The 102,785-nt window shown below is 33.4% G+C and overlaps 3 protein-coding genes and 1 non-coding gene across 5 annotated transcripts; 2 read left to right on the plus strand and 2 right to left on the minus strand.

Annotated features, from left to right (window-relative positions):
• Nucleotides 1-14,140: 14,140 nt before the first annotated feature.
• TRNAR-ACG (transfer RNA arginine (anticodon ACG)) lies at nt 14,141-14,213 on the plus strand. Its single transcript has one exon. It is a non-coding gene; the product is annotated as a tRNA-Arg (tRNA).
• Nucleotides 14,214-28,141: 13,928 nt separating this feature from the next.
• On the minus strand, nt 28,142-37,570 carry LOC137924150 (required for meiotic nuclear division protein 1 homolog). Of its 2 annotated transcripts, none has more exons than XM_068767500.1 (8): nt 37,147-37,570; nt 35,621-35,776; nt 34,814-34,891; nt 34,397-34,474; nt 33,372-33,502; nt 32,381-32,532; nt 31,490-31,638; nt 28,142-28,292 (listed from the first exon to the last, which is right to left on the minus strand). In XM_068767500.1, the coding sequence occupies exons 1-8, from the start codon at nt 37,515-37,517 to the stop codon at nt 28,199-28,201; spliced, it is 1,209 nt and encodes a 402-aa protein (XP_068623601.1). In that variant the 5' UTR covers nt 37,518-37,570; the 3' UTR covers nt 28,142-28,198. The 2 variants fall into 2 exon arrangements, with proteins under 2 accessions (XP_068623601.1, XP_068623602.1); XM_068767501.1 differs by having other exon boundaries at nt 28,203-28,292; nt 31,448-31,638.
• Nucleotides 37,571-38,844: 1,274 nt separating this feature from the next.
• mms4 (Methyl methanesulfonate sensitivity 4) lies at nt 38,845-47,318 on the minus strand. The gene is made up of 10 exons (XM_068767664.1): nt 47,107-47,318; nt 46,752-46,811; nt 46,516-46,661; nt 44,989-45,162; nt 43,087-43,259; nt 42,410-42,480; nt 41,392-41,497; nt 40,022-40,104; nt 39,390-39,502; nt 38,845-39,010 (listed from the first exon to the last, which is right to left on the minus strand). Exons 1-10 carry the CDS (start codon nt 47,207-47,209, stop codon nt 38,855-38,857), a joined length of 1,185 nt encoding a protein of 394 aa, XP_068623765.1. The 5' UTR covers nt 47,210-47,318; the 3' UTR covers nt 38,845-38,854.
• Nucleotides 47,319-52,406: 5,088 nt separating this feature from the next.
• Nucleotides 52,407-100,926, plus strand: LOC137924400 (nucleoredoxin-like). The gene is made up of 3 exons (XM_068767799.1): nt 52,407-53,122; nt 100,204-100,437; nt 100,813-100,926. The coding sequence occupies exons 1-3, from the start codon at nt 52,760-52,762 to the stop codon at nt 100,924-100,926; spliced, it is 711 nt and encodes a 236-aa protein (XP_068623900.1). The 5' UTR covers nt 52,407-52,759.
• Nucleotides 100,927-102,785: the final 1,859 nt, after the last annotated feature.

Raw genomic sequence — 102,785 nt, forward strand, 5'->3', positions numbered from 1 at the left:
GATCTTTTATCCTTTACAGTACCTTTAACGTCTTTCTTATATACGTCGTATTTTCTATCTAACCTTTACATAGGTAGAGGATAGAGAATTGCGATCGTATACCATCATTTCGATTCCCGGAATACAATCTTATATAATTCACACTTTGTGCATTAATTACATATGATTGCCACTGATCACGAAAAAATTTCCTGAGGATGGGCAACAGCATCCTCTCTGAACCATAATACGACACTGTGATCGACAAACCGCCTGCCAAATATGACAATTATGACATATCCCACTTAGATACCTTTTGGAGAAGGCATATATATAGGCCTAGCAGTCGGCGTTTATAGGCTGTAACGACAATTGTGAGCGTAATAAGAATAATAGAAGAGCCTAATTAGATAGAAACTAGATTCAAATTGAGCATTCCTATAAAAGCATCCTTCAATTTAAACTACAAGTGTTCCTAACGCGCATTGATCTGAGAAACCAAAGAAACAACGGATTTTTTGTGACACTTTCACAATATCCTTAATACAGTAGTAAAAGCTATTAATTTCAAGTTTTATTATCACTTAAAGAGTCCTTTTATACTGTAATAAAAAATTTTACGAGAGTTTATTTAATAATTTTTTAAGTTTATTACATCATAATTCTTAAATATTGCAACGTCGTGTATTGTAAAACTTTACGGTTGTTGTATGTCAAGATATTATAAAGTATCATTAAGGAATGATGCTCCTGTCTTCTTTTTAGCTGATGGACCCTCACTACAAGTGTTAGATCTCCCACAAAGATCGCTACGAATACCGGTCCTGGGTTGTCCGCATTCAAAGCAAATTCCCGCGATAAACTATGTATGGTCTACCTAATGGTTGGTCTACCTTCGTTTACCGGCTCCTGATCGGCACTTAAGAACCTTTTAGCCCTAGTGGCCATCGGTTGCACGAGCGATGTACCCTGCCAACTGCCACTTTAGATGAGTTCTTCAATATAAATTAGTGATCTTTATGCTTTTGCCTTATATTCTTCAAATTAGACTTTTTTCTAGCCAACCTAAGATACGTTTTTTGAAGTCACCGGAAGAATAAACTGTGACATTAGGAGATAAAGTAAGAAAAATTTACGCAATCATTGGACAAGATACAATCCTCGCTTATGAACCCAACAAAAGATGGAATAATACCAGTACCCCTGAGATATTTTTAAGGAACTGACAATAAGAAATAAGATATAAGGTACTCGGTTTCTTATAGATTTTATTCTCTAAGGATGTGGTTGAAAGATAGAAGAATAATATGCCGATTTAGTTGCAATTTTATGCTTTAAGGGAGCAATAAACTAATAAGAAAGATACAGAAGTTTTCTTACAAATGTATCCAATAGAAAGATATACCAGTTCCCTTGTAATTTCTTTTCTTTGCCGTGTTTATACTATTTAAGATATGCAGGAATCCGTGTTTTAGTTTCGCAAGCAAGCATTTCTTGTCGGCGACGTTGTATGAAATACCTTGCCCGGTTATTTGGGCAGAGGACAGAACGGGTGTGCGTTGTCTGTTTTGCATAAGTATGCGACGTTAGGAAATCGCCTCCGACTATTGTACAGAACCCGTATCATGTTGCCCAATAAACGAGATCGGTTTAATAACATCGACATCTGGAAATTATCTAAAGGATTATTTAGATAAGATAGTCTATCATTGCCGTGGGTAAACTTTGATCATAGGGCACAAGTTCGAATCTCAATGTGCAAACTATATAAAATTGTCTTGACTATTTGATGTAGTTTTGAACAGTGGAAGCTGAACGAGTTGAATAAAAAAGCCTTCTTGTCCCAAGTATATTGCGGAATAAGTTTGACAATTCACATTGACAAATTACAATAATGTTGCTATTAAAAAAAATTATGTTTTCAACAGTAAACCAGCAGTAGAGGACTGTGAATTACGATTTTAGGTCGCGTTTTTGATTCTTCTGTCACGATCTTATAATTTACACTTTGTCTTGTTTATATAGGATTGCTACTGCTCACCAACAAGTTTCAAGATAATGGGCAGCAGTGTCCTTTGCGTATCATAATAAAATACTGCGATTGCCAACCCGCCTGCATAGCGTATATGGTATATCCTCCCATAAATGTCATCAATTATATATTTGCCAAACAACACCATAGCATTGGAGTTGGCAACTAGTATATTACATTAAATTTAGAGTTTTTAAACATTGTTATATGCGATTGGTGGTCGACACAGCAAGCCTTTCTCGCTTTTACAGCTTTTTCGTAAAAATAATCTAAAATAGATGCCATGTCATACATATGCCCACAAGGACACGAGGGCGAAGCGTTTTAAAACTGATTTTCTCGTATATTCGCCCGTTCAAATTTCTCGGCGCGCGAACGACAACCGGATATACATACGCCCTGAAATATATAAAAATTAAGCAACGGAATGGAACCTGTAGTACCATTGATCGTAAGCCACAGTATTAACCTCTGTACTGCCAATACCTTAAAAATAGATTCATACACACACTCACAAACCTATAGATAAGGCAAAAATTTACTTCTTTTTTACGTTTTCACTTGGCTCGTTGCCCGGAAAATTCTATAGGAATTACAACAAAAGGAAATTAAAACGAAGGACGTTTCGGGAAACAAAAGGATTGACGCAGGACATTGCCGCTTTGTCTGCGAATAGTCGTACAATAAATATTTTTATAAAAGGATTTACTTTTTAATTTTCGAACTTTAATTTTAATATTTTATATCCAGCCAGGTGTAATCGTGTTGATGAAAATTAATAATTACATAAGAAACCCTGTAATAATTCTTTTAAATATTTATTTATTCTTTTTTATAAAGATTTAAAAATGTAGGAGTAACCACGCTTAATTTTTCTTGTAACTAAATAAATAAACTAATTATTTCGTCATCATCACAGCCGCAGAATGTCAGAACCTCCACAGCTGGACCTAGGCCTCCTTTTTCTATAAATTAGACTATTTAGATTTCCTATAAAACCTAGCATTTACGCCGACCTTAACAAGGTCATCTGTCGTCCATTATTTCAGCAGTAAAGCGTCCACTGCTGGGCATAGATATCCCTTATAGATTTTTAATAGGGCCTGTTGGAAGTATTCGTCGATTTCCGATGACCTAAAGTCATCTATTCACGTTTTAGATGGATGTCCCACGCTGCGTTTACCGTGATTTTCACTCCAGAACCTTCAAACTAGCAATCTATTCTGACCGCTATATGCCATGTGTTGCTGCTATGACTCATATCTTTTATACTACTTATAACTCAAGAATAATTGTACTAATTTCTAAGATAATGATGTTTTAAGATTTATGTTCGTTCAAAGAAGACCAATTGAATAAACATTATTAAAAAAAACACTAGTCAAAATATTAACTTATTCGTTTGTTATAAATGGTATAACAAAACGCAACCGATATTTTAAAATTCGAACTCTGTTCATACATTGATTGTTAGACGGAACGAACGACGGGTCAGCCAACATTAAAACAAAGTTCTTTGTCTTTTTTTTATTATTTCTAATTTGTATCGCTAGTGTTTTTTTACAATATTTATTTTTCGCTTAAATTAAACGCAGACAGTTGGGAGAGCGTTGCCGCTATTTGAGACAGATCTTTCTTCTCCCAGCTGCGAGGCACGACAGCGTTTTATAATTTTTTACAATTTTTCGTACACAGTTTTCTCTTATGGGTAAACACAACTAAAATTTATACATATCAACAATACAATTTGGAATACTCAATTATATATTAGTTGCTACATTACTTTATTTCAAGTCGCTGCCCAAGCGCTACAGACCGTTAAATGCCTTGAGATTTAGGATAATGTGCCGGGCCAACTCATCAAAAGATTCTGCTATAGATTTTTTCTTGAGAAGGTCCGGTAAGTTGAACGGAGGTATATTAAGGTTTTCACATAATGTCACGTGGTTACGTCTTTTGGATGCGAATCGGGAGCAGTGTCTGAGTAAGTGATCAAAAGTCTGTTGAGTGAGTTCTTTGTCTTACTTACGATAGTTGAATTTGTATGTCGTATTATTTCATGAAATTGCATTCCATTTTATAGCTACACATACACTGTGAGACAGTTAAACTTGTCACTGATTTACAAAAAAAAAAAAACCGCATGTCTATTGTTGGACATTCTTCGAAGACCGCATTGTGTATACTTGTGGTTGGTGTATGTGCGCCTGAGCACGTAGTCACCGATAAGCGGTGCGGCTAATTGGCGAAGCTATCGCTCGATAACAAACATCGTTTTATATTACACGAGGAAGCAATCAGCCATGCAATTGCAGGTGTGTACGCTCTTGTCACGAAGTACACACCCAACTATCACTCTTATTTACTTATTTTTTTATGGGAAATTATATGTACACAAGATTTTATTCTTCCCTGCTAAATCTGTGGTGATGGTCCTCTGTACTTTGTGGGAGTTCCACGTAATTTTGACTTCCTTTCAATACCTATATCTTTTCTACGGTCACTATATACAAAGCACAGATGCGAATTCCTGGTCAGTTATTGCGATAGATATAGAATGTTATTTTATGTACCAACGTAATAGACCATGAGGATTTCAGGTTTAGTGTAACAACGCAGTTATGAAGGTATCTCACATTAGACAGACGACGTCCACGGAGGAGTTTTACTGGGTAATAACCTTGTCTTTCTTCCCAGGCATGACTAAGTCCCATCCTGCACCTTCAGCAACAAGGAAATGTTATTTGCTGTGTACCGGGAAGAACCTGAAAGAACCAGAAAATAGCTGGACACGGGTAGCCAAGACCAGGTTAAAGTGGCGATCTATGGAGAAGGTCTATGCTTAGGCGTCCATCGGCTAAAATGAAGAAGAATTAGACCAACAAGACGATATGAAAGCCAAGCAAAGGTGTCTGAAGGCGAAACTATGTTCCGAAAGACAACTTTGTTGGTAGGCCATGAAGTGGTGTTTAGGCGCTTAATCCCCCTCAAGTTAAATGTGACCTAAGTAATGTAACTTACAGGCACTAAGCGCAAGCTTAGTTTGTACGAAAAGATACTGTTCTGGTCACTTAAAACTTGAAAAAAGAAGGATTTTTAAGACGAAGACCAACCATAGTTTTAAACACAAATTCATACAACGCCATCTAGTTTATGATCAAGACACATTTAACTTTATATATAATACTATCATTTGATTACATGTAACACATTCTTGTCTTAAAAGCGCAATTAAAAAATTGCTGTCTTACTAAAATGTATTGATATCATAAATATGATTCAATGTCAATCAAATGATTCATTATAAAAATAAACTTCAATTAGAATATTTATAAAATAAATATTCTCTTTTATATGTAAGACCTCGCAGTCTCTTTTATAAGTTCCTTTTTAATTTTAAATCTATTTATAGTAACAATATATAAAAACTACCTGACTTAAAGGACCCTCTGTGTGTATTCAAAACCTTAAACAATATAAAAAAGGAATATTTATTCCCATAACAACATTTGTTCGTAACAGACGACCAATTATTAAAACTCAAGAACATTTTAGGTTATATGTTAAGAGCATTAAAATCAATTTGAACAACTTAACTCAAGTCCCCTCGGTCAACGAAGTACTCATTAAAGGGAATAAAGCTACAAACAAATTGTCGATATCCCCCAGCTTGCCCGCATAGCGACAAAGTAGGTAAATACTCTCGAGGCAGAATCGACCCCCGGACCCTTCCAGTCAATCTTTTATTTCCTATAGGCATGGGAAAAATTAATATCGATAAAAAATTTCACTAATAATTTACATTAAATCAAGATGAACTTGAAATGACGAAGTCAGTAGACGAAAGAAAGTAACCGTCACAGTCCAACGAATTGGCTAGTGAAATGGCAGTGGGCAGACTGTATGGCCCAGAACAGATGACCTCGAACCTGCAAGCACAGCCTAGGACGCCCACCTACCAGGTAGACAGATGACCTTGTTAAAGTCATCGGGAAACAATATATACAGACAATTTGCTATCGATGTTATAAAGCAGGGGTGGCCAAGCTCTTTGATAGTATGAGTCGTTTTTCGAAAATTTTTGCGTGGCGCAATTAAATACGCATTTAAAAGTTTTTTTACAACAACCCTGTTTATTGAAATTATTTATACAAATGTACAAAATTTGTGTATTGATAGATAAATGCACACGTATATGACAGCACTCCTAATAATACTTAATATGCCGGTTAATTATGATCGGTGTTTGGATTTCGCTAATTTTATGGCGGACTAATAATAGTAATCATTCACACCAGTAATTTGTTTCGATTTACCTGAAGCTGATATAGGTAAATTAAATTTAAATTATGAAATATTTAGGCAATAAATCGGAGCCAAAATAATCGATCAAGTCACATGTGGCCCGCGAGCCGCAGTTTGACCACCCTTTTTATAACGTATCTAAAAAATGATGGTGAAAAAAGATGGACAGACGTTGGATCCAGGTCGCTTCCATTCGGTCCTATTTGAAATCTACGAAGAAGTCCTATATCTAACAGTGGACATTCAACTGCTGAAATGATAAATAACTTTAAACATTGAAAACTCTTTAACTTTTCTTTATAATAAATAAGATATGTATTACAATCATATATAGATAATAAAACATAACGTATGATTTAAAAACTTTTATGTAATTACCCATATTCTAATTATATTTTACAAGGAAGAGTAATTTTATAACGATACCAATTTCAGTCGTCTTAACCTCACAAAAACTATATATGACAATAAGGCAACAACGTACACCCAGACTGAAAGAAAAAATTAAAAAAAAACAACCAAAATTCAGAGATTCGTATATTTTGTTACAAGCATTTATATTATTAGTATTTATCATATTAATATTAGACCCAGTGGTAGAGGAATGAATTGCAATAGTAGACCGAAGGTTCGATTCCTAGGATCTTAAATGTAAATTCATTATATATTGCCATTGCTCACAAATAAGGTTCCAGAGGATAAGCAGCAGCGTCCTCTGCGTACCATAATACCTGATTGCAATCGCCAACCTGCCTGCTAAGCGCCTCAATTATGGTTAGTCCTCCCATAGATATTTTTAGGGAAGCCCTATGCCGTAGTCGACGTCTATAGGCTAAAACGAACGAACGATCGAATTTACATTATTTAATTATTAGTTTTGTAATACCGGACGATAGACAGGTGATGGACGCCAGTCAGCAGCGACTTCCATAATAAACCTTGAGTCCATAATTATATCTTTGGTCCTCCTGGTGGTCGCCACCCGGGAACCTTTCGGTACACGACATGTTTAATCCTATTCCATTATCTTTGTCATGAAACATAATTGAATATATTAACTAAGAAAGGGACTTATATATAGCTACTTCCGCTATGCAGTAGTAGTCGTGTAGCAATATAACACTCGTCTGAATTTTCCATGGGGTCATTTATAATTTTAGTAGGGCTCAATTTGACCGGATTCTCAATCATAAACTTCACATCATCATCATCTTCTATTCTCATTGCCTGTATAAGTCATTAGTAAGAAAGGGACTATTATATAGCTACTTCCGCTATGCAGCAGTTGTCGTGCAATGAAGTGCACCGCCCGCCAGCCCGCTGATAATGCGCGTGCGGTAAACAATGTGAAACAACTACCACTGTTAATCTACTCTACACGTGTTTCACCCCTCCACGAGGCATCCTCAGATGTTAGCACGACTACTGCTACATAGCGGAAGTAGCTATATATTAGTTCCTTTCTTAGTTAAGATGGATTTCTGCGAAGTAACACCTGATTCTAATAGATGAATAAATTAATACTCGTATTTTGCTGCTATAAATTTAATCTTTACTATCGATATTAAAACAAACGAATCTATAGATTAGTGTAATAATTTGAGTCACAACGCCCATAAATGTTACGTCGCTAAGCGAATGTCACTGCCAAGGTTACATTAATAATCCGGAATATCGATGTATCGATAAGACATCGTGACGTCACTACGCCCGGGCACGGCGGAAATGCGTTTATGAATGCATTACGCGGCTTAACTAGCGGACTGGACGGATGGGAGGAATATTAGATTTCATCGTCTCAAGATGAACTTCGATACGCAAGAGTTCATACACGCTTCATTCTCTAATTAACCATTTTAAAAGAAATTTGCCGTAGTCGTACTGGCTGGCACATAGAATAATCCCATCCCGTGGTTGTCATAAGAGTCAGGTAAGACAAAAATATTCACGGCCGAACTTGATGAACTTATACAAGACAAAACAACGACTGATCGACTCGTGTTTTCGATTATATATAGCTGATATATAGCTGATTTGAGTTAAAATCAAAATAAGTAAATTTTTAACATTTTAAACTTCAACAGATAATCTGTAATACAGAAATATATCTTCTCTACAATGTTCTATATGAAAGTTCGAATATACAGGAGCATAGTGACTTGAAAGACAAAAGAGAAATTATAAATAATTTACAATTGCATACTTATTTACTTATCATACATCAACAGGCCAAAGCCGCGAGTTAGATGACATTGTAACAGCCTTGCACGGCTAACAATATTTTTACAGTTCTGAATGAAGAAAGGCATACATCAGTAATATTACAAATATAAAGACTGAAACGCTCTTGCAATCATACTCCCACGCTTTCTCTCTACCTCTTTACTCCTCTCTCTTTCTCTCTTTTTCACACCCCTTTTCTACCCCTCTATCTCCCTTTATCTTTCTAACGCACACACAACACATACAGAAGCGAGTATAGTATAATAAAGTTTAATTTTCTAAATTGATATACCTTTTTACTACTTTCTGTTATACTATATATTGTTATTTGTCATATTTTCTTTTTATTATTGCATAAAATAACATGCAATTGATATGAGAAGTAGCTGTTGTCCTATTATACAAGTTTTTCTTACTTTGAATCCATAACTGCCTGTATAAATTCGAAGCTAATTTTGTGTATAGATATTTAGTTTGAGAATTTCTCTCTAACAGGTAAACTTTAGCGTTCTCTATTTAAACATTACGAACGTTGGTACCTATCGATCCAATTGGAGGAACATTGGCTTCACGCAGACGCGACGTCAAAGGTCATCAATACACGCAGCCATTACACAAACTTCAGTAAACCATATTGCATCTATTTATTTCCCTTAAACTTAAAAATAGTTACAAACATACAAAGTTACTGATTATAGGTCTAAAAGTTTTAAAGAGTGAAATTATTGCTCGATTGCTGTCTGTATAATAAATAATGTATATATTAAAAACATTTTCGAATTTCGAATCATTATTACATATTAATAATAATTATAGTTTATCTATCCCTTCAGATTTTGTACTACCAGAACTTACTGGCTGGTATTGTAATAGAAAAAATAATGTAACATGTTTCAGACATACAACAATGTAAAAAAGAACGCGACAAAACCGCCTATTGGACATATATATCTACAATATATGTTGAGTTTACTGTAGCTTAACGACATTTAGTGTGTTGATGTTGAGTATGCTATTTCTCTACGAATCAAAGATGAGAAGATTCGTAGGAGAATGAAAAAAACCGGTTAGATGATTAGCAAATCGAAGTGGTACTGCACAGACCACATATGCGCAGCACAGATGGCAGCTGGGCTATAGATTCTGGGTTGCAAACCACAGACCCACAAGTTTACATACGAATTAATTAAGGTAGTCGAAAGTCCCTAGACGCAGATTGCTTCAGGTCTTATTAAAATTTATGAGGGAACTTATGTTCAACAGTGGGCTTCCGATTGTTATAATGATTGTTTTGTTATTATGTTAGGTTCCTAACATAATACAGTGTATTATTTATATTATTTCTAAACAATTACTCCCGCTTTTATGTATTTATCAGTACACCTATCCCCCGATTTACACGGTAGATACGTTCCTGAGAAAAACGTGTAAATCGAAAATTAAAAAGCTGAGCGGAAAGCTTGCAAAAATGCATAATTTTGCTATTAAACAGTTGTGATTTTTTTCAATTTTTTTACACTGAAACACTGTTTTTTATTTAATTACAATACATTAAACAGAAGAACAAAAATAAAACCAAAGGTGTTTTATTATCCTTTATCACTGTCAGAAATTACTCTCATTCTTTATTTCGGATCGAAGGTTCGAATTCACTTTAATCAGTCGAAGTTATTTGTGCCGATTCGATGTTTGAAGCAGAAATATTTACATTATAAGAGATGGTAATAAAATCGGTTATTAAAAGAAAAAAGACTTATTTGGAAAACCGTGTAAAAGCAAAAATGTGTAAAATAAGTATCGTGTAAATTGGGGCATAGATGTACTTCTACATATCACTGAAAATATATGGTCGTTTCAGTCTATAGACGCCTAGAGTAAGGCATAGACTTCTTCAAAAGGTATATTTACGGGAATATATACTATAATCGCCACGCTTAGAACGCGTGTTGGTGATAGAAGTGTGGTATTATGGTGCGCAAAGTACGCCGCTGCCCATTCCACTTGAAACTTGTTTGTGAGCAGTGGCAATGGCAATAATTATTGCACAAAGTGTGAATTATATACGTCTGTATCCCGGGAATCGAATTCGCGACCCATTAACGCATGTCTCAATCCTCTACCGCAGGATTAACAATGTTTATCAGACTTACTTTAAATTAATACACACCTGAATAACACTGTCGAAATTGTTCAAGATCAATATCACATCAGCAACCGTTCAGTGTGAAAGATGTTTGCATACGATATCCGATATCATTAAGATTATAAAATTAAAATGCATTATCATTTTGTGTGTAATGGTAAGCCGCAATTTAGTACGCAATTATGAAACATTGGCACAGATGATACAAATATGATGACATACAAAGCGATAGTCACGCCATCTCTTGAGCATTTTGAACATAAAAAACTAGACATTCATTTGTTATTAAGAATAAATTTCTATCGGTGTAGTATTTTGTACTTCTGAATATCGTTGGAAATTCACTGCAAAACATAGATATCAATGAGGGATATACCATTACCGCAACGCAAGGTGAGTTGGCAATCGCAGTATGATATGGCACGCCGAGAATGCTGCTGCCCATCCTGTGGTAACTTATTTGTGATCACAGGCAATCCTATGTAATTAATGGAGAAAGGGTGAATTATGTAAGATTGTATCTTTGGAACCGAACCCGAGACCTATGTACCAAGTATTAGTCCTCTACCGCTCGGCTACTACTGTTTATACCAACTTGAACGATATTAAAATACTACGTTCAATATATTTTTTATTATTTCGTTTATATAATCAAATCAAAATATTATTCATTCAGATATCTTGTCACAAGCACATTCGAGTCGCCAAAAAACATAAAATGTTAGTATTTGTCAGCGACCAGCGACTCGGAAGGCAGTTCTACTAAGAGCCGACGAGTTTCCCAAAGATGGATAGAAGCGTTCCCTACGTATCATAAAACTACACTGCAATCGCAAACCCAACTGCCAAACGCTGCGATTATAGCATCTCCTGCTATAGATATCGCCGGAGGAAGCCTATACCTTGCCACTGCAGAGCCTATACCTTGCCACTGCAGAGCCTATACCTTGCCACTGCAAAGCCTATACCTTGCCACTGCAAAGCATGTACCTTGCTACTGCAAAGCCTATACCTTGCCACTGCAAAGCCTATACCTTGCCACTGCAAAGCCTATACCTTGCCTCTGCAAAGCCTATACCTTGCCACTGCAAAGCCTGTACCTTGCCATTGCAAAGCCTATAAGCTGAAACGACGGCAAAAATTTTATTAAATATGTACATCGGATTTCCAGCCCCTTATATCTATTTAAGACCGCCTGCTCCATTTGTCCCTAATAACGAAGTCTATTCAATTGTTGAATGGAAAAAAATTGTCATTTGCGATAAAACCGTCGTCTGTACATCATTTATAGTCAAATTCATATGATTTCTTTTCTTTTTTTTACTGACAATGTACAATTATAAGTGAAAAGTAATAAATACAAAACATTAAAACTGTATTAAGTCAATACAACTTCAAATGGCTACTTATTCACAGCGTATACGAAATCACGTCTAGTTGTCTCTTGTTGCCACGCTATGAAACATCCAACCAGGCGTATGAAGAGCTGGGCCCTCTCCCAACCCTACATTATATTCCTAAAGCAATTAAAGTTAAACGAAATGTAGATTTAACTCCCTCAGCGTTCAATCATCTCTGGTATGCGGAAATTACCACCATTAAAAAGGTAATTATTATCCTTCAGTCTTCAAAAGTACATAAATCATCAGCATTATCATCACCATTCCAGCCGTAAGACATGCACTGTCACACTTAAACTACCTCCAGAGACTTCAAAAGGAATATATTCTTCTAGCTGTTAGCTTGTATATTAATATATAAATTCACCAAAATATCTTATATATAATACAACTTTTTCAAGTCCATTAAGAAGGATAATAACATTATTAATCAATCAATCAATCAAATCAATCTCAAAGAAACAATTTAAGTATTTATTTCTTAATCCCAAATATCTATGTATACATGATTAAGTATACATCCTACATTCAACACTTACATATTGGGAAAAAAAAACATTAGTTATTGTGCTGTGTTGGCTGTTGCCTGTAGCGTGGCCCTTTAAAAAAAGAGACGTTTCATGACATCTTTATAAATAAATACTCCCTCACGTTACATAAATACGCCATGTTTTATCAATGTAATATTTATATAAAATATATATGATGTATGATATTAAAGGAACGAGCTAAAAATTTCATCAAATAACATGAGTTTAAAACACGTCACATACCAACCCCTAATTGCACTTAAAAACCACAGGGTACCCACAAAGCAATAGCTACTCGTGTCGCGTGTATATATTTATGTACTCATTAATTACCGCGTGATATATACACAGAATATAGCATTATGAGTACAGCGCCATCTATTATTCCGTTCTGTACTTGAGATTACATTGTGAGACACAAGATGGCGGTAATATTTTATTGACAGTATTAAAAAGTTAAGAAATTAAATTTATCACAAATATTGTTGATAGCATACTGCAAGTAAAGAAATTTAGAACTAATTATTGGCAACAATACTTTTCAATATTATTAAGAAATATTATTTGAATTAATATTAATTAATTCAAATAATATTTCTTTCTTTATCGAAATATATTACAATTTTTTTTATGTATGTAGCTATAATAAAGAACCATTTAACTAGCAATTAAAAGGTTAAGCATGGGTCATATTCCCATTTAACCTCGCTGCCGACATTAATAAAAACCTTTTAATGTATTAAAATTAAAATTAGTTATTTAAAAAAAAATTACCAGTCTAGCAACCCTAGCGTGTCGCGTGCTATGTCTAGCCGCAAACCCAACCCCTTTTATTCCACTCATAATTCACGCAGCTATGACTAATGCTTGAAATGGGAATTCTGGTTTCGATTAAATAATAAATTTATTTATATTTCTACATGCTCGGCATTCTCTGTGATATTTTTAATCAAAGATAATAAAAGTACATATTTATGATACATAGATTCTTTTACATATTACTAATTACGATAATAAGTGTCATCATTGTCAAATATTCCTTTTGGGTAGTGACAGCATCATACTCTTATTACGAAAAGTTTTGATAGGCTATTTAATTTTAAATTAAAGTTTAACATATTTGGGATTGCTAGATTAAACATGCTAATTGAATTAGGAAAAAAAATATCAATAATTCATTGAAAAAGAAAATGTGCAAATAAACTAATTCATTTTAAGCCTTTTGGCGAACCAGATTTTCCTACAAAGGTGAAGGACGTCAGATTATAAGCTAGAGCCACAAGGAATTATGGAATATTCGACAGAACTTTATATTAAAGTTAGACAGAAGGTGTGGAATATACCTGTGTCGCGGATTTCAAATACATAATTTCGATAAAGATGTTAAAATCTGTAAAAATAATAACAAATAAAACAACTAATATGTATACTACATATCTAATTTATAACAAAATTAGTAAATATACTTCTAAAAATGGCAGGAATTTCCAAATTGCTACGAATAAATAAATTTAGCCAGTCTCTTATCGGCCCTGTGGCGCAACGGATAACGCGTCTGACTACGGATCAGAAGATTCCAGGTTCGAATCCTGGCAGGGTCGTGTAAATTAATTTTTGAATTTTTATTATATTATTTTATTAATATTTACACGTTTAATGTTTTTTTTTGTTTTACTAAAAAATATGATTACTTTTATTTTTAATTAAGAAATAACATCAATTTATTTCAATTTTTTTGTTTTACAACCGCTAGATGGGGGGGTTTTCTTTTTACAAAATAAACATTTATTTTGCACGTAATTAATAATTTTTAAACCATTTACACACAAGTCTACAAAAAGCTTATAATAAACAATGGAATTGATTGATAAATTATTTTTGTAAGAATTTATTAAATTTCAGTATTCTAGTACTAAGTTATTTCACATGGGCTCAAACAAAAAATTCATTCCCCGCACGCAAGGCACACCAATCGAAACGTGTCCTAATTTATTTAAATCAAACACATCATGGCGAGTTACAATCAACACATGGAATATGCTCATACTGAATACTTTTATCTTTATATGTCACTGGTCTCTTGTTATTTCAAGATATCCGTGAAGAGCCAACAGTATTAAACATACAAAGATGCATGGCTTACTGGACAATGGCAACCAGTGTCAATGTATGCTAGCTGTGACAGTATTGAACAGTAAAACGAATTCGTCTACCATTCGCTTCAGTGTTGGCTAAATCATTTCCAGTTATAAACAAGACACTTATGAGAACGAACGCACCTGTATAAGTGGTTAATTGAATATTCTAGCAGTATAGAGCTTTGTCTGCATTGAACTTATGTAAAAACCCACCGTATTTCGTATTACTATGCATCAACTTATATAAAGAGATATATTTTACATATACAGTGTATACAATCCACTTTAGACCACATTTTTCTTCTTCTACGTAGAAGATACTGCTGCCAAACCTTTGGATACTTGTTTTGTTAACAAACATTCCTGTATAATTAATGCACCAAAAATGAATTACACCAATACCTCGCTTTGCGTCGTTTCGTATTGCGTTTTTTTCGAAGTTGCGTCACTGCTTAATTAGTACTATTTTTCACAGTGCGTCGTCAGATTTTCGAGGTTGCGTTGTTTTGGGTTCAAGTTTTTGGTTTTTTTTAAATATGGCAACACTTTTGTTTCTAATTGCGTCATGCCATCAAAACTCGGGGATTCCTTACAATCTAAAAATCAACGCAATTTTAACTCTTTATTTTGCTAATTTTGGAGTTCAGTTTCAATAACGAAGTGTGTTGTGCTTTTTTTAAAAGAGAATAATAAATTTATATAAATTTTAACGTGTTGTTTCTGATTACAAAAAAGGTATATATTTTTCAAATTTATTTATTGGCAGAGTTATATTATTTTTCTTTTTTAAATGTTTACTTTGTTCAATTTTCTTTTTAAAAAGTAGTATTTTCGTGAGTCTGAAACTTATCTTCGATCTTTACATGGTATGCTATAGAAAATCTTGATTCACTTTGCGGCGTTTCAATTTGCGTCGTGCTTTTTTTGGAACGTAACCACGACGCAAAGTGGTATATATAAAATTGTTTTTTGGGAATCAAACCCGCGACCTACTATCGTAAGTCCAGTCTTCTACCGCTAAGCTACCACTGCGAGCAATGTCGTAAATAGTAATATTTTAAACGTTGTACCACCTATAAAGCAACACACAATAGAAGCATTATTGATACGGTAACTTTTAATATTTCTTTAACTTATGCTTACTGCTGATCTACCTAAATAAATAAATCTTGGACCTGATTTTAGTTTCTATCAAATGGAACTCTTTAGGCATTCTTTCACTAACGTAAATCTGTGTTCTCTGTAAGTTATTCTAAGTAATAATAAAAATAATTGAAACTTACATAATTTGCACAAACGTATATGAATGCCCTATCTCATACGTCAAGCGACAGCTTAGGCTGGGAACGCTTTACGAATGGAATAGCAGGTACATGAATGGAACGACGGCATCGACAACGCGGAAGTTCTTCCCGGACGCCGTCGCGGCCTATCGCGCGCTCCGTAGCATGGAGGTGGACGCGGTCTTGGTCCAGCTCTTTACGGGGCACGGGAAGTTCTCTGAGTACCTTCATAGGTTTAAGCTCAGGAAGGACCCCTCGTGCTTCTGTGAACCGGGCGTAGCCCAGACCATGATCCACCTGGTAGCAGAATATCCCGCATTTAGAGGGCTGCAGTACGAGACCGAAAGCCGAATAGGAAAAAAGAAAGAAGAGGCCACACTCGCCTCCATTATAATGGAAAAGGATGCAAGAGAGTCCGTACTCAAATTCTTTAGGAAAGTTGCACAAAACGTAATTAAAAGGAATGAAACATAGTTAAACAAAAAATATTGTAAGTCTTATTATAAATTTAATCTTATTAAGATAGATTTATTGAAATAAAAATAAAAAATTTAAAAATCTGTGAAACAAATTGATGTACATGAGAAAAATAAATAAATTAAATAAAGCTGTGATACTGCAATAGAATATACAACTGAAGTGTTTGAAGATGGATGAAAGGAATGGAATGATTGAGAAAGGAAGATAGAATTATGGAATGATAGAAGGAAGAAAAAAGATATTGTGAACTATGGAAGACGAGGACGAAAATAAAAAATTCATGTGAAAAAATTGTTAAGAAATAGAAAACCCTGTTCCCAACAAAATAGGGGTGGAAGGAGAGGTCCCAATGGCGGAGGCCTCATAAAAAAAATAGTTACAGTATAAAATTAAACTTTGTGATTACGGCTTAAAGTTAAAACTATAAACAAAATGTGTGATAAACATAGACAAAAATAAAAAAGTCATTGGCACGTATATATATGCGACTAAAAAAGCCAAGACGCAAAAAACGCCGTCAAAACAACCCGCGGCGTTCCATTGTTCATATTATAATAGCACAGTAGAGGTCAGGACCGCGGCGGGACCCTAGCCTATGCATCCCCCTCTATATCTTGCCAGGGTTCCGTAACTTTTTTTTAATAAATATTCCATCTATAAGTTACACGCACGAATCGTAATTTACCTTCACTAGATAAACCCGTACATACTCAAAAAGATAGCCATTCGAACGTAAAAGCCTTTTGATCTGATTTATAATCGATTAAATAACTAAGAAAAATTATTCTATTGATTTCCAAAATTGAAGTTAAATTTGTGTTAAAATCGATATTAGATTGCATCGGTTAATAATTTACATGTGTATAAATAAAAATTAAATCCTAATCCCTACTCTGTGGAAGGTTGTTATAGAAAAAAAAATTGAGAAAAGTTTAAAAAAAATTCAAAAAATATGTCTCTATGAACTTCGTGCGATTGTCATTTTATTTGCAGTTGAACTGATGAAACTGTTTTCATTTGTTAATGTGTGTAACAATCTACCGGGATAGCTATAAATATATATATATATAATATATATATATATATATATATATATGTATATATATGTATATATATATATATATGTATATATATATATGTATATATATATGTATATATGTATATATATATATATATATATATTGGGTGACTAGAAAATAAATGTCGCTTTTTCTTAAGTTAAATTCACACGACTACATTTTTAACTAATCAACAATATATTCACCACCGTCATCAACAACCTTTTGCCATAGTATACAAATTTTCAATGCCGGAGCGGTAAAAATCAATCGGTTTTTCTGTAAAATATGTCGAAGATTATATACATATATACAGCAGGTACACGTCATCTGCCCTCTAGTTGTCCTTCTTCTGTCTGTATTCTATGATTTTCTGCATAAAATTTGCTTCGAGTGGTAAGACCGCATTCCTCTTTATTTGTTTTATTTCATTCTTATTTACTTATTCCAGTTTCTTTTTGACTTAGTGTACAACAATGTGTATTAAATAAATCAAATAAATATATGTCAGTAATGCGGATTCTATTAAATCAATTTTATTTGTACATAAGCGATGTAAAGTGTATAGTGGTATCTACATAAAGATTAATCACTCACAGTCACACAAATTTTCATATATAAAAATTTATAAAGTTACGAATAGTTTGAAAAGATTTACAGCGGAATCCTAAAAAAAATTGTTTTATTTTTAATCCCAGAACGTGCCGCTGTGGCTACAAAGTGGCTTAAAAAAGTGGTCGTGTTGACTGCCTGTTAAAATGAACACAAACGTTGGGGTTTTGGCCAGTCAAGGCCAATTTCTAGACGTTTATGCCTTATGTACTAATGTAAAAGAAGTTATTAGGAAACCTCTTAAGTAAGACGTGTAAAATCAATACTGATTGGTGAGCTGTTCAAATTTCATATACCGTGATATATGTATTATATGTATATGACAACGCAACTTTTTTAGGACAGCCAGACTTTTTTTCTTTTATAGATTCTTTGTAAAAAAAAATAAGATTTATACTAAGCATGTCTTCCTTTTATTACGCATGATTCGCAAATCGAACGTAAATTAAAAAAATCTTACATATATATAAGTGTATGTATAATATAGGGCTCTATAATTAGAAACATCAATAGAGTATATATATTCATATAATTTTAACCTTTTATTTTCCTAAAAATATTAATTGAATAAATTATAAACAGCTAATTACTCTCTTCATTTGTCGATCGCTATCTCTTTCTAACCTAATAAAAAGAGACGTAAACTAAAGTAAAAAAACATTTCATTGTAATTATTTAAATTACTATTATTAAAATCGTAAACTTTTATTAGATATTACTAATTGTTTTAAAAATTTGTGTCTAGACATTTCATGTCAATATAAAAAAAAAGAAAAAATATATTACCACAGATTATAACACCACTAACCTGAAGATATCAACAAAGATCTGTCACCAACACGATCGTGGTTAACAACACAGCGGTCTAATACAATTACTGCAACATACGTTATAGCAAAATCACGACGTATTTCCACCAAGCAGGTTCATTATAACTTCACCAAATTGAAATGTTCTTTATTTTTAAACGAACCATTGAAAGTTTTATTTCTCTTATATTCTGTAAATATACACTTGTAACCTTTTAAACACGATTTGTGTAATTTTGACGAAGACAATAAGACCACCCTCCGCGTTTGACAGCTGACTGGCGAAAATAAAAACCAAACCGAAATGGCGCATGCGTAGACCGTTGGGTTCTTTATCGTGGTCGTACGATTTGCGAAATCACAATTAGGGATGAACGTTAGAACATAAAAAGCATGGACATGACGTAATACTAAATATATTTTTTACGTACTAACTCTTGCTTGGTTTCACTTTGATGTTGACGCTGTTAGCTCTATGAGGCTATTACAGCTTCGTGTAACTCATGGCTATGAGATCCGCAAACTAAAGGTGCCGTTAGAAACTACTTAAATGAACACTGTCATTTAATGTTTTAATAGCAAAAGTATACAAAACATAGAAAGAAATATACCCTAAATTGCATTTTCTTAGATAATACGCAAAGAAATATTTTCTAGGATTGTTAAATAGATATTTTACCCGATTGTTTTCAATTCGCTTAGGCCATATGTCGCAGTTCGCTACTGTTCATAGTGATGAATAAAGCTATCTACTACTGTTGATGGTGATGAACGCCAATGAATACTGTTTATATTAACGAAAAACGTTATTTGCTTCAGTACATAATAATGAAAAAGATCGTTACTGTTGACAGTGTCGAATAAAGTTGTTCGCAACTGTCGATAGTCATAAATAGCGCTATAATTTAGAGTAATCATTTTATTTATTGATTAAATATGATTTAAATAAATTAATTATATGATTGTATTTAAATTTATAGCTCGTAAATCGTCAATTGCGTGAGGTTGTCAATAACGCAAAGATTCAATAATATTATCAGAAATAATAGTTTCGACGCAATTTTCATTTTTTTTCGGATTCGGAGTTCAAGTTGTAGAGCCAAGATAAAAAAAAAGTATTATACAAATAGATTATCAAATATATTTTACAAAAAGAATTACACAGAATGATTGGTTATAGGTGTGAAAGTACTGCTTATTTGGTATCAAATAATGTATGGTACGCCATACCCAAAAAATCTATGGCATCAGAAATAATAAATAACGTAATAATAATAGAGTGCGAAAAAGCTTTTTACAAACTCAAAAAATATATTATTAAAACTAATTATTATTCACTATCTATCCTGATAAATATAATTATGAACATATTCCCAATTATTTAGTTGAAATGGTCGTAATATTTGTTCACGTTAGCTGTGTGCTATTTTGGTATATTTGTTAACTTGTTAACATACAGTTTAGTTCACTTTAGTAAATACGGAGATAGGACCCCACGAGCTGGATTGACAAGATAGTTAAAGTCGCTGGATGCGGCTACTAAATCGGCATATTTTTCTTCTATCTTTCAACCTTATATGTTCTCTCTTATTGTCAGTTGCTTAAATATATCTCAGGGGCATCGGTATTATTCCATCTTTTGTTAGGTTCATAGGCGAAGATTGTGTCTTACATTGTCCAATGATTGCGTCAATTTTTCTTACTTGATGACTTCAAAAAACATGTCTTAGGTTGGCTAGAAAAAAGCCTAATTTGAAGAATATAAGGCAAAAGCATAAAGATCACTAATGTAGCTCGAAGAATTACTCGTCTGAAATGGCAGTTGGCAGAGTACATCGCTCGTGCAACCGTTGACCACTGGGGCTGTAAGGTTTTCAATTGGACCCTCGACGACCACGTGCCGGGAGACGACGGTAGTCCCTCACTAGGTAGACCGATGACATAGGTAAGGTCGCGGGAATTTGATGAGTGCGGGCAACGCAGGACCGGTCATCGTGAAGATCTTTGGTCGAGACCTATGCCTTACAGAGAGCGTCTTTCCGCCGAAAAGAAGATCTATCCCTGAATACTGCACTGCCAGAAGTTTTGGGCCTGTCGCATACTAATAAAAATTAATGTAACATTTTTCGCAATGATTACTTCATACAGGCTTTGGAAATTAAAATTAACATCGACGACCCAAGAAATGAGGTGCGGAGCAACAGGTTCTTTGCCGTTGCTTATTGGCACAGAGGGAGTGAACAGAGTCCACACATTCTCTTACCTCGGTAGCGTAGTATCGGAATCAGGAGAGACCGAAGAGGACACCGTTTCTAGAATCTCCAAGGGAAAGGCAGCTTTCGCACGGCTCCGTTCTGTATGGCAATCACGGAAGCTGATTAGGAGAGTTAAGCACCCTGTATATAGAATAAAGATATAACTCTATTCTTAATATATTTCTTATCTTTTCCTTTGAGTAGACTCCCTTCTGTTAGATATCAAATCTTTACTAGTGGTTATGGACTGTGTTATTATTGTTTTGTTTATAAGATTTAACGTGTTTTTATTTAATAATAAATAATAATTTTTTGATTTAATACAAAATGAAATTATGATAAAAGAATGCTGCAATAGAATTTTGATTACCACATATTACATACAGAAAAGCAGGTGACCTATTTACTAGGTATTTCAGACTTAAATCAATGCGCTTTACGAACAGGGAAGCGAAGCATGCACGCGACAAGAATTGTTAATAAAACAGAACGGAACACTGCTTACTACGTTATAAATTATATATATATATATATAAATAAGTATATATATATATATATATATATATATATATATATCTGAATATGAATTCAATGAATGCTGAGAAGTGATAAAAAAATAAAAGTTAATAAAACTTTTATTTATGTGTTGATAAAAGCATACTTCATAAATGGAGTCGACGTGTAGAATTTTGTGTAAAATATTGTTGCTGCCTACTTAGGAAGCTAATTATTGTTATTGATTCTTTATATTACTATATTTGTATCAGTACTCAGTACTGCCTTCCGAGCGTGTGGTAGCTTGCAGGACTGACAATAATGACATTTTATGTTGATTGACGATTCTAAAGTGCATGTAACTGTTTATATGAATAAATAATCTCTAGATCTAATATCTAGATAAGTTTACTAAATATTTAGTCATGAAAACATCAGATGGCTTACATACATAATAATGTGCAAACTAGGTAAGAAATTTACTTTGCCAAATAAGCTGTTAAAGCAATGTAAATATCCGACGTCCCTTCTCAAGAACGGGAAGGACTTCGGATGGTGATAGCGTCAGTTCTGGGTTAGACTGACGAAGGAATAGCTGCTTAACAGAGTACTAGATCAGACTCACAGAGTCTCCAAATTCACTCTCAGATAAGTTAAACAATAGAATAAGAAATATTCTTGTATAACTTTATTTCAAAAATGTCTCGGATTTATGAAACTTGAATTTTTGTTGTAAGGTTTATCGAACATTAGAGCAGTCATAAACAAACAGAAAAACATAAAGACAGCTTGTAACGCAATCTACCGAACAGGGAAAGGGAACACAAGACATAATATGTACAAAATTATTCATTAACTCGACACAAAGAACGTGAGTAAATAAACAAAATGGCGGCTCGACCAAATGAATAGCCGCGATGTCATATTAAATGCAACGCGATGGCGCATTCTAACTTACATTGGTTTCAAGTAAATATCAGCCATATATTTTTTTTTATTATCTTGCAATCAAAGCTCAATGTGCCAAACACATCTGATGCCAGCATGGAGGTCATATATGAAATGTTTCAAATAAGTTATATCAAAGAACGATGACATTAGTGGCCACCACGATGTATGATTTTTTCCAGAAATACTTGCTAAGTTAAAAGAAAGTATTACTAGTTGAAACATAAATAAAACAATTTAAATCAATCGACAGGCACACAACACAATAATCATTAGTACATACCTTATAAGATATCACATTGAAGTCCCTTAAAAATCTTATGCTTCCTTTACATTCCATTGAGTAATAGTACTAAATAAACTCAAACGAAGCATAAAATACATGCAACGGTGTCACCAAGTACAATAGCCATGCTCGCCGTGATAGCCTTCCGGCGCTTCCGGCACGACGTCGCTCAAACTAGCAGAGATACCGCAATATTGTGTATGTTTATTCATACATACAAATAGTTTCTATATAATCAATGACTTTTCTGTATACAGGGTGAAAGATTGGTTTTAGATGCATAAGCTTTAAAAGAGTGAATGTATAACTTATATGTTAGTGATAAGCTTTAGATCTTTTACACTTATTTTCAATCACTCTGTATGTAGATGTACTGTTTATTCTATAAAGACTTCATGACTTAAACGAAAACCGTTTTTCTTGCTAATTCGCAAATTCAAGCAGCAGTGTGGCAGTGGCTGTGGGGCAATGATAATCTTTTAGTGACAATGTCGCAGTTGCAGTGTGGTAGTTGTAGTGTAGCAGTGACAGTGTGGCAATGGCAGTGTGGCAGTGGCAGTTTGGCTATAGCAGTGGAAGTGTGGCAGTGGAAGTATGGCAGTGGCAGTGTGGTATCGACAGTGTGGCAGTGACAGTCGCTCAACGAGCGATGGAGAGCATTATTCTCATAATTTCACTACGACATCAAAAATAGAATAAGGAGATCCTTAGAGAAACCTTGGATTGGCAAGTTGAACTGGCACGTAGTGAGTGGAGCACATAGCCGCTAGGGCCATAAGGTTCTGGAAGACCATAGATTTGCAAACGCAGCCAGACACAACTAAAAGGTGTTTTAATCTGTGGTTTTTATGGAAAAAGAAAGCGTTTTCTATCTTTCTCGTAAGTTTACCATAATTTATTCCTAAGAACGACCCTTGTTCTCTATGATTTGGAGAAAAAATTTTTGAATTGATGGCTGCCCTGTTAAGTTTTGCGCTTAGCAATACTATCGATGATTAATTTTTGTTCATAAAACCAGATCTTAACGATTTTTACGAAAATAAATCAATATTATTCTCACATTTAATGTAATATATTTTAAATATAAATTAAATATCATCATTCTTTTATTAAAAAACAAAGACCTTCACATGTCATCAGTCAGCCATCTTGATTAACATCTACAAGAAAGTCGAAGAACTAAAAATAGTCTGAAAATACAAGTAAGGGCGGGAACGAATAAATTAAAATACGCAAACAAACATTAAGCGAGCCGTTTAAGAATATAAAGCCATATTTACTTTCAAGTATCGATGATAGTATCGATTCTGGAACTGATGTACGGGTCGCAACACAATTCACTCAAACTTCTATTAATAATTTAGATCAAATACAACTTTGTTGCTAAAGTAATAAAATACAAAATACAATAACAGAATGTTACAGTCAACTACGAATTATTTCGCCATGGTATCCACTGCACATTTTGCAGCGACTCAAAGATACTTATCTCGACGACTCGGTCATTCATTACCGGTCATTATTTTTAATTAACTTACAAGAAATTAAGGCTAATAATACAGTTGTCATAGCGCACGGGCCTTTCTCAACGGGTAAATAGTGGAGTGATTACAATGATACTGCCATCTGTTCAGCCATATATGATTAACCGCTGCCATTGGGACGATTTTCATTCGATGCTCCAAACTATTAACCTTTTGGTGTAATTACAAAGATCAAAAGAAAGAAAACTAAGAGAAATACACTAAAAGAACGAGTAGAAGTAGTTGCAATCGATGTCTTAGCTTTTAAATTGTATTATTGGCTTCATTTTTGGGGTCTCTTATACCACCTGTCACATTAAGAGGAGGGGCTTTTTCATTTTTAATGGAATCAGGCGTTACCTCGCGGAAGTCCATCCTAAGTAAGAAAAGGACCAATATTTAGCCATTTTTTTATTTGTATGTGCGGAAGTGGCTAAATATTGGTCCTTTTCTTAGGACTTTTTCATTTTAAATATTTTTTTTTTTTAATTTGTTGTTTTATTATCACTCACCTCTTCACAATCTCTATTACATATCTTCTTCAATTCTTCTGATTTTCTTTTATTCTCTTACTATTTATTTACATTCCTTTCACACATCGCTTATCTTCTTTCACCATACCCTTTTAGTATTACAGTATTACAGTTCCAATTTTGATTTTTATTAATTTCTTTTATATTAAATTTTGAGTTTTTATATTTATGTTTGATTTCAGAATTCTTGCACTTTTGTTATATTATTTCTATATTTTTCATTCTAATTAACAATTTGTTGACTTGTCCTTATTCTTATCCGACCGTTTAATAAATTTTCAGCAATATTTCAGCTTTTCATTAGAGTTATTAATATAATTTGTATAACACACATAGATGAGATCAAACACGCGACTTATGAAAATAGGCCGAAGTCTACACTATCTTTGATATTAGTATATACACTATTTAATCAAAAATTATTACGCTTGGCATTATGTCAAATATTCCATATAAAATGTACTTGAATGCTTCAGACATTAAAGAGATCTTTTTTTTCGTAATACGTTCACTGTATATCAATTTACATATATACGCAAGCGCCTGCCAAAACACTAATATGCTGTTTGTTTAGCTGCGTGTTTATTTTAATTAATGATTTAAAAACACTGGCGGCCTCAATGTTCTGAAGTGAAAACCGACTGAGATGTCAATCTAAGGTACACGAAAAACGCTACATGCGGGCCGCTTCTTGCTGATCCCATTGGAAATCTAGCAAGGCCAATTTCAGCAGTGGCATTGATGATAATGTTGATGAAACTAGAAAAACAACCACAATTAACTTTTTATAATCCGCTGAAGAAGTGGCAGTGACTTGGCAGTTGTCCGGATAAATCGCATTTACAACCGATGGTCCCTGGGGCCGAAAGTGTCTTGAGTGGCGTTCACGAGCGGCAGATGCCCCACTAGGTCAACCCTTTAGCCCGGGTTCACTAGAATAGGACTAAGGTATCAACTGCCCATCACAAGAGAGAGACGACTAAAAGGACATCGGGTTCACAGGCGTTGGGAATGGAGGCCTTTATCGTCCAGTGAATGCCAACCCGAGAAGGGCAGCAACTCGAACTGGTCTCGTGTTGCTGCGATATAGCGAGGATACTGGGAGAGGGGCAGCTTCCTCCTGGGAGTAGGACATGAGGGGCAGCTACGAGTTTCGTAGGTGTTCCGGCGACCGCTTTAGAGGTACGACCACCGAGAGACTTTTAGTAGGCAGGAATCCCACATAACCCTGTTATTCCCTCAAAGAGCAGAGTATCTTATGTCCATCCAGAAGATTTTTCCTCGTTAACAAAAAAAGCCTCAACTACGTGTGACGATCTTTCAGCTATGCCTTGCAGTGGACGTCTATCGGCTGAAAAGATAGAATCTGTCTTTAAAACGGAATGCTAAACTCGATTCGAGTCACATCTAAAGTGGATGTAAAATTATAGGAACAAGGCGAATGAAACGATGAATAAATGGTAGTTGATAAGGATAAGAAAAATTGAAACTGTAGAATGTAAGTAGAAGAAAGACAGATCATGTGAAGAATGATAGGAGAGAGGGGAAATAAAAAACGACTTTGTCCTTCAAAAACAGGGGTACGAGAGGCCCCCGATAGCGGGAACCATAAATATATATATATATAAATATATATATATATATATATTTATATACATATGGATTTAATAGTTAAACCTTATTAGCGGTAAAATATCCAGTAACATATCTATGAATCGACCCAAACATGCCTAAGGTAATGCTTGAGCTTAGTTATTAAAATATATAACAAGGCCGGGGTCACTACAGAAGCCCTCAAACTACTCAAAAGTGATCATATTTTTTATTATCCGTTATAGGTGTAAAAGTGTTAAAAAGGTTAACATAAAGCTCAATTGCAGTCAAATAATGTATCTTACATTCCAACTAAGAATCAATGGTTTCAGAAATAATAAATAACGTATAGAAATCGTCAGCGGTGCATCAAAAAGGGGAATTCCACAGAAATATAATTCTTTACATATATAAAGCGAAAGAGAGCGCTCTACAATACTTATTTAATGGAATCAGGTGTTACCTTGCGGAAGTCCATCCTAAGTAAGAAAAGGACCAATATTTAGCCATTTCCGTACATGCAGTGGTAGTCGTGCAACAAATGTACCGCCCGCCAGCCCGCTGATAAATGCGTATGTGGCAAACAATGCGAATCACACAACCGTCACCGCCAAATTACTCAACACGTGTTTCACCCCTCCACGGGGCATCTTCAGGAGTTATGTTACACCGATTAGTCTCTGTGTTTGGCACGAATATACACACTTCTACTTCTGACTCTGAGTTGTTATGACCTCCAAGACCTACCAGCTCTAGGAAGAATCCAACAAACGTAATGATAATAAAATAAGAAAAAGCGTTTTTAAACTTATTTACTATCTGTCCCTGCAGACTGTATTGCTATATGGTAATGGAAATGCGATAGACATGCGATAGGATTTAAATTGTTTTTTTTTTTACAATGATACATGCGATATAAAACATCAATATTATGCGACTTCCCAAAAACTCAACTACGTAATTGGTCTACCTAGTGGACGGCATACCCACGCCGCGTCTACCTGCTCGTGGTCGCCACTTCAGAAACTTTCGACCACAACAGCCATCGGTTTTACGATCTCGATACTTCTACTTCAAATAAGCAATCCTTCGAGCAACGTCGGTAGCCTTTTTTATTTTGCGGAACTCTTCATTTCTCGCAGCGAAACTCTACCATAGCCCTCTCCATTGCTCTCTTGGTAACCTTGAGTCTTCTTGAGGTATTATAAAATATTTTTGTTATAAGATAGATATATGCACAAAAGTTGCTAACCACAGGCAAAAGTACACGTTTATTAAAAAACACAATTCCAATTTTTTTAATAAACCCAAAAAATAATACAAATAAAAAAACATAAATATTCTAATTTGAGTTTTATTTAAAGATTAGTAATTTTTGATCTTTAAGGCAACACTTTTTTTTAGGATTCAACTAACATATAAATCTCTTACACATTTCGAATTAAAATTGATTTAAAAATAAACATTATGTTTTAAAAAAATATATCGATTTCAATTATTCGATTAGTTTTCGATTGTAACAATCTTCTTGACAGCTGTCAAATGTATATTTTTTTAATATGGCTAGTAACTTTCATGTGTCGATAATGGTCAGGTCGTGGAACATGGGATCTTCAAAATCCATTCCGTACGATGGACTCCGATGACGAACGATGCGACGCGAACTCCTGCAATATTAAATTACGTAGGTCATGTCAGTCTACATCAGTAGTGCTTAACAAGAATTTTGTAATATAAAATATGTAATAGCATCTTGACTGCATTCATCATCATAATGCCAGCTGGTAAACGCCCACGGCAAGACATAGACCTTTTCCAAAGATCGCCACGATCCTAACTTTGAAATTGGTCAACCTAATCTGGGCCTAACCACGCCATGTCTACCGAGTTGTGGTCGACACTTGAGAACCTTAATTCTGTGAGCGATATGCCCAGTCTACTGCCATTTGAGACGAGCAATTTTTCGAGCTACGTCGGTTACCTTGGTTCTTCTACTGGTTTCTTACTATTAAATACTATCTCCCGTTAAACTACACACTTCTCATGATCCTTTCATAGCAACCATAGAATCATGACCCAAAAAAGCTAATCATCAGCTCGGGTCGAAATGCTAAACGTAATGAGCGACACCTCAAGACGAGGTCCTCTTTTTAAGAGGCACACACAGTCACTTCATAGAGCATCTACAAAAGTGACTACATATTTAGTGGTCTCCCTTTTTCATGAAATATAAGGCCTGGTCCAAAGCCTTCAAGAAAGCACAAATCTTTAGTTTATTATATTAGTACATTTAATATAACTATGTTCAGCTCTCTACTACCTTGCAAAGTAAAGTTTAATTACAAAAATATATTCTTCTCTCCGACATAAATCAACAGATGTCAAGTCTAAGTAGACAAGTCCACATGCAGAACAGGTGGCCTTATTGCTGGAGCATTAAAGTTCTGGAGTCACAGAATAGGATGTACACCCATTGGATGGACAGACCATGTGAACGGATTGTCAAAAGACTCCATATGCAGGCTGTATTCCGCTGGCCATATTGGATATCTATGGTGATGTCTACAAATTAAGTGATGATGATAATTTCCTCATTACACAAACAAATCATCTGGATATTTACAAAAGTATTTTATTAATAATGCTACCATGTTTTCAATTACTCTATTAAAAACCACAGAGTAGTAAAAAAAATTACTTATGTATTATCTATTGGTTATGAAATAAAACAAACTTTATTTTAATTAAAATATAATTGCATATATATGTAAATTTAAAACATTCTAAATAACAAACAATATTCTATAATTAATAAACATACACTTATTTTCAATAAATTTTTATAACTTACACCTTTACTAATCTAAACCTTTGGCAAGACAGTGACCAATCACCTTAATGTATTTCTCTTACAACATATATAACTAACTACCAGTTAAACAGACCACAATATGACATATATTTTTATAACATATATACATATTTAAAATTAACTATAACATTTATTTAAATACGGAAACAGATTTGTACATAAACTGTCATGTTATTTATACCCACACCAAAATAAACATATATATCGCGACCGACAAATATATATATATATATATATATATATATGTGTGTGTGTGTGTGTGTGTGTGCGTAATAAATATACACACATATAGCATTAACGGAAAGCATAGGCCTCCCCCAAAGATATATACCATAATTGCCATGCTTGACAATCGCTTTGTGGTATTATGGTACACAGAAGATGCTGCTGCCCATCTTCTGGAAACTTGTGAGCAGTGACAATCCTATATATTAGTATCCCAGTAAAATAACCTACAACCTACAATCAGAAGTTTCAGTCATCTAATACAGGGTTATCACTGCTCAGGTTCATTATTCACATATATTTTTGTTCAGGTTACTATAAGTCACAGATATAACCTGTCAACCACTTCGTGAACTAAGAGAACAAATATATTTAAAAGAGTTTATGTTATTCTTTGGAACCATGACTGAATGTACGTAGATTCTCTGAAATGTTATATTAGAACTTTTTTGTACACGACAGCCATCAATGCTATCAGCAACTGAAGCAAACACTAATGAAACTATTCCTCCAACTTTCAAGTCTGAACACTGTTACTTCAGACGGCGACAATAGATGGCGCTAGTAGTATAACCCCTCACTCTTCCTCCTCCCGCCTTACTCTTAACGACGGTTAGTCGTATCTACCGGCACAGCTCGGTTGTCGGAATTTGCTCCCGGAATCCGGATCTGTGAGCCATGAGTCCGAAGCTGTAAAAGCTAGAAATACTAACAGCGCCTAACAATAATCAAATTTCGAATTATATTAATTAACAATATTCAACAAAGTCCCGATATATATGTATATCCTTTTCTTTTTTACAGCTCATAGAGGACCAAGCCACTGCAAGCCGCACCACCTTCCGTTTCGATGGTCCCCCCTAGTGGGGGATTTACTACGCCGCGTCTACCGACTCGTGGTCGCAACTGAAGAACCTTTATGCCCCACCAGCGAAGTGTTTATGTATACATATAATTTATTTATTTACATATATTTTTATGTATATATAGGTAGGCATGTGTTACAATAATATGCCTAAATTCACCGGATACCAACTGGGGAAAAGGATTAAGGAAGCGACAATCGCTTCCATCATGACAGACAAGGAAGGAAGAATCCTGCTTCAGATTCTGCAGGAAGGTAATTAAAGTAGCAATAAATATAAATAAGTAAACAAAATTGTGTAAAAATAAAATGTAATCAGAATTAAAATATAGTAAAAACAAATTAAAATGTAAAAAATTTTTAATTGTAACTTTGATATTAAACAAACTGTTATACATATATGTATAAGTGAAAAAAATTAAAAAAAAATCTGTGATATATTGTAAATAAATAGACACCTCACTGCAGTGATTGAGGATGGATTAAAGGAACAGAATAAAAAAGATAGAAAAAATTGTGTATGAAAGAAGTGAATGGAAATGAAAACAGGAAATTGAAAAACGTAATAAAGAAAAATAAAATCCCTGTTGCCAAATAAATATAGGTGGAACGAAAAAAAATATATATGGCTAAGTTACTTTAATGATTGTATTTCAAATGTATTATTAGATTGTATTAATTGGCCTACTGTCAGATGACATTCTAAATAAACTTCATTTTAATTTTTGAATGTTAGTGTGGTATGTACCTATACCAGGTGCTATAAAAATTATAATTTTTTATATCCTTATTTATAACTGCATACAGATAATATATAGTTAGTACTGACTACAGATCTCTTAATACTAAGCAATCCTTACTGTATCTAACTACTGTCAACTGTGGGTTGTCTCATGAAGTACCTCTCGAAGAAATGGAGCAGTTCAAAGCAGACTTCGGCCAAGATGAGCGCTATGACCATCCATTCCAGTCGCACGTGATGCCGGTCAGCTGCCCAGGACGAAAGGAGCTCAAGGAGTTCCACACAGTGAGACAGACGCTCGTTAAGTACCTGGAAATTATTAAAAACTGTTACGTCGACGACGGCGGATATTGGCTGCATTACAGGTTTTAGGTTACAGGTGTAAACATTTTAAAGATGTGAATGTATACATTTGCTGTCAATTTATATATTGTAACACTATCAAAACCTCAATTATTAAAGAAATATTTTATAATGTAATGATACATAGTAAATAAAAATAGCTTTCAAAATTCTGACAAACATAAAACATATAATAAAATTAACTATTGTTTACAATCTGCACCTGCAAATGTTTCACTTTCAGAGGTTATTGACCTATCGCATTTGTGTGAAAAATTTTTATTAATGTAACAAATTTCAAAGTAGCCACTTTATACACGATGATCTAAAATAGCTGTAAAAATTTATGAATGTTTGCTTATAGTTAATAATGTTTTCGAAAATATAAATTGACTAATGTGAATAAATAGCAACATTGTACATATTTTTTAATTATATATTTTAATTTATCAGATTATATATAAATGCTAACATGCAAATCAGTTTACCAGGTTTAAAATAAACCTTTTTTCGATAAAATTTAAATAATAAAAAATATAAAAGAACACGTCAAAATGTCGAACCAAATTAGAGAAAATGAAAAGCTATAGGCACACGATTTTCGGCAGCCGCTCGACACACACACTTACATTACATACAGTTAGCAAAATCACATCTGCTTTGCTAAAAAACATTCCAATCATTTTTAAATAAAAAATTAAACATTCACCCTGGTCCTCCTGGGTATTGTGAAGTAAGCTACGGTGTGTGAATAAAGTCGCTCCAGCTCTTCCTCCTCCCAGTAGAAGTCTGGTGTGTCCAGCAGATCCGACTCCACGTTCAGCCGGTGCCGCAGTGAGAAAAGTTCACCAAGTTTTCTTACTACCTAAAATACATTTATTTCAATGACTGTACTATGCAATTTAATTTCATAAACTATTATAATGCTTTGTTTATAGAACTGGTTTTATCCTACAAAACCGTTTTAATAATATAAATAAAGTACAATGGGTGGTGACATCACTTATGGGAATTTCTTGTATGAAAACAGAGAAAGGATAGCTAGTTATAAAATCAGCAGATGGCTTACTACATAATAATGTGCAAACTAGGCAAGAAGTTATATCTTGACTTTACTTTGGCAAATAAGCTGTCTGCAAAACAAAGTAAACATTTGACGTCCGTCCCAAGAAACTCAAGAACGTGAGGGACATCAGATGGTCATAGCGACAGATCTGGGTTAGGCTCCAGAGGTATCGCTGCTCACCAGAGTTATACTCAGACTCGCAGTGTCCCCAAATCGACTCTTAGATAAGTTAAATAACAGAATAAGACATATATTCTTGTATAATTTTTTAAAAGAAAATTTTCGGATTTATAAAACTTGACTTATGATATGATGTTTATATTGTATAAGATATTTATTTATTTGTCCATTTTCGGCTACCACTTGTGTTTGTCATAAGAAAAATGATAGAAACATCATCACACATCCCAATTTGATAAAAACTAGAAAAAGGAGTTCCTTATAAGGGCAAAATTCTACTTCAAACTTATTCCTTTTGTTAGTATGAAATCAAATTTTGATAACTTATTATATAAGTCAACTAATTTTGTTCATCAATGGATATTTTCGTTCCCAATTCGTTCACCTAAAAATTCCATTCACAGCTTTAGTTCATTCATCACTCATTCTATTATAATCAATCTATTTTCGTGACCTACCTCTTTTTTATCAACATGGGTGGCACCATCCCGTTCCATAATAGCTGTATGCTGTCTGACAGAAGCTGCAAGTGCTTCCAAACGCGCCTCCATGGCTCCCAGACGCGCAGACTGTGCCATTGCATGACTAAAATCATAGAAAATAGTATTAAAAATATTTTTTACACATAGCAAGATTTACCTCTATATATATTTTTTCTAATATTTTTTTTTATATTTAAACCTTTCCACTCCAATGTTGAGTGTCACTCGACACTGATTTTGTTCCACAAGCTCCACTGTCGAGGACATGGTGTAATACTTCTTTTTGCGGAAAATTTGAAAACGGGAAAGATTTTTGTTACTAAAATGTTTGAATCACGAATAAATGAAACATATTCTAGAATTGCAAGATACTATAATTCAATTAAATTTTATCGATGCTACATAACAGCCTTGGAGTGGAAAGGGTTAATATACTTTAACATATCAACCTTGAGAAAAATTAATATAAGGAGACAAGAGTAACAGATGACAAATAGAGTGAAGTTGTACCGAAGTATGTAGTAGGTCACACACTCTATAGTAGGAAAAAGAGACATCCAAAGATATCAGTGTGGTATTCTTGTGAATATTTAAAATAGAATGCCAAGGCATAAACCTATAGAAAATTAAGTCGAGAGAAATAAAAATTACATAAGTTAAAATTAATAACATGAGCATCATATTTATTTGAGCCATAGAATATTTACATCTAGACATTGGCCTCCTCATAAATTTCCATGAAGCCCAGTTTAAAGCGGTCTAAATCCAACAACAACAACCTTAACAAGGTCGTATGTCCACCTTCTGGGTGGATATCATACACTGTGCTTGTCTTCGCTCCAAAGCCTTAAGAACACAACAGCCAACAGTTTTGTGTGCTACGTAGTGTGTTTGTCTTCTTCTTTCTTGAATATGGAGATTAGAAGAAGGAAGTATAAATGTTCATTGTATTTTTTTATATCTAAGCATTAATAAAGATTTGACAATAATAGTTTACCTGAAACTGTATTTTTCGAGTGAATTGTCCCTCTCTGGTACTAAGACGAAGGAGGAATCATGCAAGTGGCATGTTTTTCTGTGAAATCAATAATTATAAATATATTTTTGAAATTGTCCACACAATATTTCAATAAACTCTAATCTTCTAAAATTAGATCCATTTAAAAATTACCTTAGTTAAAAAAATTTTTTCTTTATTTAGTGGTTTTAAAATTAATCAGATAGTTTTAAGGAAATTAGTGTGAAGAAAAAATATGTCAATTGTTGAGAAAAATATTTCCGATTAGTCATAGAATTACAAATAACTAACTTTGCTATTGCATTATAAGTTACGTTAAAAAATTCATCTAAATAAATCTACATATTTCTGTAATAAATAATTAAATAAATCAATAATAAAATAAAATTAACTTACGCATTTGGTTGATACACATAAGTCATGACTTCTTTCTCCCTTTCAATCACATCACTGGGATAGCTTTCAATTTCATACCTTAAATATAGAAAATATTTTTATGTGAATTCATATGTGTAAGACATAACTTATATGTATAAGATTCAGGATCTGATTTATATCTACAATGATAACTTTACTGCAAATCCTGACCTAGGTGATTTGACCTCACTTTAGTGAAGAGACATTTTATTTGTCACACAAATTGCTTACAAGAACTAAAACCTAAAGTATTTTAATCAAAAGTGCAATAGGTCACGTGCATTGACAAATGTTGCAAAGTCAATTATTAGAGGGTGCAGAAAGTAATGACGCTTTCTTAAGTTAAATTCACACAACTACATTATTAACAAGCTTTTTTTTTTAATCAACAATATATTCGCCTTTGTTATCAACAAACTTTTGTTATCTGGTATCTGATTTTCAATGTATAATAATTTCAATTACCATTTTATTCTTACGTATATAAATACGATATTATTATTGATATAAATCAATGCAGGCATTTTGTACGCTAAGCAGTCAAGTACAACGATTTTAGAATAGGCAACTAAAGGTCTCTATTTCTAGGACATCCAAGGATGATAATGAGATGGTGATTTGCAACATTTAACTGTGCAATAGAGACAAATGCTTTTAGACACTACTAAATAGTTGAATTTTATAATTTGACTTTTATTGTAACTTATTAAATATATCGTCATAATTTTAAAGCAAAACAGAATTGCTAAAGTTGTTAAAAATAGTCTTATATTTAATCATACAAACCTTTTGACAAAATCAAGAACATTACTGGCTTCCAATTCTGTACAATTCCAAAACACAACTGCACCTTCCTTGAAGAATATGATCTCTCTGGGTTCCGTTCCGACTGTGTACACCGGATTCGCAATCACAACATCCCCCACTTCATGTGCCTTTAATCTGAACAATATGAAATTAATGCTGATATACATTCCTACAAAAAAATGTCTTAGCTAAGCAAATTCTGTCTAGCTATTTATGCATTTTACAGAAATGTATTAACAAATAAATTAATATTAGTTTTCTGTGTAGCAACATAATTTTAATTTGAGTTTAAAATTTTCGTTATTTAAGCAGGAGGCTGACCACTGTTTTCATTTTAAAATTCGAAATATCTTTATTCATGTTTCCATTTACAAGATCTTTTAAATTATTGATTATTTTAATATTATAAATAATAAGCTTCCACAGGCTCAGAATGTTGATATGCTGGGAAGAGTCGACCAGAAACTCAACAGTTGTTCTATTTAAATGAAATTTAGCAGTTTTTATATGTATATTAAACTGTAAACCATGTAATTGGGCTAAAAACCAAAGTTATATGCAAATCTATCAAATAAAATCTCTGCTGCTATAATTTTTACTATAGCATTCAAGATTTTTTGATTATTAAGAACTAGATTTTTAAGATTTAGAAGTAAGAAAAGGACAACTAAAATATCTTGAATATAAATATATATGTACACTCAGACCCATGAAGGATTTGTTAACTTTTTAAAGATGAAATTTAGGTGTTATCTGTTTATTTTCCATATTTATCATGTCTGTCACTATTTTTTTAAATAAGGTTTAAAACTTTGCTTCAAAAATTATGTCATTAAGTAAATGCTAAGAAGCATCCATTGGCATATAAATTTCTTAATAAGCATATCTCAGGGAATCCCTAGCTTCTCAGTTATAAATAGCCTGCACAGCTTTTTTTTGTAAAATAAGTACAGAATTCGTGTGAACCTGACCTATTAGAAAATACAACAAGAGATAAAATGCTATGAAAATAACTAAAATATGAATATAAACAGGTAATAACTAGTACAGCTGCCAGATATAAAATTATTTATAGTGATTTTAAATAAATAATTTAAATCAGTCATATTAATAAATAAAGTATGTCTATAATAAACATGCTTAAGATTCATTCTTGTTAAATATAGATATTAAATAAAGAATTACAAAGCCAAAAAATATATTTAACCTTACTTGTATTATACATTTGACATGTTAATAACCTGATAAGCATAAGAATATTACATAATATATTTTTGAGATTTGAGAATGTATATGGTATTACTATAGAGTGATATAAATGACTTTGATATAAAGAAATTATATTTACTTTTTTTGCTTTCTATAGCAAAAAATAATGTAGTATTGTACAAAAAATATGCAATTTAATATTTTGGTTGTTCAATATGAAAAATATAATTCTTCTTATATTTTATGAATTTATTACATAAAATGTGTATTAATATTAAAATATTGTGTAACCTTACTTTCCCGGTTCATAAAGTTTCTGTTGTACCAGGGCATCTTTTAGACCTTTTAAATCATAAGAATAAGCGGTTGCGTAAGCAAATGTTAAGTAATGGCCCTCTTTCTTGGTTAAGTCTGCAAGAACTGCCTTTTTATGAACAGTCTTCTTTTTCATAGGGATACTAGCATTTTCCAATGCCAAGACGGGTTGTATGGCATCCGTCGTATAATTTTTGCTAAATACTCGTCGGACAAAACAAAATCCATCATTTTTATGATGTGAATATAACTGTTTCACCGGTAAGAAATCGACTAAACACGAATTTGCAAAACTATTGTTGGAAATGTTTCGAAAAGTGCTAAAAGCAATTCTTGATAAATGCACTGACATTATTTATATCATTCGATAATTCTTATTTGAGAATTTAAGCAGTAGTCAGTATAAATATTATAACTACTACACTCTGAGAACACAATGTTTTGACGTTTGGCAATGACATTTATTTCTCTTCGAAATTACGAAAACAGTAAGCAAAGGAATCTGTGAGGAAGGCCTATAACCAGACGAAAGAAAGGAAAATACAAAACACTGCATAAAATCAGGGTTCAAACAAACATAATCCTTAAAATTTACACCAATTAAATTAATTTTAAATTACTTATTACGAGATATTTTAAAATAGCTTTATATTCAGCACAATATTTTTACCAAAATGCAGAGACGAGCAGGTCATTTACCCAATAATAAATTTATCATTTACTTAGTCACCATAAGGACAAAAATGAAATTGACCAAGTGCTTTACAATTACATAACTTTGTAATTAAATATTATGTAATTAAGATTACTGCTAATAACCCAGCATATAACTTATTTTGTAAACCTGCAATTTCATTACTTCACGGCATCTTTCATCCGCGACATTGTAATAAAATCTCCGTAGATAGCTGACACAAATAGTAATATTATAGCCTTTTTTTAACAGAAATCTCTATTTATTTACTAATCCATAGTACGAAATATTTTCTTCGTTTCTTACTCATGACTGAGGTTCATGGCCAAGCACGTCAGTTTCTGCTATCATCTTTTTCCAAGCTGTTCTACTTTGTAAGTTTTAAAGAACCGTGCACGGTGGTGTTGCATGCTTTAAACATTGCTTCAGTCCAGCAAGGAAGTCAAAGTCCTCTGGCCCTTTTACATCATATTGCTGACAGCAATTAGCTTCTCACGATTATCCCAGCTAGTCAATGCAATGTGTCCGAATAGAGTATTCCACGCAAGCAGATTGTAGATAGTAGTAGGAAATATGTGTTATTATTTATTATTATAACGATTAGCCAATAATTGCTAACACGTAGAGTGATAACATAAGCAGGCGATTTATAAAGAAAATGCTCTAAATTAATTGCATTAGAATATACTTCAAATTTTAAACACATAATATAAATTGTAAAAGTGGAAATGAATAAAAAGTATTTGTTCTATATTTAAACTGCATTCAGAAATTAGCACCTATTTTTAACACATTTTGGTAACATTGTCAAAGTGCCAGTACACTATTGGTGAATTTGCGCTTAGAACCATTCTTTAATAAGGAACTTAGACTGATTCTATTTCAAACATAGTGGGATAGTATGTTTAAACACATTATTTTCTTAAACATTTTAAAATGAAACAACACAGATAATTTCATAAATTATTTTAATGTCAGTAAATGTCAATAAAGTCCTATTCGATTAACGTATTTCCATCTTCAGCTGTGAACAAGGTGCATAGCTTCCTGGCGAATTCGGGACCTATTCTCCGTGCTTTACTACCCGGCACAGCTGACCTGGCCACACCTAGTTCCGCTATAATATTCATTCCATCAGGTAATTGCAGGGTCTAAAACAGAGGTTCTTTTTTTTCATCGTTCACTTTAAAACATTAGGAGGTTCCGGTGGAACCCCTGCAGGTTCTAAAGTCTATGGAATTTGCGAGTATTTACAAGTAACAGTCACTGAACTTCTTAAAATACTATCTGTCAATATTGAGAAGTGAAGTCAAGCCAACACTTTAGCTCTTCACTGCTGAAAGCAAATAAAATTTCATGGACCCCAGGTTATGAATTTTTAAACCCTAGTTTTTTATTAGACCAACGTAGACCTTCGTCAAATATCCCGTGGAACCCTGGGTTCACTCGCGCCATTTTAGAAACTAAGGTTCTATAATATGCATATTATTTTAAATAATAATCATTGAAATATTTATAATTGAAATTCACCTCATAAAGTTCCAACGGTGTCTTGAAGCGCGCGCACAAAGCACGTGACGTCTCCAGACTGCTATGTGGCAACACTGCTAACATTTGTTGCCATAGACTTCTTAAGCCGTTACCTAAAAATGCATAAAATATTCTGAATAACTATCCAACATTCATTTTGATCACAATATATAAAATGTTTGATTTCTGCTATATATGATAAAGGAATAAAAGAGTAATCCACAATACAAAGCAAATTTAGTTTAAGTATTATATAAATTGAATTGTTAGAATTATTGTTAAAAATTAATACAACTAAATAAATTTAATTAAAATTTCTATTAATTTATTCTAAATTAATAGAAATTTTAATTAAATTTAGTTAGTTTTAGTTTAGAATATTTAATTAAATTATTATATTCTAAACGACAGGACTAATCATATTAAATTAAAAACTGCATTTTTTACAAATAACTTATTACTCAGGTATGGGAGAGGTAGACAAATGTAAAAGCTGCTTTCATACCTCAAGTGTTGAACAATACTTTCACACACATTTTAACATTCTAAATATAAATTATAAATATAGACAAACAGCTTATCATTATATTATTAAGAATTACAACATCTAAATTGTAACTTGTAATGATAACCATCTTTATCCACCGAAACACATTTCTTATTGTCACCCCTCATGTAGAAATCTGCTTGTTCGTCGCAGGCGCGCTTTGCAATCCTGTGGTTGAAATAAATGATATTTCAATAAAATAATTTATTACCTCCCCCCTCGACCCTCCGTATTTCTGTATTATTAAAAATTAAATTCCGAAGTGGTAGTGAGAGCTGAGAAAATTCCCTCGATAGTTCGACTACCCTCTAGAGCAGTGATTCCCAAAGTGGTCTACATCGACCCCTACGGGTCTATGACAACCTGCAAGGGGTCTACGTCAGCGAAAAAAAATTTGGGGGTCCATGAAATGAAAATGGGGTCCACGACAGTGGATCTCAACACACACTGATAGTACCTATTTGTATTATGGAATATAGCGAGGAAATTTTTAATTTCCTTTCCATCGTCATACCTAGTGGAAAGGGGGTTCAGTGCTGTTACCAATCTCTTAACGAAGAAAAGAAACAAACTGGACATCATTAGCCGAGGAGATTTAAGATTAACCCTTACAAAATTGACGCCAAATGTTGATAATTTATTATTAAAGCGTCAGGTTCATCCTTCTCACTAAAAATATTGACTTATTGCTTATGGTATTTTATTTATAGTTTATTTAATGTTACATATATTTTACATAACAGAAACAAAATTTTATTTTGAGTAGTTTTAATTTAAATTAATAAATGTATAAATTAACATGTTTTTACTTTAAGTTTTTAACACTAAACTTCACTACAGTTAGAATTTTACAGGAAATTAATATCAGGTAAGTAGGGGGTCTACCCAACACGGAAAATACATGGCAAGGGGTCTACGACACAAAAAAGTTTGGGGAACTCTGCCCAAACGTCTTGATATACCATTCTGGTAGAACCGAGACCCTCACGGGGAAATCTAGCCCTTGAGGTCCAGAATAAGCTCATTTAGTGCTCAGCCAACAACCTGATATAACACCTACATATGCCAACAGCATCAGTAGGCGCCCACAATGGTCTGAAGATACAGTGATATCTCCACCGCATACAAACACTATGAATTTATTTCTAGTTATTTAATTAGTCATCGTTCTCTAGGTTGTATCCCAGGGTTTTTTTATACCAAATTTGTCATTTGAAAATTGTTTACATTTAGCCCCTAAATCTATTAAGTACAGTGATACAATAACTCTGTATTAAACTTTATAATAATGTGTTGCTGTGGAGTTTCTTCCTGCTTCTTCTCCACAACAATACACCTTGCAAAGCAGAGTCAAAAATTTAATACATTAAAAATAATAAGTTGACGATCAATAAGAGTTCTGTTAAAAGTTCCAAAGTTGAATAAACAAGTTTTATCTTTTACACGTGTACATACTTGTAAGGTGACTCGGCGATGGCTTTGGTGAATTGTACAATCAGCAGCGCAAGTTCATTAGCCTGATTCACTAGCACTGTGTCGCATCCTGTACTAACTAATAAATCTGAAAAAAAAATTACAATAATTATTTTGTATAAAGATCTTATTCTCTTAAGCCATCTTTCCATTAAATGAATATAATATTTTTTTATTATTGTCCAAATAAGATAATTTTTGTACCGCTTATGCAAATCTAGAAGAATTCTAGAAAAACACTTTGAAAGAAGCAAAATAAAACTTAGCTACCCTATAATGGCTCACCAATCCTTAAAGCCACCATGGTTCCATAAGATCTGATCTGAGAAGAGTCCATAATCCATCCACGGGTTTGAGGAAAACAAGGTACAAGTCCTTGTTTAATAATGTTTTTTTTTTAATTTATTACATGACTAACCTGTGGCGACGACTACATCCGCGAGGATTTTTAACAAAAACATTTATCTAGTGTATTTATTTTTTTCTTTTAAGAACTTTCAAAAAATAAAAATAGACTAAGTTACTCCTTATTACATCAAATACCTGCCAGTGCAAGTCCCGTTAAAATCGGTTCAGCCAATTCAGAGATAAATCGGAAAAGACAGACAGAAAAAATTAAAAGAAATGTAATTTTGGTATATATACCATATATATTCATAAGCACAAGTAAAAAGCGGTTATTTTAATAATACAAAACAACACTCCAATTTTATTTTTTGTATAGAAAATTCGGAGATATTTAATGGAAGTGTACTGTAATACCGTACACGATTGCTCATAAAGAATTACTGGCGATAAGTTTAGACAGATATAAAAGCTTATCTTTATTTACAAAATCTTTACACATGACAGTGGAAGGCAAGTTTAATTAATAGATATTTAGTATTTTATAATCTGTAAGAAAAGGACCAATATATAGCTACTTTCGCCAATGAAGTAGCTATGTATGGCTATATATGCTATATATGAATCCATTAGATATTTATAATCTGTGACTTACCAACAATAGCCATTTCTAAATCCAACTCTGTCATAACATTTTTGCTTCCTTTATTCTTCTTAGACATAGATCTGCATGGAAAACAAATTTAAAAGTAATTGTAATGAATAATAAATATAAATGTAATTAAAATGTTTATTAAAAATATAATCTAATAAATTTTTCAAAATGCTTTTTTTACTGTATTATGTCATTTCGTTTTTTATAATTTCTGAAAGCATTGATGTTTAAATAGAGTTTATGACCAATCACCCTGTATATATTCTTCTTTTTTTCAGCCGATAGGCTTCCACTGCATGGTATCGAATTGATGGCCGGTCTTATGCTGCCAGCATTGTGGTCGTCAGGGGGAGGGGGGCTTACCCACGCCATGGGCACCACTCGCGAACCTTCCGGGCTGAATAGCCATCGTGTTCACGAGAGATATGCCCCGCCCACTTCGACTTCAGACGAACATTTCTTCATCCTTAGTTTTACCTTGATTCTTCTGAGGATATCCTCATTGCTTATTCGATCCCACATATTCCTAGCATAGCTCTTTCTATTGCTCTTTAGGTGACCTTGAGTATTTTTATTCTTAATAAATTATATTCTATGTGCAAGAATACATTGTAGAGTAACATTATTTGTTTTACAGTTTCCGAACAGAAATTTATCTAAATAGGTGATTTTCTCACTTATAGTACTCCTGGTCGCCAAATATGACGAGTGTCAGCTTAACTTCTGCCATGTCCCGGATGGTAGCCACGTGTTGTGTCAATTTATGCTCTGTAACATAGTCAGCGACATCACCAGCCGTCATCACATACAGTCCACGGGAACAACGCTCATGCGCCGGTGTCATTTCTACCTGAAAGATTGTAACTGGTAGATTTTTTTGTAAGGCAAATTGTAATGTGTTATATTAATGAGCCAATGCGACTTACAATCAAGTTTAAGTGATGATAATTTTTGCTATGATACACTGAAACGTTGCCGTCAAACACACAACCAGACTAACTTTTTAATAATAAATAATAATGTGAATAATTCGTACGTACAATACCCGGCGATAAATTTTGCACATCGACCTTTGGAAAGAAACAGTCAGCTAATTTTGGTTTCGTAGGGCACTATCTCTGTCCCACACTACTTATGTGATGTATTGTCAGTCGTATTTCGTGCGACAGAGATGACGCTCTACGAAGCCGAAATTAGCCGCTTGTCTCTTTCTAAAGGTCATCATCATCACCGGGTACTGTATTTCAATATTTTATCACACTTATAACTGTTATGTTAATTATAGTTGAAACCTTACAAAACCTATATAAAATACTCGATTATACTATATTGATATTTACTTTAGGGACAAAGTCAGCAGTGGTAGCCCAGTGGCAGAGGGCCGAGACTTGTGGTTGAAGTTCTCAGGTGTGATTCCTGAGATACATACAATCTTAAATAATTCACACTTTTTGCATTAATTATATAGGATTGCTTCTACTCATAAATAAGTTTCCAGAGGATGGGCAGCAGCATCCTCTGTGTAACATAATACCACACAGAGATCAACAACCCGCCTGCCCAGTGTGGCAATTATGGTATATCCTTCAATAGATATGTTTAGGAGTACCCTATGTCTTGCAGTGGATGTCTCGACCTCGACTATTGTAAGGACATGTCTTGATTTTCCAAATATTTAAGCTAGTTATATATTTGAAACTCAAAAGAGATTCTACATCATTATTATTTTAGCTATAGGATTTCCACAGCTGGACATAGGCTTTCCTGCCAGCATCTAAAGCATCTAGGGTCCTCTAACAACATTAACAAGGATGTCTGTGACTTTCTAAGGGGATGTTGTAAGTGGGTCAGTGTACATGTATTATCACTTATCATCAGATGAATGCTTTGATAGTCACATTTTAGTATAAATAAATATATTAAGTTACCCTGCGTTCTCCATAATAAAACTAAACAACAATCAATACTATATTAACATCAAATACCACATTCAATACGATAAAAGGCTTTTACTAGATGTATAATTAAAAAAAAGAATTTATTGTTTTTATATACAATTCTGTATAAACAGTCTCTAAAATTGTCATGGGAGATCATGAACCGGCAAGCGTGTAGAACAGTGTTTCTTAACCTTTTTTGTGCCATGCCCCACTTAACCCTTTATAAAGTTCTTAGGCCCTCGTGTGTAACATATATAATTTTTAGATTAAAGCGAAAGGATTAAAATCCATTTTCGAATTGCCCTACTTAACAATCAAATTGCCCCCCTGTGGGGCATGTGCCCCACGTTGGGAAACACTGGTTTAGAATGTCCATCTACAGAATGATCAGACAATCTTGTTAAGATCACCAGAAGATGTTGGGTGCAGGTTGTTTGCAGCTGGTTATATTGGACATGTATAGGTAAGGGCTATGTCTAACAGTGTGCATCCTACTTCTAAAATGATGGTGAAGAAGCATGTGCACTGAATTATAGACAATTTTTATAACAATAAAAAATGAGACGTGTAACATAATCTTTCTAATACTTTTATTAAGCAATTAAAACTGAAATTAAAGTCAAAGTATAAAAAACTTACCAGTCCATCTTTAGATACCAACGAAGGTGGCACAGTTCGGTTCCACAATACAAGACCTGGGTCAAAAAGATCTGAAGAAGTAAGGATTTTTGCTAAACTTGTGCTCACTTCTCGTTCTATATCACCAGCATACCACTTCTCCAACAATGTTGGATGAATCTCTACTTTCATGTACTGTAATCATGGTAAAATAAAGCAATTTATCTATTTATTTAAACACTTATTATACATTTTATGTATAGCAATGAACTTGCCGAAGCCATTTTCTACCGGTTTTTGGGTGGTGTTAAAGTAAATTAATAAAGGTAGGTGAAACTAGTTAATATCATTAAATACGAAAAATATAATAAGAAAGTAAAATCAAATTGAGAAGGAAAATAATCACATAAAAACTATATAAATATACTAATCTCTACTACATAATATAATTATATAAAGGTGAAGTGGGAAAAAAGAGTAAATATAAAAGTGGTGTTAGTGCACCCAATGAACAGCACTGTCAGATAGGCAGCCATTTTAGCTGATAATGGTAGGAAGATATATAGTTGTATTTACAGAGATTGTAAATGAATTGAATGCAGTAATTTATAAGCCTGTCTAGTTTGTTGAGAAGGTCTACATTCGGATCAAAATAGTTAATAGAATTTATTATTGTGTTGTTTTATTTTATTACTATTAAGGTCTACGCTCCAGATTTCTTAATAAAATCAAATAAGGAATTAGGAGATTCATAGACCTACGAAAATAGCTAACATTCATAAGTCCAGTTAATAGGCAAGTTCTTTCAACTTCCTGCTGGTTCTTTAGGAAATGTATAGGGGAACCTTTATCCAGCAATGGACAAACTATGACTGAAATGATGATGATGATCATCATCGTTGTTTTATTTGTTTGGAGATAATTTTTTAAACAAACCAATAATAAATATCACTATTAAAGGCCCATAAGAATAATTTTTGCTAGGAATGGAATATTACAACGTTCAGAATTTGCAGGGTTAGTTTAGAAAAATGTTAACTTTCTTTTTTTAACTTTGTCATTTATAGCCTAACTGTGGTTGACCATATTTATATAATTTATAGGGAGTATAGTTTGCTTTAGTTATAGTATAGCAGAGGGTTCTTCATATTTTAGGCAAATAAATACCAACTGCAAGGTATAAGACACTTCCATAGATCACAATGATGAGCAGTCTTATGTTACTTGCATCTGACCACTTTCTGCAACCTTGACTATATTGTCGGTCCAACTAGTGGCAGGCCTAAGAACATTTCGGCATCAACATCCATTGTTTGCATAAGCAATCTCAAGGATCTTATCTTGAAGTCATGTTCGGGAACATTCGCAGAGACTCATCTATTAGTTATTTGAATATTTGGCACCTCATATTACATTCTTTGTGTAAGTTTAGCATAACAGTTTTAATACTTTCAAGTATAATAAATAATAACAAGAAATTATTAAGAATTACGACAGTTATATTTACATTGTTAGTTTAATTCATTAAAGATTATAATAAAAATATACCTTCATACATTCTCCTGGTTTATAAATTTTATTTAATCCCTGTGCTGTTTTCTTTGCTGCCTTCTCTTTATTTATCTTTTCTTTTGCCAAATTTCCAGTCACAACTTTACTAGGTTTTTTATTAACTATTCCATTGTCTGTATTTCCTAAAAAAGTCGTAATGGGTTATATTTACTAAATATTTTTTTATTTGTTATTCACTAAATCAGCTAAATGTGAAAGTTTGTTTTACTCACCTTTTCTTTTTCCTCTATTATTTATTTCTACAGGTTGCGATTTGCTTATGAGACTTGATGCTGAAAAAGTTTTTTTTTTTTTAAAATAACGGCGAAAAATGATATTTACAAGATTTATTCTCATATTATGGTATTGCTTGTAATTATTTCTTTATTTAATTTGCGTTAAAATTCTTGCTCAAATATTCGTAAACTTCGTTCAAACAGTCCACATCAATGAAACAAAGCCTATAATTATTTAATGAATAATATGAGGTGTGATTTCTTTATGATCATATATTTTCTTTCACCCTTTGAGAGCTATGATACGTACAGTTCTTTATTTCTAGTTCGTAATTATTATTAACAAATGTACCTGAACTTAATGAGGAAGGCATATCGACTGGCGGCAAATTTTTGAAAGAATCATTGCTATGTTGGGAATCTTCCGATAATACTTCGATGGGTATATTATCCATAATTTAAACAATTACAAAAATCAAATTTTATTAATCTTTGTTTAAAAAACTACAGTCGACATTATTAATAATAATGATAATTGTATAACAAGGCTTAAGTAAAATTAAAACATTCTATTTTTGTTGTTTTTAAATCGGACGCAACTGTCAATGTCACACGAAAAAACTTAAAAATGACAAAGACATTTGATAAACAGTAACATTTTTTCTCATGTAATAAAATCATAAAACCGTTAAAAGATAATAATAGTAGCTAATTACTAATTAAGTGAGTATTCAATACACTCTGTTTTATTTATAATGTACATAAAATTTAAAACAAAAAGAGTAACAAACAACGTAACGTTCCTTGGACAATAGATGACGCTGTTGACGTACGAAAAAATTGTGATTTTACAATAATAGCAAATCATTTAATAAATTAGGGGTCTTATAACAGAAACATAATTATTATTCGAAAATTATTAATACATCATTAAAAAACAAAATATTTTTATAATACAAAAAATTATTTTAAATCACGTAGACGAGAACATTAGAAAAAAAGACCAATATTTTAAAATGCTATTTTTAATAAAGGTACTGAATTACATTAATATTTACGTAAGGATAACAAAAGATAAATAGCAACCACTCTACAGACTGTTTAAAAAATAAACAGCATATATTTCGATAGAGCAATTAAAAAAAAAAAACAGAAATTTAATTTACATGTATAAAAAAATCACGAAATATTGCAAAACACGAAGAGAAGGCTAAACTTTTAACGGAAAAAATGCGGTCAAAGCTTTTTATAACCCGATAAAAAACAGACGTCGAAAGCAAAACCTTTATCGATTTCACATAAAACTCTTGTAATAAATCACACTGCGTCAACTTTGGAGCGGCCTTAAGGATTAGGTTTATTTCCGTTAAAAGAATTAGTTTGATTGGAACTTATATATAAAAACAGATAACTGATGTAGCTTTTTTTCATTAGTGTACTATATATAATTAACTTAGTTAAATAATAACAATAAATTACTTAAAAATTGTTACTTTTATTTATGGTTAGGAAAAATAATTAAACGAATGATATGTTATTCTGTAGAGAAAATTATCCAAGATTGTTTGAAGTATCAAAAATTAATGAAACTATTATCAATGATAATTTTTGACGATTACTAGTGATTTATTAGGATTTTTTAGGATTAAGTTTATTAAATATCCCTTTATTTAATGTTTTTTTTTCTTAATGTTGAAGATTCACATAAATGCTGTACCATAGAAAATAGGACACTACACTGTAGATCATTTTTGTTTTCAAGCGATTAGGAGCAAATATACACTATATCTCAATTCCTATATAATCTGAGACGTGAAATATTAAACCTTTGAAGACAGCTGTGATAGTTTTTAAATTTTACACGGTAACAAATTTATTTTGGATATGACTTAATATTTACCGCCATGTGAGGTTTTTGTAAGCACATATAGGCTATTGAATGTTATTATATATAGTATCTTTCTATACATAGTTACTACGATTCTTACATCAATAAGTCACGATCGTTTTCTTCAAACATGTAACGGTTACCTTACTCTCTAATTAACAGGACAAGTTGATTTTAAAGCCGAATAATTTGGAGAGGAAACGGCTAGACTTTGTTTCTGGCATTTACGAAACGAAAAGAAATTTCCTTGAATATTGAAGAAGAAAAACCCAGACAGAAATTTATTTGTATTACATAAATAACGTGAGTAATAACTGAAGGTCGTTCACAAGTTGGTAAACGCGGCATGGGTAAGCAGCTCATTAGGTGTACGGAGGATATGGTCCAAGTGGCAGGAAGTCACTGGAAGCGGGCAGCGCAAGATCGGTCGTGTTGGCCATCTGAGTGGTGCCTATGCCTTGCCATGTGTGTCTATCGGCTGACGTGATGATGGTGATGAAGTTCCTAAAAGTTAAACAATATTTATAAAACAGTAAATATGTTTTTTTATTTAATTTACTAGTTATGTACATTCTAATCAATATACCATTATGGTAAAATGTCTGCATTTTTATCAAAATTATATTATTAAAAATACTGTTGAAATAAAAATAACTGTCAATGTGTGCAAAGCCATAAAACCTTTTTAATTTTAACTTTTTTTTTGGCGATCTTTGAAGGAGGCCTATGCATTTGAGCGAGCGTCCACCGGCTGGCATGGTGACGAATATTGAGAAAAAAGGTAAATTTAAATAAATAATAGACGACAGCATTTGTTATAATATACTAGTAATACATTTATGATTATTTCATCACAAATACACAATAAAACTACATGAAACGCACCCGTTAAAAAGTTTTACCCGTATAGTGCACAAATTTCATGCAAGCGTTATTAAAGTTTTCATAATTTTAAACACGAACTGGCTGACGAAACAACTTACAAAAACAATAAAAATAAACTTCATTTATTTTTGAACGTTCGAAATTTGGGTTTCAGCTATCGAAGTACTTTATGAGCTGCGTTTGCACTACTAATCAAAGAGTGAAAATGCATAGAACGGAGTTGAAATAAAAAGGAATAGAATGCTTCTTGCCCTTGCATTGCCCTCAGCGAGGGATTGTTTCGGCGCAAGCTGAATTAATTCAAGCCTTTTGCAATCCGAGTTCTACGTGAGATATGAGAGGTTTCGTCACAGAATATAAAATAACAGAAGTTCAATTGCATTGCTAAAAACCATTACGGCCTCTGAGAGTTTTTGAAATAATCCTTTTAAAACATTAATTACTTTTCTTTTATCTTTGTATGTTAAACCTATGTTTTTATTTCATTTATTGTGTCAAAAAAAATAAAAAACTAAATTAGAAACAGGTATAGAAGTAACCGGAAACAGCGGATTGGTAATATGAAGTGGCATTGGTTGGCCCACATGACGACCAGACCAGATGACTGCTGGGGCCATAGGGTTCTGAAGAGAAAACCATTGATCAACCAAGCGCTGAGAATGATGTCTGTCTGCCTGGTGCGTTATTTGGTCTGTCTGTGGTGTGATATGGTTTCGTTCATCTACAGTTCGATTATTCTACTGGAATACAGTGATAACCTTCTGCCACGTTTGTATTGTCTATTTATCACCTTGTTTTTATTTTGTCTTTTTACTATCTGCTTTTTATCATTGCGAAGATAAATAATGTTTATCCTTTATATTCTTATAAACTGTAAGAACTGTAAGCGAAACAAATTGAATAAAATAAATATAATAATAGATTAGTAATGTGATAGTTTTTATAATAGCCCGTAGTTGCCACGTTTGAAGACACGTACGATCGCCTATATGATAACCCTCGAGTCATGTCCGACACCACACTTTAAGCTAAGAGAAATCAGACGACGTGATTCTAATAAAACTTGAAGTGCAACAGGGCAGGAACACAGCCTTGAAGAGTAAAAGACGACCGGAGTACGAGAGATGCCCCGTTTCGTTTGCAAAACAACAGCGTATGCTATAGTTGCTTGACGAATGGAACAATAGGTATATGGAAGGTACGACGGCATCTATAACGTGGATATTTTTCCAAAGCGACACATTGGCCTACCCAGCACTGGCCAAAGTCGAGTTGGACCCAGTTCTGGTACATCCACAGGCTTAAATTCAGGGAGAGTCTCTCGTGTACCTGTGACCCTGCAGTAGACCAGACCGTGGTGCACCTGATAACCGACTGTCTCGTGTTTGGAGGACTTTGATCTATCTACAAAACAGGACTAGGGAAAGTGAAAAAATATATAATTAGTCATTGTAAAGCAAAAAAAAGAAATAAATAAAACTAGAAAATAAGTTCAGTTATAATGTACTGTTATAATGAAACAAGAAATCAACTGCGATACCTTGGGAATGGAGGGATAAAAGGCGATGTTTGTAAGGAATGCTAAGAATGAAAGATATTTTGAGGAAAGATAGAAGAATAATAAAAGAACTTAAGCGGAGGAAATATCGCATAATAGCTATCTAATAATGTAAGTGTTAACAACACTTGTATGATGTTTCTGGAGAAACGATGAATAAGCAAACGGAGAGCAAAAATGTTCATTTTGTTAAGGTCTTCAGACGACGCTGGAATAAGGCCATTTCAATCAATATTTGTAAATTTATTTGGGAGACTTATACCGAGTAATGGACATCCTATCGCTAACGGAACTAGACGGTGAAGTCACCGTCATCATTTTAGCGACACTTGTCACGTTGACACTTGTCAACCTCTAAAGTTTATTGAACTGTAAGTTACTTTTATTTTTAGCCGCATGGGACATCTTCCCAAAAGGTGGACTAATTGCTTTGTTAAAGTCCTTCAAAGACGCCGGGTACGGGTCGCTTCCAACAGCTCCCACAGGCTTATTTGGATTGTAACTAGCTGTGATATTAAAGAATTTGTCGAAAAGAGAGCCAAGGTAAAGTTGTGAAGGACGAGTGAAGAGAATGATAATTCCCTGTCTCAACAATAAGATAGGCGAAAAGAGTCTTATTGGAAAAGTATGAAGGAAGACCATGTCCAAGTGTTAATGTCCTACCGCTGAACAGATACGTTGTAGGATCTGATTTGATATTAAATTTAAAGTAAATGTCCGTTTCTCACAAGCTCTAGTACTATAAAAGCTTCAAGGAGTAAAAATCGTTAAGAATAGAAAGAAGTTTCCTATACTAATTGAAATTAAAGACCATTATATGAAATAAAACACATAATTGTGCCATACAGAATACTCTTACGGTATGCTTATATCGCCAAAGTTAACATAGCTTTATGCCTGCAGTAATATTATGAAGGTTTCCCAAAGTCGGTTGACATTAGCGATAGTCCTGTGCACTTCAGTTCGTCGTTTGTACACAGGATGATTATTCTGACTTTGCTTAAAAACTCGTCCGTAAGGACTCACATGTTAGGAACAGGGTGACAATATATACCGGTTCAAATGGCTAAACAAAGACTTACGTTTGTAATGTAAGTTATATTTAAGCTTATGAATATAAATTACTTGCATTTTATTATAAAAGCGAGCGTTAGTCTATGGAATAAATTATGAAAAGTTGAAAATCACATATATTATTTTTAGACACATACCGTATCGCACATTCCATAAGTAAGATGCACAAATAAAACCTGTTCTACACAATACCTACTCTTTGACGTAGGGTTCCCTCATTTTCCCTCCTCCTGCAGTCTGTCTTTGTTTACGAGGGAGCTCGGCCGTTGCTCCGTGCGCCTCTGTCCTGCGCACGCGTGTCGAATTTAAAAATAAAACTTATTTGGCGCGCGTTTATATCCTGTTACTATACGCCATTGATATTTTTAATCTGTGATTCAACTTGACATTAATTATTTTGATTTCATCAACGTATTTTAATATTTCCGTCGGTATAAAATATTTTTTTTTACAAGACTAACCTGTTAGACTACTTCGTGTTTCTTATTTACACTAAAGCGGGTATTGAAAAATAAACAATACAATATTTGAATAATGAAAGGTAAAGTGTGTGAACAGTGATTCTTTGATATTAATTCGAATTGTAACGTGACTTCGAAAATGGATTGGCGGGAGAAACTTTTCGGCAAAGTTCTAGTGAAATGCGATTCGCCGGGAACTCAAAATGGCCAGTTCGAGAATGTGCCAACTCTGGAGGCATTGGCGGATTGCGTGGAAGACGGAGAGGGAGCGGTTTGTGGGATATATTTCTCGTTCGCTAACATCAGCGACACTAGTGATGACTTTGGAGTTAGGCTGGAGGAGGTTTACAAGAAAGTACAGCCAAGGTTGAAGGTGGTGCAGGTCGTTTTGTGGGCACACGTAGGCACGCCGGAGGGCCCTGCCGAGAGGGAGGCTGGCTTCCGACGAAGCCTTACCGGAAAACCCTGGTTTGCAGTGCCATTCCATGATGTCGATATAAAGGTAATCAATTTCATTTCAACTTCATTAATAACAGCTACCTAACTGACTTTTAAAGGAATTTTAATTTTGGATGTTTATTTTTATACATAAAAAATATATAACATAAATACTACGTGGGATCTTGTTTACAAATCTTGCAACTGTTTTAAAATAACAAAAAAAAAATTAAATACCTTACATATTCGACCTGGCCAAGAGACGGAATAACTAATCCTTGTTTTTAAATCTTTGTTTATTCTTTATAAAATGCTGTTTGACTTGAATAAAACTTAGTTGTACTAGCTTTATAATATACATTAATTATGGTAATTAACCATTGCATATAAAAAATTTGAAAAAATTATAAAGTCGTACTACAACTTTTTTAATTTGATTACTTTGCCTAGTTTAGTACAGAATTAAATATTAAAACTCCTCAAATACGTTCGAGTTATATGTATTTTTAATTAAGAAATTAAATTTGGATTTTTTTAATTATTGCCCATAAAAATCATCAATATTATGTCGAAAAATCGAATTATATGACATAACATAAATTAAAGTAATATCAATTTGAGAAACAGATTATAAAATACAGACAAATAAATTGCACACGGAACTACAATAAGCCTCTGACGAAAAACTTAAAGATAATTAAAACTTTGCCAATTAACTGCAAATGTAGCTCGTATCACAAAGGTAAATGTCCCACACTTATTTTTAATCTATGTAAACTGACACATTAATACTCTTTTAATTGTGTCCCATTAGTTTATAGTTACTTTGTTATTATATACAGGATGATTAGTTATATCTTTAAAATGATGAAAGTTTATCTCATTTGCAGTCAATTCACGGTACATCCGATCCTAAAATCAACTGTAGCAGAAATAATAAATAACTTAATTCAAACATAATATGTTTCAAACTAGAATCAAATTAGAATATATTAAAATTAATTAATTACTATTTATGCCTGGAGATTTTGTACTGCCAGAAGTTATTGGTATGTCGTATTACAATAAAAATAGAAGTAAGAAAGAATAAGAAGCCGAAATTAGCCGATTGTCTCTTTCCAATGGTCGATGTGTAATATTTATAGCCGGGTATTGTACAAACATTTTGCTATTAACAGGTATTGTAATTTAGCTATTTATTTTTTAATAGTCAAATTATATGTTTATGAAAACGTAAAAATAATTTAGCTTACTGTGTCACTGTGGTAATTATGTCTATATTATCTACTTTATAATGCGGTGTAATATTTAAAAACATTGTATTTTTTTTGAACAAAATAAAATGATAAATATTACAGAGGGTCACAAAGCTTCCCTTAAAACGCTGAGAAGCACAACTAAGAGGTTTTAGAGGGTAATAATCCCTCATAATAAATTATTCCTCAAATGGCAGGGAGTCCTACAATATTTTATTCCATTAAAATTATAAGATACTTTACTAGTTTCGACATGAACGCAAAGTTACTTATATCATGAAAGCGGACTGGCAATGCACAGCATACGACATGCACATACAAGACTACAGACGACACTGTATAATCGTCAAAAGCCAATAAATACTAACCTCTTCCTATTGGTCCTATTGGAAATCTATGGAAAAGGAAATTATAATAATGATTAGTGTCATTGCATAGGGAACGTATGCATGTATCAAATAAAAATGCGTGTTTTTCTTTAAATAAAAATAAATTGTCGATTACCTGTAAAGATAAATTCAAAAAGATATTTAAGATCTTCCTTTTCTTAGTTCTATCAAAATTTAAAAAGTATATTATAAGTTAAATCTTATTATATCATTCAAGAGCTTTTAGTTGATTGCAATGTGTAGGAGCTTGATTTTTCGACTCATTTACATGATTGATATTATATTGTACACATGAAAATATACTTAATTTTTAAGTTTAAGCTCTTCTCAACAGATTAGCGTTCCAAGTCAGTGATTGCATACTTTTTATAATGTTAAAATAATCTTACGATTCAAAAGCGCATGTAAATGCCTAATTGAATAAAGATATTTTGTATTTGAATGTGAGCGCTCAGAACAGATGTCTTCCGTTAAGGGTTTTAGATTCTGGAGCTCGAAAGTAAATATAATAAAGAATAAAATAATTAATTATCTACATTAAAAACACTTGTGCATTTTATTAATAATAGTAACCATTATTTGAATTTTTAACCTCAACAAAATGCTACATAAATTATATTTAGAATTGTAATAACAATAGATCCTAAAAGATCGCTAGGAATATATAAATTTTCAATTTTTTTCCGAAAAGCAAATCATAATGTAACGGAGGATGTGGGTCTACATTTGTTCGGCAAAATGGCAATGAAAATTATTTTTTATTAAGACGCAATATCATCGCATTGAAAGCATTGAACTATCCATAGCCTGTGGACTAACACAGCGTGCCTCACAATTGTTAGTTTCAGTGGTTGATGCTGCTAAATTAGAAACCACGGTTGAACTTGTTAAATCGTTTCAAAAAAGCAGAGTACTCGAAGCACCGAACCTGACTCCGAGAGAGACCCATGCAAGAGGGCTGCTAGATAGAAGAAAACTGAGAGAGAAGGAACGACGATCGCTTCTCCCAACACCACTTCGAGATACGAAGAAATTATACCCGAGTCACTGATGCGCCACATAACGTACAAGTGACCCAAGATAATGCGTAGAACTAGTAACGGGAAAAATTTAAATAATAGCTCGCAGATATCTAATCCGAACCCCGTGGTCAACGAAGATGTAACAGCTACACAAGGCTAACAGCACCGACATCTAACAGAAACTAGAGAGAGAGAGAGAGAATGGTGTTTAAAATCATCACAAAAACTTTTAGTGAAATCTATCGTAACAAATCAAAAATAAAAACTAAAATTATAAAAACACAGCAAAAATTTTTACGTAAATTTTTTTATAATGACACCGAGACTTAAGTCGCCGCCATTTTGTGAAAATATATGACAACGTGAAGTTTTTTTTTTAACTGGCCAGTTTTAAAAAAATTCTGTGTGACCAACGCACATTAAATAAATACTAAAATTTAAAAATATAGTATATTCTCTACTGTAGCACGAATAATTAGATGTTAGACGAGTGTTTAAGTGAGTACGCCACTTGATGTCTATCAATTCATAACTGTAATGCCTAGTTCGTTAGGCAGCCTATTTGGAGTGTATTCAACCCCAGCCTAGGCTCCCTAATAGGCCCTATCCGCTGATTCGCACACGTCCTATCACTACAATTAGTTAATTAAAACTGCACTAATTGCCTTGTAGCTTATTGCCCTCCCGCTGCGTGAAGTTGCGTGACGTAATCGATGGGCATATATTTTTAAAGCAAACGAAAAGACGCTCCCGCCATAGCAATCAACTCGGCCTAGTTTTATCAATGTACTGACGCTCAATAAATTATAAACGTAGTCTTATATGGTACCGCTTTAGAGTTCGTTGCCTTAGATCATGATGTCAAGTCTATTTATTACAGCCCAGTAGCTGTAAAGACGACTTCGCCATGAAGAAAATGAAAAGGCAAATGGAAAAGCAAAAAGGAAACAGTTTTGTTTTAATTAAAAGTTTCTCGACAAGCTTAGCGTTCATTTGATAGTTGTACAGTTCGCTTACGACAATGTAATGTTGCATATGTTTTTGTTCTCCATTAAATTCTTCGTTGTCTTTAAGCTCATAGACGCCCCCTGCACGATCTTCCCCAAAGATATTTATGGAGTGATACACTATAATCGCCACGCTTGGCAGGCGACTTGACGATCGCAATTTATTATGGTACGCAGAGAATGCTGCTACTCGCAACTCTCAGTCCTCTATCGCTGGGCTTCCATTGTTGTATTAATTAACTTTTTTTTTTAATTTGGAACATTTATAGTTATCATTATCACATATGTACGACAAGAGAAGAACGCAATAAGAGCCTTATTAGATAGAACCTTTAACCAATTTGAACTCCTCTTCGATGTAATTCTGTAACTTAAAATAAAGCTACGAAGGTTCCGAAAGTATCCTGATTCCTCCTCATTAATGGAACGAGGAATGTCACCAGATCTTCCTGGAATATTGCATACACATAAATATTTTACAAAGGTAAAGTAATAAAAGATAACAAAACATGAAACTATTTGAAAAGGCATAAGAAAATAACTGTGATACATAAACAAATGATGAAATATTATGACAGAAATAAAGATAGATTGTAAACTAGCAGTCCATGTAGAAAGAATAGATGTGATGCACGAAAGGTAAAACAAAAGGATTAAAAAAAATAAAAAGTTATAAATAAATTATGGGACGGGAAAACAAGGAACGAATGAGAGATATTTAGACGGACAAAAGCAAAGTAAATAATAACAAAGTGAATAAATTATTTAGGAAGAAATTACCCTTGTGGATCAAAGATATGGTTGTACGAGAGCCCCTATAAAGAGAACCATAAAAAAAGTTATCCTGATCTGAAAAGCGCCAACGATAATTTTAATCTGGATTTTCTTTATCTTATTTTTTTGTTTTGTGCACAGTTGCCAACAAAGAAGTTACTAATTTCATAGAAACCGGGATAACAAGATCGTCTTTATTTCTAGAACCAGCTTCACGTAAATACGTGAAGCTGGTTCTAGAAATAATTAATAATTAATTTCTAGAAATAAGTAAAGAGTTAAATAAATAAATATTTATTTAACTCTTTACTGTATATAATTACACATGAAAAGAAAACAAATCATATGTAATATGTGAATACGGTAGCTTAACGCAAACGGCTGTAAATCGCCAGGTTTAAAGAACTAGTTCGTTGCTTTCGCTTCACTGTTATTCTTACACTTATTCATTATTCTTTATACACTATTCTTATGCATATATAAATGGTTATCATATACAGGGTGTTTGGTTATAGATGTAAAAGATTTAAAACGATTAATGCACTATCCTTTATAAGTACTTTTATCTTTTCCTTTGTCTGTAAGAGATTGCCTTGTGTGATAAGACCGCCCATTGTACTTTTTTGTATATATATTGTAAAACTTATTAAATGTATCTTATCGTGTACAGTAAAGAATATTAAATAAAATAAATAAATAAATAAATGCACTTATAACTAATGTTTAGCAAAAACCTTTAAAGCTGTTGCACCTATTTCCAATCAACTAGTATAGTGATCAGAAAACTCTGAAATATGTTACATTAACTATTTTTTTTTATCGGAATGCGAAATGCTTATAACTTCTGGCAGCATAAAGTCTACAGGGACAATAAATAATGATTAAAAAAATAACTTTTTCCAACTGGTCAATATGAATACGGCTTTATTATTTACTATAATAACTACGATAAGAGGTGTTACTAAGATAAGCGACAATATTGAGTGACTTTTTCTTTTGACGTCACTACTAGAAAGTGTAAATGAAACAATAGCAAAACATACCACTCCTTCGAGAATTATAAAGAATTCTCTCTTAAGTTACCGACCCAACACTCAACATACGCAACGCCCCCTCAGTAATTACAAGAGAGGGGGGGTACTATGTATCACCCTAAATTACTTTCCACCCCTCACTCGGCCCTGGGGGGAGATTTTTTAGTATTACGCTACTTAGATCAGGTGGGTACGCGAATTGAGGGGAGTCTGTCCATCGTTCTTTTCACTGACGACTATTATTCGATTAAATTTAAATTGGGCATTTTTTAAACTTTCTTCTCGATTTTTTACTTTTCAATGTTACAAAATAATTTAATAAATAATTATATTTCTTCCGACTGTTATAGTAAATGAAAGACATTTCTAGTTCCTGTTCAGACCAGTTAGGATTGTTGGAAATAAATTAAAAAAACAAAGGGGTAAATATATAGCAGATTTGCTGTCAAATGATACGCCTAACCTAGCTTATAAATATGAAATGATAAAACAGTAAGAAAAATGTTGCTTAAATCGGACCACTATATATTAATAGTAATTATTGGTTACTATTTCCCCTGTAGTTTTTGTACTGCCGGAATTTATTGACATATCAAATTACAATAAAATAATAAATTAATGTAGCATGTTACAGAGTGACACGCGGGTGATTGTTTATATATATAAAAGCTTTAGAAAGGTAAATGAAAAGCTGTTTTATGAGAAAAGATCTTCAAAACTTTTACGCTTATTTACAATAACCCTGTATAGAGTGATTACTCTGCAATATAGTACATTAATAATTTTTATTTATTGGAATGCCAATAGCTCCTGGTAGTAAACAATTACAAGTTATATAAAAATTTTGTATTTGTTTCCGGGGCTCTTGTCAGGGCATTCTATGGAGCGCTAGCCTGAGTGATAGAAGAGGTCAGCGGTCATCCAATATAGTGATTATGCATGCAATGTCACGGCCCGAATCGAGTCCAAGAGGAAATAAGTATTATTAGTGTCATTATCATCATATCAGCGGATAGAAGTCCACTGTAAGTCAAAGAGCTCTTGCAAAGATCGCAATGGTGGCAGATTCAGATCAATGACTATGTCGTCTGTCCTCCTGGTTGGGAACCTATCCACGTCGTGGTATCCAAGTCCTGGTCGCCAAACGAGAACCCAACGTCCAACGAATGCACGAACGATGTGCGTCACCAAATGCCACTTTAGACGAATCATTTATTTAATTTTTTTTTTATTTATTTCGCAATAAGGTAATAAAAATGTAATTAAGCTTGGGTTTTTGTTCTTAAATGTTCAAGAATATAAGAAGAACATCTTTTCGTTTCGAGTATATATATATATGTGTAATTTTATTCATAGTAAAAAATAAAATAAACGTATATGTTTATTACTAATAGGTAATATTATATAAGTATAGTTATGAAGATATATACATATCATATATTATTAATTAATTATGTCATTTTTCTGTAACATACTAATTCTTTGCACCACTCAAAGTTGATCGGGAGAGAAAGCCTAGAGTGAATAAATAAAGAAATACTTCGTTATTGTTTGTCACTAAATAAAAAGTGCCAAATCAATTAGGAAGGATCTATAGCCATAAGATAAAAAAAAATTTTTTCAACATTGGAAGTTTCAACAGGAATCGTATTGTTCGTCGACGTTTTTTTTAATTCCTTTTATTTATGTCTCCACTCTGCTTCGCATGATGTTATAATTGTGGAGACGAAAAAACTCAAATTTTTACAATATGCTTCATACAAGAGGATTATTGCACATAACTTCCTGTCATATGTAGTCTAATTGAAAACAAAATAATCAAGCGACATCATTACCGAGGATTCTTGTCATTTAAATATTCATCATAGCTTATATCAGAAAAATAAATGAAGCTTCCGAACGTTGACCTCATAACTAACTTCGCCTCGTCTAATTTCTTTCTACTTACATCATTTACATGGAGAAAATTCCGCACGGAATTGTAAAGACCGTAAAAAATACGTGGAGTCGACTATGAGCTTAAAAAAAACTTACACACGCTAGTGCTTATAATGAGCTCCCGTGTACACGGGAACAAAAAATCCAACGAGCATATTACACTCGAGGTTTTCGTGACGACGCATTCATTTTAGTTTATTAACCCGTCACATGAGTGGAGGTTAGAAGTGTGCTAGTTTTTCCATGCGACTTCGTTCGCATTAAAACTTTCATTATTTTACTTCTGTTGTTACTTGAGATAGAAGTACCGTTTCCCAACTGAATGTTGTTTGCACTTTGTTGTATCTGGACCGCCATTTTAAATCTTCTTTGCTTTGATATAAGTTGCTCCATTTGATTTTCACTATCGGCTGATAGGCGCCCACTGCAAGGCATAGCTCTTCCCCAAAGATCGCTATGAGGATCTGTCTTGAGTTGGCCACATCTAGCGACTTCCTCAACTCGGCCGATACACATCGAACTCTATAAATGATTCACAGCAGCAAAAAAATATGAAGAAATAAATACAACAAAATAGATACTGCTTTGAATTTCATAATCAAGAATGCTTGGTATCATCTGAAAAACTTCTAAAAAAAGTTATATTACGTCCTGTAGTGTTCGGTGAAAACTATTAAAGATCGGTTAAGCCGTTTTACAGCCGTTTTACAGTGTACAGACACTACAAGTCTACAGGAGTACCATCTGACTTTACAAACGTGTACTCTATTTCTATTTTTTTTTTTGTTATCTGTGAGTATAAATAAATGCATTTATACAAATGTTGTAATTATCGGTAAGATTAAAAAAAATCAAATACACAAAAGATAAAGTTACTTCGGTTTCATGAAAATAGGCTTTAAATTTAAAATCCTTTATAGGTGAAGCAATTGACCTCTGCCTCGCCCTTCGCTTGATGTTTCTAGAAGCCTAGAGGAAACCTATTCACTCGTCTTTAAGACTCCTAATCGATAGTTGGCTAGAGAGTCAACTTACCGACGAGTCAAATATTTTCCTTCATTATTCGTTCTATAATGAAATATATATTTTTTTATTCTGAACAAGCCATAGGGCAGGCCTTTTAGCCTGCAAATTTTAAAGTTAAAAAAAATGAGTAGAAGTAAGTGTGAATATTATTATAAAAAATAAAGTTATAATATGTTTGTTTTGATATAAATATTTTTTTCCTAACCTAAAAAACGATATTTGTCAATATATTTTTTTAAATCCTGTCAACTTAATGGCCCAAGTATTAAAACGGTCAATAATATTAACATTGGATACAAAATTTGGGAGAACAGATAATAAACAATAATTAAATTTAATATTTAGAAATCAAAATTTTGTAAACGCTTTTTTTACTATGACATTAATACGTTAAATATTATTTCCAAAACCAATGATATTTTCAATAGGGTGCACGATTTATTAATGACAGGAAACGAGCTTTGCACTCACCCCTTTAAAGTTTTTACACCTATAAACAATCATACTGTATAAATAACGTTGTCCAATAAACTCTAATATTAAGTTTGTTAATCGAACCATTACTATGCCGTCAAGTGACACATAACTTGAATTATATTACTTAACAGCAAAAAATTCGCATACAAATAAGATTACTTCATTGTGTTCTCAAATAGTGTGAGGTAATCGCCTAATATAGAATACATTGCGTAATATGTTCCCAGAATTTTTTGTAACACGTGACAGCAATTTCAATTGAATGGACAAATAAAGGTTTATTGTTACACACACAATCATTCGGCTGATAAATTGAAGTGTAGACTTGAACACTATTATATAGCAACGTCGTTCATCACCATTTTAGAGGTAGGATGTTGATGTTGACAGCTGGACAGCTGGGAGTCTCACATGGGTTTCGAACAGGACCAGTTGGATTTAAACAGGTCGCTGCCGGAATCCAGCTTTTTCTGACAACCTTAAAGAGGTCGTCTGGTTAACTTATAGGTGGTCATCTTACATTGCGGATACTGTTTCTACAATCGTAAGGCCTAGATGGCCATCTGTTCTTTACGCCTGTTCGTTTCGTTTTGAGTTTTTTTCGAAGTTGCGTCGCTGCTTAATTGATACTAATTTTCACTAAGCGTCGTTAGATTTTCGATGTTGCGTTGTTTTGGGTTCGATTCTTTTTATTTTAATTTTCTTTTTTTTCCAAAAGATGGCGACACTTGTTTCTAATTGCGCTATGCCATCAAAACTCGAGGTAATTGCGTTGATTTGAGTTAGGAAACTTCCTAACTAAAATCAACGCAATTTGAATACAGTTTTATTTTCACTATGTTTTGCTAACTTTAAGAGTTCAGTTTCAATTACGTAGTATTGTGCTTTTTTTAAAAGAGAATAATATCTTTATATAAATTTTTACGTGCTGTTTCTGGTTACAAAAAAGGTAAATATTATTCCAATTTATTTATTGGCAGAGTTATATTATTTTTGTTTTTTAAATGTTTACTTTGTTAAGATTTCTTTTTAAAAAGTAGTATTTTTGTGATCCTGAAACTTTTCTTCGATCTTTACATGGTTTGCTATAGAAAATCTTAATTCACTTTGCGGCGTTTCAATTTGCGTCGTGTTTTTTTGGAACGTAACCACGACGCAAAGTGAGGTATTGGTGTAGTTCATTTTTGCCTCTAAGAGCGGTGTTCATTATTACTACATAAAATACACCATAGGATTTATTTAATGATGATCTTTGCACAAGACTCGCAGATCCGTATCGCAAAGATTTTTATACATATTATGTTAGATAAAAAACATATATTTATATATATACATAAAGACAGTGGTAAATACATATGTAAACAAAGATATTCTCTGTAGTTTCTCCCTGGGATAACGCTTTCCGTAAGTGATAGTATGATAGCCAGACAAACCGGTCAAATCTAGGTTCAGTCGTCTTGGATGTCCTGGAATCCAAAAACTAACCACGTATTGAGATCCAAAGACGAGGTCCCCTCCTTGGGGCCCTGGGGATTTCAAATCCAGTAATATTGCATGTGATAATCACCCGAGCCAAGGGTATCGAGAGATCCTTCACACTGAGACGAAACGATTTTTTTTATTCAAGTTCAGCTCTGTCCCGTCAGACGGAATTTTATATGTCTATAAAGTGTACATTCAAAGTCAAAATAAATTCTAATCCTTTATTTCATTTCAGTCGTGCTATGCTAAGCACATAGACCTCAGCCAAAGTACACACGTAGCGTCTTTCGGTGACCTTAACAAGGTCACCTTTACACCTTGTAGGTCACACCCTATTCTACACTTGCCGATCCGTGATTTTCACTCTAATCTGTTAATAATTATTCATGTATAAATCCTAATACTACATAAATCTCTTTACTAAGTTACCTTAATGTTATGTAATAATAAATGTATTCTAAAATATCGAATTGCATTTTGATTATGATAAATCGATTATAAACACAATAGAAGCAGGAGCCGCGGACCCACGCGTTCGCCATCAGCAATTAATGTTGAATGCGTCTCGATCGAGGGAGACGAATAGGGTAACCATATTGTTTATACTTATTTTAGGATATATCATTATAAATGGGACCCATATCTATAGACGTGTCTTTATTATTTAAGACACCCCAGAAGTTAATACATACTATTTGAATGACAAATTTTACATTTTGGACGTTTGATTAGATGTTTGTAAGTTAAACGTGCTTTAAGCTAGCCTATTTTAAATTAAGATTTAAAAAAAATTTATGCTAAAATCGTTTCAAATTTCAACTAAAGCCTATGTTTTGTTTAGCCCCTTGCGCCTATTCCACGGAGTATGACTTATGTGTACGTATATATGTACTAAATATATATAATGTCCGAAAAAAATCTGAATCATGTTGACATTAGCAGCGCACGCAGCGTGTGGCGTGTGTCGACTTCACACGTGCGCTAAAAATGCAAGGCGGCCGTTAGTTGATGTAATAAAAATTTAAGCGGCACCACAGGCATCACGAGCTATTTATTCAGGCGTGAGTTTAGCGTTCGCTTGCTACGTTATAACGATTATGAGGATAAAGCTATATTTAATATCTATAATATAGCATCAGCTTATAGCGTTATCGTATATCATTACGCGCTAAAATATTATATGTGTATATGTTATTAGAGTGAAGTTATGACGATCCTTACACTAATAGGTCTCGAACCTTCTTTTTATACACACGGAGGTTTAAAGCATAACGCTATAGACAGTAAAGATATAATTCTTCTCTATCGCTTCTAAGAAACGAAAAGAATTTTCCGTGACTGTTAGTGCGATCGGTTTTAGGTATATGTATATGTTAATAGCTTTAAATGGGTGAACATACAGCTTATTCCCTGTCAATTCAAGTTTGACACACGCTATTCAAATTTAATTGGTTTCAGAAATAATTAAAAACCCTAATTCTTAAATAGCGTTAACAAAATTCAACATTCATTATTGCTTGCAGTCTGTCCTTGACTTTGTAGTGGCTAATGCTATTGTTAGAATCACTTTAATAAATAAATTTGTTAGTGGTTACATCAAAAATATAAAATATGAATTTGTTATCTGTGGACTCATAATTTTAATATTATTGTTTAATGGAATCAGGCGTTACCTTGCGGAAGTCCATCTTAAGTAAGAAAAGGACCAACGTTTAGCCTATTTAATATTATATCTAGTTTATGTGCAGAAGTGGTTAAATATTGTTCCTTTTCTTATTTAATATTATTGATTACAATTACATATTTAAGTTGAACGTTTAAGTGTTTTAAATTGAACATAAATGCCATACTAATTGTTAATATAAAAATCGACAACTATGACAATTGCGCAGAACCTAATAATAAATTGGAATCAATGCAAAATTACATTCGAATTTTAATTTATTGCTAAAGTAAATTCGTAATATCAGATTTTATTACATCAAAATACGGCGATTAATAAACTATATTAAAAAAAAAAGAATCAGTCGTATTTTTGAACGGATCTTCTCTGCATATCAGCATTCCGAGCAGGGATATATTATTACAGACTGATTACATTGACCTTTTAATAATCCACGAGTTAAAAGTGCATGTAATTTTGAAATTATCGTAGGAAAGCTCTATTTTATTCTAAATTCAAATTGGACTCTATTGGTATTCTGTCGTTGCAGCTGATCAGTGTAAGCGATTAAAGTCAAAAATAAATGAATTATTTCCGAGTTCTTTTTTCAAAAAAGCCTTTAGCGAACATGAAAAGCTTATCTACCAAGGATAGATATCTGGGGTTCTCTGTCAGAACGCGGCCTCCCGTCGCATCGCATTGTGCCTATTGTTCCAGCACTCATTGTCAGAGGTATCTGAAGCCATCTTGTCTAGCTGCGCTGAAATTTTGACAGTCATTGTACGTTTCACTTTACTTATCTCCGCTGATTCGCGAAAAGCACGGGTATAAAGAATCTTAAGAATAGAAAAGGGATTTCCGCCTTAAATGAAATAAAAGACTGTTGTGTGAAGTAAACCACATGACTATATATATATATATATATATATATATATATATATATATATATATATATATATATATATTCCCTTCTTCTTCTATTCGGCCCATCGAAGCCTGCTGAAAGGCGTAGGCCTCCCCCAAAAATCGCCACAGTGACTGCACCTGTGAAACCTGCCTCCAGCGACTTCCCACAACTCTCAATCCTCGATATCCCTGGGGGAATGATATCATAACTTTGTAAAGATTTCTCTCTACTTAGGTCTTATAAATTTAAGTCGTAAGTTCCGCAAATAATAAATAAATAAAAGGTTCCCATAGTCAAGTGCCATATATGTGGCTCGTTGCGGCCATGTTTGTAAACACGCGTATGTTTTTTTTTTAATTTTTATTTATCTGTTGAACTTTCGCCTTTACTCGATGTATGTCCACAAAACGATTATTACTTTTTCCTGTAAAGTACGTCGTCGACTGAAATCCGCAGATTAGCAATTGGACGATAACATATATAGGTTCAAGTGTAGCAGCTACGTACCTACGGAAATGCTGAATCTGTTGGATGTTAGATTTCATTGGTAGCAAATGCCATTTACAGTTTCTGCGAAACGGAGTTATCAAAGTTTCAGTTTTACCTTGCCTGAGAGTTGCCGCGGATTTAAATTGGCAGAGTTCACTGTTTACCTTTGTGGCATTTATATTTATAGTTTTTGCCTTAATAGCATTAACAGTTTTCTTAGATTGTAGGTAGCAAAGTTCACTGTTTACTTTAGTGGCATTTACTGTTTCCACGGATTGAGAGATTAAAATTTACTGTTTACCTTTGAAGTATTTACGGAAGTAACTAAGCTTGAAGACGATTGATAAGTACGAGAAAGATTTGCTTGAAATACAGTAAGGAATTCCATCTCTGATGAATATAGGGAGACAAGTTATAGGTAACTTTGAAGGATTGAATGTATAGCTCATTTGTCAACAAAATGCTTTAAAACATCAACCTGAGCTAGAGATTTTACACAAGTTTACGGGTAAAAGTGTGGTCAATCTCTTACGTCACGTGCTTAAAAGCTCTTCGGAGTGATAGGGCACAAAAGCTAATCTCCAGCAGTCTTATTCGAACTAAATGAAAAAGGTTTAACTGTGTTTTATTTGTTTATTTTAATTAGCAACCCAACAGCAAAACATAATAAAAATCTACATTACTTCCATGTAACGTGGACTAATTTAAATATGTCTGCATATTATAGGCATACATATTTCTGATCATAATTATACTAGCTGCACAGCCCAAAACCGTAAAATATTATCAAAAAATTAATGCTAGAGGCTCCTAAGAAATAATTGATTTTAATATAAATATAATCTGAAATGTAAAGGGAATAAAGCATTTTATACTTTAATTACAATGATATTATAGATAGGTAACGAACACAACTTGCCCAAAACAAACAAGTTAAATATTTCAAGAGATTTCTACAGAATTTCGCATCAAATCAATCTGTTGTTACCGTCATCGATATAATACCTAGACAGGTGCTATTCTAGCGAAGCATCGCACGTACGAATAAAAACAGAAATAGTTTAGTGTAAAAGACTGTAAGCGAGTATCCAGTGAACTAACGACTCCTAAACAGCCAGTGCGCACGTATATAAAAGGTGAAACCCCTGCGAATTGGGAGTCCCCGTGTCGTTCAAAGCGAAGCGAAACGAAAACATTCCATTCATGGCACCGGCTAAAGCGCAATGTGGCGCGGACTCGAATTAATTATAACCTTTGATACATAAAATGAAGCAAATTTAAAAAGCTTGCCACCATTCATAACTTTGAAAGAGCGGCAGATGATTCAATTTGTATTTTTTTTTAATGGTAACATTTGATTATTTTGATACTACTAACTATACAGATTAAATTTCATACAAAAGATTTCAGTTTCAATTTGGAGAACGCTGTGACTTTTAAAATACTAAGATTTAAAAAAAATCTATTTCAAAATTGGAACGCAATTCGAATCAGAAGAGAATGTTTTGAAAAATGTCACAATTATGATCAAGTTAAACTTAAAACAGATCGAAGTAGAAGTGAGAAGATCAGTAGATGTACATAGCTCAGCGTATTGGCAAGTTGAATTAGCAGTGGGCGGACGAGCAGAAGAAATAGCCGCTGGAGCCTTAGAGTTACTTAGAGAGCCTTCGAGGAATGGAGACGACAGACGTGTGAGAGCAGCGTAAGACGTCCCCTTGTAAGGAGGACAGACAATATTGTTAATGTTGTTAGAACACGCTGGATAAAGGCCGCTTCTAATCACTCCAATTGAAAGGCTACATGAGAGGAAGATGATAATTAAAACCCTTAAACATTACCACAAAGGAAACCTTTTAAAAATCGTGGAAAATTTCCAATAAAGACATCAGTAACAAACTCGTATATTTTTGTAGATTGTTAAACAAAAACGTATTTAAAAGATGCGATTGTAGTTTAGCTTCATGGTATACTAAATCTTATACCGCATTAACATATAAACAGTAGATTATATCGCAACAAAGACATAGGTGTGCGTCAAGGCGCCATTTTGGTCCCCTACCTTTTACAATCGTCGTAGATGGTATCACGAAAAATGTTCAAGTGTCGTACCCCTACGTATACTCGCGCCAGTAATTAAGTTGAAGAGTAAGAAGAGGCCCTCGGTTTCGCGTAACAAGTGAACACTTGAAAAATGAAGCGAGTTTGTGAGACGGATGTCTGAAAATACGAATAAAGAAATTTGAATTCTGCTGACATGAGCGTAAAAACTGTTACTATAAAATATTAAGACGGAATCGTCGATGCATTAGTAAATTTTATTTATTAATTCATGTTTATATATATACATACATATCTAATATATAAAATTATCGTGTCACGGCATTCGAACTTGAACTCCTCCGAAACGGCTTGACCGATTTTTACCAAATTTTACATGCGTATTCAGTATGTCTGGCTACTATCTATTTTCCATACCCCTAAGTGATAAGGGTGGTCTACCCCTAAATTTTATTTTTAATTTTTTAAACAATTTTTTTGGATTTTATTTTATTATGATACAGCATACAAAAATGCAAACCTAAATTTTCACCCCTCTACGATCAACCCTTATCTTACATTTGTTAATTAAAAACTTTAATTTTTTTTGCAAAACAACGCTTGCGGGATCAGCTAGTATATATATATATATATTTCTAACTTGGATTGTTTACACTGCGGAATGCAAGATAACTGTAGAAGAAACAAGGTCACCAACAGGACATGGTTGCACAGACTTATTAAGACTAGGGGCCACTCGGACAAATCATGAACTGATGGCGGACGGGCCTCCAGAAGTATATGTAAGAATTTTTTTTTTTGGTTTTATTCTGGATGATGTCCATCCAAGCTCTAAGAGTTGCCCGTCTTAAGTGCACTGCCACAGACGAGCAATTCTCTGGGTGAAGCACATCGCTCGTGCAATCAACGGTCGTTGGAACTGAAAAATTCTCAGATGGCGACCACGAGTTGGCAAGCGCGGCGTGGTCACATCCCACACTAGGTGGTTCAACGACATAATGAAGGTACAATAGGGCGCAACACCGGTCATTGATCCGACCATTGGGGGAGGCCTAGGTCTGTGATAATATTAGTGATCACTTCTGTATCGCGCGAGAAGTATGCAAATCGACAAAAACTAAGGGTATAATCTCATAAAATAACAAATTACGTAACTACAAGGGTTCTAAATGCTTTAAACTTAGGAAATTCCACAACACACTTGGTCAGTTTTTTATAATCATTATTACAAATGTCTTTAATACAATAGTTAGAGCAAATAAATTACACAGTAATTTATTTTTATATAAAAGCCTGTGTTCTTTATACAAAAATTTGTAATAAATCGAATAATAAATCGATTGCACATAAAACATTATTGCAAAAACTTTCATACTTTGCTATCTTACACTTTATGTATATGTACTAAACATGTGTATATAACATTGAGCAGTGATAATCTAGTGGTTAAAGTTTGTGTCTTTCAACTGTAGGTTGTGGGTTCCATTCCCAGCAGAGGCACGCTTGGCTATCTAGAAGATCGCGGCCCTAAAAGAAAAGTTGAATACCAATCTTTTTTTATCAAACTTACTCGTAAGAAAATGTATGAAATGTCTAGTTATAACAAAAATAAATCATCATCAGAGAGATTGGCGAGTTCAAGTGGCAGTGCGTAGGCGCATAGCGCAGAAAGATGGCTGCAGGGTCTTTAAGGTTCTGGTATGGACACTCCTCAACCGGTAAATGCAGCATAGCATGTCAAGCTAGACAGATGACAATCACCTTCGAAAAACGCTGGATGCGGGCCAATACAGACCAGCGCTATTGGAAATCTATGAAAGAGATCTAGGTCTTTGTCTAGCTTTGGTCATCCTTCAAAGGAAGAAAAGGAAATGAAATACATAAAGTCTAAAAAAGAATGTTAAGAATGCAATGACTCATTATTGTCCTGAATCAAATCGTTTTCTTATTAACTATCTCATTTAAAGTCATCAACTTGTCACTGTCGACTTTTTAATTTGATTTTGTTTTTTTTAACCCTTTTTAAATATCGAATGAATTATTTGAAAGATATATCATAACTTCTTTAATCCCAACGCGCAATATGCTGACTTTTGTTTGGGTATACGGTTTTCAATGCTTCAAGCCGAACACTGTACGTGTGAAAAAGAATGTTCTAGTGTCGAATGGTGAGTTTTTTGCATTCCCGTATCACGCGAGCGATGCTTCGCATGTCCTTTGACGTGGCAACCCCACAGATGTTTATAATGACAAAGGCGGCTTTCGCTTTGTATCTCAACCTTTGGACTCCGTAATACTGCAAGTGTGTACCGGTTATTGATCTGACTCCAGCTAGACTTATTAATTGCTTTCTGTCTGTTGTGATAACAGTATCCATGTTTTAAATATTTACAGAAAATTCTTAAAGTGCTTCTCATACGATTTTAGTCCTTATTATGTTGGTTATAGAATATATTTTAAGTATTGTATCTTAAATCTTCGGCATTGAATTAAAAAATTCTTTCTTTCCCGACATCTTGGGTTATTTGCGTAATATATACCTCGTTAGTCACATTCAAGTTCAAGGCGAGATTGAAATTATAATATTTGAGGTTACTTGAAAAAATCTGTTTTCTTTTGCAATCTGATATCATTTTTATAATTCTATATTATTATTTTTTTAAACGTTGGGCATGTTTTGGTTGCCTGTTATACAAATTACAGTTAATTAAGCATTTGTTTTCTTACATTTTGTGTATATATATATAATATTCTTAGTTTTGTTGGAAGTCCTTTTACTTACTATAATTCCATTACGTTATTACTTCTGAATTATTTTTGGCTAATAAGCTGCACATTCCCAGACATAAAGCTTTCACACCAATAACCAATTATTCTAATGACAAATGCCGTTTTTATTTATCACGCCTTCACAACTAACATGATAAGTGGCACACTTTTTATACTACAGGGATAAAAATTTTCGAATTGATTTTTGTTTACGTTATTACTTATTCTATTTTTTTTTTCTTATCTGACCGGTTCTTAGCTCTACTCTACTAATCTCTTATTATTAAGTATTTATGTCAACTTATGTTTATTTTTATAGCTTCACCACCAGACCAGAGTTTGAGGTGGCAGAAAATGTAGGAAGCGTTATCTAGACGCCGTTATAATAAGATCGCAGGCCCCCTCAGGAACCTTGTCACTGGACATCATCTATACCTTTAAGTAGCTTCGTGAGATTTTTTTTGATGATCAATCGAAGTGTAACCAGGGGCGGCTTTAGCTCGTGTAGCGCCCGCGTGCAATGAAACCCTGAAGCCTCCTAGGCCTGACCCCCCCTCCTCCCAGTTATAACTATTAACTTTGCCGTTGTAACAATAAAGTTTTTTCATATTCCAACACGCTATTTTACAAGTAGCTATAGCTTACAGTATGGCATTAGTAACGTTTTCTTCTTATGACGGCAAAATAACACCCATTGTTTTTATGCCTGTACCAAATATCTGTTGCCGTGGCGCCTGTGTGCATTGCACACACTGCACTGTAGGTTAAGCCGCCTCTGTGTATAACACAAGCCATCTCAAGTAAATCGAGGGAATCACCGGATAACTTACACCCTTTGTGTATGGCCGTCAAGAGTATTGTCATAATACATTTTTCTGAATGCCATTATTGGTCCGACTATGGATCTCATTTCTGATTCAATCTTGTAAAGAAATCCGATCATAGCCGATTCGATGGCTCGTTAAATAACTGTGGACTTGTTAATAAAGCCGGAGTAAGAGACCGCAGACGCAGACCATTATGTGTTCTTTTTTCTCTGTGGTCCTTGTTTTTGGGTATCTCACGTTCCCCTTATATGGTGGATAGTGACTTTATTTGCTTAAATATCTTCTTATTTTACTTTGTTCTTTAATATCTCCTAAGCTCTTTTATTATTCTTCTATCTTTTCTCAAAATATATTTCATTCTTAGCATTCCTTCCAAACATTGCCTTTCATCCCACCTCATGTTCATCGCAGCTTATTTCTTACTTTATTTCACAGTACATTATCACTGGAATTATTTTCCAGTTTGATTCGTTTCTCTTATAACTTTTAAATGACTCTATTTATATTTAAATTTTATTCCTATTACGATAGATAATTCCTATTATATATCCTGCTTCAACAATTTTTTGTGTTTTTAATGAACACTGGTTAGATAAAAATCATATTCCTTATCAATTAAAAACCTTTACAAAAGTGGTACAATGATAAAAACCGATTGAGTTTGTTAGCTTTATTGTAAATTAAAGCTTGATTGAAACCTTGGTAGCCTAATAATAACTTGAGGGATATCATTAGAGCTTCTGAAATTTGTCGCTTAAGTCACTCTGCTCTTGATGTATGCCATTCATCATCATATCAGCTGACGCCACTGCAACGCATAGGTTTCCATCTAAGACCTCTACGGTGACCAGGTTTGCGCTGTATCCAGCGACTTCTTGCTGCCTTGACAATGTTTTCGATTCACCGACTTGCGGTCACTTGAAAACATTTAAAGTCAAAGTGAAAGTTAAAATTGTTTTATTGCATGAGATATAATGTATCATTTATATTCGTCATTTTAAAATCATATTTACATTAGTTCTACAAAGCAACTAACAAACAACTAAGTGGAGTTTTTAATTTTTTATGATTGTATCTACAAATTTTATTTATTTATAATTAACATACTCGTACTATGAAATAGAATAATATGATTTTTGACAGAGGGTGTTGTTAGTAAATTTCTTGAATTTACTGAGAGATATATTTACTGCGTCTTTTAGTAGTTTATTATAAAATCATATAAGTATGAAGTCTAATTGCGGGTACAACTTTTCGTTCTCAAAGGTACAAGTGATTAATATTAGGACCTTGAATAAGTTCTCGCTGTTTTTGAAAAATGGCGTTGCGGCACTCTGTGCCTGGAATTTCGTACGGTTACAAATCACCTAAACCAAATATCCATGGTTCTAAGCTTCTTCTCTGCATTTGGTGGGATCAGCGGGGCGTAATTCATTATGAGCTGCTTAAACCTAATGAAACTATCACGGGAGCTCGCTATCCACTTCAGTTGATGCGTTTGAGTCACGCTCTGAAAGAAAAGCGGCCACTATACGAGCAGAGACACGACAAAGTGATTTTATTACATGATAATGCTCGGCCACTTGTGGCAAAACCAGTCAAAACTTACCTGGAAACACTTCAGTGGGAAGTTCTACCCCACCCGCCGTATTCACCGGACATAGCCCCCTCCGATTACCACTTGTTTCGGTCGATGGCGCACGGTTTAAGCGAGCAGCGCTTCCATTTTTTTTGAAGAAGCCGAAAAATGGCTTGATTCATGGATTGCCTCGAAAGATGAGTCATTTTTCCGACGGGGGATTCAATTGCTACCAGAGAGATGGGAGAAAGTGGTCTCTAATGATGGACAATACTTTGAGTAATGTCATTGTAAGCATTGTATTTTAAATAATTTAAAAAAAAACAGGGAGAACTTATTCAAGGTCCTAATAAAATGTATTTATATTGGTAAATCAATACAATGAGAAACACATAATATTTCGATATTGCACATATAATACATTTATATCGAACGTTCAAGTGAATGCACATGTGTGCAGTAAGAATAACATGCATTGAAAGCCAGACGCGCGCCGATCGCATGAATGCCACGGCAGTTGCATTTTAGAGTGAACCCGCATCGCTCGACCTATTGTTTTAACTTATTTGTAATATGATACTTCCCATTGACGGGCGGCGAGCCCGCTCTGAAACAATCCCTCGCAATTACCAGGCGTTTTCTATCGGGGAATTTATGATTACAAATACAGATATACATAGAGAATATCATGTATTATTTTTCAGTTAATGTACGGGTAAGAAATAGGAATAGGAGGAAAAGTAAAACACTAACGTGAAAAATTGTTTATTTGTGATAAAATACGACATTAAATATGTATATCAATTACGGATATTATAAATAAGATTGTAATGCCTATTCCATAAACACGATAGGAGAGAGCGAGAGGCCCTCAACAGCGGTGACCATAAAAAACTAGTGAAAATTAAATTAGGCGAAACAAAACAGTGTTATGAGACTGGCAGAATAATAAGGCCAAGCAACTAGAGTTCAATTAAATGTTATTCTCCAAGTTAAACTAACGAGGAACGGGCTCTGATGATGGGTCCACAATAAACACAGAACGGTTTTTATTTTGTGGTCATTCTCACTTTACCCTTAATACTGTAGAAGAAGACTTAATTAACAAGCTTTGTTAATTTTTGCTTAGTTAATACCTTTATATATATATGTATATATATATATATATATATATATATATATATATATATATATAGCAAATGATATTTAAGCGCGAATATACACATACAACTTAATAGCGTTTGATCTTTTTGACTCAAAATTATATTATCAAATCAAACAAATCACAATCTGTAATGTACAGAGTGATTGGTTATATGCAAAAAGTGTTAAAAGGGAGGGGAATGTACTGAACTAAAATGAAGTTTAAAAGCTTTTTTACACCATCCAATCAACTGAATAAAATGTTCGCTCTGAAATATATTACATTACTATTGGAATGCAACTAGCCTATAACTTCTAGCTGAACGAAGTCTACAGGAACAGATAGTAAGCAATAAGTAATTTTAATATATAGTAATTCTAAATTTAAAAACGTTTTTAACTATATTATTAAAAAGATATTTATAATTCCAGAAACTATTGATTTTTGGATAAAATCTATCAATCATAAATTGACAGCAAAAGAGATATACATTCAGCATCCAAATCTTTCACACCTATTATTAATCATCTGTACACAAACATTATTTTAAATACTTCAACATCTAAATTTAAAGTTAATAATTAACACCACTTGGTTTCTAATTATCTTTGGAATCCAGTAACAGGAAGTCGCTGTTACGCTTCCTGATCAAATTAACGGAATTCAAATAAATGCCGCCTTTTTTACTATACAAAGGATACACTACATATATAATGATATTTATTATTTCTGACAAACATCAATATTTTGATAGGGTGTACCTTACATTTGTTGATAGCAAATGTAAGGTACACCCTAAAATATGTAATATTTTTTTCTCCGATATGCACATACTCTCAGACTATAAGCAGATTTGTTTTTTATCCTTTTTCTTATTTAAGGCGCCTCTCAGCAAGATATATATATATATATATATATATATATATCTTTATTATACTATATTAGACTCTATATACTTTATCTTTGTTACGTTTAACTCCTCCTTAACAGTCTTTATGTTCAATTCTTCGTAGATCTTGTTTCTGTTAGATGTCGGCGCTGGTAAGTCTAGTGGGGCTGTTACAGCTTCGGTAACAGGACTCTTCAATCCGTGAGCCAAAACTTAAATTTTTCACTTCTCTCGTTAATCTCCGTGTTGATTCTTAGGATGTCATTTTACAGCCTTTGTATAAAATTAAGGTAGATGTCACTGGCAGTATCCCACTATCCACCATATCCATATTGGTTTCAAAAAACCAAAAAAGGCGTAAGCTAACAGCGAGTATATTTATTTTTAAATTAATTACTTTTTTGACCCTATATAGTATTACTAAATCAAACCAACCCTAAAAATATATAGGAGAGTAGTTTGTTCTTAATTAACTAACGTATCTTCAAAAACAATACAAAAATTAAACAATGCATTCCAGCCCACACTTTGTCGTCGTATTCAAACGTCATAACGTGAAAGCAGACGATCGGGGGCGGTATGAATTTCTCTATTGTTCTCGAATCGCGAACAGATAAGACTTTTGTATTAACAATGCGAATATTTCAGGTGCCGATATATTTTATATCGATGTATGCCATAATATAAGCAAAGCTTTCAGAGTGAGTACAACTCAATTATTTCCAATAGGACGAGGCAAATTGTCACACATCATGATACTGTTCCTGATTCGAATCCAAAGGCCGTACCTCCGTTCAACTTACTAGACTTCCTTAAAAAAAATCTACGACATAATCTTTTGATGAGTTTGCCCGGAACATTGTCTTAAACCTCAAGGCATCTAACGATCTGTAGCATTTGGGCAGCGACTTGAAATAAAATAATGCACCAATTAATATATAATTGAGTAAATGTTCTAAATTATATTACTTATACTTATATATTTTAGATGTATTTACGTATAAGAAAAGTTGTAAATAATAGTAAAACGCTGCCGTGATACGCAGCTGGGAGAAGAGTGATCTGTCATCACATAGCGGCAATCCATCTCCCAAATGTCGATAAACAGAAAAAAATTGCGAACAAAACACCCTAGCGATACAAATTATAATTAATAAAAAAAACCATCATGGTCATATGAAAAATGTTCCGAAGAAAAATAATATCGAAGCGTGCCCACCGCAAAGTCTGGGTTTGCTGCTTTGTTTTTTTTATAGACACACACATATCATATAATTTTTATAACTGTCCGCAAACAATTGAATTAAGGCAAAACCAATAGCTTAAACTTGCAGGTGTAACATTATCTTCACTCTAACAAAACCTCCAGGGTCGCTTAGAACGATGTTCCTGAAGACCTGAAATATATCTTCACGGTATATTTTTTACTTATAAATATATTTTTCCTACAACTATATATATTTCTTATTTTATTTTCAAGTTTTCTTTATTATGGCATAGTATTATTATTACGATCTTGCAATCAAGAATTAAATTCAAACTCTAGATTTAATTGACCATAATTTAGCGAAAGCACAAGAAGGGGACGGCTAGTATACGCTGATTAGATTTTCAATATTTATCCTTGATGAAAAATAATTGTAGCAATAAAAAAAGAATCCATTCCTTTAACCATGAACATATATAGATAGATGCGTAGAAATAATACTTTTCTCTAAATTTAGATCCTCTAGAAACATCTGTTGAAAATAAAATAATGAATATTAATGATTTTTTCAGATGTCAACATAGGCTTTCACAGACCTTCTTACTGAATTCATCTCTATTTAATACCCCTATTACCCCTTCTATTAGGTTTCATATAAATAGATTAATTTATCGCTGTATAACAGTATGCAATGTATAATAATGTAACATTGTCATTGTCTACAATAGAACATTATAACAATAGTCAATGGTAATCGTGCTTTGATTTGTATTACTATCTCTCTCATTTAATATACACCAATACCTCACTTTGCGTCGTGGTTACGTTCCAAAAAAATACGACGCAAAGTGAATTAAGATTTACTATAGCAAACCATGTAAAGATCGAAGATGGGTTCGAGGATCACGAAAATACTACTTTTTAAAAATAAAATTGAAGAATGTAAATATTTAAATAACATAAATAATATAACTTTGTCAATAAATAAATTGGAATAATATTAACCTTTTTTGTAACCAGAAACAACACGTAAAAATTTATATAAATTTATTATACTCTTTTAAAAGAAGCACAACACACTACGTAATTGAAACTGAACTCTTAAAATAAGCAAAACGAAGTTATTGAAAAAAAGTTATTGACAGTCCGCATTTCAATACAAAAAGATATATACAAAAATATCACATATTTCTGAGTGAATTCTTTAATTTGTTCATTTCAATCAAAACCTTTCAAATGAGCTTGTCATTCACCCCTTCAAACCTTGTACACCTATAATGAATCACTCTGTATATAGGGATACACAACAGGATACAACAGGATTCTAGGATTTTATGCTTATTAGCTACAAAGGATTTCCAAAGACTTGAAATGTTTTTATAACGTACAGATGAACTTTTTAATTAAATATTTAACCCTTTTCTTGATAATGTATCTGTAGAGATACATCAGAATTAAAAAAAAATAGTGGCATCAATTTTGAACGCAAAGTAATCATTTGTATGTGAATGTCTAGGTAATTTCATAATTTTCGAACGCTTGTTCAGTTTTTTCTGTTGGCATCCTTGGGTCTTAAAAGTCAAGTGGTATAAATGTTAATGTAATATTAAAAAAAAAAATTAAGGGTTAAAAATTTTCCATAAACGAGGCATCTTTTTTTCATAAACAATATTATTAACAAAGATTTTGACATGATATTATAGTAAACAAAAAATTGTACAGATTAAAAAAGTAAAATAAAAAATGTATGTTTACACAGATAAAGGAAGTGAATTTCACGTGAGATCGCTACACCGGCAACGATTGAAAACTCTTTAAAAAAATCCCGTAACGTTCGATAATTCACGAGCTGCCATGTTGTCCGTCCTGTACATACGTTTATCACTTTTTGCCATCGCTAATGGGTTTACATACTGACGGCGATTAAATCCTTTTGCGTGTTTTTATTTCATACTAGCTTTACCCGCGACTTCGACCGCGTGGAATTTAATATAAGATAACATAATTTATACGAGGTATATACGTATGTATTCTTATGGTATCATTAGTAGGTATGTTCTACTTTATTATAGTTTAAGAATTATTCTAAAATAAAAGTAACGTAAGTAACTCCGCATTTTATCAGCTATCTGCCAAAATAAGTCCGGCGATAATCGGTCCAGCCATTTCATAGATTAGCAGTAACAAACAGACAGACAAAAATTTTAAAAATGTAATTTAGGTATACATACTGTAAATATATTCATATATATATATATATATATATATATATATATATATATATATATATATATATATATACATATTCATATATTCATATTCATATATATTTGATATACATAAACCCATTGTAACTCAATTTCATAATCTAAATAATGATATTAATTTAAAATTGAACTCTTGGTTCTATTTTAAGTGGAGGAATTTCTTTTTAAGTGGAAAAAGCCCAAGCCGAGGTTTCATCGACCTCCTAAACCCTATAGCTTATCTATGGATGATTTTTTTAATCGTCTTTTGACCCTAGATTATAATAATGAGATTAGATTATATATTTTTTTAACTACTGTTCTGTTTATTAGAACAATCTTTTACCAAACTATATTATTACTAGAAAATAATTAACACTGGTACTAAATTTCTTTAGCTAATTTATGTTCGTTTTTTTGTTTGATCTTTTTAAATTTGTAGCATAATAATTTTGAGATATTACGAGGGAGTTAAGAAAAGTATTGTAATTAGCTTAAACAGTTGTTTAGGAAAGAATAACCAAATTTATTAAACTTTAAGATATAAAGTTTACATTTTGTTTTTAAAGTACATCTTTATTTTTATAAGCAAACTTAAAATTATCTTATACATAACATAAGTATTGACATAATTTTGAACCAAACTTTTCTCTGTCTTTTTGTTAAAGTTATTTTTAACTATTCCCTTTTGACTGGTATATTGTTTAATGCGATTTCCGAATGATGATATCTAGCGTAAATTCTTTTATGTAATATGATATAAAGACACCACTGAGTTTCAGCTGATGAAAGATTATCAATGATTTGTTCACGACATAACTATGTAGTACTGATATACAAAGCAATATAGCTAGGTATACTAATATAATTTACGTCTTTCTGATAATTCTATTTTTAAACTTAAGTACTATGGCTCTATTAAAACCGAAAACTGGTATTATTACATGGAACCCTAGGATCAAGAATTGCCGTAAACACGCGTGACCTTGAAGTTAATTTTAAATTTTTGTGTACGGTTCTCGGAAATTCTAACCGAGTACTATCTCTAACTTACTAGAACCTTATCCGTAGTATAAACAGGTGTACTCTCCATGTCCACAGGGCAGTACTGTTTTTAGAGTTATAAGATTAAGATCTACGATCAATGATACAAAGTGACTATTTGACAAATTATTAGGACAGTGATTTCTTGAGCGATTTGAAAGCGAAGTTTGAACTAAGCGAAAGTATACTTTGTGTTAAAGTAGGGTGACCATCTGATTTGCGAGTAAAGAAGTACTAGTGAACTAGTGGTGTTTCATTTCGAGTCACAACCCACAGTACGTAACAATATTAATATCACGTTGTTAATGCAAGAAATATGTGCAACATTAATAGTAAGATAAGAACGATTATAAAACACTGTTCGCGATCCATAGTCAATTACTATAAAGTAACATTAACTGATGTCGTAGATAACGAGTAATGAATATCGTTCCTGGTATTATTCCCGTTAAGGGCGATGGTATTTCGAATTGCTGACGTCAATTTGAGAACGGCCTTCAAGTTTGATTTCACACGCTTCTTTTGTACCAAGTATGTATTCACCTGATCTTCATCTTCGTCTCGTGATTGAGGATGACCAATTATGTCAGTATGTGCTACCATTTTTCCCCAGGTTTTTTCGCTTACGGAAAGTTTTATGGAAGCGTGCACAGGCACTACATGCTTTTGTAACAACATCACTCCAGCGAGATTAGATAATTAAATAACCCAAAGTCACTGCGTGGCAATAAAATCCTTGGGATTTTAAGTAGGGTAGGATCAACCAGGAAATCTTTATGCTGTAAGTCAAAAGTAGAAAAATTCTCCGAAATCATTTTGTATTGGAAGTTGGTTGTAATTAACAGTTCCAAATTCAAAATATCTTTATTCATTTACATGTGCTTTTAAATCGTCGATTATTTTTAGGTTATAAGTAGTAAGCTGCCACCGACTTGAATCGCTGATCTATTGTTAAACAGCTAAAACTCAACGGTTGCTGTTATAAATGAAATTTTACAATTTTTCATAAGTAATTCAACAAACTTAGTTCCACACAGTTCGATTAACTAAAAGCTTTTTAAGGCTAAAATAATATTTTTTAATAATGTACTTTTAATTTTAGATTTAAAAAAGGATGGTCTAAGATATCTTGTGGAATTTCATGATACAAGCGTACACTTATGTGCTTTTATTTTTTGCATTATTCATATATCTGTCAATAATTTTCAAATAATCCCTATCTTTCAAATAGACTCCATGCCTCGTCTACTTGTGGTCACAACTAGAGAAGATTTTGACTCCTACGGTTAGTAATTCTTCGTGCTGCATCGTGATCTTACTTTTTTTGAGGATCTGCTCATTCCTGATTGAATTTCTCAGCAAAACTATTAGCGTAGTATTCTTTATTATCCTCTGTATGACCTTGAACTTTCTGGTAAGTCCCGTCGTAAAGGATCACGTCTGGGATCCATATATGCATCACAAACATTTTTTTTTTGGTGAGAAATACCTTTTTAGAACTTCGCGAACGCTACCCATGATTTTCGGAATTAAATTTCAACAATTACACGAATTTTCAACGCGATCACGCCTTCACATATATTATTTTAACTGTAACTAGAAAAAATACGAAGAATATTTTTTTTCTCTAGTAAATGAAACTAATCTAGGTTCGCGCGCTGGGATTACGAGGTCATTGTAACCTGACTCGACACGTACATGCGATGTTGTACATTATTCAGCGGACCGGGTGGGTTATCTTAAAGAGCCAAAGCGAGGGTGCTTTAGACTCCGATCGATAGCGTTCAAGCAGCAAGCGAAATGTTATCCAATATGGCAAATGGGCCGAGATTTTATTCTATGTAATCCGGACGTGAAAATCTAACTTTTATAAATGCCTTAAGTTTATATACACATAAATAATTTATTAATAAACATATAAAACGATTAAACATTAAAATTATTTCATATATACTATTAAATAAACACTAACAAATACAAAGTGTAATTGAAAATAGGTTTAAAAGATTCAGAGCTTTTTGCTCATAAATCGGCTAATATAACATTTTTTTTTATAAACTGATCATCCTGAAATGGCTATTAAGAATGCAAGTCGCCAGTAACATCTGGCATTACAATCTGCAGATACAGATAGTAAATAATAATTAATTTATGTAGATACGCGAATTTTAAAAATATATTTTTCTAAATCTTATTACTTAATTAATATTTATCAAACTATTTATTTTTAGAGGATTTGCTATTTCATTGTTAGGGTTACATCAAACATTAAATGACAAGCAAAGAGCTATACATTCTTTCATTTAAGGATTTCACACCTATAACTAATCATATTCTGAAAATCTCTATTATATGAAAACAACAGGTAATATCACACGGCTTTAATTGGTATTTTCAATCAATCTCTCGAAGCGTATGTGCAGAAACGCACATTTTCCGCAACAAATTAGTTATTACTTAATAAAGTTATTTAAATAAAAAAAAATATTTTATCAAATAAATACCATTTACCTATTTAACAAAAAAATAGTAGAAATAGAACAACTCTACTATTTCTCGTGATTACATAGTAAATAATAATATATAAGTTTAAAAACACACAAATTTTTACCTTATTCTTTATTTTTATAAAGTTCTCTATTTCTACTGAGTAGTAGGTCGCAGGTTCGATTCCTGGGATACATTCTTTTATAATTTACACTTTATGCAATAATTATATAAGATTGCCACTGCTCACAAAAAAGTTTCCAGAGGATGGGCACCAGCGTCATCTGCGTACCATAATACCAAACTAGGATCACCAACTCGACTGCCAAGCGTGGCGATCATGGTATCTCCCCATAGATATCTTTGGGCCAAAAAGCCTTGCAATGGGCGTCTTTACGCTGAAAAGACGGTGTTAAATAAATAATATATAAATTTAATCAAAAAATACATAAATAAATTTAATGTTCATTTAAAGGTCAACCGCAAGATATCCATGGCGCAAAGCCTGACTATATACACTTATTAATTAAAAAAAATGCTAGAACTATTCCTCATTGAAAAATTCAATATATACATACGAGAGTGGATTGAAAAGTACTCGGCCTAACACAGATCCATTCAATTCTAAAAATCAAATCTACGCACATTATTTAGTTCAGTTCAGACTAGTTCATTGTGTGAAGTTCGAAACGTGTGCGATAATTAGTTGTGATTTTATAAATTTATTAACAAAGTAATCGGACAGAATTTCCGCGAATGGAGCAAATCGAGCAGCGTGCCGTCATTAAGTACCTCCATAAGAAGGGGCTATCATCAAAAGCCATCCTTGATGACATGGTCAGTACATTAGGCGATTGGGCTCTGTCATATTCATCCGTCAAAAAATGGATAGCAGAATTTAAGCGTGGTAGAGAGAGTGTGAAAGATGAACCCCGCTCTGGAAGGCCTTCGTCGTCAACTACTGACGAAAATATTAAAGAAGTACTTGATTTAATAATGGGAGACCGCAGATTAAAAATTAGAGAGATAGCCGAGATTATAGGCATCTCTTATGAACGAACTCAAAACATCATTGTCAACGAGTTGGGTTTCCACAAGGTGTCTGCGAGGTGGGTTCCGCGACTGCTTTCAGTAGAACAAAAAAGGACGCGATTGACTATTTCACGCGACTGTTTGGAGTTATTTGAAGCCGATGCAGATGATTTTTTGAATCGTTTTGTTACTATGGACGAAACATGGGTTCATTACTGTACACCGGAAACAAAACAACAATCAAAACAGTGGAGAAGACCTGGTTCACCACCCCCTAAAAAGGCTAAGTCGATTTTGTCGGCAAATAAGGTGATGGCTTCAGTATTCTGGGACTCGAAAGGTGTGATTATGATTGATTATCTTGAAAGGGGTCAGACTATAAACTCTGATTACTACTGCACCTTACTACGTCGTTTACGAGAGGAAATAAAAGAAAAACGTCGAGGAATGCTCAGAAGAAAAGTCCTGTTTCATCAAGATAACGCCCGTGTTCACACGTCAGTACAGTCAATGGCTGAAATTCACAACTGTGGCTTTGAACTGTTACCGCATCCGCCGTATTCACCTGATCTGGCACCATCAGACTTCTTTCTGTTCCCTAACCTAAAAAAGCACTTGGGAGGTCAAAGATTTTCGACAAACGACGAGGTCAAAGCAGCTGTAGACGCATATTTTGACTCTAAGGAAGAATCATTTTTTTTCAACGGTCTAAATGCTTGGAAGGGGAGGTGGTAAAAGTGTATTGAACTTGATGGTGAATTTGTAGAAAAATAAAAATATAACTGATTTAGTATGTGTTTATTTTCTTGGTTAGGCCGAGTACTTTTCAATCCACCCTCGTATTTATTTATTCCTCAAGCAAATAGGTAGTAAATTGGCCTTAATGGAAAGAAAAAAAAATTTATGTAATAATTTATAGGTATCTTTTTACTCGTAAGTGTTTTTATCTGTATTCAAGGTCGGTACATAGTGGCATAATCGCAAAAAGTAGTACGTCTATGTAGATTAAAAAAAAATTGCAAAAAAAAAAAAGTATTCACCGCGCAAGACGCCGCGCTAGGTTGACGTCTCCACAAGGGTCCTCCGCGGGCCCACGAGGGCCGCTCGTTTGCATGACGCTTTCAGCTCCGGCTAAACACGCTTTTTTATGCGGCGAGTAATTTCGAGTCGTTATGCGGCGTAGGAGGCGTATTATGAGGCGGATCATTATGGCGGACACTCGAAAATCGACAAAAGCGACGCTAAATTAGTTCCACAGTCTCCTGTACTCGCGTACGCATGGAAGTCTACAGTCAATTATTTCTCCGATATAAATGAAAATGCGATATTCTTTCGTTAATGAATAGATTAAATAGAAAAACTTTATTCAGAATTTATTCTCTATAATTATATTTAGGACGTATTCTTAGGACATTCACACTCAAGGTGGACAGATGTAATTTGAACACATATCCGCCATAAGGTTCTAGAGCATGGTTGCACAGACGTATTAAGACTAGGGGCCACTCGGGCAAATCATGAACTGATGGCGGGCCGGCCTCCAGAAGTATATGTAAGAAATTTTTTTTTGGTTTAATTCTGGAATGGAATTCAGTATTTTTCGAATGTACGAGAGTATTATTTTTGCTGTCGACGGACCGCCAATATTCGACCGGCGGGCCGCTGTCTGTGCATCCATGCTGTAGAGTGAAGACCATGAACCGGAGAACAGTCACAAGGGTCTGTCCTTGATGTTGTTAAGATCGTCGGAAGCAATTGAATGCGGACCGCTTGTAACACATTCCATGCCCAACTGTGGACGTCACTGCTGAAAGCGGATGATGAATAAGTTTTTAATACTTAAAATTGTATTCAATTATTTAATCCATCCTTAAATTTTTGTATTTGTTAAATTATTAATTATAAATATTACACGAACTACAAAATCTATTATGAATAGCGTGTGAACTACAAAAAATTATTATGAATAGTATTTTTTATTAACTCTAATTTGTTTTATTTTTGCGTTTGCTAAGCGTTGTCAGTTGGAAAATGGATTGCCGCTATTTGCTATGGATCTTTCTTCTCCCAGCTGCGAGTCACGACAGCGTTTTGTTATTATTTACAATTTTTATTATAGGTAAATACAGATAAAATTTGTAAATATTAATAACATAATTTAACACTTTTACTCAATTATACATTAATTTCTGCATTATTTTATTTCAACTCGCTGCCTAGGCGCAATGTGCTGGAACAATTTATAAAAAATACTATCAAAAACTACTATTAGTGTATAGTAGTAAACTACTACGACAAAATATAAATATAAAAGGTATGAACACAGAAAAAAATTCTTACCCCAATTTTGAATATTTTTATCTATTGGTCTGTTGCATTCAAATACAAAAATAAATCAATTTAACGTATTTCTTAAACTGTACACCGAGTCTTTGAAAATTGACGTAACATATTTTACACGAATAACAAAACATCCTCTATATATTTTAATTAATAATTCCATTAATTTATAAAACATTTTTGTCGTTTTTCTTATCGTAACGGTTCAGACGGACTATTACTTGTCCTATCATAGGAAGAGACAATCAAAACACAACGGAAGCACTCATCAGTGGACCACTAGAGAGTGCTTTCATATTCCGCAGTCCTTTTTCCTTTACCCCGACACTTGCAAACAATAAGAGCTTCAGATAAGGTAGATATTGCTTTCCATGCTTTTGTTACCTTTAGTGCAACTCCGGTATTCGTACAATGAAAAAAAAAGGGTTTTTTGTTTCTTTATATCTCCTTTTCTCTTCTATAAGTGAATGTCTGGAATGCTTCGACGTCAAAATTGAAATTATATTTTGATATTATATACTGATAATGTTGATGAAGTAAATTAACTATAGAAAGAGAGAAGTGAGATCCAATGAAATGAGGAGTTCCCGAAAAGAACCAAGGTCAGAAATCTCGAAGAACTGCTCATGTGAGGTCACAGTAGGTGGGGCAGATCGCTCGTGCAACCGATGACCTTTGGGGCCAAAAGGTCCTGGAGTGACGACCATGAACCAGTCGACGCGACACGGCAGTCTCTGGATGCGAGCAGTGCAAGACCTGTCATCGTGGCGCACTTTGGGAGATGTACACTCCTTGCAGTGGTCGTCTTTCTCGAAATGACTCGAAAAATATGCATATGTATGTATGTAACAGGTGTTCTGTGAATCAGGCGTTATTTTGCGGAAGTCCATCCTAAGTAAGAAGAAATGACTCTGACTCTGTGTTTGGCACTAATCGGTAACATAACTCCTAAAGATGCCCCGTGGAGTGGTGAAACACGTGTTGAGTGATTTAACGGTGGCAGTTGTGTAATTCGCATTGTTTGCCGCATGCGCATTTATCAGCGGGCAGGCGGGCGGTGCACTTTGTTGCACGACTACCACTGCATGTGCGGAAGTGGCTAAATATTGGTCCTTTTCTTACTTACGTGTTCTGTATGTTCAAAATGCTGGATTTTATTATATTCTGTGACATTTATATTTTTTAAATCTAACTTAGAACAGTGCATTTTATAATTTTTGTCTATCATAACTTCTTCTCAATAGGTAGAGTGTTAAGAACTAACTTAAACTTAATTTTAAAATGTCTTTTATAAATGATTGTAATGATCTCATATGGTAGATGTATTTTGACTTTTACTTGGACGGAAGATCACTGTTGCCTTATGCTGGCGGTCTTGAAAGAACAAATAGAAGAAGGACAGTTAGTCTAGAATTTATTTCAAGTGGCAAGGCTCGGAACTTCCTCGGAAGCCTCGACTTGTACTTCATAAAATTCTTTTATTACAGCATTGAGTTTAACATGTTTAATCCAAAATGACTATGCAGCGCCATTTTTAAATTGTCTCTAATTTATAAAAGTAAACGACAAAATGATGTAATGTACGTGAGAAAATTCAAGTGGTATGTGTGGGACAGGGACGTTATATTTCAGGTATACATAATTTTTCAGATTTTTATTAAACGTGCTCTCTTTTTTCCTCATAAATTTTTTCTCTCTTTCTCTCTTTTTCTCTTTCTTCACAAAATCTTTTATTCTTCATGTTCCCATCTTCTTTCACACATCGCCTCATCTGTCTTGATCACCTTTGCTTTTTATATCACAGAAAATCTATTTGTACTTTGTATCTATTTATTTTTTCCATTTTCATCGATAGTTGATTTTACTCTTTTAGTATATTTAAGATTTTGTTTCTTGTTGTCTGTCTTACCCGACATCTTATTTTAATCTTTGGTTTTGTTCTAAACGATTGTCTGTCATACGACTAACTTGCAGAACCTAAGGAACGCAGGGCGACATTTATCGTCGTCCAAGAGGGATACGATGCTATTCTCTTCTTCTCTCCTAGCCATTTCCACCTTCAGATCAAGACGGATCATTGAAATGTTAGTGTCAGTCGATAGACGATGGATAGATGGCTTAGATCCAACGTATTCCCGCGATGTTGTCATTACACTAGTATAGAACCTACCCCGTGAGAAGAAAAGTAGAGATAAAATTTAAGTTTTATCATTGAAAAAAAATCAAAACGAAATTATAATAAAAAAAAAATTATTTTCCCTTCGAATTACGAACGCATCAAAGCTATTTCACACGCAACATACGATATTTCAGATGTCAGTTGTAATATAATTACGTTATCTTTCACCGCAGACAACGTAAACGGGACTGCAGCGTTGCAGTGGGGTTGCCATAATCGCCGACAGTAATTTACCCAAACTGGGGTGGTTAGCGATGCGGAAACTACAAAATTGGGAGCCCCCGCAGGCGGGCCGGCGAACCGTGTCGCCACTTAGGGCTTACAACTCCTTAATCTTGCCTGTTTTGTAATGCCACGTCATTTACAAAGTATTTTTTATTGATATTTATTTATGTATTTATCTACCTTCTATCATCTTCACTTCAACATAAAGGCGTTCATTGCTAAACATCCCCCATAGACATAGGCCTCTGCTACAGATTTTCAAAAGAACTAGTAGAAAGTTTCATTAAAAAAAAATCTTAATAGGAATATTTATTTGATAAAATATTTACACTTTCATGATCAACATTTTAGCCGTTCACTGGCTGTCTCTATAGATTTCCAGTAAAACCGTTTGGAAACAGCCTGCAGTAGTTGTATTCCTTTAACAAATTCTTCCGTCCACCTTGTGAACAAACGCCCTTCGCCGCGCTTTGCTGGTCCGTGGTCTTTACTCCATTTACTCTTATTTATCATCGAGGGCTTAAGATAGAACTTAAACAAAAATAAATTGACAAAGAATAAATACATTTAATTTTTTTTAAAGTTAAACGGTTTTTTGATACCCATATTGTGGTGGTTGTGGAAAAATATGTACCTAGTCCGCAATATTGGAACGGCGTCCATCTTGAATTTTAAATTTTGACATAATCATCGTGTTTTACTAGTGCAGCCCTTTCATTTGATACCCATATTGAAGGGGTTAAGGAAAAATACGTAATCCGCCATTTTATTATATTGTATTGTCATCTAAATTAAATGTGTGTACCAAATTTCAGATCAATCTGAAAACGGGAAGGTGCTTAAATTTCAATCTCTAATTTTGATCCAAATAAATTCCGTACGGGTCGAACTAAATAAAACCGTTTAAAAATATATATTACAATGACCAGTTGATCTCCGCCAAACATTGGATGGACTTGGTTAATAAGGAAGAATATAACATGCGGTCATTAAGTGAAAGATATTGTAAATTTATGTACATATATATAAAAATAGATAGCAAGGTCGATCATCCTGACGATCTTCGGAGGGTACCTTGCAGTAGTCGTCCAACAGCTGAAAAAGAAGATATATAAGAAATTTCTTATAAAATACTTATCTATAAATATATATGATATTTCCACTTATGTACCGACTCATCACGGTATCTCTGCAATGACAAAGTTAGGGAAGAAATTTTAAGAAAATATTGTTATTTTTGCTAATAAAAGTTCAACTAAGAACTGATTTTATGAAATTCCACACGCGAGGCGATTGAGATGTTCATTAAAAATGCACATTTTCAAACTATTTTACATATCTTATAGTATATCATATTATAGTCAGAATATTTTTTTGGTATGTTAAAAATTACAAAGAATGAATCTATTGAATTTCACCTACAAAGAGTGCAGGCCACGCGAAACGGTAGAAGGATCTAGAAAATTAATGTTTTTCATGAAACTTAATTTGGTATTAATTTTAAATTCTAAATCTGTACATCTAATGCCTGTGAGGAACTAAGTTCGCCGGGTCCTTCAATATATCATAAAAATGACTACATACTAGAGCAGTAGTAGAGGACTGAGACTTACGTCCCGGGTTCGATTCTAGGAATACAATGTTATATAACTAATAGATTCAGGCGTTACCTTGCGGAAGTCCATCTTAAGTAAGAAAGGGACTAATATATAGCTACTTCCGCTATGTAGCAGTAGTCGTGCAATGAAGCGCACCGCCCGCTAGCCCACTGATAAATGCGCGTGCGGCAAACAATGCGAAACACAACTACCACCGTTAATCTAGTCAACACGTGTTTTACCCCTCCACGGGGCATCCTCAGGAGAGGATCATCACTCCTAAGGATGCACTTCATTGCACGACTACTGCTGCATAGCGGAAGTAGTATATTAATAGTATATTAATCCCTTTCTTACTTAAAATATTATATCATTTTCACTTTGTACATTAATTATATAGCTCACAAACAAGTTTCAATAAGATTGACAGCAGCATACCCTGCGTACTATAATACCATATAGGGAATCGCTAGCCCGTTCACCAAGCGTGACAATTATGTTATATCCTCCATAGATATCTTTAGGGGGCAGGCCTATGCCCTACAGTGGGCATTTATGAGCTGACACGACGACCACGACTACGCACCATACATAAAGGACAGTTAAAATTAGATATATACCTAGGTATAGATATAAATGGAACTATATATCTTTAGTTGTCACTATTATACTAAATACAGACCTTCGATTATTTACCCCTTAATTCATTTCTTTTACTTTCTGTCTCTTTATTCTTTAGGCGTGATCTAAATCAGTTTGATGTTTTTATTTATTGTTATATATTTATAAAATGTATAATAATATGTATTATACCGTATTAATTGTAGTATATACACTACATACATATGTATGTTTTGTACACGTTAATCATACGTTATTTATACTTCTACTGTTTCCGTAATATGGTTGTCTGTAAGAGATTGCCTCGTGTGATAAGACCGCCCACTGTACTTTTTTCTTTATTTTTATAAAACCTTTTCTAGCGTGTACAATAAAGAATATTATATATACAGAGTAACGTATAGTATATTGAATTTGTCATTATTTTTTGTTGCTAAATGAATAGATCCAAATGTTTAAATAGAAGAAAAAAGCGTATTTATATTGTGAGCAAGTTTAAAACACGTACGTATATCATATTGAAATTTAATTTTGAAATATACTACCGACTAAACAACCTGATCATTCACAACATATAATTTCAACAAAGTTTTTATTATCGAAAAAGTTTCAAACTACTGTAAATTCGTCTGAAAAGTATTTCAAAGGCAAACTGTACAAAATTAGTTTTAAAATTTCCAACCTTTAATGTAACATACAAAGCCAACTTTGGGAGCGTCGACTTCATTATGTTATCGGAGTTTCGCAGTTTTATCTCGATCGGCTTTTATCAGGCCCCATCGGGGGGAGGTTTAGGGGGCTTCTTCGTGTCTTGGTGCACTTTATGAAAAGATTTCCACGTAGATATTGAAAAGACTTAAAACGATGAAAAACCTTTATTCCTTTCAAAAATATACAAGTATAAGATATCATTTGAAGGCTTTCATTTCTTGATGCAGACGGTTCTAAAGTTAATAAATCTTTCATAGGTATTGTAGGCATATATGATAAGTTCCACAAGATATCTCAAGGCATGTTTTTCTTAAATTCAAATCTAAAATTAAAAGTGTTTTATTAAAAAAACATTAATAGTATTTAATTTTTTGTTGATTTAAATGTGTGAAACTTAGTTAGTTGTCTAATTTACATGGTTAATGTTATGATGTACACAATAAAAGTTATATTTTATTTGTAAAAAGCAACTGTTGAGTTTCTCGCCGGCTTTTCTTAGCAGATCAACATGCCGGTCCGGTATTCGCTTACTATTATACTTATAATGTAAAAATAATCGACGATTTAAAAGTGCATGTAAATGTCTACTTGAAAAAACATATTGTTAACTTAAATTAAATTTATCTTTTTAAAATGATTATTTCTGTCGATAGGTGGCGTTTAAAGATACCTGTATATTTTGACAGATATGATTGGAATGCTATAAGTCAGCGATTTTAAAACAGTGTTCACGGAACCCTAGGATTCCGTGAAAATCACACAAGGGTTCCGCAAAATTTACTTGCTTTTTTATAACATTCAAGGGAGTAACACAATAAAGTAGATAGTTTGCACGGCATATATGTGACAGTTCGACGGCTCGGATTTTAACGGCGCCGTCATGACAATTTTTGATATTACATTCTGAAAAAAATAAATATATATTTTAAAAATTGAAATTTCTTTGCATATCATTTACAGAATGTTGAAAATGACTACTAAAAAGCTTTTTTAATGTACACTTCACAGACATTGGCCTTCGTACCTTTCTTTTTACAATTACAATTAACATTTTATTTATGACTGCACTTCGTAAGATGTGTGTGTGTGTGTGTTACAATTGTGGAGAAGGAGCAATAAGAAAATCCATAACAACATAGTAATAGTCAACAACATAGATTTAAATATTTAATGGAATCAGGCGTTACCTCGCGGAAGTCTATCCTAAGTAAGAAAAGGACCAATATTTAGCCACTTGTTTCACCCCTCCACGGGGCATCTTCAGGAGTTATGCCATATGGGGTGAACACGTGAACACGTGTTGAGTGATTTGGCGGTAGCGGTTGTGTGATTCGCATTGTTTGCCGCATACGCATTTATCGGCGGGTTGGCGGGTGGTGCATTTTATTGCACGACTACCACTGCATGTGCGGAAGTGCTAAATATTGGTCCTTTTCTTAACATAGATTTATACAACTACACTTTATTAGATATAGCCTAAACTAAAACAAAATAATCAAGCGACATCACTGCAAAGGATTCTTGTCATTAAAATATTAGCGTATAGAATAATAAGCCTTTTCCAAATAACTTTTAATATGCGAATTGAATTTTGTTAGTGGTAGTCCAATAACGTTTTGCGTAATTTTATTAAAAAACCGATTTCCGTTTAGTACAAATGAATTAAGGATTTTTTGCAGTCGAAACTTTGGTACAGACAGTTTTTCATGGTGTCTTGCAAATACACTATCGGCGTCCCTTATTTTTTTAATTTATTATAATTATTGTAAACGTACGATATATTATCATAGATATATATATATATATAAGTGATTAAACAAGAATAAGTAATGATAACCAAGTTAATAAGGTATAGTTACTTACTTATAACATGTTTTATCTAGATTTGGGTACAAAATTAAAAAGATCGCTGATCCTATTTTTATTATGTATTCAATAAAACTTGACATATGTTGTGGTTGCTTTTATTCAAATTTCTCTTAATCTAGTATTTTTTATATATTTTATGTTCACAGATATTATTATTTATTTTATTGGCAACCTTTAATAAATATTGTAAAAAAAATAAAAATAATAAAGTGCATTAAAACATTTATTCCTGTTCTTATCGGATACTAGCACGTCCGTTAACCGCGGAGATAACACATGACATTAACTATTTAACGTTGATTCATTATAAATAATTTTCACTAATTTCCATAGTACTGCCGAAGCAGCTATACCGCGCCTTAGGTGCGGCCAGACAGAGGAAGGAGGAATGGCCCCCGCGTTTAATCAATCCGCCATCAACGCTCGCTTTCCTTACCTCGGCCCCCACTACCCCGCGCTTTCCTATAGCGCGGTACAGCGGTTTCGGTAGCACTATATAACATTTTTACCATTCTTATAATTCACCTGATGCACACATGAACAGTTGCAAACCACAAAATTCTTAATAGTCGATTATTAATCGATGACTAATATGTCTTGCTTGAAATGAAATCACATAGATGTACGAAAATAATCTTCAATATAAGTAAAGTTAATTTTCTTACAATGATTTTCATAACATTAGAACGCATTAGCTCATAGCGATCTAAGAACTCTGCAGCCCGGTCCGATGATAATGTATATAAGTAAGAAAGGGACTAATATATAGCTACTTCTGCTATGCAGCAGTAGTCGTGCAATTAAGTGCACCGCCCGTCTTTTGCGCTGCCCAGCGTCTTCCCGCGACATTGATTACGTTCAGTCCACTTAGTGGGGACATACTCACACCGCGCCACTGGAGAACCTTTCTGCCCTGACGACCGCAGGCTGCGCGGGCGTGCCCCACCATATACTATTTCTGAAAAGCAATTCTCCAAGCTACGTCAATACCTTAATCCTTTTGCGCATTTAATCATTTCGAATTCGATCTCACTTCTAAGCACCTTCCATTGTTTTGTGTTGGATATAACATATTACAAGTTGAATAAATAAATAAATTATTTTTATGACAGTGTTATTATCAAGATTCTATTTATAATTCTTCCTGAATTCTATGTTATTTGTATAATTATTTCCAATTGAAGTAAATCTAAGTTAAAAAATAATAATTAAAGTATGAAAAAGTAATCTCATTATCAAAGTTGATAGTTCGCGGGTACCTCGTAGCAGGAGTTCGCGTGACTTAAGCAGGTCGTAGCGCTTCGCCCCCGGGGGCGCGGGCTTTTAGCTGATTGCTTGGTGCGGTATTGTGCTCGGCCGCCATTACTCGCAGCCGAACGAGCTGGAATGGGCTGCAACTGCTGTTCCAAATACGCAACTCTACACCCATTCAGAGCCGGCGTTGCGGCTTTTGTTCAACTACCTACATTTTCAATGATTATTTTCTATCACGTGTTTTTTTTTATTATAAATTAGCGCTTGGAATCGTGATATCAAGTGATTACTTCATAAAAGCACCTAGCAACAACCTATTCACTCTTTTCTTGTTTTTCTTAGTCAGCTCTAATTACGCTATTTATAACTTCATAATTTACATTTTCCTCTTCAATTTCAATTTTAAAACCTTCATCAAGAATTACCAATATTAAATTAAGTTCTTGTAAAATTGCATCCCACAACATACAATAAATTTACTATGTTTACCAACGTATCTTGATCTAGTAAAAGCCGACAATTCCATTTTTTTTAACTTTTTTTCAAAATTCTTTAATGCAATAGTTAAAGTAAATATTCTAAAATAAATATCTTAAAATCTAAACCTATATTTTTAAGTTAAATCTCCTTTATTTTTACAAGTTTAGTTTGAATTTCTTTTTTAAAATTGTTGTAAGATAAATTACAATCATTACAATAGAGTTTATTTAGTCTTTTATGTAAAGCAAAATTTCTTTTCTCAATAAGACCCATGACATAGAGACAAGATATCGGAGTATACAAGCGTCACTTGCTAAGTGACTGACAGGGGTGAAAACAAATATGTGGTGACGTGCTTAGTGTTGAGGCAAGTGAACACCGAGGACACCTTGCCTTTTCAGTGTTCTCCAAGGTTTCCATTCTAACCTGGGTAAAAAACACTACCTTAAGAGGATATTCGCCACAAGAAGCTTAACCCGGGATTCACGACGAATAGTTCTGATGGATTAGCCATTAGCTCAACATTTTTCTATATTTTTATATAGAAAAATGATGAGCTAATGGCTAATCCATCTGGTGATGAATATCAAGCAGTAATTATGAAACGATATGACACAATCATCATGACATAGTCATTCTACATATATTTTCCAACAAGAACAGTTGGAAGCGGCCTGAATCGGGTGACTTCCGAAGATATTAATGAGATCATCTGTCCATCTTGTTGGTGTCGTACGTGGTCTCTAGTCCAGAATGTTAAGACTCTAGCAGCCATCTGTTCTGCGTGCTATATGGCCTGCCTATTGCGAGTTCAAGTTGCCAATCCGCTGGGCTATATCAGTTACTTTCTTTGATTTACGGATCTCCTCATTCCTGACATTATCCTGGAAAATCACCAGTCTGTAATTCTCCATGATTCGTTGAGCGTCTGAACTTGCCAATAAGGCACAAGTAACTCACATTAGACCGTAGACCTTCAGCAGAACAGCTGGTCATAATTACTGGATTTATTATTTTAATATTTAATGATAATGAGCACATAAATATCACTCCAAAGTATTTATCATTCGAAATAAAACGTATTTCTTAACAACGATAAATGTGCCAACGTAGATGCTTTTTTTAATTAAAAATAACGCTATAAATGAATATGTTTCATTGAATACGCTGGAGGAGTAAATGAAACAAAACGAAAATAGCACCGGGTCGTCCGCCGACTTCCGGCTGCGCAGCTATTTATAGCGCGCTAATTATCAACAAACGAACTGTTAGACGTTGAACGAACATGTTTAGATAGCTCTCCAGTTTGTGGTTGCCTTTATGTCTTCATTTCATCACTACTAAATTACGCTGGTTTACACTTTAAATGATTAATATTAAAGTTAAACTCACACACACTCAGCACACTTAGTTTATTAAGTATTATTTTTGACATAAGTAAGTAAAACAAGCTGGAATCACTCAAAGAGCCATAGAGCATGCTTTGCTTAATATTTCTCTACGAGATTAAATCAGGAATAGCTCAGTCATAGCCTAGATTGGCAAGATAAAGTGACGGAAGTCAGACCATATAGCGTGGAAAATAGATCAAACAACACTTATCGGATAAAGACACTAGATGTAGGCTGCTTTGAAATTGGTCTTATTGTAAATCTAGCGCTTTTTTATGACCATTTGGGACCTCTCATTCTCCCTGTCTTGTATCGGCAAGGACGTTACAAATTCGGGTAAAATGAGTTTAAATTTTTATTCCACATTCTCTTTCGTCCTTCACGTTTACTTTTACGCTTCAAATGATCTATCATTCTTCGCTTGCAGATTTTCTTTCTTGCATCTCCTTCCTTCATCTACATTCCTAGTTTTTTACATTAAATATTACAGTTTATATTTTATAACAGACTTTATATTTATATATCTATGGGTTAGCTATATGTCCACAACTGCAAAATATTATATACCACGGCGTTTTCGCCGGTCTTTCTAAATTTATGGCATCTAAAACTCTTACCGTCCAATATCGAATATTATGACGTCATTCGCAATTTCCATTCAAAAATCGTTTCAATTTTATGGACGGGGTCGCGTCTACCGTAATAAACGGGAAGTCCCCGCAGTAGAATGGATCGTAACGATCAAGTGTGACGTCGAGATTACAAAATCCAAAGCGGCAGATTACCACATAAAAAGCAATATCGGAGCAGAGCGAAGTTATTAAAATTTTGGCTTAATAAACAATAATAAATTCGAATCAGGAATGTGGTGATCATCAGAAGGTCCGGTATGAAGTTGTGGTGACCGAGGATCACACGTGCAACCAGCGGCCAATGGGACCGCAAGGTTCTTGACTGACGACCATGAGGTGGTAGAAGCGGTTTGGATATGCCTCCCACTAGGTAGACCAACGATATATTTAACGTTGTAAGAAGTCGTTAAATGCTACCAGTGCAACAGCGATCGTCGCGATCTTTGGTAAAGATCGCGACGATCGATCTGAACTAACGTTGTCCGAGGTAAACTTTCGAATTCCTGCAGCAAGAACGCGTTCTAGATCTCTCTTTTTTTTATCAACGGCTAGGACAAATATCGGTAAACGTGCACCCTTATACAGAATGTGTAACCTCCACAATTCATATGTTAGCGATATTGATATATTCTCGTGCTTATCTTTTAAAAAACAATTTCGTTCCAAATTACTGAGTACATACAATTTAAACCATAATATAAATATAATATAAATATATAAACAAACATAAAGATGTATAAACCGTAGTCTTTGATCCCTGTCTAGTAATGTTTTTATTTTTATTTGTTTTTTCATTGTTTGACCATAAATCATTATGTGTTCTCAGTGAGATAGTTATAAGGTAACATCTGTAATTAATTTTATATTTCTATGCTTCTAAGTATGTACTTTCTTACTGCCTTTTGTACTGTCTATTTCCTATAAAGTAAATAAATAAATAAATAAATAGACCTATGCCTTACAGTGGGCGTCAGCCACTATTAGCTAAAGCAACTATTCTAAAATACATGTCACACTATAATTATTCTCAATTTTTATATTTTATAATGTTTCTCGCATATCCTATAGAAATAACTTCACTTGTGAACTACTTTTCTAACTGGTCCGAAACAGAATCACATTTATCAGTTCTCCTTTTCTAAAAAAAGGCTAAAATTAGTTAAATTTATAATTTTGCTGTGAATTATAAGTAGACTTACCAATAAAATTGGGATATCTATTTGTAATATTAAAATAACCGCTTTTTATTACACTTATATGAATATATTACAAGACCGGAAGTTAGTGTCGTTTCTGTCGACATATTGTACAAAAAAACCGATTGATTTTTACCGTTCCGGCATTAAATTTGTAAACTCGATAGCAAAAGGTTGTTGATAACGAGAGAGAACATATTGTTGATTAGAAATAAAAACTTGTTAAAAATGTGAATTTCACATAAAAAAGCGACATTACTCTCCGGTACCCCTAAATACGGTAAATATACCAAATTTACATTTTTTTTAATTTTTGTCAGTCTATCCGTTTGTTCCGGAATCTTTAAAATGGCAGGATCGATTTTGACGGGAATTATACTGGCAGGTATTAGGACTTAATAAGTAGTAACTTAGACTACTTACTACTTTATTTTAGAAATACTCTTGATGAAAAAAAATAAACTAAATATTTTTTTAGTGAAATTCAACGCGAATGAAGTCTTGGATACAGCTAGTAATTAATAAGATCTGAATTAAAATCATTGTGACGTTTTGACATAAATCATTACAGGATAAATAAAAAATACAACTATAAATAGATCTACGCTTCACGCTACAAAAAATTATTGGGTTGAAAACATCTCAGCCTATATTAAAACGAAAACAAACTCTGCAAAATTTTCACACTAAAATATTATATTTTTCGAGTTATTTCCGTGAAATCGAGCCCACTACAATCTGCTGAAAATGTCAAGAGCGGTGCTGGAATATTTTCGAAATGTACTAAATATTTTAAAATAAATAGACCGAACACAATTTTACGGGTAGTTAGTTATTAGTCTGCCTATAGCTAATCACAAATTTTCAATTAAAAATGTAATCCAACATTTGCTGCTAAATAATAATGAATTAATAACATGGCACAGGCAATAAAAGAGCACAATCTAAAATGAGCTATATATTCTTTAAAGTGTTACTTAGTTTGAGTTGACATATGTACTAAATAATATACAGGGTGATTGATCATAGGTACAAAAGTTTCAATGTGTGGAGTATTGATGGTCAAAGTTTTTAAACCCATTTTACATCTTCCTTTATATAGTAATCAATTTGAAATATGTTACAATCATTAACTTTTTATACCGTCTTATGCTTGTGGGTTCTTTAACTAGATTTACATATCTTACTAACTATATCACCGAAATATTATATACAGGTTGATTCGGTATAGGTGTAAAAGCCTTAAAAGTGTGAATGTATAGATCATTTGTCAGCAATAAGCTTCAATGATTTATACACAACTTTCAATCATTCTATATAGAGTAATACCTCTGTAATATGTTACATTTATTTATAAATTTTATTTGAATGCGACAGTACAATAACTTCTCACATTACAAAGTCTATAGAGAAAGATTGAATATATTGTTACATACTGTGGGTTCTGACTCGGAATGAAATTCCACTGGTTCGCAAATAGTCCTTTATTCACAAATCAGGTGGTCACCCTACTTTATACTTTCGCTTAGTCCAAACTTCGCTTTCAAATCGCTCAATAAATCACTGTTCAAATAACTTACCAAATAGTAACTTTGTATCACTGATCGTAGATCTTAACCTTATAACTCAACAAACAACACTGATCTGTCGACATGGAGAGTACACCTATTTATACTACGGAGAAGGTTCTAGTAAGTTCGCGATAGTACTTAGTTAGAATTTTCGAGAACCGTACACAAAAATACATTAATAACTTCAAGGTCATGCGTTTTACGGCAATTCTTGATCCTAGGGTTCCGTGTTTATTGTTTAGAGGGTTCTGTAACTCGTGCTTTGTAACAACATATATTGTACATAGTATTCAGAATTTTGCCACCTGTAACCATGTCGTATCTTGCAGCGTCGACTGACCCAGAAGTACAGCATTGCAGTCGGCGTGCCAACCCTGGTCATCCGAGGCCGGGCGGTCCGCGACGCGCTGTTGAATGATCCAACTGGAGAGAGGTTCCCTTGGCCTGCACCTCCTCTTCAAGATGTGCTGAGTGGGGTCCAGCTACAAGGAGAGACGTGTACTAAGCTGTTTGAAGAGTTACCACCAGACACTGTGAGGGTGTTCTACTTCGCTGCACATTGGGTAAGCATTTCATACATTAAAATAAACTCCATCACGAATATGGTCATATTAACTAGAAAAGAACACTATAAGGTAAAAAAAATAATATTCGTAAACTAAAATACGAATAGTTACGTGTCAATTACCATGTCGTTATCATCATTTTAGCAGTACAACGTCCACTGCTGAAAATAAGCCTCCGCAGAATTCCAATAAGATCACTTGGAATCAGTGTTCCAACGACGTTAAGGTCCTCTGTTCTCTTGTAAGTGGACGTCGTACACTTGCCATACCAAAAAAGACGTTAAAATATTGCAATGCTAATTTTAAATATATATAGCAATATATTTTATAAATTGTGCTTAAATGTGTTATAATTTAGGAATTTCTATCCAGTGTCCACCATGCCGAACGTTCGCTCCGAGTCTGTGCGCGGCACTATCAGCGGTGCGCAAGCGCAGGGCCAAGTACGCCAACACGCAACTCATACTAGTGTCCAGCGATAGGTAAGCAATTATACACTCTAGCATACTACGCATAGAATTCATTTTAATTACCTTCCTTATATTTATTTAATCATCATAACAGTCATAAGACTTACACAACTGGATATGGGTCTCCTCTGCATTTTTCTGATAAGTCCGGGGGCAAGCGGTATTCATCCAAGGTCATCACCTGTTCATCTTGTCGCTTCACGTGCACATGTTATACATTTGATTAGTACAAGGTGTAATAAAATTGAAGATGTGATTTAGATTAATATTATTATTATATAATTACTTATACCTTAACATCTGTCCCTAGTGAATTTGTACTACCAAAAGATATTGGCCTGTTTGCATTTCAATAGAGTGTCATTTTTCAGAGTGAACACTTTGTATCGTGTAATTGCAAATAGGTATAAAAGCTATACATTGACCCCTTTAAATATGTACCACGTGTAACCTAATAACCATGCTGATAATTTGAACATATATTTTTATATTTAATTTTCTTATCAACATTTATCTCCACTACAAACGGTTGATTTTTGCTATAGCACAATTTGTTGTGTTTAGCTTTATATGCACAAGATAATTTCTCTCGATTATATAAATATATGGTTCAAAATAAAACAATAATGCGTTTTTCTTAAAAAAAGGAAAACGACATTTAAAGTTATTATTTAAATTGTCGATTCCTTTTAAAAGTTTATTCTACAATATTTTAAATTATTACTTTAATATCTCAAATACCAACTGCTTTACCGACTGGCGACCGCAATGGACGCCATCATGACACAGCGTCATCTAGTGTCATAGTTAAACAGCAACTGAATTACCGACACCTAATAAGCGCATCACAATACAAATAATAATTATTACAAAACCTAGTTTCCTTACATATTTAAAAGCCATAATTAAAAAAGCTTGCTCTTTTTTAATTGCTAAGCTAGCTCTTTATTAATTGTAGCATGCTTTTGTTAGAATAACACGTGTATAAATAAGGATTCTTCTAAGGTTCATGCTGCAGAAAATACTGTATATCGCTTGCTGTTGTATGAATACATGATGTTCGAATAACGTATGCTGTAAATGTCGTGCTGAGAGAAATACCGCATCTATTTGCGCTCGATTAATCTTCAGTTCGGCCCAGCCCTCTTGAAGCGAAGGACATTTATCCAAAAGCCAATTGCATCAGTCATTCGATACAGTTTATTGTAAAGACTGCATCCCAATAACCACGAATTTCTTTAACTTGTATGATTTTATTTGTATAAGCTCTAACGCAGTATTTTCTGAGCTTTTTGTACCATGCCTTACCTTAAATATAAAATGTATATGTTTAAATCTGTATAGTTCAACTTTATTAAAAGATGTGTTGTTGTGGATTTTCTTTCTGCTTGTTTTCCACGACTATAACATCCTGCGAAGCAAAGTAGTGTCAACAATAAAATAATTTCAAAAAATAAATAAATTAGTAATAAATAAATAAAATAGGAGTTATTACCGCCTCGAGCAATAAGACCGCCTTTTGTACCTTTACATAAATTGTTTCATTCATTATCTATGGTGTACAATAAAGTGTAAATAAATAAATAATACGTTGACAATCCACGTTCTATAAAAAGTTCCAGTGTTAAAATAATTTTATCTTTATCTTTAAAATTATTATGTCCCCCTAGATAACATATATCATGTTTACATTAAAGCGAAAGAGTTGAACTCGTGTCGAGTCCATATTCGAATTTCCACCCTTAACAGTCAAATTGCCACTCTGTGGGGTGTGGGCCTTACATTTCGAAACACTGCTCAAGTGTCTACTAAAATATTTGAACATTAATTTATGAAAATCAAAACCTTTATATAATAATAGTAAACGTAAAATCA

This window comes from Battus philenor, unplaced genomic scaffold (genome assembly GCF_028537555.1).
Source record: "Battus philenor isolate CCGP_79_NKW_IND1 unplaced genomic scaffold, ilBatPhil1.0.hap1 SCAF_23, whole genome shotgun sequence".
Taxonomy (NCBI): Eukaryota; Metazoa; Arthropoda; class Insecta; order Lepidoptera; family Papilionidae; genus Battus; species Battus philenor.

Excerpts from the sequence above, each read along its gene's own strand:
- LOC137924150 (XM_068767500.1), bottom strand. The coding sequence starts at position 37,517 with ATGTCAGTGCATTTATCAAGAATTGCTTTTAGCACTTTTCGAAACATT. Across the intron at positions 34,475-34,813 it reads TATGTGTATCAACCAAATGC|AAAAACATGCCACTTGCATG; the intron begins GTAAGTTAATTT and ends TTGATTTCACAG. Across the intron at positions 32,533-33,371 it reads TGTTGATAAAAAAGAGGTAG|TAAGAAAACTTGGTGAACTT; the intron begins GTCACGAAAATA and ends TATTTTAGGTAG.
- mms4 (XM_068767664.1), bottom strand. The coding sequence starts at position 47,209 with ATGGATAATATACCCATCGAAGTATTATCGGAAGATTCCCAACATAGC. Across the intron at positions 41,498-42,409 it reads TTTAGAAATGGCTATTGTTG|ATTTATTAGTTAGTACAGGA; the intron begins GTAAGTCACAGA and ends TTTTTTTTTCAG. Across the intron at positions 39,503-40,021 it reads TGTTTCGGTGGATAAAGATG|GTAACGGCTTAAGAAGTCTA; the intron begins GTTATCATTACA and ends ATGCATTTTTAG.
- LOC137924400 (XM_068767799.1), top strand. The coding sequence starts at position 52,760 with ATGGATTGGCGGGAGAAACTTTTCGGCAAAGTTCTAGTGAAATGCGAT. Across the intron at positions 53,123-100,203 it reads TCCATGATGTCGATATAAAG|CGTCGACTGACCCAGAAGTA; the intron begins GTAATCAATTTC and ends CGTATCTTGCAG. Across the intron at positions 100,438-100,812 it reads TCTACTTCGCTGCACATTGG|TGTCCACCATGCCGAACGTT; the intron begins GTAAGCATTTCA and ends ATTTCTATCCAG.